At 51.3% G+C, this 142,968-nt stretch overlaps 3 protein-coding genes, 1 long non-coding RNA gene and 1 pseudogene across 7 annotated transcripts; 3 read left to right on the top strand and 2 right to left on the bottom strand.

The window, feature by feature from the left end:
* Positions 1–3,545: 3,545 nt before the first annotated feature.
* LOC132377684 (uncharacterized) lies at positions 3,546–20,451 on the bottom strand. Of its 3 annotated transcripts, XR_009506714.1 has the most exons (7): positions 20,320–20,451; positions 17,173–17,282; positions 9,765–10,014; positions 9,405–9,518; positions 8,518–8,687; positions 5,820–5,973; positions 3,546–3,998 (listed from the first exon to the last, which is right to left on the bottom strand). It is a non-coding gene; the product is annotated as an uncharacterized LOC132377684 (long non-coding RNA). The 3 variants fall into 3 exon arrangements; XR_009506715.1 differs by lacking the exons at positions 17,173–17,282; positions 20,320–20,451 and having other exon boundaries at positions 5,820–5,979; positions 9,765–11,525; XR_009506713.1 differs by lacking the exons at positions 17,173–17,282; positions 20,320–20,451 and having other exon boundaries at positions 9,765–11,525.
* Positions 4,007–17,276, top strand: LOC132377683 (WD repeat-containing protein 97-like). Its single transcript, XM_059943910.1, has 7 exons — positions 4,007–4,791; positions 8,777–8,850; positions 9,790–10,007; positions 11,476–11,641; positions 12,131–12,337; positions 13,606–13,755; positions 16,991–17,276. The coding sequence occupies exons 1-7, from the start codon at positions 4,738–4,740 to the stop codon at positions 17,085–17,087; spliced, it is 966 nt and encodes a 321-aa protein (XP_059799893.1). The 5' UTR covers positions 4,007–4,737; the 3' UTR covers positions 17,088–17,276.
* A 2,238-nt stretch (positions 20,452–22,689) lies between the features above and the next one.
* LOC132378136 (uncharacterized) lies at positions 22,690–78,985 on the top strand. The gene is made up of 22 exons (XM_059944873.1): positions 22,690–22,830; positions 23,545–23,619; positions 25,506–25,655; positions 27,527–27,629; positions 32,105–32,231; positions 37,330–37,529; positions 40,868–40,968; positions 44,488–44,595; positions 46,611–46,718; positions 47,980–48,094; positions 51,110–51,273; positions 57,016–57,166; positions 57,754–57,827; positions 58,639–58,761; positions 63,650–63,677; positions 65,159–65,193; positions 67,590–67,609; positions 68,898–68,942; positions 71,808–71,947; positions 77,264–77,420; positions 78,065–78,241; positions 78,833–78,985. Exons 1-22 carry the CDS (start codon positions 22,690–22,692, stop codon positions 78,867–78,869), a joined length of 2,379 nt encoding a protein of 792 aa, XP_059800856.1. The 3' UTR covers positions 78,870–78,985.
* A 2,119-nt stretch (positions 78,986–81,104) lies between these two features.
* Positions 81,105–87,801, top strand: LOC132377681 (carbohydrate sulfotransferase 13-like). Of its 2 annotated transcripts, none has more exons than XM_059943909.1 (3): positions 81,105–83,358; positions 83,956–84,038; positions 86,568–87,801. In XM_059943909.1, the coding sequence occupies exons 1-3, from the start codon at positions 83,262–83,264 to the stop codon at positions 87,420–87,422; spliced, it is 1,035 nt and encodes a 344-aa protein (XP_059799892.1). In that variant the 5' UTR covers positions 81,105–83,261; the 3' UTR covers positions 87,423–87,801. The 2 variants fall into 2 exon arrangements, with proteins under 2 accessions (XP_059799892.1, XP_059799891.1); XM_059943908.1 differs by having other exon boundaries at positions 83,249–83,557.
* Positions 87,802–93,422: 5,621 nt separating this feature from the next.
* LOC132377680 (solute carrier family 41 member 1-like) lies at positions 93,423–136,250 on the bottom strand (annotated as a pseudogene).
* Between the last annotated feature and the right edge of the window lie 6,718 nt (positions 136,251–142,968).

Raw genomic sequence — 142,968 nt, 5'->3', positions numbered from 1 at the left:
ACCCTCTCTAATCCAGACAACATCCTGGTAAATCTCCTCTGCACACTCTCTAATCCAGACAGTAACCTGGTGAATCTCCTCTGCACCCTCTCTAATCCAGGCAGCATCCTGGTGAATCTCCTCTGCACCCTCTCTAATCCAGGCAGCATCCTGGTGAATCTCCTCTGCACCCTCTCTAATCCAGGCAGCATCCTGGTAAATCTCCTCTGCACCCTCTCTAATCCAGGCAGCATCCTGGTAAATCTCCTCTGCACCCTCTCTAATCCAGACAGCATCCTGGTTAATCTCCTCTGCACCCTCTCTAATCCAGGCAGCATCCTGGTGAATCTCCTCTGCACCCTCTCTAATCCAGGCAGCATCCTGGTAAATCTCCTCTGCACCCTCTCTGATCCAGACAGCATCCTGGTGAATCTCCTCTGCACCCTCTCTGATCCAGACAGCATCCTGGTCAATCTCCTCTGCACCCTGTGTTACGGATGCGTGGAGTAAGAGTGACAGTGGAGGAGGAAGATTAAACATTTTTACTCAGTCACACTGGACAGGATTAGAATCAGAATCAGGTTTAGTAACACCGTCATATGTTGTGAAATTGTTATTTTGCAGCAGCGGTGCACTGTAATACATAATAATAAACTATAAATTACAATAAGAAATATATACACAGTGCCTATAAAAATATTCCCCCCACCCCAAAAGTTTTCATGTTTTATTGTTTTACAACATTGAATCACATTAATTTGGCTTTTTTTTTACACTGAAAAACAGAAAAAGACTCTTTTGTGTCAAAGTGAAAGCAGATCTCTACAATGTGATCAAAATGAATTAAAAATATAAATCACAAAATAATTGTTTGCATAAGTATTCACCCCGTTTAACATGACACACCAAATCACCACTGGTGCAGCCGATTGGTTTTAGAAGTCACATAATTAGTGAAACGGAGATCACCTGTGTGCAGTCAGGGTTGATTGCAGTAGAAATACACCTGTGTCTGGAAGGTCCCACTGCTGGCGAGTCAGTATCCCGGCAAAATCTACACCACAAGGACAAAGAACACTCCAAGCAACTCCACAAAAAGGTTATTGAAAAGAACGAGATGGATACAAGAAAATTTCCAAGTCACTGAATATCCCTTGGAGTGCAGTTAAATCAATCATCAAGAAATGGAAAGAATATGGCACAGTTGTAAATTTGCGTAGAGCAGGCCGTCCTCAAACACTGAGTGACTGTGCAAGAAGGGGACCAGTGAGGGAGGCCACCAAGATACCCGTGACAACTCTGGAGGAGTTACAAGCTTCAGTGGCTGAGATGGGAGAGACTGTGCATACAACAACTGTTGCCCGGGTGCTTCACCAGGCACTGCTTTATGGGAGAGAGGCAAAGAGAATTCCACTGTTGAAAAAAAATCACATGAAATCTCGGCTAGAGTTTGCCAGAAGGAATGTGGGAGACTCTGAAGTCAGCTGGAAGAAGGTTCTATGGTCTGATGAAACTGAAATTGATCTTTTTGGCCATCAGACTAAATGCTATGTTTGGTGTAAGCCAAACACCACACATCATCAAACACACAGCATTCCTACTCATGGTGGCTGCATCACGCTGTGGGGATGCTTCACTGCAGCAGGCCCTGGAAGGCTTGTGAAGGCAGAGGGTAAAATGAATGCAGCAAAATACAGGGAAATCCTGGAGGAAAACCTGATGCAGTCTGAAAGAGAGTTGCAACTGATCCTAAGCATAAAGCCAAAGCTACACAGGAATGGCTTAAAAACAACAAAGTTAATGTCCTGGAGTGGCCAAGTCAGAGTGCAGCCCTCAATCCAATTGGGAATTTGTGGCTGGACTTGAAAAGGACTGTTCACTCACAATCCCCATGCAATCTGACAGAGCTTGAGCAGTTTTGTAAAGAAAAATGGGGGCAAATTGCAGTGTGCAGATGTGCAAAGCTGATGGAGACCTATCCACACAGACTCAAGGCTGTAATTGCTGCCAAAGGTGCATCTACTAAATACTGACTTGAAGGGGGTGAATACTTTTGCAATCAATTATGTTGTGTTTTATATTTGTAATTACTTTTAGATCACTTTATAGAGATCTGTTTTCACTTTGATATGAAAAAGATTCATTGTGATTCAATGATATGAAACAATAAAACATGAAAACTTCCAAGGAGGTGAATACTTTTTATAGGCACTGTATGTAAAATATTAAATTAAATACTGTAGTGCAAAAAGAGCAAAAAAAGGAACAAAAATATGGAGGTCGTGTTCATGAGTTCATTGTCTAATCAGAAATCTGGTGGCAGAGGGGAGGAAGCTGTTCCTGAATCATTGAGTGTGTGTCTTCAGGCTCCTGTACCTCCCCCCTGATGGTAGCAATGAGAAGAGGGCATGTCCTGGGTGATGGATGTTACCTTTTTGAGGCATCGCCTTTTGAAGATGTCCTCGGTGCTGTGGAGGCTGGTGCCCATGATGGGGCTGACTGAGTTTACAGCTTTCTGTGTGGCCATCATCCATTTGTTTATGTGCTGTGTTGTATGACGTGGGCGATCACGGTCTTTCAATGATCATGATTGCTCTTGGCATTGTTTTCTGAAGAAGTGGTTTGCCTTTGTCTTCTTCTGGGCAGTGTCTTTACAAGATGGGTGACCCCAGCCATTATCAATACCCTTCAGTTTGTCTGCCTGGGATCAGTGGTCGCCTAAACAGGACTTCTGATCTGCACCGGCTGCTCAAACGACCATCCACCACCTGCTCCCATGGCTTCATGTAACCCTGATTGGGGAATGCCTATATATTGTCTAAAGGTTACTACAGAGGGAAGGAGCACCTTATACCTCCTTTGGTAGAGACGCCACCCAATTATACTATAATGCGTACTATAGTACCGTGATGCCTGGTTTCAACCACTTTGGCAGATCGTTCCATATACTCACCAAAAAATTGTCCCCAGGTCCCTTTTAAATATTTTCCCTCTCAACCTTATCAACTGCTCCCTAGTTTTGGACTCCTCTCCCCTGGGGGTAAAGACTGTTACCACCCATTGTATCTTTGCCCCTCATAATTCTATGAGGTAATTTCCTCATTCTCCTACATCTCAAGGAATGAAGACCTACCCTGTCTCCTCACATCCCGGCAACATGTTCATAAGAAGGTGATATATAATTGCAACTGTTTCATTCAGGATGTATACGATGGGGTGGGGACGGAGTACGAGAGTGTGAATTGAATGACTTTCGAAGTTCAACCTTTTGTTCTCTTGTATCTCTAGGCAAACGGAAACTGGAGTTTCCAAAGCAAACATACGGCATTTTAAAACAGATAATTCACTCCAGCAAATTCAATGTCTACTTTGCCCTGGGCAAGGATTGCTCACTGAAGGTAGGACGGACTGGGGGCATGGCCAGTCCATCGATGGTGAGGTGGTTACTTCAGAATCGGGTTTCGTAACTGAAAAATATCATGAAGTTTGTTGTTTTGCGGCAGCAGTACTGTGCGGTACATAAAATGCTATAAATTACAGTAAGAAATATATATATATATATATATATATATATATATATTAAATAAGTAGTGTCAAAAGAGAGCAAAAGTAGTGAGGTAGTGTTCATGGGTTCTCTGTCCATTCAGAAATCTGGTGGCAGAGGGGAGGAAGCTGTTCCTGAATTGTTGAGTGTGTGTCTTCAGGCTCCTGTACCTCCTCCCTGGTGGTAGCGGGGAAGAAGCTGTTCCTGAATCATTGAGTGTGTGCGTGTCTTCAGGCTCCTGTACCTCCCCCCTGATGGCAGAGGGGAAGAAGCTGTTCCTGAATCGTTGAGTGTGTGTCTTCAGGCTCCTGTACCCCCTCCCTGGTGGTAGCGATGTGAAGAGGGAGATGGGGGTTCTTGAGGACGGACGGATCCAAAAAGCCCTGGCGCCTTCCCAGATGGGGTGTCATCCATAAGGATGTTTCCAGAGGTGGGAGAGTCCAGGCACACGGACTCCGAGTAGAAGGACATCCACCTGGAACAGAGCAGAGGAGGAATTTCTTCAGCCAGATGCTGCTGAATTGATTGCCCCAGGTGTCTGTGGAGACCAACATACTGGGTAAATGGGGTACCTCGGTCACGCAGCGGTTAGAGATTAGCACAACACTGTTACAGCTTGGGGCCTCGGAGTTTGGAGTTCAATTCTGGCGCCTTCTGTAAAGAGTTGGTATGTTCCCTCCAAGACCGTGTGGTTTCCCCGCACAGTCCAAAGATGGTCGAGTTAGTGGGCTAATTGGTCATATTGTAAATTGTCCTGTGGTTGGGCTTGTGTTGAATAGGTGAGCTGCTGGGCCGGTAGGGCCTGTTCTGGGCTGAGTCTCTAAATAAAAGCAAACATTTAAAGTGGTGGTTGAAAGGTTCTTGATTACTCATTGTGTCAAAGGTTAAGGGGTGGAGGCAGGAGAATGGAATGGGCTGAATGGGCTGACGGACAGCAGTGACTGGCAAACGGGATGGTGCAAGTTGAAGATTTGGGTGAAGCTGTGGAGACGGCGCTTCACCAGGCCTGTGGTGTTTGGGTTCTGTCACTGGAACTCCGAGGGACTCTCTGCTCCTCGGTGGTCCGCGACTGGGGTGGGGGGATGCAGTGGGATCTCTCTGGGCAGAAGGACAATCGGTGACTTCCGACTGAACCCTCCCCGCAGGTTTACAACAAGGATTTCCGTGAGACGTTTGCAGTTCCTGGCTCTGACCTCAAAGCTGCCAAATCCATCATGTTTAACCCGAAGGCCGATGAGCTGATCACTGGAGGGGTCGGAGGAGTCAAGGTAAATACCTCTGCTGCCGGGGTAGCTGGCAGCCCAGGCCTGTGACTGGAGGGTGGGGTGGGGGCAGATTCTGACTCTGAGAGTGTGGGGACAAGGACTGGAAGCCTGGAGGTGGTCTGTACTGGGGTTGTGTGTGGGTGGGAAAGGGGGTTGCTTTGTTCTGTTGTTTCTGCTGTGTGTGTTGTGCTGTGATGAATATTGTGTACGTTATCAACCTGCCAGGGTGAGGCTGGACAAAATCTGGAGGAACAACGCCCTCGTATTCACCCTGGGGAGTCTATAGCCCAATGGCATTAACACTGAATCCTCTGATTCAGATTGATTTATTTATCATGCGTACATTGAAACGTAGTGAGATCTGTTGTTTGTGTTAACAGCCAGCAGATCCTGACACCATGCTGGGGGGAAGCCCACAAGTGTTGGCTCGTGTTCTGGCGCCAACGTGGCAAGCCCGCGGTGTTCAGCGGAACAATGAGGCTCCAGCTGTGGGGTGGCACGGTCGAGTAGAGATTAACACAACACTTTACTGGCGACCCGGGTCCGATTGCCATCACACGGTAGTGTAGTGGTTAGCACAACGTTTTACAGTACCAGTGACCCGGGTTCGATTCCCATCACACGGTAGTGTAGTGGTTAGCACAATGTTTACAGTACCAGTGACCTGGGTTCGATTCCCATCGCACGGTAGTGTAGTGGTTAGCACAACGTTTACAGTCCCAGTGACCCGGGTCCAATTCCCATCACACAGTAGTGTAGTGGTTAGCACAACGTTTTACAGTACCAGTGACCCGGGTTCGATTCCCATCACACAGTAGTGTAGTGGTTAGCACAATGTTTACAGTACCAGTGACCCGGGTTCGATTCCCATCCCACGGTAGTGTAGTGGTTAGCACAACGTTTTACAGTACCAGTGACCTGGGTTCAATTCCCATCCCACGGTAGTGTAGTGGTTAGCACAATGTTTACAGTACCAGTGACCCGGGTCCAATTCCCATCACACGGTAGTGTAGTGGTTAGCACAATGCTACCTGTGAAGATTTTGTATGCTTCCCCGTGATCTTCAGGTGCTCTGGGTTCTTCCCGCAGTCCAAAGGCGTAACCAGTTGGTAGGTCTTTGTAAATTGATGGGATTAAATTGGGGTGGGTGGCTCAGCTCAAAGGACCAGAAGAGTCATGTCTGCTCTGTATCTCCATAAATAAAGAAAAAATAACAACGGTAACAGAACCCCTTTAACCTCTGTCTCTCTCTCTCTCTCACACGTACACTCACGCACATACACACACACAGACACGTCCTCTATCTGCCTACCATCCCCCCTCACCTGGATCCAACTATCACCTCCCAGCCTCTGTTACTATCTCCACTCTACCCTCCTCCATCTGTCTATCACACTTCCCCCCCCGCCCCCCACCAGGTCTGGATCCACCCATCTCCTGCCCATTTTCTCTCCGCTTTATGCTGCCTCTCTCCTCTCTATCTTTCAGTCCAGATGTGAAGTCTTGACCCAAAGTGTTGATTGCTCAATGGTAATGAGTTTACCAAAGTTCAAATTAAATTTATTACTAAAGTACATAACACTGGGATTTATTTTCTTGTGGGCATACTCAATAAATCCATAATAGAATAACTATAATATACTCAGTGAAAAACTGCACCAACGTGGGCATCAATGTCACGTGTAGTGAGGCGCAGTGAGACAGTGAGGCGCAGTGAGACAGTGAGGCGCAGTGAGACAGAGAGGCGCAGTGAGACAGAGAGGCGCAGTGAGACAGAGAGGCGCAGTGAGACAGTGAGGCACAGTGAGACAGAGAGGCGCAGTGAGACAGTGAGGCGCAGTGAGACAGAGCATTTCAAGGGGAAGTGCTGTCGACGTTTCGGGCCGAGACCCTTCGTCAGGACTGGGTCTCGACCCGAAACGTCGACAGTGCTTCTCCCTATAGATGCTGCCTGGCCTGCTGCGTTCCACCAGCATTTTGTGTGTGTTGCTTGAATTTCCAGCATCTGCAGATTTCCTCGTGTTTGCCTTTTAAGAGCATTTCAAGCATCAGAGCACTGAGGTAGTACAGGGGCAGGCAGCAACAGAATGCAGAATGAATGTTTACCGTTACAGATAATGTGCAAAATTTGAATTATCACTGAGCATATGTTCATGGTCTTCTGCTGCTGGAGCCCATCTACTTCAAGTTTCAATGCACTATGCATCCGGAGATGCTCTTCTGCACACCACTGTTGTAACGAGTGGTTATCTGAGTTACTGCCACCTTCCTGTCAGCTTGAACCAGTCCGGCCATTCTCCCCTGACATCTCTCAGTAGCAAGGTATTTCCACTCACAAAACCTCTGCTCACTGAATGCTTTTTGTTTTTCACTCTGGAGGCTGTTGTGAGTGAAAATCTCAGCAGATCAGCAGCCTGTCTGACACCGACAGCCATTCAATGATCAAAGTCACTTAGATCTCATTCAGTCCCAATTCTGATGTTTGGTCTGAACAACAACTGAACCTCTTGACCATGTCTGCATGCTTTTATGCATTGAGTTGCTGCCACGTGATTGGCTGATTAGATATTTGCATTAATGAGCAGGTGTACGTTGTGAAATTTGTTGTTTTGTGGCAGCAGTACAGCACAAGATGTAAAACTGTGCTGTAGGCCACAAAACGAAATGTACACCAAATAAATAATAGTGGAAAAGGAAAAGTAAACAGTGGGATAGTGCTCAGGGGTTCATGGATTGTTTAGAAATCTGATGGTGAGGAGAAGAAGCTGTTGCTGCTAAAATGTTTGAGTGTGTCTTCAGGCTCCTGTACCTTCTCCCCAGGGTAATGAGAAGAGGGTGGTGGGGGTCCTTAATGACCACGTGGGTGCCCTGGTTCCCTCCCACATTCCAAACGTGTGGGTTAGGATCCTTACTGATGGATTGTGGCTTCTTGAGGCACCGCCTTTTGAAAATATCCTCAACGATGGAGAAGTTGTGTCTGTGAGGGAGCGATGTGGGCAAGCTATGGCCCAGCACATACAGGAAGTGCAATGATGAAGAAAGGACAGCACCCCACTTCCCTGGGGGTTTGTGGAGATTTGGCATGACACCTAAAACTCCATCAAGCTTCTGTGGATGTGTGTGGAGGGTATACTGACTGGCTGTGAAGCCCACCCAGCCATTGAACAAGTCCGCAGAAAGGCAGCATCCATCAGGGACCCCACTAACCAGGACGTGCTCTCTTCTCACAGCTGCCAGGAGTCTCAGGTCCCACATCACCAGGGTCAGGAACAGTTATTACCCCTCAACCATCAGGCTCCTGAGCTAAAGGGGACAACTTCACTTGCCCCATCATGGAAATGTTCCCACAACCAATGGACTCACTTTCAAGGACTCTTCATCTCGTGTTCTTGATCTTATTTATTGATCATTATTGCTTCGTCTTTTGTATTTGCACACGCTGCCGTCTTCCACACAGTGGTTGAATGCAGTAGCTGAGTGCTCTTCCATTGATGCTGTTACGGTTATTATTCTAATGACATCCACAAGAAAACAAATCTCAGGCTTGTATGTGGTGACACAAATATGTACTTTGATAATAAATTTACTTTGAATTTCTGGTGACACTTGGTGTCCCCAGCACATCCTCGGACTGTGTTGGTTATTGATGCAACCAGTGCATTTCACTGCATGTTTTAATGTTTCGATGCACGTGTGACTATTAAAGCTAATCAAATCGATATCCAGTACCTGATTAGGAAAGCTTTAGAGGGATGTGGGCCAGCTGTAGCCAGACATCATGGCTGACACGGAGAAGTGGGCTGCTCTAAGATTCGATGTGGACCTCTAGGCCTCCCGGATCCGTGAGGGAACGTGCTCATACAGTGATCCTCCTTGCAACAAGGGAAAGGCTGAGGGAACTGTGGGCAGAAGGGGTGTGGAGGGGGGGAATCAGTCACTTATGCACTGGGGATGCCCCCATTAAACAAGCATTTTTATCTCTTTTCAGTTCTGGAAGTACAGAGTCAACCCCAAGAGCACAAATAAGATCTTACCCATGTCCAACTATGAGCTTTTCTTGAGGTATTGTGATGATATATTTGATGTTTCAATATGAAATAGCGTTTACTAGAAAATGAAATGACTTTGCCCTGAAATGCATTGGGTTTGTGATGCATTTGGATAAAAAAATAATTCAAGTTCAGATTTAAATTTCATGAATATAGCCAAATGAAACAGCGTTCCTCCAGGACCAAAATGCAAACACATTATCAGCAGCACACAGCAGAAATAGCGCCTGTAGTTACAATATAAAAAACATACAGTCACAAAGAAAAATAATTTTAGCCCAAGTCGAGATATCCTGGTGCAGCTTGTTCTTCCACTGAGCGGGCACCAGAGAGTAGCACCGAGAGGAAGGACCAGCCCCCAACCCAGAATGGATTCCAGCAGACCCACAGAGGCGACTGCAACAAGTGACCCCGTGGCCTGGGTCTAGTCTTCGCCAAAGCCAAGGCAATATCGCTTACCATTGGTCTTGCCAATGAACCCGTGAACTGAGCATTAAGTTTTCTACATTACCAATGTCTAGCAGGGTCTCGGACCACAATAAACATGTCCAAGACAGTCAGTTGTACCTTTTTATTGGACTGCACACTGTCCTCTGGTACAGTGGACCTGGAGTGGCCGCTGTGTCCGAGAAGAACGAGGGACTCTCTAAGGTGGCGCTGATGAATCTCAGAGACTTCTGCCTAGTGACAAATGAAACAAGGAAAGCAACTAAGTAGTTTGATAATGATTATTTTTCTAGCAAATGATCATCGCAAGCAATAGTCTGTAACTTCCCTTTGGAATTGGGAGGCAATTCGATGTGGCGGAATTGGGGCAAAGCGAGATGGGTCAATGGGACCTGAGCTGCGGAGAAAGATTGAACCGGTTAGACTTTATGCTATGGGGGGGGGGGGGACCTGAGTGTGTGATGTATATGACATATGTACCTGTGTGTCCTTTCCGTCTCTGCAGGGCTGACTACCCCCACATGGGCGGCATCTGGGTGAAGAAGGTGGAGCTGGACATTGGGAGCCAGACGGTCCTCTGCTGTTCCGTCCAGGCTCTGTTCTGCTACAACACCGAGGGGCAGCTCCTCGTGGTGATCCCTCATCCACACAAGTCCTCTCTCACCGCCTGCATTTCCTCGCCCCACGATGAGTCGCTGCTGACTGCATCTGGAGATCGTGATGGTAAGGTCTGGTAGGAAAGACATTCCCATGGGGTAGAACACAGAACAGTTCAGCATATCACAAGCCGTCTGGCCCACGATATCGTGCCGACCTTCTCATCTACTCTGAGATCAATCTAACCCTTCCCCTCCTACATAACCCTCCATTTTTCTATCATCCACATGCCTATTTATGAGTTTCTTAAATATCCCTGATGTATCCGCCTCTGCCACCACCCCTGGCAGAACGTTCCACACACCCCCCACTCTGCATGAAACACCTACCTCTGATATCCCCCCTGTACTTCCTCCAAACACCTTAAAATTATGACCCCTCTTATTAACCATTTCCTCCCTGGGTAAAAGTCTCTAGTTGTCCATTCAATTGGTGCCTCTTATCATTGTGTACACCTCTATCAAGTCACCTCTCATATTCCTTCACTCCTAGCTCACTCAACCTATCCTCGTATGACATGGTCTCTAATCCAGGCACCGTCCTGGTAAATCACCTCTGCACCCTCTCTAAAGTTTCCTCATCCGTCCTTTAATGAGGTGACCAGAACTGAAGACATATTCCAACTGTGAATATTGTATGTACTCAATTCTGGTTGCCTCATTATAGGGAAACTTGTGTGGTGAAACCCCAAGAGGGGAGGGCTGATGCAAGGAGGGGATCTGGGGACATGGAGGTGCATGTTGTGACACAGTGGTGCTGTTAGATCCCATGTAGGGGGATTATTTTGGCAATGCTCCTTGGCAATGTCTCTTTTCCCCCAGAATGGGGTTTGACAGACCCCCCACGCCTCCCAGAAGTGCTACCAGGGCTGAAGGGGTTAAGTGTGCCTCATTATGGAAGGGATGTGGGAGGGTGCAGAGGATGCTGCCTGGATTAGAGAGCATGTATCCTGACTTGGATGAGGAACTGGAAAGGTGAGTTAATGAGCTTGCAGGTGACGTGAATGTTGGTGGAGTTGTGGATATCTAGACTGAATAGTGTTGAAGGTTACAACCAGACATTGTCAGGGCTGAGGAGTGACAGATAGAGTTCAACCTGGAAAAGTGGGAAGTGATAGGTCAAACTTGAAGGCAGGGTATAGGATTAACGGCAGGATCCTTAACTGTATGGAGGAACGGGAGGATCCATGTCTATAGATGCCTCACAAGTTGATAGTGTGGTTAAGGTGTACGGTGGGTTGGCCTTCATTATTTGGGGGTTCAAGTTCAAGATTATGTTTCAACCCTGTAAAACCCTGGTTAGACCGCACTTCGAATATCATGTTCAGTTCTGGTCACCTCATCATGGGGAGGATGTGGATGTACAGAGGGTGCCGAGGAGATTCATCAGGATGCACTTGGTCACTTGGAAGGGAGGCTGGATTCTGTGCTGAGTTGTGTCCACAACCCCCCTGCAGTTCCTCCGCGATTGCTGTGCGGAAGGTAGTGAATTAATGCAAGGCGTCATTAATCTTCACCGTGCTTCCCTTCTTCAGTTAACCTGTGGACGAGGAAAGGCGTCTTTGTTCACAGGTTTACCGGCCATACTCGTGCTGTCACAACCCTTGTGCTTCACCCTGAAACCAGCTCCATCTTCATTTCCGGCTCGAAGGATGGCACCATCAGGTTCTGGTCGCTGGACACACTGACTCAGCTCCTCAGGTAACGAAGGAGGGTGCGGGACCGGAGAGGTACCCAACCCCATTCACAGCCTTTCTCTGAAGAGTAGCAGCAGACGGTTTCTTTGCAAATACAGCAAGATGCCGGAATCTGAATTAGGTTTATTATCAGTCATGAAATTTGTTGTTCTGTGGCAGCATTACTATTAATTATAATACAAATATATAACAAATAAATAGTGGCAAAATGTGAGCAAAAACAAGGTAGCATTGATGGGTTCATGGACTGTTCAGAAATCTGATGTCAGAGGGGAAGAAGCTGTTCCTAAAACATTGAGTGAGTATCTTCACTCTCCTGTTCCTCCTCCCTGATGGTAGTAATGAGAAAGGGGCATGTCCTGGGTGGTGTTGGGCTGGTGAGTGTGTCGGTGCTGTTGAGCGTGTTGTTGAGTGTGCTGTGGAGTTGGGTGTCGTTGTTGGGTGTTGGGCTGTCGTAACAGGCTGGTACTGACTGTCCCTGTCTCTGTTGCAGCCTGCCTGTGCTGGAGGAGGGTGTCGAGTGGATGGGACTGACGGAGGGCGGCCTCCTGTACTGCTGCTCCGGCCGACATGCCCACATCTACTCCCTCAGCTACTTCACTCATTTCTGGAGCCGCCTTGGCAGCAAAGTCACTCACCTGGATACTGCATCGGCCCACCAGAAGACAACTCGGCTCAGCGTCCTGCTCGAGGAGGACAGGTGGGAAGGAAGCACATTCCTGCGGTTCGTGTCCAGAGCACTGTTTACTCTTTACCTGTGCCACACACTACGCTCTCATTTTCAATTATATTTTAGTAACCTAATTGTGGTAATACTTTGCTTTAAGTGCCATGTGTGATATATGTTTTGTGGGTGCGGGGAAATGTTGTTTCGTTTGGTGTATAATATGTATTGTGGGGATATGGACCATGGACGGACAAGAAACAGGGGATATGGACCAGGGACAGTCGTTTTAAAAGTGTTCCTTTATTTGAATTCACAGTGCTTGTCTTTGTAACCACAGAATCATTCCCCATCTTACCAGCAGGTTCTTTGATACTATTTCCCCCTCTCCTGAGGCAGCTTGCTTAAGCAGGGTTGCTGATTAAGACTTGCTCTACCACAGTATACCATCCCTTGTTTGTTCCTCAACATAAAGATTAGCTTTATTTCTCACATGGACAGCAAAATATACAGTGAGACACATAATTTTCATCAACAACAAATCCTATGAGGTCACAGGATGAACTTACAAATTCCTTACAGATGTTTGCAGAATACCTTGCTTCTATTTGGCATCGATCACCGAACCAGTCACTGCTGTCATCTGTCCTGGGTTGGGCCGGTCTTTCAAATTGTCACCCATCTTTGAAAATTCGTCCTCTGACAGGGTGAAACCCTCTCTTCAGCTTCTACTTCCCCTTTCCTTCATCCTGACCTTTGGGTTGATGGGCTGAATGGCCTATTTCTTTGACCAGCTGCGGGGTTAATCCCAGTCTCCTCTTCGAGCTCACCAGTGGACGGTAAAGTGAGGCCACTTTCTCACTGCTCAGGGTCTCCAAACTGACAGGGAGCTGGCTGGTCACACGTGCTTTATACAAATGCAATGTGACATTATAAAGCCCTTGAGGTCACATTGGAGATAGAGCCATAGAGCGCAACAGCAGACAAACAGGCCCTTCAGCCCATCTAGTCTGTGTCAGCCTATTTCCATCTCCACAGCCCTCCATATACTCATCCAAACTTTTTCTTGACTGCTCTAACAGAACCCACCCCTAGCACTCCGCCAGCAGCTCATTCCACACTCATCTCCCTCTAGTGGAGAAGCTCCCCGCAGCCGGCTACAAAAAAGCATACCCCTCATAATTCTGTATACTGTACCTCTATCCAATCACTCGTCATTCTCCTACGCTCCAGGGAATGAAGTCCTAGCCTACTTAACCCTTCTGCATAACCCTGCTCCTGTAATTTTTCCCTGTGGTCTCCAGCCTGCACATCATGTCCCCGGGTCGAGGGCTGAAACTGTCGCAAGTCCTTCCTCTTCCAACCAACACTCTGTCGCAGTATGTCTACAACAGGGCCAAGAACCTGATCTTCTTCCTCGTGGGCTCTGCAGAGATCTGGATCTACAGCAGCAAGTGAGTGAGAGTGGGGACATACTGAGATAAAGAGTCCATCGATGTGTTAACGACCGAACATGCTGGGGGCAGCCCACAAGTTTCACCACACACTCTGGCACCAACGCAGCACGTCCACTGTGTTCAGAACAACAACAATGGCAAGACAATCTCCTTGTCCACCCGCCCACCCACTCACACATAGCGTAATTGTTACACAATCGGTTTACACCAGCGATCACCCACCTGATTTCAGAGAGGGTTGGGGTTAGTGCGTTATGGGCGTGCTATTTTCAGTGCACCATGTTAGCGTAGCGGTTAGCAAGGTGTTATTAAAGCTTGGGGCGTACCAGAGCCCAGCGTTCAATTCTGCTGCAGACGGTAAAGAGTCTGTATGTTTCTCCCACGACTGCCTGGGTTTCCTCCCACGGTCCGAAGATGTACGGGTTAGTAGGTTAATTGGTCATTGTAAATTGTCCTGGGATTAGGTTGGGGTTGAATCTGTGGATTGCTGGGCAGTGCCGCTGAGTGGGCTGGAAGGGCTGTTCTGTGCCGTATCGCTAACTAAATAAACACAACAAAACAACAACAGAAAACAAGCCCTTTCCCGCTCACACACACACTCCAAACTGTGTCTCTGGCACGGTCTCTCCTGATCGCAGATATTGGGCCTCTGTCTTCCAGACATGCTGACCCACAAACTTCAACCATTGGCCCTCGACACTGCCCCGTCCCCTCCCTGGATTTGTTGACTTTGGGCTTCGACCTCGGGTATCGACCCTAGGACACACTGATTACAGGGCTTTGAACTCCAGGACCCAACTTCCAAACTCGCATGGACCTCCGACTCCAAGGGTTGCCAACTCGGAGGGGTCACCTGGCCTCAACCCTTGACCACCGGAATCACTGATCTTTGTCCTCAGCACCTGCTGATCTGACCACCCCCCCAGGATCTGCTGGGCTTTGATTGTGGAGCTCTCCTCCATGGGCTCAAGCCCAACTCTTTATTTACTTCCTCCGACCTCTAACTCCCCCTCATTCCTGTCCCTAAACCCTAACCTGACCTCTATTGCCTCCTCATCCCTGTCCTTAAACCCTAATCTGACCTCTAACTCCCCCACATCCCTGTCCCTAAACCCTAACTTTGCCTGTAGTTCCCCATGCTGTGTCCGGTATAAACATAGATAATTTAGCATTACTTGTCACACGTACAGCAAAACATGCAGTGACCTGTCTCAAACTGGCGGGTATTCTGATTGGCAGCCAGCAAGTGTCACCACGCTTCCGAGACACACAACTCACTGACCCTAACTTGGAACGTGGGAGGAAACCGGAGCATCTAGTGGAGAGCCCGCAGTCATGGGGAGAACGTACAAACTCTTTCCTGCCAGTGATGGGTTTCGGATCCTGATTGGTGATTCACTAACCGTGTGCTACCATACTGCCTTTGTTGTGACGCGCTCATCAAAACCACAGGGAGTCTGTAACGGGGATAGGTACAAGTCCTTATTAAACACACAAAAGCACTGAGAGAGAGGATCTAGATCTTGTCCCCTGGCGCTTACATACTGTTTAACGTACAAAGACAAAAACAAGCAATTTACTAAGGGAGATAATTACCCATTTCACTTCAACACTTTGAATGTAAAACAGATAACTTTGCAGGATTACATATTTACAATGGGAGCACATCTCAATTAGCAGAACCCCTTGTGTTAGTGTTGTGTGTCTGTGTACAAGTATATTTGTGAGTGTGTGTGTGCATCAGTGTATATGTGTGTGCACTAATGTACATGTGAGTGTGATGTTAATTAGTATATGTGTGTATGTGAGTGTATATGTGAGTATGTATACACAAATGTTTGACTGTGCACGAGTGTATATGTGTGTGTGAGTGCATGAGTGTGTGTGTACAAGTGTACATATGAGTGAGTATAAGTGTATATGTAAGTGTGTATGACTGTGTACATGTGAGTATGTTCACGAGTGTAGACACAAGTGTGTATATGTGTACTAGTGTGTCTGTGTACTAGCGTATATGTGAGTGTGTGCATGAGTGTATATGTGAGTCTGCATATACAAGTGTATGTGTCTGTGTACAAGTGTACATGTGAGTGTATGTACAAGTGTATATGTGAGTGTATGAGAGTATATGTCAATATGTGCATGAGTGTATGTGAGTATGTGTGCACAAGTGTATGTAATTGTGTGTACAAGTGTACATGTGAGTTTGTGTATGAGTGTGAATGTGTGTACGTATGTATATGCGACTCTGCAAGTGTAAATGTGAGTGTGTGCATGAGTGTATATGAGTATCTGTGTCTATGTGTGTGCAAGTGTATATGTGAATGTGTGTACGAGTGTAAATGTGAGTGTGCACATGCACGTGTGTGTGTGTATGAGTTGGTGTTCCAATGAGCATGTCTTATGAGGAAAGGTTAAGTGAGCCAGGGCTTTTCTGAGGAGCGAGAGAGGATGAGAGGTGACTCGTTAGCGATGTGCAAGATGATAAAAAGGCATAGACTGAGTGGAAAGGGATGGAAGTGGCTAATACCAGGGATATAATTTTAAGGTAATTGGGAGAAAAAGTACTGGGGGATGTCAGAGATAGATTTTTACACAGGGAGTGGTGGGTATGTGGAATGTGCTGTCAGGGGTGGTTGTAGAAGCAGATACATTAGGGACATTTAAAAGATTCTAGACAGATACATCGATGATAAAAACATGGAGGGCTGTGTTGGAGGGAAGGGTTAGATTGATCTTGGAGTGGGTTAAAAGGTCGACACAACGTAGTGGACTGAAGTTTCTGTAGTGCGCTATAGTGTTCTATGTTCTGTCCAACAGCCGGGAGTGTCAAACAACAGAATGGTACAGGGCAGAGTGAGTGCAAACCAGGGTCGTGGAAATAATGCGGAGGTAGCGGGAGTGAGTGTGTGTCTGACTGTGAGTGAGTGTGTGTCTGACTGTGAGTGAGTGTGTGTCTGACTGTGAGTGAGTGTGTTAATATTTGTCTCTTGGGTGTGAGTGTGTCGGTATTTGTGTCTGAGTGTGTGTGTGTGTGTGATGTGAATAAATACCTGATCCTGATGAAGGGTCACGGCCCAAAACGTCAACTGTTTGTTCATTTCCTGAGACACTGCCTGACTTGCTGAGTTCCTCTAGAATTTTGTGTGTGTGTTTCTGTGGAGCCTCTTTCATTAGTAATAAATGGCTGATTTGTTGTGTTTGTACCCATCACAACCCCAATCTCCTGCAGAACCAACCCAGCCTGCAGAGTGGCTGTGTGGAATGTTTTGGAGATACTCAAGACCGCGCAGTTCCTGGATGTTGGTGGACAGTTGGGTCGAATGTGAGTAACACCCTGAGACCTTTGGGTGGGGAAGGGTGGAGGCGGTGTCGGCAGAGTGGGTGCACCGTCATGCATTGGGGGTGTCTCACCTTCCTGGTACTCAATGCTCCTCCTCCCATCCCTGACGAGCTCCTCAGACCCTCCCGATTCGGTAGTTTCTCATCGATTCTACTGTATTTCTTCGTTCTACTGTGAATACCTGCAAGAAAGTGAATCTTAGGGGTAGTAGATGCTGAAATATATGTTCTTTGGTAATAAATTTCCTTTGAACTATGAACCTTGATAAGCAGCTACAGGATCCTGATGCTTTTGTGATCCAAAGGTTCTTCAGAAGTCTAGGATGAGGCATAAAACTTGTTGCTTCCGATCATTTTCATTCAGAGTTTATTTATTGGAACAGGCCCTTCTGGCCCTCTAAGCTGTGCTGCCCTGCATCCCTAGCCTAACTAGGATAATTTATAATGACCAATTAACCTACTGACCATGGGAGGAAACCAGAGCACCCGGAGGAAACCCATGTATTCATGGGGAAATGTACAAACTCCTTACAGAGAGTAGTGGGAATTGAACCCGGGTCACTGGGACTGTAAACGTTGTGCTAACCACTACACTACTGTGTGATGGGAATCGAACCCGGGTCACTGGTACTGTAAACATTGTGCTAACCACTACACTACTGTGTGATGGGAATCGAACCCGGGTCACTGGTACTGTAAACATTGTGCTAACCACTACACTACCGTGTGATGGGAATCAAACCCGGGTCACTGGGACTGTAAGCATTGTGCTAACCACTACACTACTGTGTGATGGGAATTGAACCCGGGTCACTGGTACTGTAAAACGTTGTGCTAACCAGTACACTACCGTGTGATGGGAATTGAACCCGGGTCACTGGTACTGTAAAATGTTGTGCTAATCACTACACTACCGTGTGATGGGAATCAAACCCGGGTCACTGGTACTGTAAACATTGTGCTAACCACTACACTACCGTGTGATGGGAATTGAACCCTGTTCACTGGGACTGTAAGCATTGTGCTAACCACTACACTACCGTGTGATGGGAATTGAACCCGGGTCACTGGTACTGTAAACGTTGTGCTAACCACTACACTACTGTGTGATGGGAATCGAACCCGGGTCACTGGTACTGTAAACATTGTGCTAACCACTACACTACTGTGTGATGGGAATCGAACCCGGGTCACTGGTACTGTAAGCATTGTGCTAACCACTACACTACCGTGTGATGGGAATTTAACCCGGGTCACTAGCACTGTAAAGAGTTGTGCTAACCACTACACTACCGTGTGATGGGAATTGAACCCGGGTCACTGGTACTGTAAACATTGTGCTAACCACTACACTACCGTGTGATGGGAATTGAACCCGGGTCACTGGGACTGTAAACGTTGTGCTAACCACTACACTACCGTGTGATGGGAATCGAACCCGGGTCACTGGCACTGTAAACATTGTGCTAACCACTACACTACCGTGTGATGGGAATTGAACCCGGGTCACTGGCACTGTAAACATTGTGCTAACCACTACACTACCGTGTGATGGGAATTGAACCTGGGTCACTGGTCATGTAAAGCGTTGTGCTAACCACTACACTACTGTGTAACAAGAGCAGTAAAAGAACAAGAAAAAGGTGAGGGGAACCAAAAGAATGAAGAAAAGCCGAAAGATGAAGTAGTCATGATCGTCTCGTACCCAGACCTGAGGTGGCAAAACTTCCAGTGGTAACAATTGATCTATCAGATAGACCAGGCATGGGCAAACTACGGCCCGCGGGCCATATGCGGCCCGTTAAGCTTTTTAATCCGGCCCGCAGAACTTGATGAAATTATATTAATAAACCTTGTTAACGTTTTCTCCCCGCAATTCTGGCTTTTTCCCAATAGATGACGCACTCTATATACATTGACCTTTGTTGAGGTGCAGCATATTACTCCACATTTGCGCTTTACTCTTTGTTCGGCTCGACCTATTTGTGTGAACAGGCGTTCAGCGTCATGAACATCAACAAAGCCAGCCACAGATCCAAGTTAACTGACCAACACCTCAGATCCATCCTGAGAATCACCACAACAAAACTAATTCCAGACTTTGATGCGCTGGCTAAAAAGGGAGACCAACAACACTGTTCCCACTGAAATTAAAAATAAGTTTCTTCGTTGTGTTATGTAAAAAATGCATTTGAAAATATTTTTTTCAATAAGCCTTACATGTTACATGTCATTTCTGTTAAGTGATGGACATGAGTAGTGCGCAGGTGCACGTACGTTCTCAAAATAAAAAATGCGCTCCAGATCAAATAACGCGCTCCGCATACTGGCGCGCTGTCATTGTTCTGTCTTTGTGCTGGTCGTTGTTGAGTTTTGGCACAGGGGACAATTGAATAAGAAGGAGCAGGACAAGTAGACCTGCATCTCCTACCGTTTTTGAAATAAAGACAGTCAGGAGGAGAGTGATGATGATAATATCTTGAAGGATAACAGAATTTCCAGTGCTTTAAAATAATAACTGTTACTATTAAAAAAAGCTGTATTTTATTCATTTAATTTTCAGTGTTTTAAAAGTCATTTCAATAAATAGCTAAATACCATGGGACTTCAAAGACAGATATTTTGTTGTAATGCATTTGTTCATTTTCAATTGAAATTAAAGCACATGTTTTCTACAAATCCCATGATATTTTATTTTCTCTTATGAGGTGTATTACCAAAACACTCCGTCCATCTGCTCCTGGTCCGGCCCCCCTGTCAAATTTTAGAACCCTTTGTGGCCCTCAAGTCAAAAAGTTTGCCCACCCCTGAGATAGCCAAACTGACTTCTGTTACTGGACAAACTGAAACATTTCTAGAAAAATATAGAAGCAACTATGCTGTAATTACTGGAAAATTTGCAGAGTGATTATATGTATATAGGTGATAATATGGAAGTATTAGCAGGGAAAGGAAAATTAAAGAACAAGAAAAATACAAGCGATTGGTGAAACCGGGAGGGTGGGTTGAAGTAAAGAGCTGGGAAATTGATCGGTGAAAGAGATAAAGGGCTGGGAGTCTGACCGGGAGGACAGAAGACCAGAGAGCTTTACACCACCTTTGGTAGAGACGTATCTCCACCCCGCCATCCTAATAAGAAATGTATAAACAAAATTGGACTAGGTAGTGCAAAAACCATTCCTAAACGATGAGTGTGTGACTTCAGGCTCCTGTACCTACTCCTTGATGGTAGCAATGAGATGAGGGCACGTTCTGGGTGGTGGGGGTCACTTGCTTGAAGCATCATCTTTTGAAGATGTCCTGGATGCTGGGGAGGTTAGTGTCCCTGGTGGAGCTGACTGAGTTTAGAACTCTCTGCAGCTTTTTCTGACCCTGTGCAGTGGCCCCTCCGTACCAGACGGTGCTGCACGTCCACGATACATCTGCAAAAGTTGCAAGAGTCTTTGGTGACATAGCAAATCTCCAGAAACTCCTAATGAGGCACCCCGCCCCCCAGGAAGGAGATGTGAGAGAGGTGGCTGGTTCAGGAGTTACAGCACGGGGAAGAAACTGTTCTGAGTCTGGTCGTCCAGGTGTTCAAGCTCCCTGTATCTACTCCCAAAAGGCAGAGAAGAGAATACTGCCAGAATGGTAGGGATTCCTGATGTGTGTGTGATGTCACCATGCCTGACAGCTCTCTCTCTGGCTCCTCGGACTTGAACATGTTGTGGTAGTAATGATCGATTAAAAGAATATTGAAACTGTAAAAAATTTATGATGCCCTGATTTTTGTCCAGTGCTTTGCATGAGAATCAATGTGTGCTTAAACATTAGTCAGAGGATTGAGTTCAAGGGCCATGAGGTAGTGTTGCAACTATATGAAACGTTGGTTAGATCACACTCTTATCTCCTCATCACAGGAAGGATGTGGAAGGTTTAGAGAGGGTGTGGAGGAGATTGACCAGGATGCTGCCTGGATTAGAGAGGGTGTGGAGGAGATTGACCAGCATGCTGTCTGGATTAGAGAGGGTGCGGAGAAGATTGACCAGGGCACTGTCTGGATTAGAGAGGGTGTGGAGGAGATTCACCAGGATGCTGTCTGGATTAGAGAGGGTGCGGAGGAGATTGACCAGGATGCTGTCTGGATTAGAGAGGATGCAGAGGAGGTTGACCAGGGTGCTGCCTGGATTAGAGAAGGTGTGGAGGAGATTGACCAGGATGCTGTCTGGATTAGAGAGGGTGCGGAGGAGATTGACCAGGATGCTGTCTGGATTAGAGAGGATGCAGAGGAGGTTGACCAGGGCGCTGTCTGGATTAGAGAAGGTGCAGAGGAGATTCACCAGGATGCTGTCTGGATTAGAGAGGGTGCAGAGGAGATTGACCAGGATGCTGTCTGGATTAGAGAGGGTGCAGAGGAGATTGACCAGGATGCTGTCTGGATTAGAGAGGGTGCAGAGGAGATTGACCAGGATGCTGTCTGGATTAGAGAGTGTGCAGAGGAGGTTGACCAGGGCGCTGTCTGGATTAGAGAAGGTGCAGAGGAGATTCACCAGGATGCTGTCTGGATTAGAGAGGGTGCAGAGGAGATTGACCAGGATGCTGTCTGGATTAGAGAGGGTGCAGAGGAGATTGACCAGGATGCTGTCTGGATTAGAGAGGGTGCAGAGGAGATTCACCAGGATGTTGTCTGGATTAGAGAGGGTGCAGAGGAGATTCACCAGGATGCTGTCTGGATTAGAGAGGGTGCAGAGGAGATTCACCAGGATGCTGCCTGGATTAGAGAGGGTGCAGAGGAGATTCACCAGGATGCTGCCTGGATTAGAGAGGGTGCAGAGGAGATTGACCAGGATGCTGTCTGGATTAGAGAGGGTGCAGAGGAGATTCACCAGGATGTTGTCTGGATTAGAGAGGGTGCAGAGGAGATTCACCAGGATGCTGTCTGGATTAGAGAGGGTGCAGAGGAGATTCACCAGGATGCTGTCTGGATTAGAGGGCATATCTCATGAGGAAAGGTTGAGTGAGCTGGGGATTTCCTCCCTGGAGCAAAGGAGGATGAGAGGTGACTTGATAGACGTGTATAATGTGATAAAAGGCTTAGATAGAATGGACAGACGGTCACTTGTTCCCAGGGCAGAAATGATTAATAGGAGAGGGATATAATTTTAAGGTGTTTGGAGGAATGTATAGCGAGGATGTCAGGTGTAGGTTTTGTCACAGAGAGTGGTGGGCGCAGTGAAGCGCTCTGTCGGGTTGGTGGGAGGGGGCAGATACAAGACAATCTTAGACACATGGACGAAAGAAAAATGGAGGGGCATGCAGGAGGGAAGGGTAGCTTGACCTTAGAGTAGGTTGAAAGGTTAGCACAACATTTGAGCTGAAGGGCTGCACTGTAGTGGCCTGTATTCTGTGTTCTGTGCCACCGTGTCCGACCCGTCTCTGCGGCCCCTCAGAGGACTGAAAGTATTTTAGAGAGTTTAGCTAGAAATAAGCTTTTTAAATTTTCAAATTGTAAATAGTTTATGAACCCTGATTATTGTCTTCTCATGAATAAACTATTAAACAGGAATGTGTTTTCTTTGCCTTGAACTGACCAGATCGGTTGTGGAGGACATGCGATTGTCCCCGTTTGACGGGAAGGTACCGGCCAGTGGCTGCCGCTGCATCGGGACCCTCTCCTCCCCCGTCCACTACGCGACCAGCGAGGGGACGGCGTGTGCTGATTCCGACGAGTTCTTGCTGCTGGGGCTGGAGGTGAGGGCAAAGTGGGGCGAAAGGGAATTTGTCAGCCTCGCCGTCCTCTTACACAGGTAGGGGAGACCGGCAGGGGCGGCAGCCCTGCTCCCCAAGGCAGCGCACACAAAAGTTTTGATGGCACGAGGCATCCAGTGCCCCTCAACCCTTGAAACGGCAGTGAAGAATCCTGTATCTGTGTGCGGCAGTGTGGATGGACAGAGATCGAGGGCCGGGCCTTCATTGTTGCCCCAAAAACCAGCGGCATAACGGGCAGTAAGTAAGCGTAATGAAAGCCTTCACCGCCAACTGAAGCAATGAATCCGGGACGCCCAGTAACGAAACACTGGGGTTCAACTCTCACCGCGGTCTGTAAGGAGTTCATACCTTCTCTCCATGACAATGTGCGTTTCCTCCGGGTGCTCCGGGTTCTAGTACCCACAATACAAGGATGCACCGGTTATGGGCGCCGGAAGGGGAGATTTACTCCTTACAGACAGCGGCAGGACGAGAACCCCGTTCGCTGGTGCTGTAAAGAGTTATGTAGACCACTGCAAACGAAAGCCTTTCTTCAGCTGGGGAGACCTTCGGCAGAATGCCTGTCGCGGTTAATAACTGCTGCCTCTGTTCGTTTCCAGTTACTGGGGAGTCTGCACTGCAGCGGATGAAGGGTGCCTCGGGAGGGAGGGAGGGTCAGCTGCGGCTCGCCTCACAGAGACTCTGTTCCTTCGGCAGGATGGCCGGATGCTCTTCGTGGACGCTGATTCAGACAAGGTGCTGTACCACGTAGTGCAGGCGCACAAAGGGCCGGTGAGTTAGCGGGACAGAGAACCGGCTGATATTAACTCTTGCGGCGTTGCCCGAAACGTTGGCTGCCCGACTGCTCAGTCCATTGCCTGACCGCTCACCTCCGTTTACTGCCATTGGCTGCTTGATATGTCCATCTGCCAAAGCCCCACCTCTCTGCTTCCCCATTGGTCCTCTGATTGTTGGCTACTTGCTTGGTCCGTCGTTGGGTTTTGTATTCACAGGAAGTGAATATCACACACAAGGTGCTGGAGGAGCTCAGCAGGTCAGGCAGCACTGATAGAGGGGAATAAACAGTTGACGGCTTGGGCTTAGCACAACATTTTACAGTACAGGCGACGCGGGTTCAGTTCTCGGTACTTTAATTGGTCCTGTGATTAGGTTGGGATTACACCGGGGGATTAATGGAAGGGCCTGTTCCACGCCGTATCGCAACAAATCAATCAATCAATAAATAAATCCGACCTGGATAGCAGCCAGAATATGAGGTTGGGGAAAGGGGGAGGACAAGCTGGTAGGTGAAATTTGAGACCAGCTGAGGAAGAAGGTGGGGAGGGGGAGAGGAATGAAGTGACAAGCTGGAGCGGGGTAGGGGAGACCAGTGAGAAGGGAGGGTGTGTGGGTGGGGAAGGAGGGGATGAAGTAAAAAGCTGGGAGTGGGTGGGTGCACAAGGTCAAGGAGCGGGAGGACAGCAGGTCTGTAGAGTTCCTCCGGCATTTTGTGTGCGTTGCTCTGGATTTCCAGCATCTGCAGAATCTCGGCTGTCTGTGAGCTGCCGCTCCGCAGGAGAGTCTCTGTCAGGGATGTCTACCCTGAAGAAGTTCCAGTTCTCTCTCTGATGGGAGTCTGTGCTATTCGCCAACTCTCCCACCATGTGCTGCCGAAGATTGTTTCCAGGCTCTGTCGGCGCTGGAATGCGTGGTGACACTTACCCCCAGCATATTGTTGTTAAAACAAATGACGCATTTCACTAGTTCAAATTCGGATTCAGATTTGTTTACATCAAAACATGCAGTGAAGTGTTGTTTGTGTTGGGGTGTTTCACTGTGGTTCGGAATGCTGTTGTTGTTTGCACGGTTTGTTTTCCCTTCTCTTCCTCTGTGCGTTTTGAGGGTTGGTCTTTATTTTTTTAATTGGGTTCTTTCGGGTAATTTGCTTTGTGTCCGTCTGTAAGCAAACAAATCTCAAGGTTGTATAATTTGTACATCTTTGATAATGTATTTTGAGTGTCCGGTACAGAGCAAGAGTCTCGGGCACCCTTGCGAAATGTGCTCAAGACTCTTGCTCAGGACTGTATTTGTCAACGTGGAGCGGAGAGCAAGTCTGTAAATCTGGCGGGAGCAGGGGATGTTGGCAATGGGAGGGTGGAGCACTGCGAGTGGGGTGTGGGGCAGGAGGCAAAGAAGGAGTGCCAGGTTGGGAGTTGGCACAGGTGCAGACACACCCAGTCCTGAGACTCCAGGCGAGGTCATTTGATTCCAAACAATTGGGTTTATTGATCAATATCTCTGAAGTTTCCCGCTCCCTCCCCTCTCCCTGCCCCCTTTCCCAACCGCGATTTCCCTCTCCCTGCCCCTGTTCCCACTTTCAGTCCACAATAGAGACCCAGATCAGAATCGGGTTTATCATCACTCACATATGCCATGAAATTTCTTTTTGTGGCAACATTACAGCGCAATACATAAAATTACTACAGGACTGTGCAAAAGTCTTCGGCAGCCTGCCATTCCCAACATCTTTAGGCTCATATTTATGTGCTCCAGATTTTTGCACGGGACTGTACATGTGATTGATAAATCCGAATCTAAACCTGACATGATGGGCTGAATGGCCTGTTTCTGTGCTGTGTGAGCCTATCACTGATGTACTTGTAAATGATGTGTTTCAGCTCAGCCTCATAAAGCAGAGTGAGGAGCGTCGGTTAATATGCGTGGGCCAGGAGGCGGCCGGCAAGTGTCTGAAGATCTGGAGTCTGCCCAAACTCGATCTGCTCCAGGAAGTGCTGATCCCTCAAAGCACCGCCAGCCTCTCCATAATAGTTACGTGAACGTGTGTACGGGGAGATTCCAGGGGGCTGTGACCCTGCTCTTCGCCTGGCGGTCTGCGGAGGACTGGGCACAGTGGTTGGTTGGGCTTGGTGTGCAGATTCAATGGGCTGGACGAGGGGGCACGTTGTTCTGTGTCCTGGCAGAGAGTGTGTTACTGTGGTCATTGTCAGGGAACACGGTACTGGATCAGCCGACTCGCACCTTTCTCTGAGCTTGTACCGTGTGTGTGTGTGTGTGTGTGTGTGTGTGCAGCTCGGATTGTTCCCAGGTGAAACGGCTTCGGAATCAGAATACGGTTAATTATCCCAGACATTTGCTTTTCTGGAGCAGTTCAGTGCAAAGACAATACTTTGCCAGAAATGACAAAGCAAATAATTAGCAATGAAGTCCATGGATGGTTCAGGTTCACTTTCTTTTCCCCGATGGTGTGAACGGGAAGAGGGCAGGTCCCAGAAATCTGATTCTGATTTCATGCATGCTAGAGTAACATGCAGAGCCGTCACAGACACAGAGTGTCACTGATGCCCAGTGTCACAGGCTCCCGGGGTCTGCCGGGCACCTGGCATCACAGACACCCAGCGTGAGTGATACCCAGCGTCCCGGGCACCCGGCGTCACTGACACCCAGCGTCCCGGGCACCTGGCATCACAGACACCCAGCGTGAGTGATACCCAGCGTCCCGGGCACCTGGCATCACAGACACCCAGCGTGAGTGATACCCAGCGTCCCGGGCACCTGGCATCACAGACACCCAGCATGAGTGATACCCAGCGTCCCGGGCACCCGACATCACAAGAAAAGCCTCAATGAAGCTAAAGTTAAATCCTGCACAATTTTACCAGCCTGGGTACTGACGTATGATTTGAACTAGACCCTGGATGTTTAACCCAGTTGACTACCATAAGACCATAAGATACAGGAACGCAGTGAGGCCGCTCAGCCCATCCAGTCTGCCCTGCCATTCCATTATAACTGATATATTATCCCTCTCACCCCCACTCTACTCCCGTCTTCCTGTCACCTTTGCACCTTTACTAATCGAGAATCTATCGGCCTCCACCTTAAACGTACCCGATGACCTGGCCTTCACAGCCATCTGTGACAATGAATTCCAGAGATTCCCCTCCCTCTGGCTAAAGAAATTCCTCCTCATCTCTGTTTGAAATGGACGTCCCTCTATTCTGAGGCTGTGCCCCCACTATAGGAAACATCCTCTCCACATCCACTCTATCTGTGTCCTCTGGTCCTAGACTCCCCCACTATAGGAAACATCCTCTCCACATCCACTCTATCTGTGTCCTCTGGTCCATGACTCCCCCACTATAGGAAACATCCTCTCCACATCCACTCTATCTGTGTCCTCTGGTCCTGGACTCCCCCACTATAGGAAACATCCTCTCCACATCCACTCTATCTGTGTCCTCTGGTCCTAGACTCCCCCACTATAGGAAACATCCTCTCCACATCCACTCTATCTGTGTCCTCTGGTCCTAGACACCCCCACTATAGGAAACATCCTCTCCACATCCACTCTATCTGTGTCCTCTGGTCCGAGACTCCCCCACTGTAGGAAACATCCTCTCCACATCCACTCTATCTGTGTCCTCTGGTCCTAGACTCCCCCACTATAGGAAACATCCTCTCCACATTCACTCTATCAAGGCCTTTCAGTATTTGATAGGTGTATCTCCCTCATTCTCCTGAACAGTGAGTCCAGTCCCAGAGCCCCTTGTATATTAACCCCTCCTTTGCTGGAATAATTCTTGTGAACCTCCTCTGGATCCTCTGAGCAAGTGAATAGATGGGTCACAGAGGCAGAGCAGACACCCAGAAGCTCCTGAACAACTCGCTTCACTTTCAGGGCAGCCACTTGTGTCTGGGGATGGACTCGGGGTCGATCATCTTCCACAACGTTGAGGCTGCGGAATCCAGGTTGCTGCCACCTTTTGTCACCAGATTACCAGGTGGGACTTTTGACTCGCTAAGTAGTGCAGCCCTGTGCAGAGGAACATCCAGGTCTATGGGGACCCGTCCTACTGATTAGAGAGTTCCCTGGTGTATGAGGACCCGTCCTATTGATTAGAGAGTTCCCTGGTGTATGGGGACCCGTCCTACTGATTAGAGAGTTCCCTGCTGTATGGGGACCTGTCCTACTGATCGGAGAGATCCCTGGTGTATGGGGACCCGTCCTATTGATTAGAGAGTTCCCTGGTGTATGGGGACCAGTCCTATTGATTAGAGAGTTCCCTGGTGTATGGGGACCCGTCCTACTGATTAGAGAGTTCCCTGCTGTATGGGGACCCATCCTACTGATTAGAGAGTTCGCTGGTGTATGGGGACCAGTCCTACTGATTAGAGAGTTCCCTGGTGTACGGGGACCCGTCCTACTGATTAGACTGTTGCCTGGTGTATGGGGACCCGTCCTACTGATTAGACTGTTGCCTGGTGTATGGGGACCCGTCCTACTGATTAGACTGTTGCCTGGTGTATGGGGACCCACCCTACTGATCGCAGAGTTCCCTGGTGTATGGGGACCCATCCTACTGATTAGAGAGTTCCCTGGTGTATGGGGACACGTCCTACTGATCGGAGAGTTCCCTGGTGTATGGGGACCCATCCTACTGATTAGTTCCCTGGTGTATGGGGACCCGTCCTACTGATAGGAGAGTTCCCTGGTGTATGGGGACCCGTCCTACTGATCGGAGAGTTCCCTGGTGTATGGGGACCCGTCCTACTGATCGGAGTGTTCCCTGGTGTCTGGGGACCCGTCCTACTGATTAGAGAGTTCCCTGGTGTATGGGGACCAGTCCTACTGATTAGAGAGTTCCCTGGTGTATGGGGACCCGTCCTACTGATTAGAGTGTTCCCTGGTGTATGGGGACCTGTCCTACTGATTAGAGAGTTCGCTGGTGTATGGGGACACGTCCTACTGATTAGAGAGTTCCCTGGTGTATGGGGACCCATCCTACTGATTAGAGAGTTCCCTGGTGTATGGGGACCCGTCCTACTGATCGGAGAGTTCCCTGGTGTATGGGGACCCATCCTACTGATTGGAGAGTTCCCTGGTGTATGGGGACACGTCCTATTGATTAAAGAGTTCCCTGGTGTATGGGGACCCATCCTACTGATCGGAGAGTTCCCTGGTGTATGGGGACCCACCCTACTGATCGCAGAGTTCCCTGGTGTATGGGGACCCATCCTACTGATTAGAGAGTTCCCTGGTGTATGGGGACACGTCCTACTGATTAAAGAGTTCCCTGGTGTATGGGGACCCATCCTACTGATCGGAGAGTTCCCTGGTGTATGGGGACCCATCCTACTGATTATTTCCCTGGTGTATGGGGACCCGTCCTACTGATAGGAGAGTTCCCTGGTGTCTGGGGACCCATCCTACTGATCGGAGAGTTCCCTGGTGTATGGGGACCTGTCCTACTGATTAGAGAGGTCGCTGGTGTATGGGGACATGCCCTACTGATTAGAGAGTTCCCTGGTGTATGGGGACCCATCCTACTGATTGGAGAGTTCCCTGGTGTATGGGGACACGTCCTACTGATTAGAGAGTTCCCTGGTGTATGGGGACACGTCCTACTGATAGGAGAGTTCCCTGGTGTATGGGGACACGTCCTACTGATTAGAGAGTTCGCTGGTGTATGGGGACCAGTCCTACTGATTAGAGAGTTCCCTGGTGTACGGGGACCCGTCCTACTGATTAGACTGTTGCCTGGTGTATGGGGACCAGTCCTACTGATTAGAGAGTTCCCTGGTGTACGGGGACCCGTCCTACTGATTAGACTGTTGCCTGGTGTATGGGGACCCGTCCTACTGATTAGACTGTTGCCTGGTGTAAGGGGACCCGTCCTACTGATTAGACTGTTGCCTGGTGTAAGGGGACCCGTCCTACTGATTAGACTGTTGCCTGGTGTATGGGGACCCACCCTACTGATCGCAGAGTTCCCTGGTGTATGGGGACCCGTCCTATTGATTAGAGAGTTCCCTGGTGTATGGGGACCCATCCTACTGATCGGAGAGTTCCCTGGTGTATGGGGACCCATCCTACTGATTAGTTCCCTGGTGTATGGGGACCCGTCCTACTGATAGGAGAGTTCCCTGGTGTCTGGGGACCCATCCTACTGATCGGAGAGTTCCCTGGTGTATGGGGACCTGTCCTACTGATTAGAGAGTTCGCTGGTGTATGGGGACATGCCCTACTGATTAGAGAGTTCCCTGGTGTATGGGGACCCATCCTACTGATTGGAGAGTTCCCTGGTGTATGGGGACACGTCCTACTGATTAGAGAGTTCCCTGGTGTATGGGGACACGTCCTACTGATTAGAGAGTTCCCTGGTGTATGGGGACACGTCCTACTGATAGGAGAGTTCCCTGGTGTATGGGGACACGTCCTACTGATTAGAGAGTTCGCTGGTGTATGGGGACCAGTCCTACTGATTAGAGAGTTCCCTGGTGTACGGGGACCCGTCCTACTGATTAGACTGTTGCCTGGTGTATGGGGACCCGTCCTACTGATTAGACTGTTGCCTGGTGTAAGGGGACCCGTCCTACTGATTAGACTGTTGCCTGGTGTATGGGGACCCACCCTACTGATCGCAGAGTTCCCTGGTGTATGGGGACCCATCCTACTGATTAGAGAGTTCCCTGGTGTATGGGGACACGTCCTACTGATTAAAGAGTTCCCTGGTGTATGGGGACCCATCCTACTGATCGGAGAGTTCCCTGGTGTATGGGGACCCGTCCTACTGATCGGAGTGTTCCCTGGTGTCTGGGGACCCGTCCTACTGATTAGAGGGTTCCCTGGTGTATGGGGACCAGTCCTACTGATTAGAGAGTTCCCTGGTGTATGGGGACCCGTCCTACTGATTAGAGTGTTCCCTGGTGTATGGGGACCTGTCCTACTGATTAGAGAGTTCGCTGGTGTATGGGGACACGTCCTACTGATTAGAGAGTTCCCTGGTGTATGGGGACCCATCCTACTGATTAGAGAGTTCCCTGGTGTATGGGGACCCGTCCTACTGATCGGAGAGTTCCCTGGTGTATGGGGACCCATCCTACTGATTGGAGAGTTCCCTGGTGTATGGGGACACGTCCTATTGATTAAAGTTCCCTGGTGTATGGGGACCCATCCTACTGATCGGAGAGTTCCCTGGTGTATGGGGACCCACCCTACTGATCGCAGAGTTCCCTGGTGTATGGGGACCCATCCTACTGATTAGAGAGTTCCCTGGTGTATGGGGACACGTCCTACTGATTAAAGAGTTCCCTGGTGTATGGGGACCCATCCTACTGATCGGAGAGTTCCCTGGTGTATGGGGACCCATCCTACTGATTATTTCCCTGGTGTATGGGGACCCGTCCTACTGATAGGAGAGTTCCCTGGTGTCTGGGGACCCATCCTACTGATCGGAGAGTTCCCTGGTGTATGGGGACCTGTCCTACTGATTAGAGAGTTCGCTGGTGTATGGGGACATGCCCTACTGATTAGAGAGTTCCCTGGTGTATGGGGACCCATCCTACTGATTGGAGAGTTCCCTGGTGTATGGGGACACGTCCTACTGATTAGAGAGTTCCCTGGTGTATGGGGACACGTCCTACTGATTAGAGAGTTCCCTGGTGTATGGGGACACGTCCTACTGATAGGAGAGTTCCCTGGTGTATGGGGACACGTCCTACTGATTAGAGAGTTCCCTGGTGTATGGAAATCTGTCCCATCGACTGATGAACTCCCAGGTGTATGGAGACCTGTCCTTCTGATCAGAGAGCTTCCTCGTGTATGGATTCCCGTTCCATCGATCGGAGAATTCCCAGATGAATGGAGACCCATCCGGTGGATTGGTGAGCTCCCATTTATCCTTGACTTTGGATGACAGAGAAGATTTTGATGTAGCCTGACAGTTCCAGTGCTGGTTGAATTGAGCTTCCTGGTCTTAACCTCTTCTGGCTGTCAGTTCCACACCTCTGTCAGGCACAGTCAATTATTTTCTCCATAATTAATCGTTCCAGCAGCTCCACCAGTCTCCACCCCAGTCTGCACCCCAGCTACATCCAGACAGAGACAATAGCAGAGTGAGAGACAGAGAGAGGCAGGGACAGAGAGAGAAGTTAAGATAGAGTGAATGAGCAACAGACAGACTGGCAGAGACAGAGACGGAGATACAGAGAAAATGACGGAAAGAGTGAGACTGAGAAAGACAAACAAGGAGGGAGAAAGCGAGTGAGTGACAGAGACAGTCAGGTAGTAAAACAAAAAGAGTAGAGGGAGGGAGGGGGGAAGGGGGGGACAGAGAAAAAGGCAGAGATAGAGATAGAGAGAGGGAAAGGGGTAGAGTGAGAGGGTCTGAGATGCCAGATCACAGCACACTCTTCCGGTCAGACCAGTCTCCACCTATATCCAGCTGAACTTCACCTGCTTTCTTCTCTTTCCAAGGTGAAAACCCCTTGCTCTCCTTTGATTCAGAGAAGGTCTGTGAGTTGGACGAGAGTCAGGGGATCCATCTGATGGGCAAGGTGTTTACTGACAGTTGCCCCAAGCAGAATATCTTCCTGAGTTGTAGGTGAGTCTAACCACATGTGGTGATGCTGGTGGCTACTCTAAGCCATCCCTTCAGACCCGGCTTTCGGCAGATACTTCCCAAAATACTGCAGGTTTTGAACAAACTATAGTGGTTAGGGGAGGAGACCAGAAGCTTGGTCAGAGGGGGAGGTTTTTAAGGAGTAGATAAAACATATGGGGTAAGTCCAGAGGATGGTGCAAAGGTTCTTATCTTGGAGTTTGGGATCAGGATCAAGATGTGGATGCTCTAAAAGAAACATATCCATACATTACACTCCCCTTTTTAAATTAATGCAACGTAACATTGTAAACGTACAAAACATTCAATTTCCCTGCCATAAACCCGTATTCCAAATAAACATGCTTTCACAATAACACTCCACAACTAACTTCACGATCTAATGGTTCAGTCTTTCGGGTGGCGCTCTGTTTCTTTCAGGAGGGCACCTCTGGACCTGTGGGGTGGCATCAGATTTGGTGGGTGTCTTGTCTAAGACAACATTCTCGGTTTCTGGTGTCACTTTGCTGTCAGTGACATGACCATCACTGAGAGGCAAGTCCAGTGACTGTAGTGTGTCCGTCTTGTTGGATGCAATCGACTTGGGTGTTCTTTGGTTGAGTATCCAGTATCTGGTCCACATGACATCTCCGTGTCTGATCTCCACCATCCACTGTCTACATCAGTGGTCCCACGGGTGTCCACTTGTCTTCTCGGTAATCATGTGATTGCACTTTCTGTCCAATCTTGAAGCCCCTTCCTACTTCACAACAACTGGTTGAACTGTTAATTCTGCACTTCCCCTGTAGATCTGGTTTCAGCAGGTCTGTGTGAGATCTCAGATTCCTGTTCATGAACAGCTTTGCAGGTGTTTGATTTGTCATTGCTTGAACAGAGTTCTGATACACAAAAAGGAAGTTGTCCGCCTTGTGCTGTAGAGAAATGCCCTCCTGGTCCATCGCTTTGATGGACGACTTGAAGGTTTGGATAAACCTTTCAGCTAGCCCATTCATTGCTGGGTGGTGAGGAGCTGACTGGAAATGTCTGATGCCATTTATCATCATGAACAGTCGAAGTTCTTCTGACTGTACTGTGGTTCGTTGTCACTCACAGTTTGCTCTGGCGAGCCGTTTCTGGCAAAGCTTGTCCTCAGAGTGGAGGCAGTCTTTGCTGAGGTGGTTGACTTCATTGGTATAAACTCTGGCCATTTCGAATGAGAACCCACAGCAATCAGGAACATGGAGTTCATGAATATGTCAGCAAAGTCAATATTTACACTTCGCCAAGGTGACGACGGCCACTCCCATGGGTGTAATGATGCCTGTGGGGTGCACTTTGAACTTTGTGGCATTCCAAACGGCTTTTGGTCAAGTGTTACTCTGATTTTGTACTTCCGGCCACCTCACGTAGCTCCTCATTTTGACTGTACCCAGGTGTCCTTCATGCAGATTTACTAACACTCTGGTGCCCAGTTTACAGGGAACCACAACACAAGATCCACACATCAGCATTCTTTGACATACTGACAGTTGGTCTCGTCTCACTGAGAAATCTGGAAGTGTAGGTCATCCTGGCGTGGTAGTTTCATAGACTTTTGACTATGTCGGGTCTTCCCTTGTTTCCCTTTGTATTTCGGAATTTGTTACTGCCAACTGGTCCCAGTATGAAGAATTTTCTTCAGTTGCCAGTAGTGGAAGGTGTGCCAAGCCATCAGTATTGCTGTGTTGCTTGGTACCCTTGAACTCTATGTCATAAGAGTGGGCTACTGGGAACAGTGCCAAATGTTGTAACCAGGTAGCAGTCATCAGTGGAATTCCCCTCCTGGGATTGAAAGTGGACACAAAGAGCAGGTAATCTGTCACTGGCATAAACTTTTGTCCATAGAGATAGTGGTGGAACTTCGTTATTCCCCATACTAGACTAAGGGCCTCTCGGTTGATCTGTGCGTTGTTGTGTTCTGCACTCATCAGTGATCTTGAAGCAAATGCAATCGGACATTTAGATCCACCTTTCATAATATGTGGCAAAACGGCTCCAATGCCATAAGGGAATGCATTGCATTCCAGTCTGATCTGCAGGGATGGGTTATAATGGATGAACAGTCATTGGATGTTATTAGTCTCTTTGTTTCCTTGAGTGCTTTTTCACATCTTTCTGACCATTTCCACTTTGCTCCTGTGTGTTACGGTGTTTTCAATGGATGCAGCATTGCAGCAATGTTTGGGAGAAACCAGTGGTAGTAGTTTAAAAGACCCAAGTATGACCAGAGTTGTGGCACATTTTCCAGTTTGGGTGCCTGTAGCACTGCTTCAGTCTTCTCTTGTGACTTGTGTAAGCCATGCTTGTCGATAACAAATCCACAATATGAGATTTCATTCTCAAAAATCTCACACACCTCTCTTTGTGCACAGACCACACTCACTCAGCCTGGTAAGCACTTTACCAGATTTTGGAGGTGCTCTTCATCACTTTGCCAGTCCCAATGATATCTTCAAGGTAACATTGAGTTCCTGGGATACCCTGAAGCACTTGGTCCATTGCTCTTTGACAAACTGCTGGAGCTGATTCGACGCCAAAGACGAGATGATTATACTAGAACGATCCCTTGTGAGTGTTGATTTTGAGGAACTTCCTGCTTGACTTCTCAACCTTTATTTGCAGGTAAGCTTGTGACAAGTCAATCTTTGAAAACCTCTCCCCGCCTGCCATAGATGCAAAAATGTCTTCTATCTGTGGCTGGGGATACTGCACATGACGCAGCCCCGGGTTGATGCTCACCTTGAAATCCCCACGTACACAAATGCCTCCAGCCTTCCCTTTCTTGATCATCAGGACGATGGGCATGGCCCAGTCACTCCACTCAACCTTGGAGAGAATTGCAGACGCCTCCAAGCTCTGCAGTTCAGCATCCACTTTAAGACATAGTACGTAAGGCACTTGACGAGCTTTATGGAATCTTGGTGTTGCTGTTTCATCCAGTTCAATGCTGGCCTTTATGCCTTTGAGTTTACCAATCCCCTTCTCAATCACCTCCTCACTAGCATTAGCAGCTGTGCCAGTCTCTGGTCAGTGCTACCATTTGGGCTGCAGTTTCCTGTTGATGTCACACTAAGAGCTTTGATGAGTGCCAGTCTAGTTGGATTTTTCTTAATAATTCACGTCCAAAAAGTGCTGGCCATCCACTTTTCAATTCATTGTGCTTGGCCTCCATTTACTTTCAGATTGCCTTTGGGAGACACTTTTTTACCTGTGTAAGTCTTTAGCATCCCTGAGGTCTTCTCCAATGGTATCTTGGGGTCTGTTGTCAACCTCGGAATTATGGACAAAGCTGCTCTATTTTCAGTTTTACACTGGACACATCTATTGTAATCCAAATCATCTATTGTTATCTAGTTATGCAGTTCTAGGCATGACAGTTCACCTTTGTCAGACTCTATGTTGTCTGATTCTGTTTTACATTTGGTAACTTTATGCATTTGCTTAATTTTGTGTTTGACTTTCCACTTGATTGTGCTTTTGTCTACCTTGCACACTCTCTCTGTGTGACCTTGTCTGTGACACTTTCTGCAAACTTTATCTTTGAACCAACAGTCACTTGCATCACGGGAGGATTTGTCACATCAATAACATCTTTGTCTTTTTGCAATATTCAGGGATATTTTGTGCATTTCACATTCTAGACACCTGTCCTGTAGTTCTTTGCTGTTTAGTCTCTAACAAGATTGCAATGGTCAATGCCCATTCTAAGGTTAGGTCTCCTTTGGATAATTGCCTCGTTTGAGTGCTCTGGCTTTGCAGGCCACATACAAGCCTGACTCTTAATGCATCAGATAGTCCATCTCTAAAGTCACAGTACTGGGAAAGTTTGTGCATTTCTGCGATGTATTCAGAAATGCTTTCACCTCTTAACTGGTTCCTTTTGTAAAATCTAAATCTCTCAGTTATTGCCATCGGTTTAGGGCTCAAGTGATTTTGTAAAATTGTAACAATTTTGTCGAAAGTCTTGCTTGCTGGCTTTGCAGGGTTACTAAGTAGCGTAAGAGACTGTTATGTAGTCGGGCCCATTAAGGCACTTTCTTATGCTCCTCCACATTGTTCAAGTTGCAATACATTTGAACCCTCTCAATATACAACTCCCAGCCTTCATTCGCAGTATCAAATTCATCAACTTTTCCAAACGAAGCCATCACCACATTATTTTCACTTTAAATTTAGCCCGTCTCACTATTATTCACAGGTCCTTTGGATTTCTCGTGCTATTTAACTCTTGTTGCTTTGTCCCATAACTGTCAGTGCAGTTGGTGCTATTCTCTGACATTTAGGTTCATACTTGTCGCCAATTTGTTGTCTGTGCACAACTACATTTTGTTTCAATAAAAGCACACAAGCGGAAGATGGCTGTAACTGGTGTATCGGGAGGGAGAGAGGGAGAGATTGCTCTGAAATAGATCCATACATTACAGTGTTCATGGGTTCAATGTTCATTTAGAAATCTGATGGCAGAAGGGAAGAAGCTGTTCCTGAATCGCTGAGTGTGTGTCTTCAGGCTCCTGTACCTCCTCCCTGATGGTGGCAATGAGTTTTGACCAACTTAGGGATCACAAATATGCTTGATAGGTATGACAGCTGATCCACATGTTGCCTGATAAGAGTCTCTTAAATATTTTCGCTAATGTGTTTGCCTCTACCACCATCCCTGGCAGAGTGCTCCATGTACCCACCGCTCTGTGTATTAAAAAAAAACTACCTCTGACGTCAACCTGTACTTCTCTCTAATTACCTTAAAATTATGCCCTCTTGTATTAGCCATTTCAGTCCTCAGGAAAAGTTTCTGGCCATCCACTCGATATTTGCATCTTATCATATTATTCCCCTCTATCACTCTAAAGAGAAAGTCCCTAGTTTACTCAACCTTTTACAGCTGGTCAAACATTTCTACATTAATTTTCAGATATAAAGTTACGAATATTGAGTAGCGATCCAAGTCTGATGTTAGCAATGCTCGCTGCTTGTTGAACTGATGAGTGTTGGTGGGGGGAACAGACTCCAGTGCTTTTGCTGTTGCTGTGTTAACCCGGGCTGTCCCCGGTTGATGTTGCAGTGGAGAGGAGGTGCTGAAGATCTGGGATGTTCAAGGGTATCTGCTGACTGAGGTTGTCCTGGATCACACGCTTACCTACGCCATCTTCCTGAACAACCAGGCCGATATACTGATGGGCTTCAAGAACCACCTCTTCCTCATCCCTCACCAGAAGATGCTTCCTGACCTCACAGAGACCACATCCGTCATTTCATCTAAAGGTGTGTAGCATCTCGTCAACAGACCGGAGGGTGTAGCCATACTGTAGGAAGGCTTGATTGATGAACTGTGGTGTAGAGAAAGGGGTGGGGGAGATGAGACCTGGAACTGGCTACAGAAAAAGATTCAGATTCAGAGTTATTTATCATGTGTACGTTGAAATATACGTTGAAGTGTGATGCACCATCAATAACTCACTTTGAGACGTAAGGTGAGATATCGGCTTTTATTGACTGGAAGAAGGAACAAACAGTGAGTGACCACCATACTACATCCTGGAGACTGAGAGGCCGGGCTCAGGCCTCGATCGCCTTTATACAGGGGCCTGTGGGAGGAGCCACAGGAGCAGTCAGTGGGGAGAGTGTCCAGACAGGCACATAGTTCACCACAAATTGTGTCATGTGTGTTAACAACTAACATATCCTAAGGATGTGCTGGGGGCAGCCCGCAAGTGTCGCCACACATTCCAGCACCCGTATAGCATGTCCACAATGTTCAGCAGAACAAAAAACACGAATGGTAAAACTACAACGTAACTGGCCTTCGTGACTCCTCCTCTCAGGGACATCCAACCACAGCATCCCAGGATGTCCTTCATCACTCGCACATTCAGAGCAATGCAGATAGTGGTGGCTGGGGTGAAGGGTTGATATGGGTTCATTCGTGCCATGTTGTAGGATGTGGGTGATCATGGTCTTTCCATGACAATGATTGCTCTTGGGAAATCCTTCTACAGAAGTGGTTTGCCAATGTCTTCTTCTGGGCAGTGTCTTTACAAGATGGGTGACCCCAGCCATTATCAATACCCTTCAGAGATTGTCTGCAGGACTTGTGATCTGCACCGGCTGCTCATATGACCATCCACCACCTGCTTCCATGGTTTCACGTGACCCTGATCGGGGACTGAGCACCCAAGGGTGACCTGCAGGTGAGCGGAGGGAAGAAGCACCTCACACCTCCATTGGTAGAGAGATGTATCTCCATCCCTCCAAACTTCTAGTGTGGGTGCACGAGTCCAAAAGACGTGGTTCATAGAGCTCTGCAGTGTGGAAACAGATCCTTTGGCTCAGCTCATCTGTGCCTAACTAAGCTGGTCCCATTTGCCTGTGTTTGGCTCATATCACTTTAAAGCTCTCCGTGTAGCACACACTCTCAAATCCAGGCAGCTTTCCTGGTGAACCTCTGCTGCCAAGTCTCCACATTTCCAGGTAGAGCCCTTCCCTGCTGTCACAGGAAAGCAGCATCTGTCACCCAGACCCACCATCCAGGTCAGGATCTCTCCTCGCTGCTGCCATTGGGCAGGAGGTACAGGAGCTTCAGTCCCACACCACCAGGTTCAGGAACAGTTATTGCCCCTCGCCCATCAGGCTCCTGAAGCACAGTGGGTAACTGCACTCACCACAATTCCACAACCTACAGATGCACTTTCAAAGTTCAAAGTTTATTATCAAGCTACATATACAACAGCATATTCAGTCTGAGATTTATTTTCTTGTGGGCATTCACAGTAAGTCAAAGAAACATAATGGAATCAATGAAAGACTACTCCCAACAAGATGGACAAACAACCAGTGTGCAAAAGACAACAAACTGTGCAAATACAAATGGAAAAGAATGAAATAATAATGAATAAATAAGCAATAAATATCGAGAATCTGAGACAAAGAGTCCTTGAAAGTGAGTCCATAGCTTGTGGTAACAGTTCAGCGAAGGGGTGAGTGAAGTTATTATCTCTGGTTCAGGAGTCTGATGGTTGAGGGGTAGTGATTGTTCCTGAACCTGGTTGTGGGAGTCCTGAGACTCCTGTCCCTCCTTCCCGATGGCAGCAGCAAGAAGAGAGCATGGCCAGGATGGTGGGGTTCTCGATGATGGACGCTGCTTTCCAATGACAATGCTCCATGCAGGTGATCTCATTGGTGGGGAGGGATTTACCCGTGATGGACTGGACTGTGTCCACTACTCTTAGTAGGATTTTTTGTTCATGGGCATTGGTGTTTCTCAAGGACTCTTTATAGCTCACATTCTTGTTATCTATCTATTTATTTTATTTGTATTTGTACGGCTTGTCTTTTTCTCATTGGTTGGTTGTCAGTCTCTGTGTGTAGTTTTTCATGATTCTATTGTATTTCTTTGTTCTACAGTGAATGCCTGCAAAAAATGAATCTCTGGGTGAATATGGTGACATATACTGCACATACTTTGACATTATAATTTCCTTGAAATTTGAGGGACTTTGACAAAGGCCTCACTACTGTCCACATCAATAATGTTGATCACCCAATCATCATGGTTACCACTGGAGATGCCATGGGCTTCGGCACGTCTGAGGATTACTGTCACTGGAAGGCTGCATTCACCTGTCCATGTTCCATCTGGGCTAACTTTCTTGGTCTTATTCAACTGTCTGTGAAGGTTGTTCCACAAGGTTCCCTCTTCTCCTCACCCCAGGGATGACATTCTGTCTGATTTTCCAGCTGGATTTATTAGTGGTGAGCTTCTGCTGTAGGTTTCTCGATTTGAACCTCACCCTACCTCCCACCTCAGCAAGTGTCCTTCTATCCATTAGGGAGAGTCTCTGCTGTAAGAGACGAGATGGGGTGCACAGGAATCTCAACGGAGAATTTTGAAGTGTTGAGTGAAGCAGGAAGGACCAGGAGGAAGTAAATATTCCTCTCAGACGCAGATTCCTGGTGTTGGATCTGGTCTGGAGGACAGTACGTCAGCACAACGCTTTATAGTGCCAGCAATCATTGAAGGGGTTCACTTCCAGCTGCTGCCTGTAAGGTGTTTGTATTTTCTCCCTGTGTCCATGTGGGTTTCCTCTGGGTGCTCCAGTTTCCTCCCACAGTCCAGAGACATACCAGTTGGTAGGATAAATCGCCATCGTAAACTGTCCCGTGATTAGATGAGGGTTAAGTAGGGGTTGCTGGGCAGTGTGGCTCGAAGGACAACAAATAAGTAAATGAATTCCCACTGCTGTCCGTAGGGGTTTGCACGTTCTCCCCGTGACCATGCTGGTTTCCTCTGGGCGCTCTGGCTTCCTCCCACAGTCCAAAGGCGTAAGGGTTAGGAATGCTGTGTTGGTGCTGGAAGTGTGGTGACACTTGTGGGCTGTCCCCCGCGGCACTTCTTCAGACTGTGTTGGTCTTTAGTGCAGATGACACATTTCCTGATACGATTCCATGCGCATATGACAAATGAAGCTAATTTTTACACAAGCAGATGCTGGAAAATACAGAATATCACATCAAAATGCTGGAGCTCGTCTTTATCTTTGGAGTATGGATAAAGTCAGAGAGGCTCCAGTGACCACTGACCTGTTCCCTACCTGTTCCTTCAGCTCCAGAATCAGATATTTACGAGGACCCAAACATTAAATATGACGACGTGCAGGTTGATCAACAGGAGACAGAGGTTCAGTTGGACATGGATTCCTATCTGGTACGTTGCAATGCCCCGAGACTTTATAGTTTATCCATCAGCCTCTAAAACCACGGATACTAAGACTGTTCATTCTCAGTTCTGTGGCAAGCTGGGAATATGTTTCACAAATTAATGCCAGCCCACAGAAAAGAGTCCATCATTGTGGCAGGAGTCGCACAAAGGACGGAGAGTTTACTTACATAAATGACACTGAGGGAGGGACGAGGCGGGTCTCGCCTCAGATCATCTGCTTGAAGTGTGCGATGAAGCGATATGCAGTCGTTAACACACGATACCCCTCCACTGGGGAGTGTGTGATGGGACGGTGTGGAGGGAGCTTCACTCTGTGTCTGACCCCGGGAGTGTGTGATGGGACGGTGTAGATGAAGATTCACTCTGTCTGACCCCGGGAGGGTGTGATGGGACAGTGTGGAGGGAGATTCGCTTTGTGTCTGACCTCGGGAGAGTGTGATGGGATGGTGTGGAGGGAGATTCTCTTTGTGTCTGACCTCGGGAGAGTGTGATGGGATGGTGTGGAGGGAGATTCTCTCTGTGTCTGACCCCGGGAGTGTGTGATGGACGGTGTGGAGGGAGATTCACTCTGTGTCTGACCCCGGGAGTGTGTGATGGGACGGTGTGGAGGGAGATTCACTCTGTGTCTGACCCCGGGAGTGTGTGATGGGAAAGTGTGGAGGGAGTTTCGCTCTGTGTCTGACCCCGGGAGTGTGTGATGGGATGGTGTGGAGGGAGATTCACTCTGTGTCTGACCCCGGGAGTGTGTGATGGGAAGGTGTGGAGGGAGTTTCGCTCTGTGTCTGACCCCGGGAGTGTGTGATGGGACAGTGTGGAGGGAGCTTCACTCTGTGACTGACCCCGGGAGTGTGTGATGGGATGGTGTGGAGGGAGATTCACTCTGTGTCTGGCCCCGGGAGTGTGTGATGGGACCGTGTGGAGGGAGTTTCGCTCTGTGTCTGACCCCGGGAGTGTGTGATGGGACGGTGTGGAGGGAGTATGTGATGGGAAGGTGTGGAGGGAGTTTCGCTCTGTGTCTGACCCCGGGAGTGTGTGATGGGACGGTGTGGAGGGAGTATGTGATGGGAAGGTGTGGAGGGAGTTTCGCTCTGTGTCTGATCCCGGGATTGTGAGATGGGACAGTGTGGAGGGAGATTCACTCTGTGTCTGACCCCGGGAGTGTGTGATGGGACCGTGTGGAGGGAGATTCACTCTGTGTCTGACCCCGGGAATGTGTGATGGGACGGTGTGGAGGGAGTTTCACTCTGTGTCTGACCCCGGGAGTGTGTGATGGGACGGTGTGGAGGGAGATTCACTCTGTGTCTGACCCCGGGAGTGTGTGATTTGATGGTGTGGAGGGAGTTTCGCTCTGTGTCTGATCCCGGGATTGTGTGATGGGACGGTGTGGAGGGAGTTTCGCTCTGTGTCTGATCCCGGGATTGTGTGATGGGACGGTGTGGAGGGAGTTTCACTCTGTGTCTGACCCCGGGAGTGTGTGATGGGACGGTGTGGAGGGAGTTTCACTCTGTGTCTGACCCCGGGAGTGTGTGACGGGACAGTGTGGAGGGAGCTTCACTCTGTGACTGACCCCGGGAGTGTGTGATGGGACAGTGTGGAGGGAATTTCACTCTGTGCCTGACCCCAGGAGTGTGTGATGGGATGGTGTGGAGGGAGATTCACTCTGTGTCTGACCCCAGGAGTGTGTGATGGGATGGTGTGGAGGGAGATTCACTCTGTGTCTGACCTGTGGAGGTTCCCCTTATAAATTTCACCTTTCTCCCCTGACAGAGGACGGAGAGTTTACTTACATAAATGACACTGAGGGAGGGACGAGGCGGGTCTCGCCTCAGAACATCTGCTTGAAGTGTGCGATGAAGCGATATGCAGTTGCTAACACACGATACCCCTCCACTGGGGAGTGTGATGGTACAGTGTGGAGGGAGCTTCGCTCTGTGTCTGACTCCGGGAGTGTGTGATGGGACAGTGTGGAGGGAGATTCTCTCTCTGTCTGACCCCGGGAGTGTGTGATGGGACGGTGTGGAGGGAGTTTCACTCTGTGTCTGACCCTGGGAGTGTATGATGGGACGGTGTGGAGGGAGTTTCACTCTGTGTCTGACCCCGGGAGTGTATGATGGGACGGTGTGGAGGGAGATTCACTCAATGTCTGACCCCGGGAGTGTGTGATGGGACAGTGTGGAAGGAGATTCACTCTGTGTCTGACCCCGGGAGTTTGTGATGGGACGGTGTGGAGGGAGCTTCGCTCTGTGTCTGACCCCGGGAGTGTGTGATGGGACAGTGTGGAAGGAGATTCACTCTGTGTCTGACCCCAGGAGTGTGTGATGGGACGGTGTAGAGGAAGATTCACTCTGTCTGACCCCGGGAGTGTGTGATGGGATGGTGTGGAGGGAGATTGACTCTGTGTCTGACCCCGGAGTATGTGATGGGACAGTGTGGAGGGAGTTGCACTCTCTGTTTGACCCCGGGCGTGTGTGATGGGACAGTGTGGAGGGAGTTTCACTCTGTGTCTGACCTGTGGAGGTTCCCCTTATAAATTTCACCTTTCACCCCTGACATGGAGTTCTAATCTCATCCAACTCCAGTGGAAAAAGTGTGTTTGAGTTTATCGTACCTGTACCCTTCATAATGTTGTATACCTCTGATAAATCTCCCATTGATCCCTGACGCTCCAGGGAATAAAGTCTAAACCGATTCAACCTTTCTCTACAAGGCTGAATAGGTCATGCTTTCAAGTTCAAGTCTGTTGTCATCTGACTGTACACATATACAACAAACAAAACAATGTTGCTCTGGACCATGATTCACCCACAAAACATGTATTATGCACAGTACATAAACTGAAATATTAGCATAAATCGAATGTAATTCCAAATGCATGTTGTGTGCAGCACAGGCAAACAGCTCCCTGTCCTAGTGACAAGACCTCGGTGATGGCAGAGTGTTCGTTAGTCTCACCCCTGGGGATGAAGCTGTTACCCTGTCTGGCAGTCCTGGCCCTGATGCCCCTGTACCTCCTTCCTGATGGTAGTACTAACAGCCCATTATGCCGCTCCGCTGGTGTTTTGGGCAGCAATGAAGGTCCTGACAGTAGCGGGTCAAAGATATTATGGGATGGGTAGCAGGGATCCTCAGCAAGGGTTCATCTACACTGCTCCTGGCAAATGTCAAAAATAGAGGGGGGTGGGGACCCCTGGTGACCTCCTTGGCGGATTTTACTGCCTCGCAGCCTCCGTACCGCACAACGATGCGGCCAGAGGACAGTCGATGGCGCCGCTGTAGAAACTGATTAGATTGGGGGTGGGGAACGTTGCATGTCTCCATCTCCTGAGAAGCTGCAGACACTGCTGTGCCTTCCTGCACAACGAGGAGCTGTCATGGGTTCGGGCCAGACCATCCGTTTTGCCCTCACTGCAGAATGTTATTGGACGGTTAAGGTGTACGCTACTCAACCTCGGAGAGAGAAGCGGTTGGTGACTTGCTGACCCGTGGCCTGGCTTGATCTTTCAGGCACCCTTCCAGGATAGAGCGCCGCTGCTGGCTGTGAGGAAGGCCAGCACCGTCTCAGAGATCTACTCAAGTACAGAAGAGGAAAGATCTACAAGTAAAGAGCATTCTGTAAGTCTGACCTGTGACACAGATCTCAGCTGCAGAGGATTTGCCTCAGGCACAGAACAAACTTCACAAAACAAACAAACTGTGTGACCAGAATCCATATTACCGTCCGTGCCTCAGTAATGAACCGAGGGAGGGTCACACTGTGGGAGGGGTGGTGCTGAAGGAGGGTCACACTGTGGGAGGGGTGGTACCGAGGGAAGGTCACACTGTGGGGGGTGGTGGTACTGCGGGAGGGTCACACTGCGGGAGGGTGGTACCGAGGGAGGGTCATTATGGGAGGGGTGGTACTGAGGGAGAGTTATACTGTGGGAGGGTGGTACTGAGGGAGATTCACTCTGTGTCTGACCACGGGCGTGTGTGATGGGACAGTGTGGAGGGAGATTCACTCTGTGTCTGACCCTGGGAGTGTGTGATGGGACGGTGTGGAGGGAGCTTCACTCTGTGTCTGAACCCGGGAGTGTGTGATGGGATGGTGTGGAGGGAGATTCACTCTGTGTCTGACCCCGGGAGTGTGTGATGGGACGGTGTGGAGGGAGCTTCACTCTGTGTCTGACCCCGGGAGTGTGTGATGGGACAGTGTGGAGGGAGCTTCGCTCTGTGTCTGACCCCGGGAGTGTGTGATGGGACAGTGTGGAGGGAGTTTCACTCTGTGTCTGACCCCGGGAGTGTGTGATGGGATGGTGTGGAGGGAGTTTCACTCTGTGTCTGACCCTGGGAGTGTGTGATGGGATAGTGTGGAGGGAGTTTCACTCTGTGTCTGACCCTGGGAGTGTGTGATGGGATAGTGTGGAGGGAGTTTCACTCTGTGTCTGACCCCGGGAGTGTGTGATGGGATGGTGTGGAGGGAGTTTCACTCTGTGTCTGACCCTGGGAGTGTGTGATGGGATAGTGTGGAGGGAGTTTCACTCTGTGTCTGACCCTGGGAGTGTGTGATGGGATAGTGTGGAGGGAGTTTCACTCTGTTTGACCCCGGGCGTGTGTGATGGGACAGTGTGGAGGGAGTTCCACTCTGTGTCTGACCTGTGGAGGTTCCCCTTATAAATTTCACCTTTCACCCCTGACATGGAGTTCTAATCTCATCCAACTCCAGTGGAAAAAGTGTGTTTGAGTTTATCGTACCTGTACCCTTCATAATGTTGTATACCTCTGATAAATCTCCCATTGATCCCTGACGCTCCAGGGAATAAATTCTAAACCGATTCAACCTTTCTCTACAAGGCTGAATAGGTCATGCTTTCAAGTTCAAGTCTGTTGTCATCTGACTGTACACATATACAACAAACAAAACAATGTTGCTCTGGACCATGATTCACCCACAAAACATGTATTATGCACAGTACATAAACTGAAATATTAGCATAAATCGAATGTAATTCCAAATGCATGTTGTGTGCAGCACAGGCAAACAGCTCCCTGTCCTAGTGACAAGACCTCGGTGATGGCAGAGTGTTCGTTAGTCTCACCCCTGGGGATGAAGCTGTTACCCTGTCTGGCAGTCCTGGCCCTGATGCCCCTGTACCTCCTTCCTGATGGTAGTACTAACAGCCCATTATGCCGCTCCGCTGGTGTTTTGGGCAGCAATGAAGGTCCTGACAGTAGCGGGTCAAAGATATTATGGGATGGGTAGCAGGGATCCTCAGCAAGGGTTCATCTACACTGCTCCTGGCAAATCTCAAAAATAGAGGGGGGTGGGGACCCCTGGTGACCTCCTTGGCGGATTTTACTGCCTCGCAGCCTCCGTACCGCACAACGATGCGGCCAGAGGACAGTCGATGGCGCCGCTGTAGAAACTGATTAGATTGGGGGTGGGGAACGTTGCATGTCTCCATCTCCTGAGAAGCTGCAGACACTGCTGTGCCTTCCTGCACAACGAGGAGCTGTCATGGGTTCGGGCCAGACCATCCGTTTTGCCCTCACTGCAGAATGTTATTGGACGGTTAAGGTGTACGCTACTCAACCTCGGAGAGAGAAGCGGTTGGTGACTTGCTGACCCGTGGCCTGGCTTGATCTTTCAGGCACCCTTCCAGGATAGAGCGCTGCTGCTGGCTGTGAGGAAGGCCAGCACCGTCTCAGAGATCTACTCAAGTACAGAAGAGGAAAGATCTACAAGTAAAGAGCATTCTGTAAGTCTGACCTGTGACACAGATCTCAGCTGCAGAGGATTTGCCTCAGGCACAGAACAAACTTCACAAAACAAACAAACTGTGTGACCAGAATCCATATTACCGTCCGTGCCTCAGTAATGAACCGAGGGAGGGTCACACTGTGGGAGGGGTGGTGCTGAAGGAGGGTCACACTGACGGATATACCTTCCTAATCTCCCTGTCTACCTGTGTAACCACTTTCCTGGAGCAGTGGATTTGGACTCATCTGCGTATCCACACTATTAAGGGTTAATTATAGTGTACACTTACACCTGAATTCTCAAAATATTTTAAAGATGTGCTTTATTATTGTATTCAGTGCTGGTCACCTCACTACAGGAAGGATATGGATACTATAGAAAGGATGCAGAGGAGATTTACAAGGATGTTGCTTGGATTGGGGAGTATGCCTTATGAGAATAGGTTGAGTGAACTTGGCCTTTTCTCCTTGGAGTGACGGAGGATGAGAGGTGACCTGATAGAGGTGTATAAGGTGATGAGGGGCATTGATCATGTGGATAGTCAGAGGCTTTTTCCCAGGGCTGAAATGGCTAACAGGAAAAGGCATAGTTTTGGAAGTAGGTACAAGGGAGATGTTGGACGTGAGTTTTTCACACAGAGAGTGTGGGTGTGTGGAATACATTGCAGATGAAAGTGATAGAGGCTAATACAATAGGGTCTTTTTAAGAGACTCCCAAATAGGTACACAGAGCTTAAAAAATAGACTATGCACTAGGGAAATTCTAAGCAGTTTCTAGAGTAGGTTAAAGCATCCAGTGAAATGTGTCATTTGTGTTAACAATCAACAGTCTGAGGATGTGCTGGGGCATCCTGTAAGTGTCACCACGCTTCTGGTGCACACATAGCACGTCCAGGTCTTACGGACCCTAACCCATGTATCTTTGGAAACCCGGATACCCGTCAACCATCAGCTCTTGAACTGGTGTGAATAACTTCACACTCACCACAATTTGCAGGTGTGTCTTCTTTTGTTGGTTGTTTATCAGTCTTTATTAGTTATCATTTTTTATAAATTCCATTGTAGTTATTTTTGTCGGAATGTCTGCAAGACAATTCTCAGGGTAGTATATGGTGACAGACATAGCATGTATGTTGGCAATAAATTTACTTTGAACTTGGATACCCATGTGGTTATTGGGTGAAACTGCAAACTCCTTACTGACAAGAGGCAAAATTAACAGCATGAACTCTACTAAAGGTTAACCTCGTTGCATTTCAGATCACAAGCGATAATCAGACAGTCAGCTTGACCCCAGAAGATTCCCCTGTCAGTTCACTGCAGACTGTGGATCAAGAGAGCCCGGACGTCCTGCAGACAAAGGTGGATGAGAAAGGTAAACATGATGGTCAGGAGAGCTGGGTTCACAGTCTCACAGAGTTACCCCATCATGGACTGGTGTAGAGGCACATCTGCCTGCTCCGGACATCACACTTGTAATGTTCCAGCATGTGGAGTGTGTGATGGGACGGTGTGGAGGGAGATTCACTCTGTGTCTGACCCCGGGAGTGTGTGATGGGACGGTGTGGAGGGAGATTCACTCTGTGTCTGACCCCGGGAGTGTGTGATGGGACGGTGTGGAGGGAGATTCACTCTGTGTCTGACCCCGGGAGTGTGTGATGGGACGGTGTGGAGGGAGATTCACTCTGTGTCTGACCCCGGGAGTGTGTGATGGGACGGTGTGGAGGGAGATTCACTCTGTGTCTGACCCCGGGAGTGTGTGATGGGACGGTGTGGAGGGAGATTCACTCTGTGTCTGACCCCGGGAGAGAGTGATGGGACGGTGTGGAGGGAGATTCACTCTGTGTCTGACCCCGGGAGAGAGTGATGGGACGGTGTGGAGGGAGCTTCACCCTGTGTCTGACCCCGGGAGTGTGTGATGGGACGGTGTGATGGGAGATTCACTCTGTGTCTGACCCCGGGAGTGTGTGATGGGACGGTGTGGAGGGACATTCACTCTGTGTCTGACCCCGGGAGTGTGTGATGGGACGGTGTGGAGGGACATTCACTCTGTGTCTGACCCCGGGAGTGTGTGATGGGACGGTGTGGAGGGAGATTCACTCTGTGTCTGACCCCGGGAGTGTGTGATGGGACAGTGTGGAGGGAGATTCACTCTGTGTTCTGACCCCGGGAGTGTGTGATGGGACAGTGTGGAGGGAGCTTCACTCTATGTCTGACCCCGGGAGTGTGTGATGGGACAGTGTGGAGGGAGATTCACTCTGTGTCTGACCCCGGGAGTGTGTGATGGGACGGTGTGGAGGGAGATTCTCTCTGTGTCTGACCCCGGGAGTGCGTGATGGGACGGTGTGGAGGGAATTTCACTCTCTGTCTGACCCTGGGAGTGTGTGATGGGACGGTGTGGAGGGAGATTCACTCTGTGTCTGACCCCGGGAGTGTGTGATGGGACGGTGTGGAGGGAGCTTCACTCTGTGTTTGACCCCGGGAGAGTGTGATGAGACGGTGTGGAGGGAGATTCACTCTGTGTCTGACCCCAGGAGTGTGTGATGGGACGGTGTGGAAGGAGATTCACTCTGTGTCTGACCCCGGGAGTGTGTGATGGGACGGTGTGGAGGGAGCTTCACCCTGTGTCTGACCCCGGGAGTGTGTGATGGGACGGTGTGGAGGGAGATTCACTCTGTGTCTGACCCCGGGAGTGTGTGATGGGACGGTGTGGAGGGAGCTTCACTCTGTGTTTGACCCCGGGAGAGTGTGATGAGACGGTGTGGAGGGAGATTCACTCTGTGTCTGACCCCAGGAGTGTGTGATGGGACGGTGTGGAAGGAGATTCACTCTGTGTCTGACCCCGGGAATGTGTGATGGGACGGTGTGGAGGGAGCTTCACCCTGTGTCTGACCCCGGGAGTGTGTGATGGGATGGTGTGTAGGGAGTGTGTGATGGGACAGTGTGGAGGGAGTGTGTGATGGGACAGTGTGGAGGGAGATTCACTCTGTGTCTGACCCCGGGAGTGTGTGATGGGACGGTGTGGAGGGAGATTCTCTCTGTGTCTGACCCCGGGAGTGCGTGATGGGACGGTGTGGAGGGAATTTCACTCTCTGTCTGACCCTGGGAGTGTGTGATGGGACGGTGTGGAGGGAGATTCACTCTGTGTCTGACCCCGGGAGTGTGTGATGGGACGGTGTGGAGGGAGCTTCACTCTGTGTCTGACCCCGGGAGTGTGTGATGGGATGGTGTGTAGGGAGTGTGTGATGGGACAGTGTGGAGGGAGATTCACTCTGTGTCTGACCCCGGGAGTGTGTGATGGGACGGTGTGGAGGGAGCTTCACTCTGTGTTTGACCCCGGGAGAGTGTGATGAGACGGTGTGGAGGGAGATTCACTCTGTGTCTGACCCCGGGAGTGTGTGATGGGACGGTGTGGAAGGAGATTCACTCTGTGTCTGACCCCGGGAGTGTGTGATGGGACGGTGTGGAGGGAGCTTCACCCTGTGTCTGACCCCGGGAGTGTGTGATGGGATGGTGTGTAGGGAGTGTGTGATGGGACAGTGTGGAGGGAGATTCACTCTGTGTCTGACCCCGGGAGTGTGTGATGGGATGGTGTGGACGGAGTTTCTCTCTGTGTCTGACCCCGGGAGTGTGTGATGGGACGGTGTGGAGGGAGATTCACTCTGTGTTTGACCCCGGGAGAGTGTGATGGGACGGTGTGGAGGGAGATTCACTCTGTGTCTGACCCCGGGAGTGTGTGGTGGGACGGTGTGGAGGGAGTGTGTGATGGGACAGTTGTGAGAGGGTGTGTGTGATGGGACGGTGTGGAGGGAGTGTGTGATGGGACGGTGTGGAGGGAGTGTGTGATGGGACAGTGTGGAGGGAGTGTGTGATGGGACAGTTGTGAGAGGGTGTGTGTGATGGGATGATGTGGAGGGAGTATGTGATGGGACGGTGTGGAGGGAGATTCATTCCGTGTCTGACCTTGGGAGTGTGTGATGGGAAGGTGTGGAGGGAGATACACTCTGTGTCTGACCCCGGGAGTGTGTGATGGGACAGTGTGGAGGGAGTGTGTGATGGGACAGTGTGGAGGGAGTGTGTGATGGGACAGTTGTGAGAGGGTGTGTGTGATGGGACAGTGCGGAGGGAGTTTCACTCTGTGTCTGACCTCGGGAGTATGTGATGGGACGGTGTGGAGGGAGTGTGTGATGGGACGGTGTGGAGGGAGATTCACTCTGTACTGTCTCTTTTCTGGGAGTGTTGGATAATACAAATTTGCCTGTGTACTATCTCTCGCTGCCTTGTGGACCTGCTGCTCACTCTGTGGTTCTGTACAACAGATTGGCATTTATAAACAATCAGATGGACGGTGTTATATTCTGCTGATCACGTTGTTTCCCTCTCTCTCTAGAGCCTGAATCGAGCGTGGAATATGACGATTCTGTGCAGAAGAGTGCTTCAGAGGGTTTGCTGCCAATGATCTTGCCCCTAAGTTCTTCGATGAGTTTGTTGTCTACCGTCAGTGAGATTGAACTGAGTGCAGGGGAAGCGTCCCCCATGCACACACTGCTCAAGGTACCCCCGGCAAGAGTGTCATTGCACAGGCTCATTACAACAGGAAGCAGGAAGTGGCCCTTCAGTCCATCTTGTTTATGCTCAGCACAATATCCCTTCGCCTACAGATGGTCACTATTCCCCCATTCCTTACCGTTCGTGTGTCTGCCTAATGACCTCGTAAAAACCGTTGTTGTATCTGACTCTGCCCCCATCCCTGCTAACCTGTTCCAGGCAGCCACCAGCCTCTCTGTAAGCAAATTGTCTACTAATCTCCATTAAACATCCCCCCCGCCTCACCTTGAAATTATTCGGTCATCATGGGTCCTGTCGTATGACGTGGGCGATCATGGTCTTGCCATGACCGTGATCATTGTTGGCAGACCTTTCTGCAGAAGTGGTTTGCCATTGCCGCCTTCTGGGCAGTGTCTTGACCAGACGGGTGATCCTAGCCATTATCAAAACTCTTCAGAGATTGTCTGCCTGGTGTCAGTGGTCACATCACCGGAACTTGTGATCTGCCCCGGCTGCACATACGACCGTCCACCACCGGCTCCCATGGCTTCTCGTGACCCTGATTGGGGGCTGAACAGGTGCTACACCTTGCCCTAGGGTGAGCTGCAGATTCACTCTTCACTATTTCTACTCTGACTAGAAGACTATGTCTAGTCTTCTCTTAATCGGATATATTTTGCACATTTCTCCTTAGCTTCCAACACTGTAAAAGAGCTTGCAGATTCCTAAAAAACTCTTCCCCTCTCAGTGTAACCCCCTGGGTCGCCTCAGGCTCGCTCAGCTCGTTCTCGTCTAGGGGGAGTAGCCTTCGGCCCCGCCAGACTGGGTAATCAGCTGGTGTGGATGCTGTGTGATGTCCCCGCCTCGCCCAAAAACAGACAGTACACCATATGCGATTAAATGAGTACAATTTATAAAGGTTACTATAACTAAGTGATTAATAACGATACAGTATAAATGAAGAAAAAAATAAAGAAAAGGCGCCAAACTTATCAAAGTCCAAACCACTTTGTGCACAGCCGTTGGAGCTCAATTACTGAAGTCTTCTGGCCACCATTCGATCCCCTCCGAGCTCCTTGCCTCACAGCTCAGGACCTCCCAAAGTGGTCAACCAAGCACATCTATCTTCGTCTCCTCTCCTCGGAGTACCTCCTGGCCTCGGACCCCCGCTTGGGGTCCGTTCCTCGCCCAGCTTACAGCATCGCGTCCTCTCTCTCACCCCCTCGCGCCGATCTGCCCAAAAGCCCGCCAACAATAGCTTACAGACTCAGAAGAAAGAACAACATTAATCCCAATTGGTTTACAAAGGAATACAATTCTCATTATCAGTAAATTTTAACCCAAACAAGCTTCCAGCACTCTCTCACAACAAAGAAGCATTCCTGCTTTTAACAAAACAAAGAAGCCATTTTGATTAACATACACAGTAACAAAGAAAAAGAAGAAACCCCCTTTACACGTGTGAGGTGGTTCAGTTTGGTAGGTCAAATATGATGGCACAATATAGTATTAATTGTAAGACACTTGTCAGTGTAGAGGATCAGAGGGATCTTGGGGTCCGAGTCCTAAGCTGCTGCACAGGTTGACTCTGTGGTTAAGAAGGTGTATGGTGTATTGGTCAAGGACACCGAGGCAGTGTGTTGTGTTCTTGAGCAAGGCACTTAACCACACACTGCTCCAGTCCACCCAGCTGAAAATGGGTACCAGCAACTGTAACAGGATCCATGAATGACAAACTGTGCAAATAACGAGAGCGTGAAACTACAGGAGAAAGAGTCCATGAAGTGAGACCATCGGCCGTGGAAATAGAATGAGAGTACTCATCCCCTTTTGTCCAAGAGCCTGATGGTTGAGGGGTAGTAACTGTTCCTGAACCGTGTGGTGTGAGTCCTGAGGCTCCTGTACCATCTACCTGATGGCAGCAGTGAGGAGAGAGCGTGGTCTGGGTGGTGAGGGTCTCTGATGCTGGTTGCTGATGACAGCAGTGAGGAGAGAGCGTGGTCTGGGTGGTGGGGGTCTCTGATGCTGGATGCTGATGACAGCAGTGAGGAGAGAGCGTGGTCTGGGTGGTGAGGGTCTCTGATGGTGGATGCTGATGACAATGGTGAGGAGAGAGCGTGAGGTGAGGGTCTCTGATGGTGGATGCTGATGACAATGGTGAGGAGAGAGCGTGGTCTGGGTGGTGAGGAGGGTCCTAAGCTGTGAGTCGAGGAGTTCGGAGAGGATCGAATGGTGGCCAGAAGACTTCAGAAATTGAGCTCCAATGGTTGTGCACGAAGTGGTTTGGACTTTGATAAGTTTGGCACCTTTTCTTTAATTTTCTCTTCATATATACTGTATCGTTATTAATCACTTAGTTATAGTAACCTTTATAAATTGTACTCATTTAATCGCATATGGTGTACTGTTTGTTTTTGGGTGAGGCGGGGACCTCACACAGCATCCACACAGCTGATTACCCAGTTTGGCGGGGCCGAAGGCTGCTCCCCCTAGACGAGAACGAGCTGAGCGAGCCTGAGGCGACCCAGGGGGTTACATATGTGTTGCTCAGGATTTCTAGGATCTGTCAAATTTTTTGTGTTTATTTATTAGTATTATTGTCTCTCTATCTATCTATTCTATCTGTTAATCTACCCATCCATTCATCTGTCTATCCATCTATCTATCTGTCCATCTGTCTATTTACTCTGTCTGTATATCTATCTATCTCTCTGATCTACCTATCTGTCTTCAGTCCATCTATCGTCTTTTTGTTTATCTATCTATCTTCCTATCCTTTCTGTCAATCTATCTATTGATCTCTGTCTGTCTATCTATCCTTTCTGTCTATCTGTCTGTCTATTTCTCTGTCTCTTTATCTATCTATCGTTTCTATATTTGCTTTTCATTGCTTCTAATGCATTCCCTTATAAGACCATAAGACATAGGAGAATTAGGTCATTTGGCCCATTGAGTCTGTTGTGCCATTCAATCATGGCTGATCCTTTTTTTCTCTCCTTCTCAACCCCATTTCCCGGCCTTCTCCCCGTAACCTTTGATGCCGTGTCCAAACAAGAGCTAACAAGCTCTGCCTTAAATACACCCAATGACCTGGCCTCCACAGCTGAACGTGACAACAGGTTCCACAAATTACCGAGTACTCCATCACCTTGTCCTTAACATTTGTCTCTAACATCTTCCCAACCACCGAGTTCAGGCTAACTGGTCTATAACTTCCTTTCTGCTGCCTCCCTTCTTTCTTAAAGAGTGGAGTGACATTTGCAATTTTCCAGTCCTCTGGCACCATGTCAGAGTCCAATGATTTTTGAAGGATCATTGCTAATGCCACCACAATCTCTAATGCTACCTCTTTCAGAAGCCTAGGGTGCAGTTCCTCTGGTCCGGGTGACATGTACTTTTAGGTCTTTCAGCTTTTTGAGCTCCTTCTCTCTCATAACAGTAACTGCACTCACTTCTCTTCCTTCATACACTACAATATCAGGCACACTGTTAGTGTTATCCACAGTGAAGACTGATGTGAGATACTCATTTAGTTCATCAGCCATCTCCTTGCCACCGTTATTATTTCTCCTGCCTCAATTTCTAGCAGTCCTATATCCAATCTCATTTCTCTTTATTTTTTATATACTTGATAAAGCTTTTACTATCCACTTTCATATTATTTGCTAGCTTGTTTTCAAATTTCATCTTTTCCCTTCTGATGATTATTTTAGTTGCTCTCTGCAGGTTTTTAAAAACATCCCATCCTCTATCTTCTCACTAACTTTTGCTTTGTTGTATGCCCTTTCTTTTGCTTTTACAATAGCTTTGACTACCCTTGTCGGCTACGGTTGTAGTATTTTACCGTTAGAGTATTTCTTCATTTTTGGAATACACATGTCCTGCACCTTCCTCATTTTTCAAAAACACACCCCATTGCTGCTCTGCTGACATCCCTGCCAGCAGCTCCTTCCCATTTACTTTGGCCAGCTCCTCCCTCGCTCATACTACTGTAATTTCCTTTACTTCACTGAAATACTGCTATCTCAGACTTCACTTTCTCCCTAACAAATTTTTAGTCGAATGCAATCATATCGTGATCACTGGCTCCTAAGGGGTTCTTTTACCTTAAACTGCCTAATCCCCTCCAGTTCATTACATAACAGCCAATCCAGTATAGCTGATCCCCCAGTAGGCTCAACAACAAACTGCTCTAAAAAGCCACCTCGTAGGTATCCAACAAACTCACTCTCTTGAGATCCGTTACCAACCAGATTTTCTGAATTGATCTACATTTTAAAATCTCCCATGACTACCATAATATTGCCCTTTTGACTCGCCTTCTCTATTTCCTGTTGTAATCTGTGGTCCACCTCCCAGCCTGTAGATAACTGCCTTTTACCCTTGCAGTTTCTTAACTCAACTCACAAGGATCTTCCGATCCTATCTCACATCTTTCTACTGATTTGATGCCATTCTTTACCAGTAGAGCCAAACCTCCCCCTTTGCCTATCTTCCTATCCCTCCGATACAATGTGTAACCTTGGCATTCAGCTCCCAACTACAATCATCCTTCAGCCATGATTCAGTGATGGCCACAACATCATACCTGACAAGCTGTAATAGTGCAACAAGATCATCCACCTTATTCTACTGTGAATGCCCACAGGGAAATGAATCTCGGGGTTTTATACGGCAACATATATGTACAGTAGATAGATAGATAGATACTTTATTCATCCCCAAGGGGAAATTCAACATTTTTCTAGTGTCCCATACTCTTATTGTAGCAAAACTAATTACATACAGTATTTAACTCGGTATAAATATGATATGCATCTAAAATCGCCCTCCCAAAAAGCATTAATAAATAGCTTTTAAAAAGTTCTTAAATAGTTTACTAAAGTGCATTGAGTGGTAACTTAAAGCTCAGTCCTAACCCCGGCACTTTAACATGTCTTGCCCTTGGTGGTTGAATTGTAGAGCCGAATGGCGTTGGGGAGTAATGATCTCTTCATCCAGTCTGAGGAGCATTGCATTGACAGCAACCTGCCGCTGAAGCTGCTTCTCCGTCTCTGGATGGTGCTGTGCAGAGGATGTTCAGGGTTTTCCATGATTGACCGTAGCCTACTCAGCGCCCTCCGCTCTGCCACCGATGTCATACTCTCCAGTTCTCCACAACAGAGCCCACCTTCCTTACCAGCTTATTAAGACGTGAGGCGTCCCTCTTCTTAATGCTGCCTCCCCAGCACGCCACCACAAAGAAGAGGGCGCTCTCCACAACTGACCAATAGAACATCTTCAGCATCTCACTACAAACATTGAATGACGCCAGCCTTCTGAGGAAGTACAGTCGACTCTGTGCTTTCCTGCACAGGGCATCAGTGTTGGCAGTCCAGTCTAGCTTCTCGTCTAACTGCACTCCCAGATACTTGTAGGTCTTAACCTGCTCCACACATTCTCCATTAATGATCACTAGCTCCATATGAGGCCGAGGTCTCCTAAAGTCCACCACCATCTCCTTGGTCTTGGTGATATTGAGACGCAGGTAGTTTGAGTTGCACCATATTACAAAGTCCTGTATCAGTTTCCTATACTCTTCCTCCTGACTTTGATAATAAATTTGCTTTGAACTTTGAAGGGCAGTGTACCATAAACCACCTTCTCCACCCTGTCAACTTGTGATTATTTAATTGTATGTAAACCATTGAATGATCTGGATTTGTGTCTGCTCTACCCCCACCCCACCCCGTCCTGGGAATGCGGCAGTTGCCCAGGACTCAAGTCTCCTTGACAGAGAGCAGGCTATCAGAAAACCTGAGAAAGCAGCTTCACATCAGCCGAGCGGTCGTGGCGATCAACAGGCTGCAGCCGTGCACCAAGGCTAACTTGGCTGACAGCACTGAGGTGGTCAGAAGAGGTAGGACTGCCCTGCACACAGGAGCAGAATTAGGCCATTCAGCCCATCATTTCTTCCCTGCCATTCCATCGTGATTGATTTGTTAACCCTCTCAACCTCTTCTCCTGCCGTATCCCTGTAACCTTTGATATTCTTACTAATCAAGAACCCGTCCAACTCCAGTTTAAATTGACCCAATGACTTGGGCTCCACAGCTGTCTGTGGCAATGAATTCCACAGATTCGCCACCCCATAAAGAAATCCCTCCTCATCTCTGTGTTTAGGGATGTCCTACTCTGAGTCTGATTCAGAGGCAGGGGTTCGATCCCCACCACTTTCTGTAGAGTTTTGTAGGCTCTAAACGTGACCAGGTGAGTTTCCTCTGGGAACTCCAGTGTCCTCGCACGTTCTGAAGATGTACGGGTTACGGTTAGTGAGTTGTGGGTGCCGCGTTGGTGCTGGAAATGTGGCGATACTCGAGGCCTGCCCCCAGCACGTTCCTCGCCGGTTTAATCTGACACAAGCGATGCTTCAATGTACATGTGACAATAAAGCTGATCGTTAATGCTGAAGCTGATCGAGTTTGTTTTCGTCTTGCCCTTTGATAGGTCTGAAAATTGACAGATTCTTGACTGCGAACAAGCTACTGACCCAACAACAGATGGCCTTCCCATTAAACTCGGTAATGTCTCTGGAGGGGCCAGGACAACCCCTGGGCACAGTGATACTTTCAGTGAGGGATGACCCCACCAGCTCCCTCATCGTGGGCACTGGCTTAACGGGACACAGCGGTCTATTCCGAGACCTTTAGAGGGAGAGAGGCTTGATACTGAGGGAGAGTCACACTGTGGGAGGGGTGGTACTGAGGGAGGGTCACACTGTGGGAGGGGTGGTACTGAGGGAGAGTCACACTGTGGGGGGGTGGTACTGAGGGAGGGTCACACTGTGGGAGGGGTGGTACTGAGGGAGAGTCACACTGCGGGAGGGGTAGTACTGAGGGAGGGTCACACCGTGGGAGGGGCGGTACTGAGGGAGGCTCACACCGTGGGAGGGGCGGTACTGAGGGAGGCTCACACCATGGGAGGGGCAGTACCGAGGGAGGCTCACACCATGGGAGGGGCGGTATCGAGGGAGGCTCACACCATGGGAGGGGTGGGACTGAGGGAGGGCCCCTCTGTGGGAGGGGCGGTACTGATTCAGTGTTCATGGTGACAGCATAGAATTGTTGCATGCGGTAACTTACGGTCCTGAAGCCCCTCCCAAATGGTAGTAATGAGAAGAGGGCATGTTCCTGATGTGAGGGTCCTTCGTGATGGATGCCACCTTCTTGAAACATTCAGATTGTTTGGCGGGATGGGTGTGAGGATGAACATTCCCCTGGGGTGGGGTATCAGCGTCTCAAAATAAAGGTCAGCCCAGTCAGTTCTCCCCCCATTGCATGTGTGATTAGAGTGTGGCAGCTTTCTAAGATGTGTTTTTGCATTTTTGTTTAGAATGAATTAAACCAGCTGCTGTTCCTGAATATTTATAAGAATAAGTTGCTTCTCCAAGGAAAGAAGAGAAAGAGAAATAAAAAAGGCCCAAGATCGAAGATGACTATCCCGGAGTATTTTCAGGTGAGCTGGGGTCCATGTGTCTCCTACTGAAGCCCCAACAACACAGCAACTGACAACAGCCAGTTCACCTTTCCTCTGCCCAGGCCCTGTGCTCCGAAGCACTGGGACCTGCACTGGCACTGGATTCCCTGCTGATCCCCACTGGCACTGGGATCTCCACTGGCCTTCACTGATGCAGGAATCCATGTTGATCCTCACTGGCACTGGGTTGAACATCAACCCTCACTGGCATCATTGGTCCTCACTGGCGCACAGTGTCAAGCTGATCCACACTGGCATCTGGTGCCATACTGATTTACACTGTGACCCAGTGGCAACAGATCCACACCGGGAACCAGTGCAGGAACCCATGGAAACCTCACTGAATCCCAGTACAGAGACACACTGTGCCACAGTGGTTCCCAGTGCAGGGACACGGTGAGTCACACTTTGCCACAAAGAGTCCCAATGGTTTGTTTGATATTTGGGCAGTAACAGGCCCTCCATCCCAGTGAGCTGTGACCATGCCACCAATTTACCTACTATCCCGTATGCCTTTGAAATGTGGGAGGAAACCAGAGCCCCAGGAGGAAACCACCTGAACGTACAAACTCCTGACAGGCGGTGGCAGAATTGAACCCAGGTCACTGGCGCTGTAATTGTGTTCCGCCAACCGTGATAGGCAAGCCCACTTCGGTGAGGGTTGTTGATGAAGTCGTGCACACGCTGGGGAAAGGGGAACTGGTGGGTGCAGCATCAATGGAACATGAGTGCTCAGAGTGAGCAATGTGCTGGTCTGCATAACAGGTGGACAGGCTAACAGGGAACAGAGTACAGGTGTAAGTCAAATCAAGACAAGTCGCTTTTTATTGGCATTTCGACCATAAACTGCTGGTACAGTGCACAGTAAAAATGAAACAACGTTCCTCCAGGACCCTGGTGCTACATGAAACAACACAAAACTACACTAGACTATGTGAGACAGCACAAGGCTACACTAGACTACGTAAAACAACACAAAAACTACACTAGACTACAGACCTGCACAGGACTACATAAAGTGCACAAAACAGTGCAGGGCAGTACAATAATTAATAAATAAATAAATAATAAACAAGACAATAGGCACAGTAGAGGACAAATTTCAATATAATAATAAATGATGTAGATGTCAGTCTAGACTCTGAGTATTGAGGAGTCTGATAGCTTGGGGAAAGAAACTGTTACATAGTCTGGTTGTGAGAACCCGAATGCTTCGGTACCTTTTCCCAGACGGCAGGAGGGAGAAGAGTTTGTATGAGGGGTGCATGGGGTCCTTCATAATGCTGTTTGCTTTGCGGATGCAGCGTGTAGTGTAAATGTCTGTAATGGTGGGAAGAGAGACCACGATGATCTTCTCAGCTGACCTCACTATCCGCGGCAGAGTTTTGCGATTCGAGATGGTGCGATTCAGCTGCTCAGGATGCTCTCGATACATCCTCTGTAGAATGTGGTGAGGATGGGATGTGGAAGATGGACTCTCCTCAGCCTTCGCAGAAAGTAGAGACGCTGCTGGGCTTTCTTTGCTATGGAGCTGGTTTTGAGGGACCAGGTGAACACCAAGAAATTTGGTGCTCCTAACGATCTCTACCCAGGAGCTGTCGGTGTTCAGAGTCCATAGTGCTCAGAGTGTAGAGGGAATGTGCTGGTCTGGATAACAGCTGGACAGGCCAACAGGGAACAGAGTGCGGGCGTATGTCCATAAGACATCGGAGCAGAATTAGGCCAATTGCCACATCAAGTCTGCTCTATCATTCCATCATGGCTGATTTATTATCCCTCTCAACCCCATTCTCCTGCCATCTCCCCATAACCTTTGAAACCCTTACCAGTCAAGAATCTTATCAACCTCTGTTTTAAATATATCCAATGACTTGGCCTCCACAGTTGCCTGTGGCAATGAATTCCACAGATTTACCATCTTTTGTCTGATGAAAATTCTCTTCATCTCTGTTTTAAAGAGACATCTTTGTATTCTGAGGCTCTGGCCTCTGGTCGTAGACTCTCTCACTGTTGGAATCATATAGGAATCATATAGGAATCATATAGCTTTCATCTGCCATTGGCCCACCGAACTTCAGGAAACCCCCTTGCAGCGTCCCTTCCTCATTGTTATCTGCCCCCCCCCCCAGTCTCACTCACCTTGGTCACCTTTCTTACCCCACTGCCCTCCCTCCCCCCGCCTGCTCCTGCTCATTGCCTCTCCCCACACCCAGCCTGTGTCTCACCTGTCTCCCTTCCTCTCTGTTCCACCCACTTACCCCCCACCATCCCAGTCTTGAAACGTTAACCACCCCTCTCCTCCCACACCCCGTCCCCACGGGACCTGCTTGATCTGCTGAGCTCCTTCAGCAGTCTGTGTGTTGCCCCAGGCCTCAGTGTCTGCAGCCTCCAAGCCCAGTTATTACATAGGACAGTACAGAACAGGAACAGGCCCTTCAGCCCACAACGTTGTGCTGGACCCAATAAATTAGTCATCAAATGGCCAGCTAAACCAATCCCTTCTGCCTGCACAATGTCCACATCCGTCCATTTTCCTCACTTTCATGTGCCTCTCTAAAGAGACGGTTATGTATCTGCCTCTCCAATCTCTGTGTGAAAACCCCGTCTCTCACACCTCCTTTGAAATGACCTCTGGTATTGGACATTTCAACCCTGGAAGAAAGATACTGTCTGCCTACTCTATCTATGTCTCTCATAATCTCTTAAACCTCTCTCAGGTCTCCCCTCAGCCTCCGCCACTCCAGAGAAAACAGCCCAAGTTTGCCCAGCCTCTCATGATAGCAAATGCCCCCCAATCCAGGCAGCGTCCTGGTAAAACTCTTCAGCCCCCGAAATCGTGACTAATTGTCCGTTTCCATAAATGCAGCATGACCTGCTGAGTTTGTCCAGCATTTTGTGTGTGTTGCTTAGAACGGGGAAGACGTGATCTGAGTGACTCTAACCATGGAATGATTGTTGGTGCCAGATGGGGTGGTTTGAGTATCTCAGAAACTGCTGAACTCCTGAAATTTTTATGCACAACAGTCTCTAGAGTTTACAGAGAATGGTGTGAAAAACAAAAAAAAATCCAGTGAGCGGCAGTCCTGTGGATGACAATGCCTCATTAAGGCAGAGGAGAACGGCCAGACTGGTTCAAGCTGACAGGAAGGTGACAGTAACCCAAATAACCAGACGTTACAACGGTGGTGTGCAGAAGAGCATCTCTGAATGTACAACACATTGAACTTTGATATGGATGGACTACAGAAGACCACACCAGGCTCCTGAAATAATTGACCATTGAGTGCATGTTGTAAAATATGTTGCTTTGTGACAGCAGTCATGGAAAAATTACTAAAAATTACAAAAACAATATATTAAAAATAGTGCAACAAGAGAGCAATATACTGAGGTAGTGTTTACTCGTGTTAACTCCAAACTGATTCCATTTGTGCTCTCAGCTTTATCGATTGATCGATCTGTCTATTTGTCCATCAATCTATCTGGATATCTATCAAAGGTTCCAAGGTCCATTTCTTATCGAAGTGCACAACTCTGAAAGTCTTCTTCTCCAGATAGCCACGAAACCAAGAAAAAACGGAACGGTGGCACGATTGTCAGCCCCCAAATACCCCCCTCCCCGCACAAAAAAACAAAGAAAAACAGAAAAGGCACCTCAACCCCAGAACACCTCCCCCGCAGACAAAAAATTAGAAAGATTGGGCGAAAAACACAGAAATCAGAAAACCCATAAGACTGAAAAAGAGTCCACATCCAAAATGCAGAAAATCTCGGTGACATTCTCCCCTTTCCGTCGCAGAGGGATCTCTCCCTCTCCAAAGCAGAGTGATCCCACCAGTGATAAAAAGGCAGTCTTCTCTGTCTGTAGCAGAACGATCTCACCAGTGACAAAAAGATAGTCTCCCCGCTCTGTAGCAGAATGATCTCACCAGTGATAAAAAGATAGTCTCCCCTCTCCGTAGCAGAGCGATCCCGCAGGCAATCAGCCCACGTTTCAAACTCCCCCGTCACTTTAATCAATGCAAGGTTACCGCACGCTGCCTCTGTCTCCCGGAATCCCTTCGGAGACTGAAACTATCTCCCAACTGCAAATCACAGGCTCCAACAACTCCAGAATCACATTAAAAATTAAAAACAAATGTGAAAGACATAAAATAAATGAAATATATTGTTTCATAATCCATCCAGAGATGTCAACCGAAGGAGCATTGTACCCAGGTGTCATCTTGACCGGCAATCAATCTACCTATTGATTGATCTATCAGTATATCTATCTATTTGTCTCTCCAGATATTTATCTATCTGTCTGTCTATCTATCTATCTGACTATCTATGTCTGTCTGTCTATCTGTATCTGTCTCTGTCTATATCTTATTTATTAATTCTTCCATCCATCCTTATATGTATTGATTTATTTATTTTTGCACATTGGGTTGTTGTCAGTCCTTGTTTCTGTAGAGTTTTTCATAAAAACCTGTTGAATTTCCTGATTTTCCTGTGGAATGCTGCAGGAAAATGAATCGCAGGGTGGTGAATCTCAACATGCTGGATACGTATTTTGAGACTGAATTTACTTTGACTTTGATGAGGAAGCCGTTCCTGAATCACCGAGTGTGTTTCCCTGCTTGCACCCCACCCACCAATTTGCTTCGCCTTCTTTCTGATAGGTGCTCATACGCAGAGCTCCCGTTCCTCTGTCCGATCTCTGATCTGCCTCTGGGGTGTTTGGTGGGACAAGAGGGATGAGGTGACAGTGTGGTGGGGTTCACTGGGTGTAACCGGAGGTTGAGGGTTCTGCCCCCCACCCCAGTGACTGCCTCTGGGCCCACCCAGGATGACTAATCTCCTCTGTTCCTGTGTTCCTCAGGTGACCAAGAAAAGAGCCAAGGATTCAGGTGAGGAGGGTTCAGGAGATCCCGCAGACCCACCCCACCCCAATCTCTCACCAGCGGGTAGAGGGGGGCCATCGGTCACTGGAATTAGCGAGTTGGAAGCCCAGAGGCAACTTGCCCTGAGATTGGAGGGCTATGTGTGACCGTGGGTAGGTGGGAGAGGGAAAGGGGGTTCTGTTGTTGTTACGTTCTGATGGACATGGGCATGCTATGCTGCCACGATATTATGTGGCATCACTTGTGGGCTGCCCCCAGCACATCCTCAGGTTGTGTTGGTTGTTAACAGAATCGACACGTTTCACTGTGTGCTTTGCTGACATTGTAAATAAGCAAATCTGAAACTCCTGCCCAAGCCATGGGCTGAGTGATGCCAGAATTTCGAATATTGCAAAGCCTAGATACAGTAGGCGTGGAGAGGATGTTTCCTAGAGCGGGGGAGTCTATGAATAGAGGGCACAGTCTCCGAATAGAGGGATGTCCTTTTAGGAAAGAGATTCGGTGAATTTCTTTAGCCAGTGGAGATGGTGTGGAGGGAGCATCACTCTGTGTCTGACCCCGGGAGTGTGTGATGGGACAGTGTGGAGGGAGCATCACTCTGTGTCTGACCCCGGGAGTGTGTGATGGGACAGTGTGGAGGGAGCATCACTCTGTGTCTGACCCCAGGAGTGTGTGATGGGACGGTGTGGAGGGAGATTCACTCTGTGTCTGACCCCAGGAGTGTGTGATGGGACGGTGTGGAGGGAGATTCACTCTGTGTCTGACCCCGGGAGTGTGTGATGGGACGGTGTGGAGGGAGATTCACTCTGTGTCTGACCCCAGGAGTGTGTGATGGGACGGTGTGGAGGGAGATTCACTCTGTGTCTGACCCCAGGAGTGTGTGATGGGACAGTGTGGAGGGAGATTCACTCTGTGTCTGACCCCGGGAGTGTGTGATGGGACAGTGTGGAGGGAGATTCACTCTGTGTCTGACCCCAGGAGTGTGTGATGGGACAGTGTGGAGGGAGATTCACTCTGTGTCTGACCCCGGGAGTGTGTGATGGGACGGTGTGGAGGGAGTGTGTGATGGGACAGTGTGGAGGGAGATTCACTCTGTGTCTGACCCCAGGAGTGTGTGATGGGACAGTGTGGAGGGAGATTCACTCTGTGTCTGACCCCGGGAGTGTGTGATGGGACGGTGTGGAGGGAGTGTGTGATGGGACAGTGTGGAGGGAGCGTGATGGGACAGTGAGGAGGGAGCATGATGGGACAGTGGGGAGGGATCGTGATGGGACAGTGGGCAGGGAGCGTGATGGGATGGTGTGGAGGGAGATTCTCTGCTGTCCATGTGCTATTGTGAACCTTTTCCACAAAGATCAGAGCCACTGATTCCTGTCCTTGAGGAATAACGCTTGGATCTGACCATCAGGGTCCCAGAGGGTGGCTGGGAAGTGAATTAGGACGTCCTTTATCATTGCAAACTCACGCATATGTTTTACCTTACACAGATCAAACCGTTTCACCAGTGAAGTTGAAAGATAAGGTAAGATTTAACGATTTAACGCTGGGAATCAGGAAGAGAGCAAAATAAACAATGCAAGCAGTCGACATTTTAGGCTGAGACCCTTCATCAGGACTAAAGCAGCAGAATTAGGCCATTTGGCCCATCAAGTCTGCACTGCCATTTCATCATGGCTGATCCATTTTTCCTCTCAGTTCCGATCTCCTGCTTTCTCCCACATATCGCTTCATGCCCTGACTAATGAAGAATCTATCAACCTCAGCCTTAAATTTGCATAAAGATTTGGCCTCCACAGCTGCCTGTGGCAAAGAATTCCACAGATTCACCACTCTCTGGCTAAAGAAATTCCTCGTCATCTCCATTGTGAAAGGACATGCTTATATTCTGAGGCTGTCCCCTCTGGTCTTAGACTCCCCCACCCAGGAAATATCCTCTCCACATCAACTCTATCACGGCCTTTCAACATTTGATAGGTTTCCATGAGGTCACCCCTCATTCTTCTGAATTCCAGTGAATCCAGGCCCAGAGCCATCCAATGCTCTTCATGTCAGAAGCTGTTCAAACCTGGAATTATTTTCATGAACCTCATTTGAACCCTCTTCAGTTTCAGCACATCCTTTCTCAGATAAGGGGCCCAAAACTGCTCACAATTCTCCCAGTGAGGCCTCACCAGTGCTTTATAAAATCTCTACATTACATCCTTGCTTTTGTATTCGAGTCCTCTCGAAATGTTCAACAACTCTGTGTTCCTGTAGCGTAGATCCTTAATCCAATACTTAACCCATGCCCCGGGAGTGTGTGATGGGACAGTGTGGAGGGAGCTTCACTCTGTGTCTGACCCCAATAGTGTGTGATGGGACGGTGTGGAGGGAGATTCACTCTGTGTCTGACCCTGGGAGAGTGCGATGTGACAGTGTGGAGGGAGTGTGTGATGGGACGGTGTGGAGGGAGATTCACTCTGTCTGACCCCGGGAGTGTGTGATGGGACAGTGTGGAGGGAGTTTCACTCTGTCTGACCCCAGGAGTGTGTGATGGGACGGTGTGGAGGGAGATTCACTCTGTGTCTGACCCTGGGAGTGTGTGATGGGACTGTGTGGAGGGAGATTTACTCTGTGTCTGACCCCGGGAGTGTGTGATGGGACAGTGTGGAGGGAGTTTCACTCTGTGTCTGACCCTGGGAGTGTGTGATGGGACGGTGTGGAGGGAGTTTCACTCTGTCTGACCCCAGGAGTGTGTGATGGGACGGTGTGGAGGGAGATTCACTCTGTGTCTGACCCCGGGAGTGTGTGATGGGACGGTGTGGAGGGAGATTCACTCTGTCTGACCCCGGGAGTGTGTGATGGGACGGTGTGGAGGGAGATTCACTCTGTCTGACCCCGGGAGTTTGTGATGGGACGGTGTGGAGGGAGATTCACTCTGTCTGACCCTGGGAGTGTGTGATGGGACTGTATGGAGGGAGTTTCACTCTGTGTCTGACCCCGGGAGTGTGTGATGGGACGGTGTGGAGGGAGATTCACTCTGTCTGACCCTGGGAGTGTGTGATGGGACTGTATGGAGGGAGTTTCACTCTGTGTCTGACCCGGGAGTGTGTGATGGGATGGTGGGGAGGGAGATTCACTCTGTGTCTGACCCGGGAGTGTGTGATGGGATGGTGGGGAGGGAGATTCACTCTGTGTCTGACCCTGGGAGTGTGTGATGGGTTGCTGGGGAGGGAGATTCACTCTGTGTCTGACCCTGGGAGTGTGTGATGGGACTGTATGGAGGGAGTTTCACTCTGTGTCTGACCCCGGGAGTGTGTGATGGGACGGTGTGGAGGGAGATTCACTCTGTCTGACCCTGGGAGTGTGTGATGGGACTGTATGGAGGGAGTTTCACTCTGTGTCTGACCCCGGGAGTGTGTGATGGGACGGTGTGGAGGGAGATTCACTCTGTCTGACCCTGGGAGTGTGTGATGGGACTGTATGGAGGGAGTTTCACTCTGTGTCTGACCCGGGAGTGTGTGATGGGATGGTGGGGAGGGAGATTCACTCTGTGTCTGACCCTGGGAGTGTGTGATGGGTTGCTGGGGAGGGAGATTCACTCTGTGTCTGACCCTGGGAGTGTGTGATGGGTTGCTGGGGAGGGGGCTTCACTCTGGTGGTGTGTGCTTTCAGGGTTTTGTATCTGCTACCCTGTGGGAGAAGAGAGAATGTGTGGGGGTACTTGTTGGCTGCTTTACAGTGAGGAGTGTAGATGGAGTCAGTGTTGGGGGAGGTTGATGTCTGTGATGTGCTGAGCTGTGTCTGGCAGTGCAGTTGCCGTACCAAGCTGTGTTGCACCCGGGTACCATGCTGTCCGTGGGTCTTGTTGAATGGGAGGGTTTGAAGTGCTGATTTTTCCTGCAGTCTAACCTCCTCCTTTCTCCTTCCTCCGTACAGGATGTGCACAGAGTCCCACCGTGAGTGTAGCTGATGAACGGGGGTGGGGGGGATTGGGTCCGTCTGGGACACACACAGGACTTTCGTTGCTGTGGTGCCCTCTCCCTAGTGCCCCCACCAGCGGCCAGTAGGGAGTGACGTGAACGGTCGTTAAGGCAGAAGATCGCAGGAGTGGCCTGTGAGAATGGTGTGTCCAGCCTGGGGAGTGCTTGGCCCGTCCCGCATTGCTGTGGGGATGGGTCTGGCGGTCCGGGTTCCTCGTTCCTGCTGTATCGAGGGTCCCGGCCCACTCCCCCTTCTGGGACCAAAGGTTGCCCCCCAGTTCACCTCCGTGTGCTTCCCCAGTACCCCCTCGACCTGCGATCCACCCGCTCTGACCTTGGTGTGATTGTGCTTTATTATTGTGGTAGGTGATGCATACTTAGGCACTCGTAGGGTAACCCCCACCCTCCCAATCTGTCCTAAACACCCCCCTCAACCGCAGCACATAGCCAGTGTAACACTCACCTGCCCGGGTAACCAGCATCCACACTACCAGACTGAATAACTCCTACCCTCCCATAGTAACCTCCATCCTCAGTGTGACTCCCACAGTCTCTGTGTAACCCCAAAGCTCCCCACCCCCACTGTAACCCTGACAGGCCCCCTCACTCCCAGTATAACCCCTACCCCTGTCACTCACTCCCAGTGTAATCCCCATCCTCCCTCTCACTCCCAGTATAACCCCCTCCCCCTCCCCATCACTCCCAGTATAACCCCCTCCCCATCACTCCCAGTATAACCCCCTCCCCCTCCCATCACTCCCAGTATAACCCCCCTCCCCTTCCCCATCACTCCCAGTATAACCCCCTCCCCCTCCCATCACTCCCAGTATAACCCCCTTCCCATCACTCCCAGTATAAACCCCATCCTCCCTCTCACTCCCAGTATAACCCCCACCCTCTCCCTTACTCTCTTTGGCATTGAATATCGTACTGTAGTCTCTTAGCTCTTCCAACACCCAGACACAGACAGACACATAGACGCACATAAAAATACAGACACACATTCACACAGACACACATGCACACACTGAGACACACTCACAGACACACACACACACACACACACACACACTTCTCGTCTTCACTCCGATCCCAGCTGTGCTGCAGATGCTGCTGAGCCGCATCGGAGGTCAGACCCATGGAGCCGATGCAATGTGCATCACACAGGGAGATACACTGAGGTGAGGGGCCTCTCCTCCAGGGGACAGAACCACCCTGGGGCGAGGGAGCTGGGTGCCCATGGCTGCTTTCTCTCTGCTTGCAGGGTGAAGACCTCAGTAATGGACAAGCTTCAGTCGGATCTACAGAGGTGAGGTAACACCCTCCTCGAGCACTGGACTGAGGTTGAGGGGAGAGAGGGTTAAATCCAGGACAGAGAGAGGGAGCTGAAGACTGGGAGTTGATAAATATTAGAGCAAAAATCTCTCAGTACCACCCCTCCCACAGTGTGACCCTCCCTCAATACCACCCCCCCCACAGTGTGACCCTCCCTCAGTACCACCCCTCCCACAGTGTGACCCTCTCTCAGTACCACCACTCCCACAGTGTGACCCTCCCTCAATACCACCCCCCCACAGTGTGACCCTCCCTCAGTACCACCCCTCCCACAGTGTGACCCTCCCTCAATACCACCCCCCCCCACAGTGTGACCCTCCCTCAGTACCACCCCTCCCACAGTGTGACCCTCTCTCAGTACCACCCCTCCCACAGTGTGACCCTCCCTCAATACCACCCCTCCCACAGTGTGACCCTCCCTCAGTATCACCCCTCCCACAGTGTGACCCTCCCTCAGTACCACCCCTCCCACAGTGCGACCCTCCCTCAGTACCACCCCTCCCACAGTGTGACCCTTCCTCGGTACCACCCCTCCCACAGTGACCCTCCCTCAGTATCACCCCTCCCACAGTGTGACCCTCCCCCAGGACCACCCCTCCCACAGTGTGACCTCCCTCAGTACCACCCCTCCCACAGTGTGACCCTCCCTCGGTACCACCCCTCCCACAGAGTGACCCTCCCTCGGTACCACCCCTCCCACGGTGTGACCCTCCCTCGGTACCACCCCTCCCACAGTGTGACCCTCTCTCAGTACCACCCCTCCCACAGTGTGACCCTCCCTCAGTACCACCCCTCCCACAGTGTGACCCTCCCTCGGTACCACCCCTCCCACAGAGTGACCTCCCTCAGTACCACCCCTCCCACAGTGTGACCCTCCCTCAGTACCACCCCTCCCACAGTGTGACTCTCCCTCGGTACCACCCCTCCCACAGTGTGACCCTCCATCAGTACCACCCCTCCCACAGTGTGACGCTCCCTCGGTACCACCCCTCCCACAGTGTGACCCTCCATCAGTACCGCCCCTCCCACAGTGTGACCCTCCCTCAGTACCACCCCTCCCACAGTGTGACCCTCCCTCAATACCACCCCCCCCACAGTGTGACCCTCCCTCAGTACCACCCCTCCCACAGTGTGACCCTCTCTCAGTACCACCACTCCCACAGTGTGACCCTCCCTCAATACCACCCCCCCACAGTGTGACCCTCCCTCAGTACCACCCCTCCCACAGTGTGACCCTCCCTCAATACCACCCCCCCCACAGTGTGACCCTCCCTCAGTACCACCCCTCCCACAGTGTGACCCTCTCTCAGTACCACCCCTCCCACAGTGTGACCCTCCCTCAATACCACCCCTCCCACAGTGTGACCCTCCCTCAGTATCACCCCTCCCACAGTGTGACCCTCCCTCAGTACCACCCCTCCCACAGTGCGACCCTCCCTCAGTACCACCCCTCCCACAGTGTGACCCTTCCTCGGTACCACCCCTCCCACAGTGACCCTCCCTCAGTATCACCCCTCCCACAGTGTGACCCTCCCCCAGGACCACCCCTCCCACAGTGTGACCTCCCTCAGTACCACCCCTCCCACAGTGTGACCCTCCCTCGGTACCACCCCTCCCACAGAGTGACCCTCCCTCGGTACCACCCCTCCCACGGTGTGACCCTCCCTCGGTACCACCCCTCCCACAGTGTGACCCTCTCTCAGTACCACCCCTCCCACAGTGTGACCCTCCCTCAGTACCACCCCTCCCACAGTGTGACCCTCCCTCGGTACCACCCCTCCCACAGAGTGACCTCCCTCAGTACCACCCCTCCCACAGTGTGACCCTCCCTCAGTACCACCCCTCCCACAGTGTGACTCTCCCTCGGTACCACCCCTCCCACAGTGTGACCCTCCATCAGTACCACCCCTCCCACAGTGTGACGCTCCCTCGGTACCACCCCTCCCACAGTGTGACCCTCCATCAGTACCGCCCCTCCCACAGTGTGACCCTCCCTCAGTACCACCCCTCCCACAGTGTGACCCTCCCTCAGTACCACCCCTCCCACAGTGTGACTCTCCCTCGGTACCACCCCTCCCACAGTGTGACCCTCCATCAGTACCACCCCTCCCACAGTGTGACGCTCCCTCGGTACCACCCCTCCCACAGTGTGACCCTCCATCAGTACCACCCCTCCCACAGTGTGACCCTCCCTCAGTACCACCCCTCCCACAGTGTGACCCTCCCTCAGTACCACCCCTCCCACAGTGTGACCCTCCCTCAGTACCACCCCTCCCACAGTGTGACTCTCCCTCGGTACCACCCCTCCCACAGTGTGACCCTCCATCAGTACCACCCCTCCCACAGTGTGACTCTCCCTCGGTACCACCCCTCCCACAGTGTGACTCTCCCTCGGTACCACCCCTCCCACAGTGTGACTCTCCCTCAGTCCCACCCCTCCCACAGTGTGACCCTCCCTCAGTACCACCCCTCCCACAGTGTGACCCTCCCTCAGTACCACCCCTCCCACAGTGCGGGTTCTGGAATGCTGTGTGGGGCGAGGGTGGGGATGCCGGTGTGTGCGACGAAATGGTGAATGGGAGGGAGGTGCAGGAGGAGATGGGGAATGCTGTGTGAGAGGGAGTAGCGGGGTGGTGGAGGGGAGGGGAGGGGGTTGGAAGATAGGGAAGGGAGAGGAATGGGAGGAGGAGGAGGGGATGGGAAGTGGAGCATGGGAGATGAAGGAGGGGACGGGAGGCGGGAGTGTCGAGGGAGGGATGGTGGGGATGGGAAGAGAGGTGGTGGGGGTGTGGGGGAGGAGACTACAGCAGCTCCGCTCTCTGCGTGCTTGGCCCCGCAGGAGGGAGGCAGGGGCTTTACTGCGCCAGGAACGCGCCGCCCGGAGTGAGGAGCGGCGGCTGGTGCATCAGCTGCAGCGGATACAGCGTCAGCGCAAGCTGCCCCGGCACCAAAACTGCATCCAACCGCAGAGCGTACAAGGTGACTCCCCTCCCGAACCCTCCACCTCTCTCTGCCCTCTCCCTCTCCCCACCCCCCTTCCCCCACATTCTCCTATTGCCACCCTCACCCTACTTCACTGTCCCCTTTCAGACTCAGCTTTATGATCAGTGACATGCGCCTGTCGTTGACAGCAGTGCTGTAAAAAACCTGAAAGTTACAATAAGACAGTATATATACCAGTGGTAGGAGAGTCGATAGTTGGGAAGACAGACAGGAGATTGTGTCTCCGCAATGGAGAAGCCGGGTTGGTGCGTTTCCTCCCAGGTGCTATGGTCCAGGATGTCTCAGAGCGGCTGCAGAACATTCTCAAGAGGGAAGGTGAGTAGCCAGAGGTCGTGGGGCAAATTGCCACCAGTGACATAGGCAGAAAGGGGAAGAGTGTAGGGAGTATAGGGAGTTCGAAATTCAGAATAAATTTTTATCAAAGTTGTCACTGTATACAACCCTGAGATTAATTTTCTTGTACTCAATAATCCATAATGAAATAATAACCATAACAGGGTCATTGTAAGTCTGCACCAAATTGGGTGTACAATCAGTGTGCAAAAGACAACAAATTGCAAATACAAAAAAAGAAAAGATAATAATAAATAAATAAGCAATAAATACCGAGAACACGAGATGAAGAGTCCCTGATAGTGAATCTATAGGTTGTGGAAACAGCTCAGTGATGGGGTAAGGGAAGTTGAGTGAAGCTAGGGAAAGGCTGAAGGACAGGACTGCCAAGGTATCTGGATTACTCCCAATGCCATGTGCTGGTCAGGGCAGGAAGGTGGTGATTGGGCAGGTGGATGAGTGGCTGAGGGATTGGTGCAGGGGCAGGGTTTCAGATTCCTGGATTATTGGGATGGCTTCTGGGAAAGGTATAACCTGTACAAAAAGGGCAGATTACTCTTGAACCCGAGGGTGACCAATATCCTTGCAGAAAGGTTTGCTGTTGGGGGGGGGGAGTTAAACTAATTTGGCAGGGGGATGGGAACTGGAGCGATAGGGCAGAGGATGGGGCAGTTGGTGTACAGCAGACTGAAAAGCTTGAGCATGTAGATATTAAGGAAGAGGATGTGCTGGAGCTTTTGGAAAGCATCAAGTTGGATAAGTCACTGGGACTGGATGAGATGTACCCCAGGCTCCTGTGGGAGGTGAGGGAGGAGATTGCTGAGCCTCTGGCAATGATCTTTGCATCATCAATGAGGACGGGAGAGGTTCCGGAGGGTTGTGGATGTTGTACCCTTATTCAAGAAAGGGAGTAGAGATAGCCCAGGAAATTATAGGCCAGTGAGTCTTACTTCAGTGGTTGGTAAGTTGATGGAGAAGATCCTGAGAGGCAGGATTTATAAACATTTGGAGATGCATAATATGATTAGGAATAGTTAGCATGGTTTTGTCAAAGGCAGGTCGTGCCTTACGAATCCGATTGAATTTTTTGAGGATGTGACTAAACACATTAACGAAGGAAGAGTAGTAGATGTAGTGTATATGGATTTCAGCAAGGCATTTGACAAGGTACCCCATTCAAGGCTTACCGAGAAAGTAAGGAGACATGGGATCCAAGGGGACATTGCTTTGTGGATCCAGAACTGGCTTTCCCACAGAAGGCAAAGAATGGTTGTAGATGGGTCATATTCTCAATGGAGGTCAGTCACCAAAGGAGTGCCTCAGGGATCTGTTCTGGGACCGTTACTATTCGTGATTTTTATAAATGACCTAGATGAAGAAGTGGAGGGATGGGTTAGTAAGTTTGCTGATGACACAAAGGTTGGATGTGTTGTGGATAGTGTGGAGAGCTGACAGAGGTTACAGTGGGATGTTGATAGGATGCAAAACTGGGCTGAGAAGTGGCAGATGGGGTTCAACCCAGATAAGTGTGAGGTGGTTCATTTTGGTAGGTCAAATATGATGGCAGAATATAGAATTAATTGTAAGACTCAGTGATGTGGAGGATCAGAGGGATCTTGGGGTCTGAGTCCATAAGACGCTCAAAGCTGCTACACAGGTTGACTCTGTGGTTAAGAAGATGTATGGTGTATTGGCCTTCATCAATTGTGGAATTGAGTTTAGGAGCCAAGAGGTAATGTTGCAGCTGTATAGGACCCTGGTCAGACCCCACTTGGAGTACTGTGCTCAGTTCTGGTCACCTCACTACAGGAAGGATGTGGAAACCATAGAAAGGGTGCAGAGGAGATTTACAAGGATGTTGCCTGGATTGGGGAGCATGCCTTATGAGAATAGGTTGAGTGAACTCGGTCTTTTTTCTTTGGAGCGATGGAGGATGAGGGGTGACCTGATAGAGGTGTACGAGATGGTGAGAGGCATTGATCGTGTGGATGGTCAGAGACTGTTTCCCAGGGCTGAAATGGCTAACATGAGAGGCCACGGGTTTATAGTGCTTGGAAGTAGGTAGAGGGGAGATGTCAGTACTAAGGTTTTTATACAGAGGGTGGTGAGTGTGCGGAATGGGCTGCTGGCGATGGTGGTGGAGGTGGATATGATTGGGTCTTTTAAGAGACTCCTGGATAGGTATATGGAGCTTAGAAAAACTGAGGGCTATGGGTAACACTGAGTAATTTCTAGGGGCAGGAGATGTTCGGTACAGCATTGTGGGCCGAAGGGCCTGTATTCTGTTGTGGTTTTCTATGTTTTTCTGTAACCAACAAAAGCCCAAGCATATCTGTGACCCATGCAGGGTGCCCATGGCTACATCTTTAGTTTGGAGAAAGTGGGAGGAATTGAAAGAGAAATTATTGAGCGTAAAGACCAGTTCTACCGGGCAGAGGAGGGTGATGGTAGAGGGGAACTGGTTGGGTCTGTTGTTGAGAAAGAAGCAGAGAGGTTGATGGGGCAATAGAAGTCTGTAATGAAAGAAACAGGTTTCCCTTCCACCACTATCGACGCTGCCCTCACCCCACATTCTCGCCAACTGGGATAGCATTCCCCTTTCGTTGCCTACCACCCACAAGCCTCTATCCAGCACATCATTGTCCATAACTTCAAGCATCTCCAATGGGATCATACCACTAAGCACATCTTTTACTCCCCATCGTCCTCCTCTCTTTTTCCATTCCCCATTCTGGTTCCCACATCACTGCACTACGCCTCACTCCAGTGTCCCTCCTCCTCCTCTTCTTTTCTGTGATCCACGCTCCTCGCTTACCAGATTCCTTCTTCTTCAGCCCTCTATCTTTTCACCTATCTCCTGCCAGTTTCACCTCCTCCCACCTTCATATTCTGGCTTCTGTCCCACTTCTTTTCCAGTCCTGATGAAGAGATTTGGCCTAGAATGTTGGCTGTTTATTCCTCTTCATGGATGCCGCCTGACCTGTTGGGTTCTTCCAGAACTTTGTGTATGTATAACTTTGTGTATATATATCTGGCTAGAAAGCCCCACACCAGTCCATCAGCCCACATAAGAACACAAGAAATAGGAGCAGGAGTAGGCCATTCAGCCCATCGAGCCTGCTCTGCCATGCAATATGATCATGGTTGATCTGACCACGGACTCATCTCCACCTGCCTGCCTTTCCCCCAGAACCCTTAATTCCCCTACTATACAAAAATCTATCCAACCTTGTCTTAAATATATTTTCTAAGGTAGCCTTCACTGCTTCAGTGGGCAGAGAACCACCCTCTGGGAAAAGCAGTTCATCATTTCTGTCCTAAATCTACTCCCCCAAATCTTGAGGCTACGTCCCCTAGTTCTAGACTCACCTACCATTGGATACAGTTTTCCTGCCTCTATCTTATCAATCCCTTTCATACTTCCATATGTTTCTGTACAATCTCCTCTCATCCTTCTGAATTCCAGTGAGTACAGTCCCAGGCGACTCAATCTCTCCTCATAGACTAACCCCCTCATCTCTGGATTCAACCTGGTGAACCTCCTCTGCACCGCCTCCAAAGCCGGTATATCCTTCCTCAAGTATGGAGACCGGAACTGCACACGGTTCTCCCGGTGCATCCTCACCAGTACCCTGTACTGTTGCAGCGTGACCTCCCTGCTCTTGAATTCAATCCCTCGAGCAATGAAGGCCGACATTCCATTTGCCTTCCTGACAGCCTGTTGCCCTTGCAAACCACCCTTCTGTGATTCATGCACAAGCACTCCCAAGTTCCTCCGCAGAGCAGCACGCTGCAATCTGTCACCATTTAAATAATAATTTGATCTTCCTTTTTTTTTTCCTTCCAAAGTGGATGATCTCACATTCACCAACACTGTACTCCATCTTCAGACCCTTGTCCACTCACTTAACCTATCTGTATCTCTCTGCAGACTCTCCGTGTCTTCTGCACAATTTGCTTTTCCACTCAATTTAGTATCATCGGCAAACTTAGATACACTACACACTGTCCCCTCTTCCAGATCGCTAATGTACACCTTTGTATATCGTGAAGAACTACAGGCTTAGTACCGACCCCTGCGGTACACCACTCACCACTGATTGCCAACCAGAGAAACACCCATGTCTCCCAACTCTCTGCTCTCACAGTTGATCGAGATGTTTTTCATAACCTACACTATCGACCACATTGTCTGTGGATCTATAGATGCTGCCTGGCCTGGTGAGTGTGTGTTGCTCCGATTTCCAGCGTCTGCAGACTTTCTCTTGTTTGTGATCGTCTATAGTGTTACAGTTATAGAGAAAACGTAGTGCAAGTTGGCAGAAAAAAATGCAAGGGCAAGATAACTAGATCAAGAATTCATCTTTATCATCCAAGAGGTCCATTCAAGAGTCTGATCACAGCGGGATAGAAGCTGTCTTGAGCTTGGTGATGCAGCACCTGCTTTCAGTCACCCCGACGGTGCGGGGGTGGGGGTATCGGTGGGAAAAAGAGGATGCCCTGGGTGGGTGGCGTCAGAATACGCTGTCTGCTTTACCGAGGCAGTGAGGTGTAGAGAGAGTCCAGAACGGAGGCTGGTTTCTGTGCCGCGCTGACCTGTGTCCACAACTCTGCAGTTTCTTAGTTCACGGGCAGAACATTTGCCCTACAAGCCGTGACGTTGGCAAGAGTCTGTGGGACATGTAAAATTTCCTTAGCCTCCTGAGGAAGTAGAGGTGCTGGTGAGTTTTCATGGCCGTGGCGTCAAAATGGTCGGACCAGGACCGGCTGTTGGAATGGGAAGCTGTCGGCCGTCCCGGTCTGAGGACGGATGGCTGAAACAGGAGCAGATGCCACCGCCTCCTTACACCCAGTTTGTTTGTTTTATTGACATTGATCGATGGGTTGTTATCAAGCCACCATGTCGCTAAGATCTTTTTCTTTTTCTTGTACCCCGTCTCACTGGCCCCGCGTTCGCAGTGACGGAGCCTCACGCCCATATTGTTCAGAGTGAAATCCCACGCCTGACTGGGAGGGTCTCCGTCCCTTCCTCCTTGAGCATCCCGCCGCTCTTTCCGACTCCACCGGCGGGGAGACGTCCCGACCACTACTCTGTTCCGATGGACCCCCGTTACCGGTCAGTCTCCTCACCCGCAGGGAGCACTGGCAGGGGAGAGGGAGGGAGGCAGGGAAGGTGAGTGGAGGTGGGTGGAGTGGAAGGAATGGAGGGTTGAGATGGCATCGCAGAGAGGGTGTTGGGGAGATGGGGGTGGGACAGGTTATGCGGGAGGGGAGAGAGTGCAAAGTGGTGGGGTGAGAGTGAGGCATGGAGTATTGGAGGGCGAGGAGGGAGGATAGGGAGTGGGTGGGAGAGGAGTAGTAATAGCGGAGGACGAGGAGGGGTGGGAGGGAAGAAGTAAGAGAGGAGGCGGTGGAGGGGAAAGGAAGTGGTAAGATGAGTGGGAGTGAGGGGCAGGGGAGTGGATGAGCGAGGGGAGGATGGGAGAGGAGGAGGTGGTGAATGGGAACAGTGAGGGTGGAGAAGCTGATAAAGGAGGAGGTTGAGTTATGGAGCTGATTTAGGAAGGGGTGGTAGGGTGAGTGATGGAGGTAGAGGAGGAAGACTGGGTGTGGGAGGAGGAGGGGGAGTTGAGGGAATGTGGAGGAGGGGTGAATGGGAGCAGACCTGGGGAGGGGAGGTGATGGTCGGCGGTGGGAAGAGGATTTCCCCTCTTGCGCTCTGTCACTGAACGGTGAGCGCCTCCTCCCTCTCCGTGACAGCACGTTCGTGGTGGTACGGGAGACGTACGCTCCGCCGGAGATGCCCCTTCCGACGCCCTTGGAGCAGAGGTTGTTGAAGGAACGGTTCCCGAATTACAAGGTCCCCTTGGCTCGGCAGAGACCCAAGCTGGTCGACAGGAAGATCTACACCCCGGATTACTTCGGCAAATGCCAACGGTAAGGTCTTTCTCTCTAACCACCCCGCCCCTCCATTCCTCTGAGACAGGGACAGTTTTTAAAGATGAAAAGGAAGTGGGGATATTCCAGTCGGTGCAAGCAGGCAGCAGTGAATCAGAATCAGGTTTATTGTCACTGGCATGTGAAATTTGTTTTGCGTCGGCAGTACAGTGCAAGACTGTAGTTTGTCCTTGAGCCTGGTGGAGGGGCTGCTTTCCTCGCTGGTGGGGTAGGTGGGGGCGGGGGGGGGGTTGTGCCCGTGATCTATTGGGCTTAATCTACAACCCTCTGCAACTGAACAGTACTTGCAGTTCCCCAGCCTACGGTAACGTTTCCCAGTTTGGAACAGAAAGGAGGATTTAAAATGCTCTCAACTTCCTGTAACGATGGGATCCATCTGTCCATCACCATTTGACGCCATACGCCATTTATTTTGTGATTAACAAACGCTCCCTGAGCGCATCTCTCCCGTAGCACCGGCAATGTTCTACAACTCTCCCCACCTCAATTCATCAGCCAACCTAATCCGAGACGTGAGGTGTGTGGGTGAAACTGAAAGGGCCTCACTCAAACCTGTCGTTTGTTTTTCAGCTTCCTGAACGCTTCAGGAAAGTCTACGGGACTTTAGACCAGCTGCAGATCCCATGGACTGAAATATCTGCCCCGCCAACGGGCGAAATAAACGTGTTCAATTTCACTCCATTCCTTATGCAGTCGTTTGTAGTGATATTGCGCCTCTCCCAATCAGACTTCTCAAGCCGTTATTACCCACCGGACCCATGTCTAGATAGATAGATAGATACTTTATTCATCCCCAAGGGTAAATTCAACATTTTTCCAGTGTCCCATACACTTATTGTAGCAAAACTAATTACATACAGTATTTAACTCAATATAAATATGATATGCATCTAAAACCACCCTCCCAAAAAGCATTAATAAATAGCCAACTCCCTCTACACCGTCCTATCACACACTCTCAGTCAGACAGAATGAAGCTCCCTCCACACTGCCGCATCACACACTCCCAGTGTGAAGCTCCCTCCACACTGTCCCATCACACACCCCCAGTGTGAAGCTCCCTCCACACTATCCCATCACACACTCCCAGTGCAAAGCTCCATCCACACTGTCCCATCACACACTCCCAGTGCGAAGCTCCCTCCACACTATCCCATCACACACCCCCAGTGCGAAGCTCCCTCCACACTGTCCCATCACACACCCCCAGTGCGAAGCTCCCTCCACACTGTCCCATCACACACTCCCAGTGCGAAGCTCCCTCTACACTGTCCCATCACACACTCCCAGTGCGAAGCTCCCTCCACACTGTCCCATCACACACTCCCAGTGCGAAGCTCCCTCCACACTGTCCCATCACACACTCCCAGTGTGAAGCTCCCTCCACATTGTCCCATCACACACTCCCAGTGTGAAGCTCCCTCCACACTGTCCCATTACACACTCCCAGTGTGAAGCTCCCGCCACACTGTCCCATCACACACTCCCAGTGTGAAGCTCCCGCCACACTGTCCCATCACACACTCCCAGTGTGAAGCTCCCTCCACACTGTCCCATCACACACTCCCAGAGCTCTTCATGAATTCCAGAGGCAACCTGCGTGCACAGCCAGCACCAGTGGAGTTTGAAGGGTCAAAGGCCAGAAATGGAGGAGGCGGAGGTACTGGAGAAAGCGAACATAGCACTGACAGGCCATTCTGCCCGTCATGCTGTGTCAATCTTGATGCCCATTTGTATCAAATCCAAAGACATACCGGGTAGGTTAGTTGCTCATTGTAATTTGTCCCGTGATTTGGTTAGGGTTAAATCGGGGGTTGATGGGGCGGTGTATCTCGAAGGGCCGGAGAGACCTATTCTGCGCTGTATCACTAAATAAATAACTGGGCTCTATGAGACTAACCACTGGCTGGAAGTGCTTACTCCAAGCAAGTAGGTAAATAAGTAAACCAGCTGCAGTAACCGAGAACCTCGTTCTAAAGACTGGTGCACCTCAGCCTCCTATTCTGCTCTCTGTACAATCCTGCTGCTTCGCTAGACGCCACCCTAACTACTGTAGTGGGCCGCATCTCAAATAACGATGAGTCGGGATACAGGAAGGCGAAAGCGAGCCGAGAGGCATGGTGTCATAACAACATTTCCCTCACTGTCATTGACATCCAAACAAAGGATGGTGACCGACAGAGGAAGAGGGGCTCTTGCTGCTGGCTCTTTCCAAGGTTCTCAGGTCGTTAATACCTGAGGCGTGAGCAACATCAGTGAACCACCAAAGCTCACCAATGCCTCAGTACCCCAGGAAGCTCGAGAAATTGGCCATTTCCCTGTCCACACTTGCAATGATTAATCAAAGTCCTGTAGAAAACATGCGCAACCATTTGATCCGGCGACTGCTCTGCACGGAAACTTAACAGAGAGCCCAGCTTCCCGTTCGTGCGGCCTGTCTCAGTGCAGCGGTCCGCATAGTCGGAGACCCCATCCGTACCCCCTCTCCCAGACACAAAAGCCTGAAAGCTCATACCACCAGGCTGAAGGACAGCTTCTACCCTCCAAGTAACGTCCACAGCCGGACAGACCAACCATTGCACTAAGCAGGACATTTTCACACCGCTTGAAACCCGAGTGGCACTCAGTATGCATCTAATCAATACTTAGAATGAAAATAGAAAAATCGCACACTTTCGATTTTAATTATTAAACGAGTATAATGAAACACAACAAATTATAATTAAGTACAACAAAGGCAGTATTTCAGGTCTCGCCTGTCTTTACCTCAGCTGTGTGGCGACAAAGTCTATGTGCACCGGGAGCATTTGGTTACTGTGCGGCCGTGCACCTGTGCGGGTTAGAGTCACAGAGAAGTACAGCATAGACGACCTAAGTTAAAAGACGTTTGAATACTTCTCTAGTACATGGACTCCTGACCGCAGAATCTACCTTGTCATGGTCTTGTACCTTGTTGTCTACCTGCACGTTCTCGGAACTAACATTTCATTCTGCGTGCCGGCATTCTTTTCCCTCAATGCACTGAGTAATGAACCGATCTGTTCGCAAGACAGCCTTTTTTCACTGAAACCTCGGTACATTAAATAAACCGGTTTAACCACCCACAGACCCGTGCTGCCTTGGACTGGGAGCTGTGCAAACATCGAGGACCAGGATATCGGAATCCAAAGGGCATTGTTTATTTTCAATGCGATCAGCAGAACGGGCCAGGTTAATTATTCACCGGCATCTCTATCATATTCACCGCCTTTGCCTGGGTCAGTTTACTCAAACAGGACAGTGAACCCTACCCCGAGCCCGAACCACCTTCAACGAATGAGGCTTTGACGCTCATTGACGGCCTTTTGCCTGCAATGAGGACATTTGGTCGTCATAGAACACTACGGCACAAAAACAGGCCTTTCGGCTCATCTAGTCCGTGCCAAACTATTAACCTGCCTAGTCCCACCGAGGTGTACCCGGACTGTATCCATTCTATAATACACAGGAGCAGAATTAGACCATTCGGCCCATCGAGTCTGCTCCGCCGTTCCATCATGGCTGATTTACTATCCCTCTCAATCCCATTCTCCTGGCTTCTCTCTGTAACCTTTGACACCCCGACTAATCAAGAACCTCGCAATCCCCGCTTTAAATATACTCAACGATCTGGCACGCACGACTGTCACTGGCAATGAAGTTCCACAGATTCACCATCTTCTGGCTGGAGAGAGTCCTCCTCATCTCTGCTGTTCTGAGAGTGTGTCCTTTGGTGCTCGACTTCGCACTTCTCCGCATTCACTCTCTCTCTCTCTCTCGGCCTTTCGACACTCTGAAGATTTCAAGGAGACCCGCCGCCGCAGTTCTTCCACACGCCGGCTAGTACCCGACTCGAGCCTCCTTTGATAACGTGTTGTGGTTCCCTGCCTTTATTAGTCGAGACACTGAGTTCGAGAGTGGGAAAGTTAAACTGCAGCTTTATAGAACTCTGCTTAGGCCAATGTGCACCCACTGCAGGATGCCGAAGAGGCTTACCAGGGAGCTGCCCGGGTTCGAGGGAGGCTCTGGGAAAAAATGGGCTGTTTTCTCTGGAGCAGCGAGGGCTGAGGGGACATGCAATAACGTTTCTTTCTAAGTTCCCCAGGGTCGAAATATCCAACACCAGAGTTACGGCGAGAGTTCACAGGAGATGTTCTGGGCGAGTTTTGTTTTACACCGAGAGTGGTGGCTGCCTGGGGTGGCAAAGGTCAGAACCCGTCTTCTCAACAGGACATGGACCTTCTATCACACAGTTATTAAGGTACAGGAGATCATTCGGCCTTTCGAATTCATGCTGGTCAAAATATAACTTATTGCTGTAACTGAGTAAGGACATGCAGGGGCTGGGGTGTTCTCTGTCTCGCTCTTGACACCGTCTGCCCAAAGTATCTGAATATCCGCAGATTTCCACGAGTCCCGATGAAGGGTCTCGGCCCGAAATGTCGACTGTTTATTAATTTCCATGGATGCTGCCTGACCTGCTGAGTTCCTCCAGCATTTTGTGTGTGTTGTTCGGATTTGCAGCGATTGCGGAATCTGTGTTTACCGTACGTTTCTCGTCCGTTCTTCAATACATTCTTTCCCTCCGATTAGAGGCTTTCGGTATCGGGATGAGAAAGTGGGGGAGAGTGTTTCCAAATTTCCACAACACCCCAAAGTTTCCCTTGTGTTTAGATAGTTAATGCACAAAACACCTTTTTCATTTAAATTTAAAAGTTCTGAGGAGACGTGAACGAGCCTCGCAGTTCGGAGATCACCCCCAGGAAGGGAATGCAGGGGCCAGTAACTTCCTGTATTCAGCGGTTGCACTGTAGTGGGGGCGGCCAGTACACGGAGAGTTTGCGTGTGTGGCGCTGGGGGAGGGGGTGAGGACGGGGACGGCCAGTAAACGGAGCGTGTGCAGCGCTGCGAGAGGGGCGGAACGAGAGCAGTGTATCTCTGCGAGCTGGCCCCAGAGAGCGGGCGGCCCACGGGCGGAAGGATGACGCGGAGCCGGGGACAGGCAGCTCGCTTGGTTGTCCTGTATCTCGGACCCTTACTGCTACTGACCGTCTACTGGCACGGCGGCTTCAGCCCAGGTGGACGGTGAAATCGGATTGATGCGTTTCGCAAACTGACCTAAAACAAGGGCAAAAATATATACAAACGAGTTTATCAGAAGTCGGATGGCAGAGTGCAAAGAAGTTGTTCCTGAATCGTTGACTGTGTGTGGTCGCCTCGATGGTAGCAAAGAGAAACGGGTGGCGAGGGGACTTCCTGAGGCACCGCTTCATGAAGGTTGGGGTAGAGGTGGAGTGGGCCGGGGTGGGACACACGGTGTGGAATCAGCAGAGAGCAATACAGGCCATTCGGCCCACGATGTTGTCCCGTACCTTTAACCGACTCCAAGATCAATCTAACCCTTCCCTCCGGCGATTTCTAGTATCCGTGTGCCTGCCCGAGAGCCTTAAATGTCTCCAAAGTACCCGGCTCTCCCACCGCTCCTGGCAGTGCGTACCTGTGTCTATGTGTGCAAAGAAAACCCCTGCCGTCCGCCCGAGATCCCCCCCCCCATCACTTTCAGATTATTGGCCGTGGGGAAAATGTCTCTGGCCTCACAACATCTTGCAGACTTCTATCAGATCAACTCGCTGCGACCCAAACAGGTTTTAATTTTGGATGTTTTGCGGTTACAGCCTTTGACCGACTGATCGTGGCACAGATGGGGTCTGGGAAGAAGCGGGCAGCCCTGACTGACTGGTCTTTCAACCTCAGCAAGGTCGGTGTGCCCCTGTCGATGCGGGGTGTTCTGTTCCCTGAGCACCTTACCTCAATGGTTACACCGGAAAGGCATTGACGGGGGGGGGGGGGGGAGGATGCTGGAGCTAGCGACGGAATGGAGACGGGTCGCTGGGTCGGAGCTCTCCCGTCTCCGGCTGGTAAAATCCCAGACTGGTCACAGGCCACAGACGCGCCCCCCTCCCGAAACTCGGGGGAATCCCAGTCAGAGAGAACGGGAAAATTCACCGAGACATTTGGTAGAATACGACTGGGGCAGATTCGGTGCGGGAGGAGCCCCGCGCGAGGGGCATTTTTAGAGATGCTGTCATTTTAAACCGAGCTCATTTTGCTCAGTGAAGATAAACGTTTCCCTGGTATTATTTAGACATTACAGCACGGCAATAGGCCCTCCCACCACCATGAACCCACGTCGCCCAATTACACCACGTGATCCGTACGTGGACATCCGGAAGAAACGCACTCGGTGACGGGGAGAACGTACAAACTCCTCACAGACAGCGGCTGAAATTCAACCCGGGGCGCTGGCGCTGTAATGGTTTTACGCTAACCGCTACCTGGGAAGATATTAATCCCTAATGCACATACCCAGTCATTATAAAACTGTAATCAATGCGAGCTTGTTGTACACAATTTGGTTGCTGCGTTTTATGCATTTCTGTAGCGCCCAGCCTTTCAGATGTGTAAACTCAGCCCGGCGGAAGGGTTTCAGCCCGAAACCTCGACCGTACTCTTGTCCTAGTCGCTGTTTGGCCTGGTGAGTTCCTCCAGCATTGTGTGTGTGTGGTTTCTGCCACGCTTCTCTACCTGCCCTGTGACACTGTTTGTGGAAGCTACCACTTCAGCTGCTGTCCTAGTATTTAAGAATTCCTTCTAAAATGGTGCCGGGGATCTGGAATCAGTCCAGATATCACTTGAGTTTAAGAGCATTGCACTCAGCGAGACCCTTCGATGCATCTGGCCTGTCCAGAACCTAGTCCCATCAACCTGCCCCGGGGTCACTGTCCTCCACCGATACAAAGTCCATAAATATTGAAATCGAACCCGCATCCAGCACTTCCGCTGGCAGCTCGTCCCACAACTCTCTGAATGACGTTCCCCTTAATACTTCACCTTTCACCCTTAACCTCTAGCATTTACCCGGTCTGTACACCTCAATTTTGTATACCCCTGGTAAATTCCCCCTCATTCTCCTACCCTCTAGGGAAAAAAGTCCATAATACAATGAGCAGAATTAGGGCTTTCGGCCCATCCAGTCTGTTCCGTCATCCCACCATGACTGATTTGTTATCCCTCTGAAACACATCCTCTTGCTTCTTCCTTTCAACCTTTGGCACCCAGACTAACCAACCTCCATTTTGATTGTACCCAGTGACTTGACCTTCAGAGTAGTCTGTTCCAATGAGTTCCGCACATTCACCTCCTGAAATTCCTCGTTGTTTCTGTTCTAGATAGACGTCCCTCCATTATGAGGCAGGACCCTCCAGTCCTAGACTCCCCACTCTCGGTTGATCAATCTTCGATGCGTTGGGTGAGGGGGGGGGGGTAACTGGCAGAGCAGGGCAGATCACCACACAGGTAAACACAATGCGATGTCTGAACCAAAGAGACTGGACAGCTGACACCTTCCCACCCACTGACCCCAGGTCATGCACCTTGCCTCCCTCCCGCAGCCTACCCCGCCCAGACATGCGACCAAGCTACGGATGGTTGACCATGGTGGGACGGATGATCAGACAGTTGATGGGATGAGGGGCGCTATACCAGTGACCATAGGGGGCTGAATAGATGACCAGTTAGCTGAACCTGTCCACTCCACTGACCTCTACGTCAACAGCTTGCGGGCTTGGACCAGGGACTGGAGGGACTGGGTGGGCTGGGTGGGCAGTGCACCTGCCCCTGCCTGCCCCATTTATCCTCCACAATGTCCTGTTCCTGCTCCACAGCTGGCCCTGTCCAAACCAATGCATAAGAACATTATAGCCAGAGAGACGTGACAGGGTACTGGTCAGCTGACCAATGAGACAGGGGTCAGAAGGGGGACCATGGTGCAGCTTGTAGCTGGAGGGACTGAATGGGCGACTGGTAGCTCTCTGGTTCCTCGGCCCGCACTGCCCATCATCTCACTCACTGTGGCCAGTTGTCCAGTTCTCCCGTCAGCTCTCTCCGGTCACTCACACAGTCCGAACAGGTGTCCAGAGGGATCAGACAGGTGATGGGACAGGGTGCCAGACAGATGACCACGGTGGGCAAGGGGCTGGGCAACTGACCCTAGTTCTCCACTGACCAACCGATTGTGCCCTGTGTCCTGTGGCTGTCCAGAGCTTACCAGCTCGGACCAGCCAGCCGGAGGGATTGAACAACTGACCAGTGTGGATCCGGACAGGTGATGGGACGGGGGAGCAGACCCCATACCCGCTGGGCCCGGACCAACCGCTGGGTGACCAGATGGACCGGACGGCTGATCCGCCCACCCCACTGACCCCAGTATCCTGTTTCTGTCCCACAGCTCCCCGGGTTGGACCCCCAGCAACAGCGAATCCAGCAGCGACGCCGGGCCGAGCTGGAGCGGGCGTGCTCGGCTCACGGCCGCCCTTCCAGCCCGCTCTCGGCCGCCGCCCTCCGCCACCTGATCGTGGACAACCGCCATCGCCTGCTCTACTGCTACGTGCCCAAGGTGGCAAGTACCAACTGGAAGCGGGTGATGCAGGTGCTGGCCGGCCAGGCGGCCGAGCCGCTGGACATCCCGGCCTCCCAGGCGCACTCCCCGGGCCGCTTGCCCACGCTGGACACCTACCCGCCGGCCGGCATCAACCACCGCCTCCGCCACTACCTCAAGTTCCTCTTCGTGCGCGAGCCCTTCGAGCGGCTCGTGTCCGCCTACCGCAGCAAGTTTGCGCAAGCCCGCGCCCACGCCTTCCACCGCCGGTACGGCACGCGCATCGTGCGGCGGCACCGGCAACAGCCCAGCGCGCGTGCACGCAGGAGCGGCGCCGACGTCACCTTCGCCGAGTTCGCCTGGTACCTGGCGGACCCGCGCACGCGCGTGCGCGACGGGCCCTTCAACGAGCACTGGGAGACGGTGCACGCGCTCTGCCACCCGTGCCGGCTCCGCTACGACGTGCTGGGCCGCCACGAGACGCTCGCAGCCGATGCGCGCTACCTGCTGGCGTTGGCCGGGCACGAGCACCCGGTCGCCTTCCCGGCGCCCGCTCCCGGGTCCAAGGGGCCGACCACCCTCGGCATGACCGCTGCCTACTTCCGCAACCTCTCCGCCTTCTACCGTCGGAAGCTCTACCGCATCTACAGACTGGACTACGAGCTGTTTAACTACCCCGTGCCCACCTACCTAGACAGCGACTGAAGGCGCGCTCCTGTGGTGGGGTGGGTGGCGCGCGTTTCCAAGGGGCGTGTGGGGTTTGGAGGGAAGGGCAGCGCGGACACTGTGACTTGCTGGAGTGCCCCGTTATGTTGCGGGTGGGGCTGGTGCAGGGTGTTCCCTGCCTCCCCCTCCCCCGAGTGTGGGTACCGCTGGGTCTGCGCGGGCACCGGACCCCACCCCCACAGCACCCTGGGGCGAGGGGTCTACCGCGCGTCAGGGTCCTCTGTTAGCGCAAGGGTGCGTGTGGGGGCTGTACTCTTCCACGGAGCGTGGAAAAACCGGGAGTGGTGATGAAAAGTGGGTGCAGACGAAGCGGAGGAGTGATTGGAGGCCGAGAGGGAGGGATGGGGAAAGGATAAAGGTGGGAGAAGATTAAGGAGGAGTTGAGGGGGGAGTGAGTAAAGGAGGATTAGGGTGGGAGAGAATGTGGAAGGGTGGAAGGAATGGGGAGAGGAGGGGGTAAACGAGGATTGGGCTGGGAGAGAATGTGTGAAGGGAGAGTTAAGAGACAGTAAGTGGGGACACTGATAGGGGAGTGAGTGGAGAGTGAAGGGGGAGGATTGTGAAGAGGGTTGAATCTTTTGCTGGATGCTTTGTCGTTTATTAGCTGGTGTAATGTAGATAATTTGGTCAATTCCAGCAAATGGTTGAAAAATTGGGTAAATTCTTGGTGAGGACATATCCTCCAGATTCGGGGGAGGGGAGTAGATTTCGGACGGAATGAGAAGGAACTGCTTTTCTCAGAGTGGTGAATCTGTGGAGTTCTCTCGCTACCTCAGTAAATATATTTCAGACAAGGTTGGATAGATTTTTGCAAAGTAGGGGAATTGGGGGTTATGGGGGAAAGGCAGGTAGATGGAGATGAGTCCGTGGCCAGATATTGATGGCCTACTCCTGCTCCTTTTTCTTCTGTTCTGATCTGAAATTCTCTGACGCAGTGGGTTCAATTGAGCATTGATTTTTGTTTAATCCACCAGTTAATATGTTTAACCTCGCTAACGGGCGTCTCTGTAATTCTAAATGCAAACGCGTGAGAAACGTGGATTTAAAGTTAGCGTGTTTTGATAAAAGTTGGTAAAATATTTTTGTGATAAAAGTATTCCGTGAGTTTCTGTTCTTTGTTCTTCTATGAATGCCCGGAAGAAAACGAATCTCAGGCTAGTCCATTGTGACATAGAATAAATTTACTTTGAAGATTCAGCTGTTCCGGTGTTCTCTTCTCTTTCTCTTTCATTCTGCTCCGGACAGTGTGATACCCGGCCTCTGTTCGCTTCTGTAACCCAAGGTCACTACAGCACAGGAAAGGGCTATTCGGCCCATCTGGTCTGCCTTGTCCCATCGTCCTGCACCTGGACTGTCGCCCTCCTTTCCCCTCCCATCCATGTACTTACCGAAACTTCTCCTTACTGTTGAATCAGACCCGCATCCACCTCTGCTGTTGGCAACTCGTTCCACGCTCTCACCAGCCCCGGAGTATACACATTCGCCCTCATGTTCCCCTTAAACATTTCACCTTTCACCCTTAACCCATGACCTCTAGTTCTAGTCTCATCCAACCTCAGTGGAAAAAGTCTACTTGCATTGATCCTACCGATACCCCTCCTAATTGCATTTACCTCTATCAGATCTCCCCTCGTTCTTCTACACCCCGGGGAATAAAACATCGCATGGAGAATACTCCAACACAGTCGGCTCGTGGCGTTATGCCGACCCCTTAGCCACTTTCCAGATGAATCTAGCACTTCCCTCCCACACAGCTCTCAACGTTTTCTATCATTCATGTGCTTATCTGAGAGACCCTTTAGTGTCCCGAATATATCTGCCTCTACACAACACCGAGCAGAGCGTTCCACACACCGCCACGCTGTTTTAAACAAAAACTACATCTGATACCCCCCCCCCCCATACGTTCCTCCAATAACCTTATGTCCTCTTGTATTCCAATCACAAACCGATGGAAGTGCCGGAAATCCAAGCAACGCATAAAATGCCGGAGGAACTCAGCAGGCCAGGCAGCCTGCTGGTGAAGGGTCTCGGCCCTAAATGTTGACTGTCTTCTTTTCCATAGCTGCTGCCTGGCCCGCTGAGTTCCTCCGGCATTTTGTGGGTGCTGCTCTCTTGCATTAGTTATTTCTGCCCTGGGAAAAGGTCACGGGCCCCGTATCGTCTTGTACACCTCTATCAAGTCACCTCTTACCCTCCTTCGCTCCAGGAGGTTGGGACTCCCACCTCTTAGCCCAGCCCCGATTTAAACAGATAACAGCGGAGCGGGAGTCTGAAAAAGCCGGAAGGGCCGGTTCCTAAAGAGGGCACATCTACCCCAGCCAGAGCTCGGAGGATTAAGAGGTATTTTCGGGACAGTCATACAACTTCCTCTACTGGACGCTCCTGGGAATTTCCCTACCTCTCCGGACAAGCAGGACCAGCTTCTCTCTCATCCTCCTATCCGGCTCTGCCGTGGTAAGAAGGGTCACGAGTGGGGTACTTGGACGAGTAGGAAATGTGAGTGGAGAACGGGGATAGAAGGAGCCTAACCGGGGGACTCACCGCGACGCACCGACCGGCGCTCCGGCTGTCGATTCGGATAGTTAAACGAGGTCCTGGAGCGGTTCACACAGACCCTGTAGAGCATGGCAAAGACGGTTCTCCATTTCAACATTTCCGACGAGGCCTCGGCACCGGAAAGGCTCTCGGCAGACAGATTGCAGTTGCCTCGACATCGGGCAGCCCTCACGCAGCAACCCCTCCCAGAACGCGCGGAATCCCGCGAAGGCAGCCATGATCGACCCTATCAAACCTTCTCCAGGTACAGAGAGGGAAAGCGACTCACGGGCCAGATGGATCAGGTCCCGGACGAGGTGGATATTATCCTGAATGGCCTGAAACGTCTACAGAGCTTCTCCCTATAGATGCTGCCTGGCCTGCTGCATTCCACCAGCATTTCGTGTGTGTTGCTATCCTTTAATAGATTATTTTTGGATTTAAATCGTTTAAAGGTACAAGCAGTGTATTGCTTCGTTTTCAGATGATTAAATGGGTGCGGGGTAAGATTCAGCGGTTGGTTATTCCTGGATATGTATATATTTAATAATGATATGGCTGGACTCTGAGTTTTTGTTCAGAATCGTGCACACAATTTGCTGGGGACCAGAAGCTGGGTAATACAAGAAGACAATGATCTGAAACACACGAGTATATCAACAACAAAATGGTTTAAAAAGAAGAAAATTGGTGTTTTGGAATGGACGTGTCAAAGTCCTGACCTTAATCCTATAGAAATGTTGTGGAAGGGCCTGAAGCAAATAGTTCATGCAAGGAAGCCCAATACCCCAGATGTGGAGCATATTTGTAAGGAGGAATGGCCTAAAATTCCTCCAAGACGATGTGCTGATTAACAATCACCAGAAACATTTAGTTTTTGCTGTACGAAGTGGTCACACCAGTCACTGAAAACAAGGTTCACATAGTATATCCAATATGTACGTATATTATATGTAATATTGGATCCTTTTTCTTAATAAATAAATGAAAAAGTATCGTTTAGTGTTATGTTTAATTGGGTTCCCTTCATCTAGTTTTAGGACATAAGAAGATCTGATCACATTTTTAGTTATATTAATGCAGAAATAGAGAAAATCCTACAGGGTTCACAAACTTTCCAGCACTACTGAGTATTGAACCGTTCTTGGCAAGTGTACTCCCTACACATGCATATTAATGCTGAATAGGGTAAGCTAGTATGTCCAAAGCATAAACGCGGTTTTCGAAAGTGTTGCTTTCTCATTTATTTTGTTTCTGGTAGACCGCTTGAAGCTGAACACATATATAATTTCAGATTACTCGTAGCATGTAGGAATTTGTAGAAACAAGAAATTCGTTTTCATAGAACATAATGTGTTTAATTGCATAACCGTGCTGACGCTTTGCAATAGTTCAACCGAGTTAAGATATTTTGTTGATGATTTTCGTTCGTGCTCGGTGTTTGAGGGTTCTCGTTAAGTGTCCAACAATAATCAGTCTACGCGGATGGATTCCAGTTTCGCTGATGCCGTTTCTACAAAACTTTTCACCACGTTCGTCTCTGGCAGCGCCCAGATTTTCAGGGAGTAAACGTGAGGAGCCCGGGCTTTGCCCTGAGTACAGCTCGCAGGTTTTATTAATAAGAGGAGTCATGCTGCGACTTGGGAGATTTAAGCGTCTACTCGCCACAAATATAACAAGTATGGCAGCTGTTGCAACATTGGCGAGACATTTTGCTCCTGAAAATACGTTTACTTTATTATGACGAGTACACACAATATGCTGTGCCCGCAGAACATGTGCACCAATGTGATCGCAAACCGGTGTACACGCAAACACAATACACCGAACGGTGTGCGTGTGTGACGAGCCTTTCCGAAACCTGCCCTGCCGTGCGGTGTCCGGCCATTCCTGGACAAGGGAGAAAACTTTTCAGCAGACATCGTGGGTCACATTTTGATTGAATTATGAATTGAAACAACAAATACAGCCGAATACAAAAACTGATTAATGACCGGGAAATCTCGTGATCAGCAGCCTAAAATCCATAAGATACACCAAAGTGTCCGGGAAGCAAAATCTTTGTAGTCCTGCCGAACAGTCTCGGTCCAAAACGTCGACAGTACTATCCCATAGATGCTGCCTGGCCTGCTGAGTTCCTCCAGCATTTTGTGTCTGTTGCTCGGATTTCCAGCGTCTGCACATTTTCTCTCTTTTTTTGTCCAGTGTAATTTTTTTTTGCTAATAGTCACCCAAAACCCACTGGGCCGAAGGGCCTCTGCTGCTAGCTCTGGACCACGACAGCCCTTAATTTCTGCCTCCTTTCACCTGGCCATGGGGGTTTTGACCAGCCCCCCTCCTTATTAGACTTTCGCCAATTACCCACTTATCTCCTCACTAGCACCCACCTGTTTCTGTTTTCACTCATTGCCCGGTCCATTTAAACCCTGCCTTGATTCAGATTCCCTGCCAGTTCGTCCCAGCTCTGGCCTGAGTTGTTCTCGTCTGTTGTTGTGATCGCTGCCAATTGATTTTTGCCTGTGCGCTCTGGATCGTCTGCCCTCGCCGGACTGCCTTTCCCGGGTAAGACCACCACCTGCTATTCCGGATTTGTGCCTGTTTTTGAAGGACTGTTGCCCTTGTGCTCCCTAATAAATCCTGGTAAAAGAGTATTCCTTGGTCTGCACCCGAGTCCGACCGTAACCCGACAGTACGTCGATATACAAAAAAGCACAGAATCTGCCTTGTATACAGTATATTGAACTCCCTGTACTACTGATAAACAATCCTCATCTTGAACGTTTCCCGAGGGCCCGGCCCAACCCAACCGCAGGTGGAGGCAGCGACAGAAAAGGTCCGCACCGCGGTCCAGTCTCCTCTCTTCAGGTCCCTCCGTCTCTGGCCCATCGCCTCCCACCCCCACCTGCCGGCGTGTACTCCTCCCCTCCCACCAACTTATTTTGCCGCCTTCCCCCTTCAGTCCCGATTCCCCTCCATCGATGCTGCCTGACCCGGGGAGTCTTGCTTACTATTTCCGGTATCTGCAGAATCCCGGCCTTGCTTGATCGCCCCTCCCCGAACGGCCTCATGCAACCCAGAACTAGCGACAGGTCTGTAGATCTGCACTTGGGGGGAGGGGGGGGGGGAAGAGAGGGACGCACAGGACAACCCCCATTCCCTCCTATCCTCACCTCCCAGTTCCCCCTCCCTCTGCTCCTCCATGCACAGGACAACCCCCATTCCCTCCTATCCTCGCTTCCCAGTCCCCCTCCCTCTGCAGGACAACCCCCATTCCCTCCTATCCTCACCTCCCAGTCCCCCTCACTCTGCAGGACAACCCCCATTCCCTCCTATCCTCACCTCCCAGTCCCCCTCCCTCTGCAGTGCAACCCCTATTCCCCCATCCCTGTCCCATATCCAGTTCCCCAGTCCCCCTCCCTCCACCCCCTCTTGTTATCTCGTTTCCTACCACTCCAAGCCGGGAGATGTGGAATCCTCTCCACCCCCACTCTGAGGGAGTAAACACCCTCCTCACTGGATAAACCCCCCCACCCTGGTGATGTAAAACTCATTTCCACCCACCGGCTATCCAGACACCCTGCCCTGTAGCTGTGGCCCCCTCCTCCGGGCTTTCCTCCCCACCCACCCTCCTGCCCTTACCAATCGTCCACTAGCTTGTACTCCTCCCTCTCCCAACTCCTCATTCCAGCTTCTGCCCCCTTCCTGATGACGAGCGTCAGCCTGAGACGTCGACTGTTTATTCCCCTCCATTGCTGCTGCCTGACCTGCTGAGGTAGTCAGTAGAAACGGTTCTGCCAGGCCTCACATCTGCCTCCAGTTACTCCTGACGGCCTGCAAGCAGGATACTGAAGAGCTCGTTAAGCAACATTATCTGGTAACATAGTCCTCAATTCTGTTTGTTAGTCTGCATTAACCCCCCCCCCCCACCCCACCCCTACAAACCCAAGTAATCAGAATGAAAAGGTTAACGTTTGGGAGTGTTTGACGGCTCTGGGCCTGTGATCACTGGAGTTTACAAGAATGAGGGGGTGTCAAGGCTCTGGAGGGGGTGCAGGATGCCGCCTGGTTTAGAGGGCGAGTGTTATCATGAGAGGCTGTTTTCTTTGGAGCAGCGAGGGCTGAGGGGGATCTGATAGAGGGTTGTAAGATTGAGAGGCAGAGATGGAGCAGACAGGGAGTATCTGTTTCCCGGGATACCAGAGGGCATGCATTGAAGGTGGGGGGGGGGGGGTGGGTTCAGAGCAGATGTGAAGGGCAAGTTGTTTTACTCGGGGCTGGAATGTGCTGCCTTCTCTGGTGGTAGAGGCACACACACTCGAGGGTTTAAAGAGATGTTCCGAGAGGAGCAAGGTTCTGTAAGGTTGTTATAGCCGGGGGTGGTAATGGGGACACGCTTCCACTACCTATTAAATGCTTCCAATGGCATGTGCCTCTGGCAACCCAGCCCAGATCCTGGCCTTCGCGTGCAGCTTAGCCACAAAGCCCGGCAGAACTATTTCTACTGACAGAAGAAGGGCCAGAATTTGGTTACTGGCACCTCAAAACTAGTCGCATCAGGCCGATGGGGCTCATCTGGGAGAGGGAAACTCTGATCTCAAACCTCGGCTGCCTTGTGGTTATACCCACTCGGGGGGGGGGGGGCGGCTTCGGGAGTAAAAATTGGGGTTCTCTGGCTTGCATATCCAGACAGCTGGCACACATCGATGATCACCCCTGAACAACGGAGGCCTCGTCAGCTAAGCACATGAATACGAGGAAGTTGGGATATGGACATCGTGTAGGTAGATCAGCTTTTGTGTGTTTTTGATTTGCTTTTCAGCTGGTTCAGCACAACAGTGTGGGCTGAATGGCCTGTTCCTGTGCTGTCCTCCTCTGTTATTGAAACCCATAGACTATTGAAAGGCCTAGATAGATTGGATGTTTCCTTTTGAAAAGGTGGTGGGGAGGGGGGAGGAGGAGTTTAGGACCGGAGGGCACAGCCTCAGAATAAAGGGACATCCCTTTAGAACAGATGAGCAGGAATTTCTTCAGCCAGGAGATGGTGAATCTGTGGAATTCGTTGTCATCGGTGGCTGTGGAGGCCAAGTTTTTGGGTATATTTAAGGCAAAGGTCAACAGGTTCTTGATTGGTCAGGGTTACTGGGAGAAAACAGGAGAATGGGGTTGAGAGGTTAAATAAATCTGCTATGATGCAATGGGCTGAATGGCCTCATTCTGCTCCCAAGTATGAGCAGAATTACACCATCTGGCCCCACGAGTCTGCTCCGCCATTTCATCATGGCTGATCCATTTCTCTCTCAAACAAATCTCCTGCCTTCTCCCCGGATCCCTTCATGCCCTGCCCAGTCAAGAATCTATCGATCTCTGCCTTGGATATTCCCAATGACTTGGCCTCCATGACAACAGATTCACCATCTCCTGGCTAAAGAAATTTCTCATCTCCATGTTCGTATGGCGTAGCAGTCAGCACAATGCTTCATGGACCAGCAGTCCTGCAGAAAGGAGTTTGTGTTCTTCCGACAATCTGGGTTTTCTCAGGATTTCCAGTTTTAAGTGATTAGTTGGTTACCTGGTGACGGGAGTAATTGGGCAGTGCGGGTTTGTGGGGCCGGTAGCTGCATCTCCGAACTGAAATGAGAAACAAAATAAATACTGAACAGTGGTGATTATGGCTGAGCTGGTCTGCTGAAGGGAAGGAGCTGTTCCTGAACCTGGTGGTGTGGGCCTTCAGGCTCCTGTTCCTCCTGCCTGATAGTAGTTGAGAGAAGATGCAGAGATTCCCAGCCTGGGGCTCACAGCCCCCTTGGTAAATGGTAGGGGTCCATGGAATAAATAAGTTTGAGAACCCCTGGAAGATGGCATGGTCCAGATGGTGGGGATCTTTGATGCTGCTTTCGTGAGGAAGTGACTCCTGCACGTAGGTGTCCCTCCCGAGGTGTTGAGGGATGTGCTCGTGTTGTTTTGGGGGAAGACTCGATTACACTATGCAGCTTCGACTGTTGTACCAGGCTGCGTTGCAATCAGTTGGGGCACTTCCACCAGGACATCGGTAGAATTGTTTGGTAATGAGCTGAACTCTGACAGAAAATCGAGACTTTGCTTGTGATTGCCTGCCTGTCCTGGGCTGAGGGCACAACGTCCAGGAATTGGAAGGTGCTGACCGTCTCCACTGACAAGCCCACATGGGCACTAACAAGAAGGTCTCACAGTGCTGAGAGATGCCCCCCCACACAGTCACGCCGACCCCCCCCACCCCCGTCTCCCACACAGACGTGCTCACCCTCACCGGGGGTTGGGACACACACACACACAGACCCTCAATGGGAGGTGGACACACACCTCCCGGCATTCACTCTCGTACAGGTTAACATCACCAGACACGTGACACTTGCTCTTGTGAAGGAACTGACATTAAACCGATGCTCGTCTGAAGAGTCCGGCACAGTAACCAGTGTCCGACAAGGCACTGGGAAGGTGCAGGAAGTATTTACTTTGACGGTGCCAGAACTGGAAGTCTGGGGTTGTCTGAATGAGAGTTCAGTGCCTTTCAGAAAACCCTTCCCCGTCTCCAGGGATCAGATGCAGTGACTTTGCTTTCTCTGGTGGGAAACTCAGCAATGGGGGGGCCAACGGATCAGGCCGGCACGAATTAACCCTTTCCTGAATTCTGCTAGCCTTCCTGGGGGAGGGGCAGGAAGGGAGACTGGTTTTCCCCAGCAAGGGCTGAAGGCACAGAGCTGAGACGGGCTCATGGGAGAGGAGCGTGAGTGGTGGTGGTGGTGGGGGGGGGGGGGGGGTGCAATGGCCTGTTTCGGCGGGGCTGGGCTTTGGAGTGATGTTGGGGATCATCGTGCCTAGGGAAGAATGCTCGATAACTGATAAGGGGCAGTGAGTGCCACGGGTGTGCGAGGGGCGTGACCTTGCCCTTCCACAAACTCAGTCACCAATCAACAGTTCGGCGTGAAAGCAGAGGGCCAAGAGGCCAGTGCCCAGCAGGTCACCAAAGGCAGTGAGATATGGGATGGAGAAATTGTCAGGATCCAGCCTCAGGCTCCAGGTCAGTCGTACCAGCAGGTCAGCAGCATAGAGCAGCAGGAACACCTGTGGGGAGGGGGGGAGAGTGATGGGGGAGGTAAGAGGGGTTTAGAGAGTGGGGTGGGGAGGGGCAGAGCAGGGATGAGAGAGAGAGTGGGGAGAGGATGAGAGGGGTGGAGGGTATGAAAAGGGTGGGGGGAGAGAAATAGTGTGGCTTTTTTTATAAACAAAACTACACGTTTGTTTACACAAAATACATGAAATACAAACATTACTTAAGACAGTGAATGAATTGAAATTAAAATTAATAATCATTGTCTATAAAACAGACAATTCCCTGGGGGCCACTGTTCCTAGAAGTCTCCCACAGTACCCATTGTGATCACACGCTCCCTCTCTAAGGACAGAGGGCACAACTGTACCCTCAGCAGAGAGCGGGCATTTAGCCCTGGCACAGCCTGTGAACGGACACCTTGGCCAGGCCCAGGACAAAGCCCACCACAGCATCCTCCTCATAACTCGCCCCCTTCCGTTCTGGCTGCCAAAATCTCAACAGCGCAGGGCTGAAGTCCAGCCAGAACCCGAGAAGCAGCCCCTTCAGATGCTCAAACCGGGGGGGGGGGGGGGGGCAACCTCTCACACTCCATATCAGCGTGGTACACTGACTCCTCCTGGACACAGAATGGACAGGGGACGGGGTGTCAGTGAACCTGCTCAGGAACCCGTTATACGGGACAGTCCGATGCAACAACTTCCAGCCCAGATCCCCGGTGTATAGGGGAAGGACCCCCGCGAAGAGACTTCACTGCTGAAGGGGGCCTGACCAGCATCCCAGCCCAGCAGAGATTTGTCTCCAAATCCCGCCAGTTCCGCGGCCCGGCCTCCTCCATCGCACTCAGGTAGACCCCCAAGTCGAGGAGGTGTGTGGTGCTCCTTTCTCTCTTCGGTTGTCCATCGGAATCCAATGACGACGTCCACTCCTTTAACGGTGAGATCTATGGTGACTGTACAGTCCTATCCTGCACCCACAAGTTCTACTGCAGGTGGGACATGTATATGTGGTGTTGGTGGTAGTGATGGCAACCATGGCTGCATTTCTCCTGGCTCTCTTCTGTTGTCTTCCGGTTGTTCTTTCCATCTCCAGAATATGAACCCCGTCCCTACACAGCTGTCACCAAGTGTTACGGTCAGCAGCAACATCCTCCAGGTCAGGTCTGATCTTGCACTTCCTCAAAGCATTCTTCATCTGATCCTTGTAGCGCTTCTTCGGCCCTCCAGCTGAACGTTGTCCATGATGTAGCTGGCCGTATAACACCCTGCGGGGTAGCCCACATGGGGGCATCCTTATCACATGCCCCAGCCACGGCAACTGACGCCGGGTGATCATGGCCTCGATACTTCTGCAGTTGATCTTTACAAGTATTTCAGTGTGGGGCACCTGCTCACGCCAGGTAATTCCCTGGATGTGCTGAAGGCAGCTCATGTGGAAGTGCTCCAAGGACTTGATGTGATGTCTGTAGGTTACCCAAGCTTCACAGCAATAAAAGAGGGTGGTGACACAGACCGCTTGGTATACAGCGACCTTTGTGGAGGGACGAAGGCTCCTGTTCTGAAAGACTCTACGCTGAAGTCTCCCAAAGGCAGCTGATGCCTGTTTAATGCGGCTCTGGATGTCGTTGTCAATGCCGTTATCATCAGAGAGAATGCTCCCCAGATATTTGAAAGATGGCACTACTGACAGCTTTTCATCACCAACAGTGAAGGCAGGTAGGGTGGGTGGGACACTGGCACTCCATTGGCAAACCACTTCTGTCTTGGTGGGATTGACGGTCAGCCCCGTCCTGCTGTACACTCTCACCGCCACAGCAAGGACTGCTCCATACAAAGGGACTTGACCTCTCCGGTAGGGAGTCCACCTGCCACTGACCCACCAAGAGGCCCACACTCTGCTCCCAGTTGACCTTTGCAGAGGATACAGCCGAGAAGACTGCGGGCAGCCTCACATCCTCTGCACATCAACAGGGTCGGTGACCTTGAGGAGGACATCATCGGTGAAAGCCGAAAGGACAACCTCCGTATCTGCTAGAACCAAACCCGTTAACTCCTGCAGGAATGGCTCCATGCAAACCGAGTACAACTGCCCCAACCTGGAGCACCCCTGCTGCAGGGCACCGTCAGAGACCCGTTCACCTTCACGGGGCAGGGTACAGCAGTCGGATGTGGGGTGGCCCAGCCCAAACGCTCGCAGAGTCCCTGAAAGAGGCTCGTGGTCCATCCCATCGAATGCCTTCTCTTGGTCAAGGGAGAGAAAGGCAACTGACAGACCATCCTGGTACAGGTTGATCAGATCCCGGACGAGGTGGATATTGTCCTGGATTGACCACCCCGGACCAGTCAGAGTTGACAACTTGAGCCAGCATGGAGCCCAGCTGATTGCCCATCATCCAGACAAAGATACTCCACACTAAAGAGAGATACTGGGTGCCAATTCTTTAGGCAAGAGACACCCCCTTTGGCAGCAGGGCTACAATTACTCTGCGCCAGGAGAGGGGCATCTCGCCCAATGCCATGCTCTCCCCCAATACCCTGCATAATCAACTCCTAGGATGTCCCAGAGGCCCAGAATAACCTTACTGTTAGCCAGTCTAGCCCTGGAGACTTCTGTCTCAGTCACTGGCCCTGGTTGAGCTGCAGGTACCTCAGTGCCTCCTTCCTCCGCTGCTACTCACTCATCCCAGAGGGGCTGGTCCTCATCGGTCAGCCCCAGCTGGAACTCCTGGTTCACCAGATCCTTAAACCGATCGATCCCGGACATCCGCCACTTGGCCAATCCCCATGAGCGTATTCCTGGCACAACTGTCAGATGTGAGCCTTGCCCACGTCCCATTGGAGCCTCAGGGAGGGGAAACTCTCCTATTGTTTCTGCCACAACTTTCAGAACAGCCAGAACGATCCCGGAAATAGTTTCCTCCAGCAGCCGGTTGTTGAAATGCCAGTACGTGGACCCCACCTGTGCGAGCAGCACGTTTAGCTCTGTCCACACCAGGTGGAGCACATGGCTGGCCACGTGGAGGCGGCCGACACCCGGGAGTGTGGGCCCTGGAGATGTAGAGTTGGTCCATCCACGAGCCTCCACCCCCTCCGCCCCTCCCTGAGAAAGCACAGAGGTCAGGCTGAAGGTTCCAGCAGACGTCGACCGAGTCGGTGGACACGATCAACACCCTGAGCTTTCTTACCGATGCTCGGCCACTCTGGGGGCCAGTGTGATCCCTCCCCTCGAGGGTGCAGTTGAAATCACCTCCCCCCCCCCCCCCGATAACGCACTGGTTACGATCGACGGACCCCAGCAACGCAGACTCCTCTCGGAACAGGCACGAAGGTATCGGGCCGGGCTCAGGAGCGTACACATTGACAACGTGCATCAGTGAGCCAGCCTGACGCACGGCGGCCCGGCACCATCTCCCGAACCTACAATATCTCAGGCTGGAGAAAAGAGGCCAACAAGATGGCCACCCTGCTGCAAGTGGAGCTGAGGTGGCTCATGTGGACCCCACCTCCCTCCCCCGCCATTCCAGGAGCCGGGGGATTCGTCTCCTGGAATGGAGCGGGTTTTCTTCAGGAAGCTCACCGCGTATCCCCCGTCCCAGAGGGCAGAGAGATGATGGAATTAGCGGAGAGCCGCCCGACCGCCACTGACAATAAGGGTTGTGCCACTTAGTTTCATGACACATCTTACTGAGACCCCTCCCTCGGCACACCCCCCCCCCCGCAGTGTGACCCTCCCTCGGCACCGCCACCCCCTCCCGGCAGTGTGACCCTCCCTCGGCACACCCCCCCCCCCCGCAGTGTGACCCTCCCTCGGCACCGCCCCCCGCAGTGTGACCCTCCCTCGGCACACCCCCCCCCCCGCCCGGCAGTGTGACCCTCCCTCGGCACCGCCACCCCCCCCCCCCCCCGCAGTGTGACCCTCCCTCGGCACCCCCCCCCCCCGCAGTGTGACCCTCCCTCGGCACCCCCCCCCCCGCAGTGTGACCCTCCCTCGGCACACCCCCCCCCCCGCAGTGTGACCCTCCCTCGGCACCGCCCCCCCCGCAGTGTGACCCTCCCTCGGCACCGCCCCCCTCCCCCCAAGTGTGACCCTCCCTCGGCACCGCCCCCCTCCCCCCGCAGTGTGACCCTCCCTCGGCACCGCCCCCCTCCCCCCGCAGTGTGACCCTCCCTCGGCACCGCCCCCCTCCCCCCGCAGTGTGACCCTCCCTCGGCACCGCCCCCCTCCCCCCGCAGTGTGACCCTCCCTCGGCACCGCCCCCCTCCCCCCGCAGTGTGACCCTCCCTCGGCACCGCCCCCCTCCCCCCGCAGTGTGACCCTCCCTCGGCACCGCCCCCCTCCCCCCGCAGTGTGACCCTCCCTCGGCACCGCCCCCCCCCCGCAGTGTGACCCTCCCTCGGCACCGCCCCCCCCCCCGCAGTGTGACCCTCCCTCGGCACCCCCCCCGCAGTGTGACCCTCCCTCGGCACCCCCCCCGCAGTGTGACCCTCCCTCGGCACCCCCCCGCAGTGTGACCCTCCCTCGGCACCCCCCCCCGCAGTGTGACCCTCCCTCGGCACCCCCCCCGCAGTGTGACCCTCCCTCGGCACCCCCCCCGCAGTGTGACCCTCCCTCGGCACCCCCCCCGCAGTGTGACCCTCCCTCGGCACCCCCCCCGCAGTGTGACCCTCCCTCGGCACCCCCCCCGCAGTGTGACCCTCCCTCGGCACCCCCCCCGCAGTGTGACCCTCCCTCGGCACCCCCCCCCCCCGCAGTGTGACCCTCCCTCGGCACCCCCCCCCGCAGTGTGACCCTCCCTCGGCACACCCCCCCCCCCCCGCAGTGTGACCCTCCCTCGGCACACCCCCCCCCCCCGCAGTGTGACCCTCCCTCGGCACACGCCCCCCCCCCGCAGTGTGACCCTCCCTCGGCACCGCCCCCCCCCCGCAGTGTGACCCTCCCTCGGCACCGCCCCCCCCCGCAGTGTGACCCTCCCTCGGCACCGCCCCCCCCCGCAGTGTGACCCTCCCTCGGCACCGCCCCCCCCTCCCGGCAGTGTGACCCTCCCTCGGCACCGCCCCCCCCCTCCCGGCAGTGTGACCCTCCCTCGGCACCGCCCCCCCCCTCCCGGCAGTGTGACCCTCCCTCGGCACCGCCCCCCCCCTCCCGGCAGTGTGACCCTCCCTCGGCACCGCCCCCCCCCTCCCGGCAGTGTGACCCTCCCTCGGCACCGCCCCCCCCCCCCGCAGTGTGACCCTCCCTCGGCACCGCCCCCCCCCCCGCAGTGTGACCCTCCCTCGGCACCGCCCCCCCCCGCAGTGTGACCCTCCCTCGGCACCGCACCCCCTCCCGGCAGTGTGACCCTCCCTCGGCACCGCCACCCCCTCCCGGCAGTGTGACCCTCCCTCGGCACCGCCACCCCCTCCCGGCAGTGTGACCCTCCCTCGGCACCGCCACCCCCTCCCGGCAGTGTGACCCTCCCTCGGCACCGCCACCCCCCCGCAGTGTGACCCTCCCTCGGCACCGCCCCCCCCGCAGTGTGACCCTCCCTCGGCACCGCCCCCCCCGCAGTGTGACCCTCCCTCGGCACCGCCCCCCCCCGCAGTGTGACCCTCCCTCGGCACCGCCCCCCCGCAGTGTGACCCTCCCTCGGCACCGCCCCCCCGCAGTGTGACCCTCCCTCGGCACCGCCCCCCCGCAGTGTGACCCTCCCTCGGCACCGCCCCCCCCGCAGTGTGACCCTCCCTCGGCACCGCCCCCCCGCAGTGTGACCCTCCCTCGGCACCGCCCCCCCCGCAGTGTGACCCTCCCTCGGCACCGCCCCCCCGCAGTGTGACCCTCCCTCGGCACCGCCCCCCCGCAGTGTGACCCTCCCTCGGCACCGCCCCCCCGCAGTGTGACCCTCCCTCGGCACCGCCCCCCCGCAGTGTGACCCTCCCTCGGCACCGCCCCCCCGCAGTGTGACCCTCCCTCGGCACCGCCCCCCCGCAGTGTGACCCTCCCTCGGCACCGCCCCCCCGCAGTGTGACCCTCCCTCGGCACCGCCCCCCCGCAGTGTGACCCTCCCTCGGCACCGCCCCCCCGCAGTGTGACCCTCCTCGGCACCGCCCCCCGCAGTGTGACCCTCCCTCGGCACCGCCCCCCCGCAGTGTGACCCTCCCTCGGCACCGCCCCCCCGCAGTGTGACCCTCCCTCGGCACCGCCCCCCCGCAGTGTGACCCTCCCTCGGCACCGCCCCCCCGCAGTGTGACCCTCCCTCGGCACCGCCCCCCCGCAGTGTGACCCTCCCTCGGCACCGCCCCCCCGCAGTGTGACCCTCCCTCGGCACCGCCCCCCCGCAGTGTGACCCTCCCTCGGCACCGCCCCCCCGCAGTGTGACCCTCCCTCGGCACCGCCCCCCGCAGTGTGACCCTCCCTCGGCACCGCCCCCCCCCCGCAGTGTGACCCTCCCTCGGCACCGCCCCCCCCCGCAGTGTGACCCTCCCTCCATTAGCACCAAGCCCACCCCCCCCCCCACACCGTGCATGTGAGGGTTGAGGTTTCTGTGGGAGAACGCGTCTGGTGGGGGGAGGAGTTACGCTCTGAGCCGGTTACCTGGAGGAGGGCAGCAGTCAGGTAGAGGCCGGTGAAGGAGAGGCTGACGGAGATGTGTCCGGCTCGGAGGAACTTGATGACCAGGATGAAGAGCAGATGTCCGGGTACAACCAGGAGGAGGAGGACGCGGGCCGATGTCGAGTTTATACCTGGGGAAGGAGAGAGCTCAAAGTTCAACTTGCCACATGTACAGTAAATCGAAACATAGTGAAATGTGTCGTTTGCATCAATGCCCAACGCAGTCCGAGGATGTGCTGGGGCAGCCCCCAAGTGTTGCCATGCTTCCAGCACCAATATAGCATGTCCTCAACTTACTAACCCAGAACACAGGGGTTCTTTCTCAGTAACTGTGGCACTTTATTCTGCATCCCGTGATTGTTTGACCTTCTTCCGCCTCAATGCTCTATGTAACGATCTGATCTGTATGCCCGGTCATGATGAGGCCACCCTCGGGTTGACAAGCAACACCTCAAATTCTGTCTGGTAGCCTCCAATCCAACAGTATCAATTTCTTCCCCTAGCCCTTCTCTCTCTTTTTCCCATTCCCCTCACCCCTTCTCCCTAACCACCACCTCCCTCTGGCTCCCCTCCTCCTTCCCTTTCTCCCACGGTCCACTCTCCTCTCCTGTCAGATTCCCTCTCCAGCCCTTTACGTCTTCCACCTTCTCCCTCACCATGAGAAGGTGGGGGGAGGGGTCATCAGCATGCATCAGGAACCCCCATCACCCAGGCCACGCTCTCTTCTCACTGCTGTCATCAGGAGTGAGGGAGAGAGACCCCAGGACCTCCCCACCAGGTTCAGGAACCTACCCGTCAACCATCAGGCTCCTGAACCAAAGTCGATAACTTCGCTCATCTCTGTTCTGAACTGATCTCTAATTTCACTTTCAACGACTCCACAACTCATTCTCAGCAGGGCTTGTTGTTTGAGTCTGAGTCACAGAAACAGAACCTTTGGCCCATCTAGTCCTTGCTGACCCTTTACTCTGCCTAGTCCCATTGACTTGCCTTGGACCACAGCCCTCCATACCACTCCCATCCACGTACTGGTCAAACGTTTTCTCAAACGTTGTAAGCTGACTTGCATCACCACTTTCATTGGCAGCTCATTCCACACTCTCACCACCCTCTAAGTGACAAAGATCCCCCTCAGGTTAAACATTTCACCTTTTACCCTTAACCTATGACCTCTAGCTCTAATCTATCCCAACTTTCTTGCATTTATCCATTCCATACCCCTCATAATTTTGCATACCTTTATCAAATCTCCCCTCATTTTCCTACGCACGAGGAAATCCTGATCTATTTAACCTTTCCCTATAACTCAGGCGGTCAAGTCCCAGTAACATCCTTGTAAATTTTCTCTGTAATTTTTCAATCTTATTGATATTTCTCTTGTAATGCTTCAGAGTCAGGTCACTGGTCAGGAAGGCTTTGTTCAAATCACGTGATGACATTGGCCTGATAATGTACAGTAGGTTAGTTACAGGGTTATTCACTTCACGGGAGTGCAACTTGCCGGCTTTTGAAGAAGCACAGACCAACAGGATCCTGTTACGAATCAGAATCAGGTTTATTATCACCAGTGTTTGCCAAGACCGTTGTTTTGAAAGAGCAGTACATTGCAATACATGACAATCAAACTGCAAATTACAGTAAGTATATATTACAAACCAAATTAAATGAGTAGTGCAAAAAGAGAGGGAAAATAGCAATAGCGAGGTAGTGTTCATGGGTTCACTGACCATTCAGAAATCAGATGGCAGAAGTGAAGAAGCTGTTCCTGAATCATTGAGTGAGTGCCTTCAGGCTTCTGTGCTTTGTCCTTGATGGTAACAACGAGAAGAGGGCATGTCCTGGGTGATCAGGGTCCTTAGTGATGGATGCCACCTTTGTGAGGCGACACCTTTTGAAGGAGTCCTCGGTGCTGGAAGGGGTGCCCATGGTGGAGCTGGCTGAGTTTACACCTTTCTTCAGCTTTCTCTGATCCTCTGCAGTCCCCCTCCCCTCCATGCCAGGGGGTGATGCAACCAGTTCTTCACAGTACATCTGTAGAAATTTGTGCGTCTTTGGTTGACATACCAAATCTCCTCAAGCTCTTAATGAAATATAGCTGTTGTTATCCCTCCTTTGTGTAATGTCCCAGTTAAGACTTTTACCGCTATGCTGCAGGTATTTCATTTAGCAGTCTGTAAGGAGCAGTCAGTTCTGCTTTCAGCATGTCTGGGTTTGAGCTGAGATAAGGGGATTTATTGATCAACTTAGGACTGTGGTGTCAGCCAATCAGGATGGTGGAATTGGGACAGGGTCTAGGGAATGCTGGGTGGAAAGGTTCTGAGAGGTGTATAAGATGATGAGAGGCATTGATTGTGTGGATAGTCAGAGGCTTTTCCCAGGGCTGAAATAGCTAAAATGAGGGGGCATAGTTTTAAGGTGTTTGGAAATAGGTACTGAGGGAATGTCAGGTAATTTTTTCCACACACAGTGGTGCGTATATGGAAGGCACTGCTGGCGACTGTGGTGGAGGCAGATACGATAGGGCCTTTTAAGAGACTCTTAGATAGGTACATGGAGCTTAGAAAAATAGAGGGCTATGTGGTAGGGAAATTCTAGGCAGTTTCTAGAGTAGGTTATGGCGTCAGCACAACATTGTAGGCCGAAGGGCCTGTAATGTGCTGTTCTATGACACTAGTGTTGTTCAAGGTATTTCTGGTGGGAGCTGGGACAAGATAGGAGGGGAGATGGCTGAGGAGGCCAACCCTGTTGCACAAGGTGCTTCATGCTTCTGGAAGGATCTGTGGGAGATCTGTTTGTTCGAGATGGATTTTGAGTGACATTCGGAAGGTGGCGTGTGATTTCATGCTGTCCGAGGGTCCAGTGAGAGTTAGACAGCTTTAAGATAAGCTCCGACTTGTGTGTGCATTTGACCACTAATTTAGAGTGAGCCTTTTCTGTTTTTTTTCCCTTTAATAACTCTTTGGTTCAGTTAATGTCCATAAATACACTTTCTTTATAATTGTATTCAGTTTACAATCTGTTATTTCTCGCCAACAGAGGGTGGGGGGGGGGGCAGTAAATCAGACAGCATTCACACAAACCAGGGTTTGGGTGGACGAGACATCCCAACCTCACGGGTTTGGCAGGACCAAAGTCGTAGACACCCTGGACATGTGGAGCTTGAGGAAGGTGGGTTTCTCGCCATAGACTCCAGTGGCTGTTACCAAGGGGCTAATGAGCTGCATTTCTAGAGATGCCACTCAAAGGGGTTTCATTTGTTACTGCATCAGTATGTTGGGCCCCAGATATTTCTTCAGAGATGTTGACACCCAGGAACTTGAAACTGCTCAGCCTTTCCACTTCTAACCCCACAAAATGTCACCAAAGTCGCTCAAATTTCTACAGATGCTCCATAGAGAGTATTCTGGCGGGCTTTTATCACTGTCTAGTAAGGAGGTACCAGTACAAAGGATCGAAAAAGAAAAAAAAACAAACAAACCTGCAACCTCAGCCATGGACACTAACCTGCAACCTCAGCCATGGACACTGGCTATCGAGGACGCCTTCAAATGGCGATTCCTCAAGAAGGCAGCATCCATCACCCAGGACCTGCCCTCTTCTCACTGGTACACCAGGGACGAGGTACAGGAGTCTGAAGACACACACTCAATCTCTGCCATCAGATTTCTGAACAGTCTGACTCACCATTTGCTCTCTTTCAGCAACAATTACATTTTTTATATTTCCAGTAATTATATTTTTTGTATTTCCTATTGTAAATTGTATTGTATTGCAATGACCTGTTGCCACTGAGCAACAATTTTCACAACATCTACCTGTGGTGATAAACCCGATTTTGATTCTGGGCGATTATTCCATCTCCATACAAACAGCACGCTTCACATTTGTAAAATTGATTACTGGATGGACCTAAACCCCTATTTGTCAGAGACAATACAGCACAAAAAAAAGCCTTTGACGCACTGGGTTCACATGGAATATCACAAACTTCCTTTCCAGTCCTGATGAAGGGTCTCGTTCCAAAACATTGCCTGTTTATTCCCCTCCACCTGCTGAGTTCCCAGCATTTTGTGTGTTGTTTAAAACTTACAGCATCTACAGAATCTTGTGTGTTTACCATCTCTATTTTTCTGTTCCCCATTCCAGTTCCTCTCCTCTTTCTCTTCTCCTCACCTGCCCATCACCTCCCTCTGGTGCCCCGCACCTCCCTTTTTCATGCTTCACTCTCCTCTATCGCATTCCTCCTTCAACCCTTTCACTCTCCCCTCATCCCCCCCCCCCCCCCACGCACCTACCTTCCCCTTCGCCTGGTTTCACCAATCACCTGCCAGCTTACACTCTTTCTCCCAGCACCTTCCAATCTGGCTTTCTGCCCCTTCCTTTCCAGTCCTGATGAAGGGTCTCAGCCTGAAGTGTTGACTGTTTAACCCTCTCCATAGATGTTGCCTGACCTGCTGAGTTTCTCCAGCATTTTGAGCGTGTTACCCACACAGCCACACATCTTTGGGATATAGACCATAAGAGATAGGCGCAGGATATGACCATTTGGCCCATCAAGCCTGCTCCACCATTTCATCACGGCTGATCCATTCTTCCCCTCAGCTCCAATCACCTACCTTCCGCCCTCCCCTCCCGTATCCGCTCATGCCTGACCAATCAAGAATCTATCAACCTCTACCTTAAATATACATAAAGACTTGGCCTCCACAGCTGCCTGTGGCAACAAATTCCACAGATTCACCACTCTCTGGCTAAAGAAATTCCTCATCTCTGTTCTAAAAGAATGCCCTCCTTTCTGAGGCTGGGTCCTCTGGCCTGAGACTCTCCCACCATGGGAAACATCCTCTCCACATCCACTCTATCACGGCCTTTCATCATTCGATAGGTTTCAATGAGGTCACCCCTCATTCTTCTGAATTCCAGTGAATACAGGCCATCAAAAGTTCTTCGTATGACAAGCTATTCAATCCTGTGAACCTCCTTTGAACCCTCTCCAGTTTCAGCACATCCTTTCTAAGATAAGAGGCCCTAACCTGCTCACAGTACTCCAAGTGAAGTCTCACCAGTGCTTTATAAAGTCTCAACGTTACATCTTTGCTTTTATATTCTAGTCCCCTTCAAAAGAATGCTAACATTGCATTTGCCTTCCGCACCACCAACTCGGGCTGCAAATTAACTTTCAGGGAATCCTGCACAAGGATTCCAAAGTCCCTTTGAGACTTTTTTATATTTTCTCTCCATCAGAAAAGAGTCAATCCTTTCATTTCTTCTCCCAAAGCGCATGACCATACACTTCCCAACACTGTAGTCCATCTGCCACTTCTTTGCCCATTTTCCTAATCTGTCTAAGTCCTTCAGTTGCCTCTCTATTGCCTCAAAACCACCTGCTGCTCCACCCATCTTCATATAATCTGCAAACTTTGCAACAAAGCCATCAATTCCATCATTGACATATAACGTAAAAAGTATCGGTCCCAGCACAAACCCCTGTGGACATCACTAGTCACAGGCAGCCAACCAGAAGAAGCTCCCTTTATTCCCACTCTTTGCCTCCTGCCAATCAGCCACTGCTTTATCCATGCTAGGGTCTTCCATGTAATACCATGGACTCGTAGCTTGTTAAGTAAAGGGCATTTGAAAATCCAAGTATACAACATTAACTGGCTGTCTATCCTGTTTGTTATTCCTTCAAAGAATTCCCACAGATTTGTCAGACAATACTTTCCTTTAGGAAACCATGCTGACTGTGGCCTATTTTATCCCGTGCCTCCAAGTACCCCGAAGCCACATCCTAAATAATCAACTCCAACATCTTCCCAACCACTGAGGTCAGACTAACTGGCCTATAGTTTCCTTTATAGACAATAGACAGTAGGTGCAGGAGTAGGCCATTCGGCCTTTCTAGCCAGCACCACCATTCACTGTGATCATGGCTGATCATACACAATCAGTACCCCGTTCTTGCCCTCTCCCCGTATCCCTTGACCCCACTATCTATAAGAGCTCTATCTAACTCTCTCTTGAATGCATCCAGAGACTTGGCCTCCACTGCCTTCTGGGGCAGAGCATTCCACATATCCACCACTCTCTGGGTGAAAAAGTTTTTCTGCATCTCTGTTCTAAATGGTCTACCCCTTATTCTTAAACTGTGGCCTCTAGTTCTGGACTCACCCATCAGCGGGAACATGCTTCCTGGCTCCAGCGTGTCCAATCCCTTAATAATCTTATGTTTCAATCAGATCCCCTCTCATTCTTCTAAATTCCAGTGTATACAAGCCCAGTCACTCCAATCTTTCAACATATGACAGTCCCACCATTCCAGGAATTAACCTTCTGAACCTACACTGCACTCCCTCAATAGCAAGAATGTTCTTCCTCAAATTTTGGAGACCAAAACTGCACACAATACTCCAGGTGGGGTCTCACCAGGGCCCTGTACAGCTGCAGAAGGACCTCTTTACTCCTATACTCAATTCCTCTTGTTATAAAGTCCAGCATGCCATTAGCTTTCTTATATATTAATTTCTTCTGCCTCTCTCCCTTCCTGAAGAGTAGAATTACAAATTACATTTGTAATTTTCCAGTCTTCTGGAACCATTCCAGAAACTAGTGATTTTTGAAAGATCATTACTAATGCCTCCACAATCTCTTCAGCCATCTCCTTCAGAACCCTGGGATGTTCACCATCTGGTCCAGGTGACTTAGCTACCTTCAGACATTTCAGTTTCCCAAGAACCTTCTCTCTAGTCAAGGCAACTTCACACTCTTCATGCCCCCAACGCCTAAAGCTTCCACCATTCTGCTAATGTCTCAGTTTGTCTGCCATTTCGTTATCCTCCAGCAGTCCGATACCCACTCTCCTCTTTTACACCATGGATCTGAAGAAATTCCTGTGTCCTCTTTAATATTATTGGCTAGCTTACTTTTGTATTCCATCGTTACCTTCTTAGTGATATCTTAGTTGCCTTCTATTGGTTTTTAAAAGCTTCCCAATCCTCTAACTTCTAATTAATTTTTATTCTATGTCCTCTCTTTGGCTTTGACTTCTCTTGTCAGCCACGGTTGTGTCATCTTGCCTTTAGAATACTTCTTCCTCTTTGGGAGGTATATATCCTGTGCCTTCCGAATTGCTTCCAGAGATTCCAGCCAATGTTGCTCGGCCGTCCTCCCTGCCAGTGTCCTTTTCCAATCAATTCTGGCCAACTCCCCTCTCATGCCTCTGTAATTCCCTTTACTCCACTGTAATACTGAAACATCTGACTTTAGCTTCTCCATCTCAAATTTCAGGGTGAGTTTAATCATAGTATGATCTCTCGCCCTTAAGGGTTCTTTTACCTTAAGCTCTCTAATCAATTCCATTTCATTGCACAACACCCAATCCAGAATAGCTGATTCCCTAGTGGGCTCAACCAAGAGCTGCTCTAAAAATACATCTCATAGGCACGCTAGAAATTCCCCCCCTTGGAATCCCACACCAACCCGATTTTCCCAATCTACCTGCATATTGAAATCCCCATGACTATCGGAACATTGCCCTATTGGCTGCATTTCCTGTTTCCTGTTGTAATTTGTAGGCCACATCCTTATCACTGTTTGGGGTCTGTATACAACTCCCATCAGGGTCTATTTACCCTTGCAGTTCCTTGGCTGTATCCACAATGATTCAACACCTTCTGACCCCATGTCACCTCTTTCTAATGATTTGATTTATTTTTTTTTACAAACTGAGGAACGCTGCCCCCTCGGTTTTCCTGCCTGTCCTTTTGATACAATGTGTATCCTTGGGCATTAAGCCCCCAGCTACGATCTTCTTTCAGCCGTGATTCAGTGATTCAGATAACAGCACGTGAGGACCTACCGGAGCGGACGAAGGTGGTGCAGAGACTGGGGCACAGGTCCTGCATGCCACGGGGCAGCACGCCTGGCACGCTGCGTTGGTGCAGGTAGGTAGAGATACGGCTGGCCTGGATTGCCACGAGATTTCCGCCGACACCTGGGGAGGGGGCAAAAGCAAAGGAAGACGATCAGGCTGAAGGAGGAGTGGAGTTCGATGTGTCTTCTGATTACGGGGAGGCTGCTCAGCCCTCTGAGACCATTCTGGCCCTCAAAGCACCAGGGAATTGAAGGTGGAAAGGATGGGGAACTATCGTATCAGATGATTTGTCCAGGGCCACCATTACAAAGGAGGTATGACAACACCTTGACTGTCTTTGAATATTCGCAGATCAGCATGTCATCTGGAACCTTGACAAACTTCTATAGATGCACAGTGGGGAGTGTCCTGACTGACTCCATCATGGCCTGGTACGGAAACTCAAGGCCCGTGAATGGAAAATCCTACAAAACAGCCCAGTCCAGCATGGATAAAGCCCTCCCCACCATTGAGTGCATCTACTGTTGCAGGAAAGCAGCAGGTGGGACCCCACCATCCAGGCTATGCTCTCTTCTTGCTCTCGCCATTGGGAAGGAGATACAGGAGCTTCAGGATTCACACCACTAGGTTCAAAAATAGTTATTACCCTCTTGAACCCACGTGGAGAACTTCACTCAGCTCTGAACTGATTCCACAACCCACAGACTCACTTGCAACAACCATTTACAACGTACCTTCTATTAGTTTTTATTTGCACAGTTCGTCTTTCACAAATTGGATGTTTGTCTTTGTATACGTAGAGCTTTTTACAAATTGTTTTGTAAAATGAACCACAAGATGTTATGTCATAACATATACATAATTTGATATACCTGTCTCCCAATTAGTTACCTGTTCCCCATCCACCCACAAATTCCAGTAATGGGGCTGTACAGCTCAGAAATAGGCCATTTGGCCCTTCACCACTCTGCTGCCCATCTACACTGATCCCATTTACCTGGGTAGGAAACATTCAAAGTCACAGTGAATTCAGAGTAAATCCCTGTGCAGTTGGACATCAGCTGTTTGGCAGCAATGGACAACTGCTTCCATTCACAAGTGTAACTTCATCTGGTAGGAAAACTCACCGTTAATAACCGGGGTGAACACAGCCATTCCCTCAAACTTTGGATTCACGATCATCTTGTCCAGGATCAGACCCCCGAAACTGGAAAATAATTTCAAATGGAGTGTTCAAACCAAGATAGAGCAATGCTGAAAAAACTCACAACAACTCAACCAGGAGTGTGATGGGACGGTGTGGAGGGAGATTCACTCTGTGTCTGACCTCGGGAGTGTGTGATGGGACGGTGTGGAGGGAGTTACACTCTGTGTCTGACACTGGGAGAGTGTGATGGGACGGTGTGGAGGGAGTTTCACTCTGTGTCTGACCCCGGGAGTGTGTGATGGACAGTGTGGAGGGAGATTCACTCTGTGTCTGACCCCGGGAGTGTGTGATGGGACGGTGTGGAGGGAGTTTCACTCTGTGTCTGACCCCGGGAGTCTGTGATGGACGGTGTGGAGGGAGTTTCACTCTGTGTCTGACCCCGGGAGTCTGTGATGGGACGGTGTGGAGGGAGTTTCACTCTGTCTGACCCCGGGAGTGTGTGATGGGACGGTATGGAGGGAGCTTCACTCTGTGTCTGACCCCGGGAGTGTCTGATGGGACGGTGTGGAGGGAGTTTCACTCTGTGTCTGACCCGGGAGTCTGTGATGGGACGGTGTGGAGGGAGATTCACTCTGTCTGACCCCGGGAGTGTGTGATGGGACGGTGTGGAGGGAGATTCACTCTGTGTTTGACCCCAGGAGTGTGTGATGGGACAGTGTGGAGGGAGTTTCACTCTGTGTCTGACCCTGGGAGTGTGTGATGGGACGGTGTGGAGGGAGTTTCACTCTGTCTGACCCCCGGGAGTGTGTGATGGGACGGTGTGGAGGGAGATTCACTCTGTGTTTGACCCCAGGAGTGTGTGATGGGACAGTGTGGAGGGAGCTTCACTCTGTGTCTGACCCTGGGAGTGTGTGATGGGACGGTGTGGAGGGAGTTTCACTCTGTCTGACCCCGGGAGTGTGTGATGGGACGGTATGGAGGGAGCTTCACTCTGTGTCTGACCCTGGGAGTGTGTGATGGGACGGTGTGGAGGGAGATTCACTCTGTGTCTGACCCCAGGAGTGTGTGATGGGACGGTGTGGAGGGAGATTCACTCTGTGTCTGACCCCGGGAGTGTGTGATGGGACGGTGTGGAGGGAGATTCACTCTGTGTCGTGATGGGACGGTGTGGAGGGAGATTCACTCTGTGTCTGACCCCGGGAGTGTGAGATGGGTCGGTGTGGAGGGAGATTCACTCTGTGTCTGACCCCGGGAGTGTGTGATGGGACTGTATGGAGGGAGATTCACTCTGTGTCTGACCCCGGGAGTCTGTGATGGGACGGTGTGGAGGGAGATTCACTCTGTGTCTGACCCCGGGAGTGTGTGATGGGACGGTGTGGAGGGAGATTCACTCTGTGTCTGACCCCGGAGTGTGTGATGGGACGGTGTGGAGGGAGCTTCACTCTGTGTCTGACCCCGGGAGTGTGTGATGGGATGTTATTGTTTGGGATTGATCAAGGTCCGATTTCAGTCGATGGTGATGTGTATTCGGAGCCATTTCCCCGACCCACCTGCTGATCACCATGGCGATGAGGACGGGTTGCCAACCGGACCTCAGGACCTCTCGGATCTGTGGACTCCGCCTGGCAATCGTCACCCAGACCGGGATCACGGCCACGAGGAGAGCACACACAGACGGTGCGACGTACACCTTGCCTGGGGTGAGGAAGTCAGCGTGTCAGCAGGCTCACCCCCATCCGTCACCCCACCAACTGATTACATCCATGTCACCCCTTTACACCTACAGCTCTGGCGGCAGGTGTGAAAGAGGAGAGGCAAAGTTCAGAGGGGAGGGAAGAGGTGGCTTTTTAGCACTAACCCCACAGTGTGACCCTCCCTCAGTACTGCCCCTCCCACAGTGTGACCCTCCCTCAGTACCGCCCCTCCCACAGTGTGACCCACCCTCAGTACCACCCCTCCCACAGTGTGACCCTCCCTCAGTACCACCCCTCCCACTGTGTGACCATTTACACAGTGACCCTCCCTCAGTACTGCCCCTCCCACAGTGTGACTCTCCCGCGGTACCACCCCTCCCACTGTGTGACTCTCCCTCAGTATCGCCCCTCCCACAGTGTGACCCTCCTCAGTATCGCCCCTCCCACAATGTGACTCTCCCTCGGTACCACCCCTCCCACTGTGTGACCCTCCCTCAGTATCGCCCCTCCCACAATGTGACTCTCCCTCGGTACCACCCCTCCCACAGTGTGACTCTCCCCCAGTACCACCCTTCCCACAGTGTGACCATTTACACAGTGTGACTCTCCCTCAGTACCACCCCTCCCACAGTGTGACCATTTACACAGTGACCCTCCCTCAGTATTGCCCCTCCCACAATGTGACACTCCCTCGGTACCACCCCCTCCCACAGTGTGACCCTCCCACAGTGTGACCCCCCCTCACCACCACCTCCCACAGTGTGACCCCCCCTCACCACCCCTCCCACAGTGTGACCCTCCCTCAGTACTGCCCCTCCCACAGTGTGACCCTCCCTCAGTACTGCCCCTCCCACAGTGTGACCCTCCCTCAGTACTGCCCCTCCCGCAGTGCTGCCCCCACCCTTGCGACGTACCCAGGTTGCTGGTACAGGGAGCTGCCGATGAGGGCCAACAGGGAGAGAGTGATGAGGTCACCGAGGCTGGCGGCGATTGGGGGTGGCCACGTTATCGGGGTTTATCCCAACCTTCCTGGAGCCAAGGATCACAGCGATCATCACCAAACCTGAGAAGAGAGGAGGACCGTGAGAGAGAATGACTGCGGGTAGAGAGGAAGGGTGTGGGGCGAGGAGACGACAGGGGAGGGAGAGAGGAAGGGTGTGCGTAGGAGTAGGGTTAGGATGAAGTGGGGAGTAAGGGGAGGGTAGTGGGAAAGTGAGGGTTCAAGGTGGGAGTGTAGTGTCTGCATTATAACAAAAACTCTCTGGGAAACTGGCCCATCACAGTGAAACACTCCCTGGGACATGTTGGACTAATCCCTGGAAAATCTAGCTTTGTCCTTTCTGCAGGAACCCACCCCCAAATCATGGACAGAATGGACTCCTAGCTGGGAATCCTCTGACGGGCTGGGGAACTGAGAGAGTCACCCCGTCCTCCTCCAGTGGGGTGACCCTCTGTCTCACAGCCCAAGTTCAATTCCAACGTCCACCACCGTCTGTAAGGAGTTTGTGTGTTTTCCCCGTGACCGCGCGGGTCGGATGCCCCTGTTCCCTCCCACGTTCCAACGTGTTGGGTCAGCAGGTTAATCGATTAATCAGTAACTGTGTAACGACCCTCAGTGTGTCAGTGTTGGGTAGATGCACAGAGAGGTCGGAGAGGGCCTGAATCCCCTGCTCTGCTGGGGGCAAGCAGGAAACTAATAGGCTGAATGGCCTCGTCCTGCACTGTGATGTCATTGGGGTGAAGACTGGTGGAAGGTCAGGGTAGTTTGGGGCTAGAGTTCCCAGACCAACACCCCACCCAGTAGCTGAAGACAGAATTGCAGAGACTTGTGGGATCTGACAGTGCTGGGCCGAGTGGCCTCCCCAGCCCCGAATTCACTCTGTTCTTGGACTGCAGGCGAGGGGGAGAGCAGGCAGGGGTGGGGAGTATCAGGCTGCCTGTGCGGGGGGCGGGGGAGAGCAGGCAGGGGTGGGGGGTATCAGGCTGCCCGTGCGGGGGGCGGGGGAGAGCAGGCAGGGTTGGGGGGTATCAGGCTGCCCGTGCGGGGGGCGGGGGAGAGCAGGCAGGGGGTGGGGGTATCAGGCTGCCCGTGCGGGGGGGCGGGGGAGAGCAGGCAGGGGTGGGGGGTATCAGGCTGCCCGTGCGGGGGAGAGCAGGCAGGGTGGGGGGGTATCAGGCTGCCCGTGCGGGGGGCGGGGAGAGCAGGCAGGGGTGGGGGGTATCAGGCTGCCCGTGCGGGGGGGCGGGGGAGAGCAGGCAGGGGTGGGGGGTATCAGGCTGCCCGTGCGGGGGGCGGGGGAGAGCAGGCAGGGGTGGGGGGTATCAGGCTGCCCGTGCGGGGGCGGGGGAGAGCAGGCAGGGGTGGGGGTATCAGGCTGCCGTGCGGGGGGGCGGGGGAGAGCAGGCAGGGTTGGGGGGGTATCAGGCTGCGCCCGTGCGGGGGGGCGGGGGAGAGAGCAGGCAGGGGTGTGGGGGTATCAGGCTGCCCGTGCGGGGGGGGCGGGGGAGAGCAGGCAGGGGTGGGGGGTATCAGGCTGCCCGTGCGGGGGGGCGGGGGGAGAGCAGGCAGGGGTGGGGGGTATCAGGCTGCCCGTGCGGGGGGCGGGGGAGAGCAGGCAGGGGTGGGGGGTATCAGGCTGCCCGTGCGGGGGGAGAGCAGGCAGGGGTGGGGGGTATCAGGCTGCCTGTGCGGGGGGCGGTGGGAGAGCAGGCAGGGTTGGGGGGGTATCAGGCTGCCCATGCGGGGGGAGAGCAGGGCCAGGGGTGGGGGGTATCAGGCTGCCTGTGCCAGGGGGGGCGGGGGGAGAGCAGGCAGGGTGGGGGGTATCAGGCTGCCCGTGCGGGGGGCGGGGAGAGCAGGCAGGGGTGGGGGGTATCAGGCACGCCCGTGCGGGGGGCGGGGGAGAGCAGGCAGGGGTGGGGGGTATCAGGCTGCCCCGTGCGGGGGGCGGGGGGAGAGCAGGCAGGGGTGGGGGGTATCAGGCTGCCCTTGCGGGGGGCGGGGGAGAGCAGGCAGGGGTGGGGGGTATCAGGCTGCCCGTGCGGGGGGCGGGGGAGAGCAGGCAGGGGTGGGGGGTATCAGGCTGCCCGTGCGGGGGGGCGGGGGGAGAGCAGGCAGGGTTGGGGGGTATCAGGCTGCCCGTGCGGGGGGCGGGGGGAGAGCAGGCAGGGGTGGGGGGTATCAGGCTGCCGTGCGGGGGGCGGGGGGGAGAGCAGGGCAGGGGTGGGGGGGTATCAGGCTGCCCGTGCGGGGGGCGGGGGAGAGGCAGGCAGGGGTGGGGGGTATCAGGCTGCCCGTGCGGGGGGGCGGGGGAGAGCAGGCAGGGGTGGGGGGTATCAGGGCCTGCCCGTGCGGGGGAGAGCAGGCAGGGGTGGGGGGTATCAGGCTGCCTGTGCGGGGGGGCGGGGGAGAGCAGGCAGGGTTGGGGGGTATCAGGGCTGCCCCGTGCGGGGGAGAGGCAGGCAGGGGTGGGGGGTATCAGGCTGCCTGTGCGGGGGGCGGCGGGGAGAGCAGGCAGGGTTGGGGGGTATCAGGCTGCCCGTGCGGGGGAGAGCCAGGCAGGGGTGGGGGTATCAGGCTGCCCGTGCGGGGAGGGGTGAAGGAGGGAACAGAGGTACCGAGCGAGCGAGCAGCGATAAATGCTGTCGAAGTGCTGCCCGCACACAGCAATGCGACTCGGTCAAAGTCGATGTGGTCCCTGGAGAACGATCCCAGGATCACGGCGGCCACAGCGGCCAAGAATCCCACCACCGTGGCCTGGACCTGAGGCAGAGAGACAAGCGGGATCGTCAGCATACGGCCCCGACACACGCACACGCAGCAAATCTCCACACACACGTACCTGCACACCCCTGGAACATATACAAGCACCAGCTGCAAGACGGTGCCGATCAGCACGAAGATATCCAGTGGGTGGCTCACTAAACTTTAAATACCTCTCTACTGAGCTGCCTTCACTGCAACCCGCAGCAGGCATTTTCCCTGTTATCATTTCAGAGCTGACTTCCGGGGCCCAGACACAAGAGCAATCACAAAGAAAGCACGACGGCACCTCAGGAGTTTGCGAAGGTTCGGTGTGACATCGAAAACTTCTATAGATGTGTGGTGACCGGCTGCATCACAGCCTGGTATGGAAACACCAATACCCTTGGATGGAAAGTCCTACAAGCAGTGGATATGGACCAGTCCATCACAGATGAAGCCTCTCCACCACTGAGTTCATGAACATGAAACACTGTCACAGGAAACCAGCATCCATCATCAGGGACCCCCACCACCCAGAACATCCCCTCTTCTCACTGATCCATCAGGAGCCTCAGGACTCACACATCCAGGATCAGGGACCCCCACCACCCAGAACATCCCCTCTTCTCACTGATCCATCAGGAGCCTCAGGACTCACACATCCAGGATCAGGGACCCCCACCACCCAGAACATCCCCTCTTCTCACTGTTCCATCAGGAGCCTCAGGACTCACACATCCAGGATCAGGAACAATCATCAGGCTCCTGAACTACAGGGGGTAACTTCACTCCCTCCATCACTGAACTGTTCCCACAAACCTATGGACTCACTTTCAAGGACATTTCATCTCATGTTTTCGATATTGATTGTTTATTGATAATTATGTTTTGTATTTGCACAGTTTTGGCATTAGTTGTTTTCCAGTCTGTTGAGTGTGGTTTTTCGATTCCATTGTGTATCTTGGACTTACTGAATGTTCCCACAAGAATATGAATCTCGGGGGTGTATGTACATGTTCACCAATAATAGTTACTTTGTGCTTTGCATGCAGTACTCACGGGGGGCACACAAGTAGGCACAACACACACAGGGCACAGTCACACATGCACAGTACACACACTTACACGTATAGTACACTCACACACTGTTCTCAGCCCCCCAGCCAGTTGCACACTCACAGTTGCGTGTGCACTCTGTTGTTCTCACACACCGACAAATGCTCCCTCCCACCCTTGCTCATTCACTCCCTCCCTCAGTTCCTCAGTCGCTCTCCCTCCCTCACGGCATGGAGGGTGGGAGCGGGGTGTCACGTGGCCCCATGCCCTACCTGAATCAGAGCCAGGTTACACGTCACCATGGTCCACCTGTCACTGGAGCTGTCCAGCTTGCCGGTGTTGGCCTGTCGGAGAAGCAGAACGTGGGGTTGGCGAGAGAGGCCGGACAGGAGCAGGGAACCCGTCCATTATCACCACAAGGTCAGGGAGTGAAGGAGTGGACCCGACACAAGATTAGATGTTCCTTGTATTAACTTTTTTGTTAAAGATTAGCTTTATTTGTCAATTGTATTTCGAAACATACTGTGAAATCTGTCTTTTGCGTCAATGACCAACACAGTTTGAGGATGTGTTGGAGGGTGCAGCCCCGGCAGTGTTGCTATGTTTCCTGTGCCAATATAGAAGCCCCCACAACTTACTAAATCTAACCCATTATGGTTTGAAATTCTGGGAGGAAGGCCACAGAGTCACGTGAAGAACTCCTTACAGACAGCAGCGGGAATTAAACCCTGACTGATCACTACTGAGAAACATTGTGCCTACCGCTACTCCGACAAGCCGGGGTGGGGGGCAGCCGACTCCCAGCGGGTGCATGGGGGAGGTGACATCAGGAACAGAGGGGGAGGCAAGGGAAACATTGCGAATCATTACGGCTTAGCCGAGGAGTGGGGAGAGAGGGTCGGCAAGGGAAACGAGGGGATACTCACTGCCGTTGACAGGCGGGAGGCCAGGGTCATCTCCAGGTTACCCTTCAGGCCCACCAGGGCAGGGGTTAGGATGAAGATCTCCGAGACAGCCTTAAACACCGGCCAGTGCTGCAGAGAACAAGAAAGAGGGGTTACAGTCTGTGACCATGTTTACCCCCAATCTGGTGACAAGCAAATCATCCCGGCACCACATCAAGACAGGCTGGACCTGTGGAATCACATCTCCATCTTGTTGCTCTCATCCACCCTTGAGAGAAAAGGGGACGGGGTCCTCTGCTGGGGCTGAATTGAATTGACTTTATTTCCTACATCCTTTACATACATAAGGAGTAAAAATCTTTACATTACGTCTCCATCTAAATGTGCAATGGTAGTAATTTATAATAAATAGAACAGTCAATGTAACATAGAATACACTCAAATCAATGTGAATTAATCAGTCTGACGGCCTGGTGGAAGAAGCTGTCCCGGAGCCTGGTCCTGGCTTTTATGCTGCAGAACCGTTTCCCAGATGGTAGAGGCTGGGATAGATTGTGGTTGGGGTGACTCGAGTCCCCAATGATCCTTCGGGCCCTTTTTCACACCTGTCTTTGTAAATGTCCTGACCAGTGGGAAGTTCACCTCTACAGATGCGCTGGGTTGTCCGCACCACTCCCTGCAGAGTCCTGCGATTGAGGGAAGTACTGTTTCCATACCAGGCAGTGATGCAGCCAGTCAGGATGCTCTCAATTGTGCCCCTGTAGAAAGATCTTAGGATTTGGGAGGCCCATACCAAACTTCCTCAACTGTCTGAGGTGAAAGAGGCGCTGTTGAGCCTTTTTCACCACACAGCTGGTATGTACAGACCACGTGAGATGTACAGCCTCACCAGCGTCTGGTACCACTGCACCATGAGCTCCCACCGTTACACTCAGCCCCGACTGATGAAAACCTTCTTTACCACCCTGTCTACCTGTCACTCCACTTGCACTCCAGGCTCTCTCTGTTGTACAGCTCTCCCCAGGGGTCGGTTGCTCACTGTGAAAGTCATAGCCTGATCTGTTTGCCCACCCTGCTCCGTGCGGACCTTTACTATGAATGACTCTCAGGGTTGTATACAGTGACGTTATTGATAATAAAGTTACTTTACACTTCGACTTTCCAAAATGCAACACTTTGCACCCCATTCGTTCGATAAGCACAAGATGTTGCACGCTGGACTTTCAGATTCCTTTGTTAATTCTGATAATCTTCATCATCACAATACAATGTTTGCAGGTATCTATAACCATCGTGGACATAATCTGCCCTACAAAGTGCCTTTCCCAAAAGTTCCCTTCTGCAAAATCCTATTATCGTCGTACGACATGGGTGATCACAGTCTCTCCCTGACCATGACTGTTCTTGGCAAATTTTTCTACAGAACTGGTTTCCCATTGCTTTCTGGGCAGTGTCTTTACAAGGTGGGTGACCCCAGCCATCGTCAATACTCTTCAGAGACTGTCGGCCTGACATAACCAGGATGTGTGATATGCACCAGCACCTCCTCCCATGGCTTCACGTGACCCTGATCGGGGGCTAAGCAGGGGCTGCACCTCGCCCAAGGGTGACCTGCAGGTGAGTGGAGGGAAGGAGCACCTTACACCTCCTTTGGCAAAGACACATCATCCACGGGCTATTAATACAAACACTTCACGTCATCTTAAGTTCTCTACCCCCATGCGGTTAATCTGATCAACCATTCTAGTGAGCCGTCTATCTAAGATCCTCATCACTCAATACTGCAAACACTTTAAATACTGTTTGCATTGTGAATTCATGCTGGTGACATTTTTATTTCATATCTCTACTTTCTAACTTTATTTTTATATAATTATTTATTCTTCATTATTGTTGAATGATTTTTGTAGCATGTCACACCCTGACCAACACACCACAGCAAATTACTAACTCAAGTTAACGTAAATGGCAAATGAAGTTGTTTCCTGATTCTTCACACCACAGAAACAGGCCCTTTGGCCCATCTAGTCTGTGCCGAAATATTAATCTTTCTAGTCTAACTGACCCGCACCAGGACCATCCCATACAATTACTTATCCAAACTTATCTGAAATGTTGCAATCAAACCTGCAACTACCACTTCCACACTTCCAGCTCGTTCAACCCTCACGCTCCCCTTAAACATTTCACTTTTCACCATAAACCCCTGACGTGTGGTTCTAGCCTCACGCAGCCTCAGTGGAAAAAGCCTGCTTCCTTTAACCTGTGCTGAGATGAACCTCAAGGTCCTTCTTTCAGTGTCCCACCCTTCCACTGCACGGCCCTCCTCCTCGTCCTCTGTGTGGGACTCCATCAGGCGTGCACCCACCTTGGTCCCCTACACAGTGGGAGAGTCTAGGACCACACAGAGAGTACTGGGCTCACTCCTGGGTCCTTTATCGAAGAAATGATGAGCTGGCATCGGATAGGAGGTTCACCACAACGATCTTGCCAATGAAAGGGTTAACATACTTGGAGCGTTTGATGGCTCTGGGCTTGTACTCACAGGAGTTTAAGGGGGGAGGTGGAATCCCATTAAAACCTATCAAATATTGAAAGGCCTAGTTAGAGTGGACATGAGAGAATGTTTCCCAGAGTGGGGGAGTCTAGGACCAAAAGACATAGAGGGATGTCCAGTTTAAACAGAGATCAGGAAGAATTTCTTTAACCAGAGGGTGGTGAATCTGTGGAATTCACTGCCACTGACAGCTGTGGAGGCCAAGTCATTGGGTATATTTAAAAGAGAGGTCGATAGGTTCTTGATTAGAAAGGGAGTCAAAGGTTTTGGGGAGAAGGCAGGAGAATGGAGTTGGGTGGGGGGGAATCAGCCCTGATGGAATGGTGGAGCAGAACTGATAAGACTTGATGGGCTGAATGGCCTAACTCTGCTCCGGTCTTTTGGCCTTAGCTTCTCCTATCCATGTGGAAGGCGTTTAAACGTTGCTATTGTGCCTGCCTCAAACAGAGTCAAGGTAAATAAATTCCACCTGCTGCTGCTCTGCCTAATACCACATCCCAAAGATGTGTGGGTCACTGGGATAACATTGCCCCTTTGCGTGGGTGGGGGTGCGGAATCTGGGGGAGCTGATGGGACAGCGGGGAGAACATATCTGGATCGGTGTGGACGGGTATTGATAGTTGGCACAGACTCTGTACCATGTGTTATACAGCACAGGAACAGCCCTTCAGCCCATCTGGTTCAGACTGACCAACATGGCTATTAAGCTCGTTCCATTTGCATGTGTTCGACCCATATCCCTCTTATCCCTTCCCATCCACTTGCCTGTCCAAGGCCAGTTAATGTGTTAATGTACCTGCCTCAGACTTACCCCGCAAAGGGGTTTACTCCACAAGGGATCAGCATTGGCACAGTGGCCCCAATAGCCAGTTACATCCAAATACCTTTTAAATGAAATGGCAGAGATAGAGAGCGAGACAGGGAGGAGGATGTGGAGGCCTCGAGGGGCAGACGGAGGGGGTCTCGGCGGGGAGGAGGATGTGGAGGTCTCGAGGGGTAGACGGAGGGAGTCTCGGTGGGAAGGAGGATGTGGAGGCCTTGAGGGGCAGACGGAGGGAGTCTTGGTGGGGAGGAGGACGTGGAGGCCTCGAGGGGCAAACGGAGGGAGTCTTGGTGGGGAGGAGGACGTGGAGGCCTCGAGGGGCAGACGGGGGTCAGTGGAGAGGAGGATGTGGAGGCCTCGAGGGGCAGACGGAGGGGGTCGGTGGAGAGGAGGATGTGGAGGTCTCGGGGGGGAGGAGGATGTGGAGGACTCGAGGGGTAGATAGAGCGGGTCTCGGCGGGGAGGAGGATGTGGAAGTCTCGAGGGGCAGACAGAGGGAGTCTCGGCGGGGAGGAGGATTTGGAGGTCTCGAGGGGCAGATGGAGCGGGTCTCGGCGGGGAGGAGGATGTGGAGGTCTCGAGGGGCAGACGGAGGGGGTCTCGGCGGGGAGGATGTGGTCTCGAGGGGCAGACGGAGGGGGGTCTCGGCGGGGAGGAGGATGTGGAGGTCTCAAGGGGCAGGCGGAGGGGGGTCTCGGTGGGGAGGAGGATGTGGAGGTCTCGAGGGGCAGATGGAGCGGGTCTCAGCGGGGAGGAGGATGTGGAGGTCTCGAGGGGCAGACGGAGGGAGTCTCGGCGGGGAGGAGGATTTGGAGGTCTCGAGGGGCAGACGGAGGGGGTCTCGGTGGAGAGGAGGATGTGGAGGTCTCAAGGGGCAGACGGAGGGGGTTTCGGTGGAGAGGAGGATGTGGAGGTCTCAAGGGGCAGACGGAGGGGGTCAGTGGAGAGGAGGATGTGGAGGTCTCAAGGGGCAGACGGAGGGGGTCGGTGGAGAGGAGGATGTGGAGGTCTCGAGGGACAGACGGAGGGGGTCTCGGCGGGGAGGAGGATGTGGTCTCAAGGGGCAGACGGAGGGGGTCTCGGCGGGGAGGAGGATGTGGAGGTCTCAAGGGGCAGGCGGAGGGGGTCTCGGTGGGGAGGAGGATGTGGAGGTCTCGAGGGGCAGATGGAGCGGGTCTCGGCGGGGAGGAGGATGTGGAGGTCTCGAGGGGCAGACGGAGGGAGTCTCGGCGGGGAGGAGGATTTGGAGGTCTCGAGGGGCAGACGGAGGGGGTCTCGGTGGAGAGGAGGATGTGGAGGTCTCAAGGGGCAGACGGAGGGGGTCTCGGTGGAGAGGAGGATGTGGAGGTCTCAAGGGGCAGACGGAGGGGGTCGGTGGAGAGGAGGATGTGGTCTCGAGGGGCAGAAGGAGGGAGTCTCGGCGGGGAGGCAGACGGGGTCGCAGAGCTGATCATCAAGAAGAGTGATTAAGGGAGGTCTGAGAGATGGAGAGAGTGTTGGAAATTCTGGAAAGATGGGCTGCGAATGACGTTTCTGAGAAGCTCTTTATCAGTAACTGTCAACTAACTTGGACCGAAAACAGAAACATTCCTGCACCTTGTACATCTAGTGACACACTCTAAATAGAACTAAACAATGCGGCAAATGTCACAAGTTAGTTTGGGGAGGGGGGAAGGGGGGAGTGGGTGGATGCAGAGAGTTAGCAACTTAGCAATGGGAAAATGGCCCTGTTAATCCAGGCTTCAAACATCCCAGGAAAACATTCACAGCTGGTGAACCTTCTATAAACCAGCATAACGGGACAGATGGGTTTTACCAACACCTCACACTGAGGGAGGGGTGGTACTGAGGGAGGGGGTCACACTGTGGGGGGGGGGGGGTGGTACCAAGGGAGGGTCACACTGTGAGGGGTGGTACTGAGGGAGGGGTTCACACTGTGGGAAGGGCGGTACTGAGGAAGGGTCACACTGTGGGAGGGGTGGTACTGAGGGAGGGGGTCACACTGTGGGAGGGTCATACTGAGGGAGAGGCGATACTGAGGGAGGGGGTCACACTGTGGGAAGGGCGGTGCTGAGGAAGGGTCACACTGTGGGAGGGGCAGTACTGAGGGAGGGGGTCACACTGTGGGAGGGGTGGTACTGAGGAAGCTCCGTAATCTAACCTTCCAGCAAAATTGCACTGATCAGTCTATCAAGGGATCTTGCTGTGTGCAAGTTGGCTCTCCCAGAATGCCCCAGTGATGGTTGCTATGGGAAGCCCAGATATTGTGATAGGTGCTATATAAATCCAGACTTTCCTTCTGGGACATTGGAAATCAGAGATAGACTCACTGGCCCCCACCCCCAACCTGATGGATGGAGGCCATTGATCCATTTGGCCTATACTATCCAACTCTGCAATATGCCACCCTTGTGAACCCCCAAAAATAAGTCACTGAGGCCCTGTTAAGCCCCACCCAGTAGACCGAGCGTCTCCCCCCCCCCCACCAATACCCAGCTGGAGCACACAGCACAGAAATACCCACTTGTACCACGTCGACCACGATGCCGGCAGCTACCATCCCGAGGCCCGCCAACAGGAAAGGCACCAGCACCTGGCAGGTCACGCCGGCGCCCGTCTCTGCCCGGAATCCCGCCGGCAACTGGCTGTGGCGGCAGGTGAACCCACGCAGCCTCTGCTCCTGGAACCACAATTCCAGCTCGATCTGCGTCACCAGCATGGCTGCGGAAGTCCACCAGCACCCCTACCCTCCCAAGCCTATCCCCATGAGAATCTCCTCTCTGGATCCCTCTCCTCGGGCACTGGACACCGGGCCCTCTTCCACACACACGGTCGGGCAGAAAGCAACTTCGAGCCCCCACACTTTCCCTCCTGATGAACTTCACTGTCCGGGAGCCCGTCCTTGGGTTAAAATCCAGGTGCCGTGTTCGGAATAACCACAACTGCCGACGGATTTAGAGGGTTGCCTCGAAGGTCCGAAGATGTGACAAGATTTCAGCTGAATTCACTCTTGCCGACCCCGGTGGGCTGGAGGATCAGGGGATGGGTTTATTTCTGACCTTCCCTCTCCCTGCTCAGACTTGCATCGCACACCCCTCCCCCGACAGAGACAAATATTCGGAGCCGAGGCCCGGCCCCTGGCAGAGAGCAGGCTGTGCAGTTTCTGCAGAGTCACTGATGCATTGTGAATCTGTCTGCACTTCAGCCGGGGAGAGCTGTCCTGAAGGGGGGGGGGGGGGAGCGAGGGAGTACAGGTGGGAGGGAGTGTGGACTCTTACCCTGATCCCCGTTCCCCTCCCCACCAAACGATGAGGTCTCGCGGCATCACACCATCCTGGGGCAAGGGGGGACTTAGCCCCATCCCGCTCACCACCCACCCCTCCCCGCTGAGCAGCCCAGCTTCTCCGCTCATCCACCGAGGGGGCGGGGGAAATCCGCGGGTCACAGTGGCGGGCAGCGGGGCGCTCCGTCCGGGCAAGACGTTGGCAGTTCTCAGGGACCGAGGGCACAACTGTGTCCGGTATTCCCAGAGAAAGAGCAGTGGTGTCAGCAGGAACTGTGGGATGTCCGGGGAATGCTGGTCACCTGGGAACCACAGGGGATTAACTGGGATTAGTTGGGAATACTCGCCTCCATAGATACTGTATTCGGGTTACGTTAGAACACAGAAGAATACAGCACAGGAAGAGGCCATTCGGCCCACAATGTTGTGCTGAACCAGCTATAAAGCAAATCAGAAACACCCAAACACGAATCCCTCCTCCCTACACTGGGTCCATCTGCCTCCATCTTCTTCACTTCCACGTGCCTGTCCAAACTTCTCTTGAAAGCCTCTATCACCATACCAGACAGCGCATCCCAGGCATCCACCACTCTGAGTAAAAAACTTACCCCTCACATCCCCTCAGACCTACCCCCTCTCACCTTCAATGCATGCCCTCTGGTGTTAGACATTTCAACCCTGGGAAAAAGACAGCGTCTGTCTACTCTGTTTGTGCCTCTCGTAATCTCATAACCCTCCCTCAGCCTCCGATGTGCCAGAGCAAACAACCTAAGTTTGTCCGGCCTCTCGTGATATTACCTGCCCTGTAATCCAGACAGTGCCATGGTGAACCCCTTTTGCTCCCTCTCCAACATCCTTCCTACAGTGGGGCACCAGAATTGTATGCAATATTCCAGATGAGGCCGAACGAGAGTTTTATAAAGGTTATAGTGATTTAAGACACAGGGGCAGAATTTGGCCATTCAGCCCATCGAGTCTGCAACACCACTCCATCACGGCTTATTTATTGTCCCTTTCAAGGTCATTCTCCTCCCCCCAACCCTTACTAATCAAACTCCACTTTAAATCTACCCAAGGACTGGGCCTCCACAGCCATCTGTAGCAATGAATTCAAATTCACCACACTCGGCTAAAGAAATTCCTCCTCATCTCTGTTCTACAGGGACACCCCAATTCTGAGGCTGTGCCCTCTGGTCCAAGACTCCCCCACTATAGGAAACATCCTTTCCACATCCACTCTATCTGTGCCCTCTGGTCCTAGACTCCCTCACTATAGGAAACATCCTTTCCACATCCACTCTATCTGTGTCCTCTGGTCCTAGACTCCCTCACTATAGGAAACATCCTCTCCACATCTACTCTATCTGTGTCCTCTGGTCCTAGACTCTCCCACTACAGGAAACATCCTCTCCACATCCACTCTATCTGTGTCCTCTGGTCCTAGACTCCCCCACTATAGGAAACATCCTCTCCACATCCACTCTATCTGTGTCCTCTGGTTCTGGACTCCCCCACCAAAGGAAAGATCCTCTCCACATCCACTCTATCGAGGCCTTTAAATATTCAATATGTTTCAAATAGATACCCCTGCCCCCCCCCCATTTCTAAACTCCAGCAAGTACAGGCCCACAGCCATCAAACAGTCCTCATAGACATTAAACAACAACACACACAAAATGCTGGTGGAACACAGCAGGCCAGGCAGCATCTATAGGGAGAAGCACTGTCGACGTTTTGGGCCGAGACCCTTCGTCAGGACTAACCCAAAGGAAAGATAGTAAGAGATTTGAAAGTAGTGGGGGGAGGGGGAAATGCAAAATGATAGGTGAAGACCGGAGGCGGTGGGGTGAAGCAGAGAGCCGGAAAGGTGATTGGCGAAAGTGATACAGAGCTGGAGAAGGGAAAGGATCATGGGACAGGAGGCCTCAGGAGAAAGAAAGGGTGGGGGGAAACACCAGAGGGAGATGGAGAACAGGCAAACAACTAAATATGTCAGGGATGGGGTAAGAAGGGGAGGAGGGCAGTTACAGAAGTTAGAGAAGTCAATGTTCATGCCATCAGGTTGGAGGCTACCCAGCCGGTATATAAGGTGTTGTTCCTCCAACCTGAGTTTGGATTCATATTGACAATAGAGGAGGCCATGGATAGACATATCAGAATGGGAATGGGATGTGGAATTAAAATGTGTGGCCACTGGGAGATCCTGCTTTCTCTGGCGGACAGAGCATAGGTGTTCAGCGAAACGGTCTCCCAGTCTGCGTCGGGTCTCACCAATATATTAAAGACTGCATTGGGAGCACCAGACGCAGTATACCACACCGGCCGACTCACAGGTGAAGTGTCGCCTCACCTGGAAGGACTGTCTGGGGCCCTGAATGGTGTTGACGGAGGAAGTGTAAGGGCAGGTGTAGCACTTGTTCCACTTGCAAGGATAAGTGCCAGGAGGGAGATCGGTGGGAAGGGATGGGGGGAACAAGTGGACAAGGGAGACTCGTAGGGAGCGATCCCTGCAGAAAGAGGGGAGGGGGGGAGGGAAAGATGTGCTTGGTAGTGGGATCCCATTGGAGGTAGTGGAAGTTACGGAGAATTATATGTTGGACCTGGAGGCTGGTGGGGTGGTAGGTAAGGACAAGGGGAACCCTATCCTGAGTGGGGTGGTGGGTGGATGGGGTGAGGGCAGATGTGTGGGAAATGGGAGAGATGTGTTTGAGAACAGAGTTCATGGTGGACGAAGGGAAGCCTCTTTGTTTAAAAAAGGAAGACATCTCCTTCGTCCTGGAATGAAAAGCCTCATCCTGAGAGCAGATGCGGCAGAGACGGAGGAATTGTGAGAAGGGGATAGCATTTTTGCAAGAAACAGGGTGGGAAGAGGAATAGTCCAGATAGCTGTGAGAGTCTGTAGGCTTATAGTAGATATCAGTAGATAAGCCGTCTCCAGAGATGGAGACAGAAAGATCAAGAAAGGGGAGAAATGGACCAGGTAAGTTTGAGGGCAGGGTGAAAGTTGGAGGCAAAGTTAATGAAGTCAATGAGCTCAGCATTTGTGCAAGAGGCAGCACCAATGCAGTCGTTGACGCAGCGGAGGAAAAGAGGGGAATGGATACCGGTATAGACTTGGAACATGGACTGTTCCACAAAGCCAACAAAATGGCAGGCATAACTGGGACCCATACAGGTGCCCATGGCTACACCCTTGGTTTGGAGGAAGTGGGAAGAACCAAAGGAGAAATTATTGAGAGTAAGAACTAATTCCGCTAGATGGAGGAGAGTGGTGGTAGAGGGGATTTGGTTAGGTCTGGAATCCAAAAAAAAGCAAAGAGCTTCAAGACCATCTCGGTGGGGGATGGAGGTATATAGGGACTGGACGTTCATGGTGAAAATAAGACGGAGGGGGCCAGGGAACTTAAAATCATTGAAAAAATTCGAAGCATGAGAAGTGTCACAAACATAGGTGGGAAGAGATTGAACAAGGGGGGAATAAGACAGTGTCAAGGTAATTGAACAAGGGGGAATAAGACCGTGTCAAGGTAATTGAACAAGGGGGGATAAGACAGTGTCAAGGTATTGAACAAGGGGGAATAAGACAGTGTCAAGGTATTGAACAAGGGGGAATAAGACAGTGTCAAGGTAATTGAACAAGGGGGAATAAGACAGTGTCAAGGTATTGAACAAGGGGGGATAAGACAGTGTCAAGGTAATTGAACAAGGGGGGATAAGACAGTGTCAGGTATTGAACAAGGGGAAATAAGACAGTGTCAAGGTAATTGAACAAGGGGGGATAAGACAGTGTCAAGGTATTGAACAAGGGGGAATAAGACCGTGTCAAGGTAATTGAACAAGGGGGATAAGACAGTGTCAAGGTAATTGAACAAGGGGGGATAAGACAGTGTCAAGGTAATTGAACAAGGGGGGATAAGACAGTGTCAAGGTATTGAACAAGGGGGAATAAGACAGTGTCAAGGTAATTGAACAAGGGGGGATAAGACAGTGTCAAGGTATTGAACAAGGGGGAATAAGACAGTGTCAAGGTATTGAACAAGGGGGATAAGACAGTGTCAAGGTATTGAACAAGGGGGAATAAGACAGTGTCAAGGTAATTGAACAAGGGGGGATAAGACAGTGTCAGGTATTGAACAAGGGGGAATAAGACAGTGTCAAGGTAATTGAACAAGGGGGGATAAGACAGTGTCAAGGTATTGAACAAGGGGGGATAAGACCGTGTCAAGGTAATTGAACAAGGGGGAATAAGACAGTGTCAAGGTAATTGAACAAGGGGGGATAAGACAGTGTCAGGTATTGAACAAGGGGGGATAAGACAGTGTCAAGGTAATTGAACAAGGGGGAATAAGACAGTGTCAAGGTATTGAACAAGGGGGAATAAGACAGTGTCAAGGTAATTGAACAAGGGGGGATAAGACAGTGTCAGGTATTGAACAAGGGGGAATAAGACAGTGTCAAGGTAATTGAACAAGGGGGGATAAGACAGTGTCAGGTATTGAACAAGGGGGAATAAGACAGTGTCAAGGTAATTGAACAAGGGGGGATAAGACAGTGTCAAGGTATTGAACAAGGGGGGATAAGACCGTGTCAAGGTAATTGAACAAGGGGGAATAAGACAGTGTCAAGGTAATTGAACAAGGGGGGATAAGACAGTGTCAGGTATTGAACAAGGGGGGATAAGACAGTGTCAAGGTAATTGAACAAAGGGGAATAAGACAGTCAAGGTATTGAACAAGGGGGGATAAGACAGTGTCAAGGTATTGAACAAGGGGGAATAAGACAGTGTCAAGGTATTTGAACAAGGGGGAATAAGACCGTGTCAAGGTAATTGAACAAGGGGGAATAAGACAGTCAAGGTATTGAACAAGGGGGGATAAGACAGTGTCAAGGTATTGAACAAGGGGGAATAAGACAGTCAAGGTATTGAACAAGGGCGGATATAATGTCTCATAGACATTAACCTGGGTTTTGTAAGCCTGCTCGGGACCCTCCCCAGTCTCATTTAAAACACAAGGATATACTGCTGGGCTTTATGAGACACTGGTGAGGCCCCACTCAGAGTACTGAGAGTAGTTCCGGGCCGCTTCTGGAAGAAAAGACATGCTGACATTGGGGAGGGTCCAGGGGAGGTTCACAAGGATGACGTGACAGAGGAAAGCCCTCCCTCCCCTAAGGAACAGGCCTCCTTTCAGGCTGCAACCAAGGGGGGTGGGGGGGAGGATCCCAGTCAGGGCAAACCCACGCAAAGCCGGAGGACCAGACAAGGTACCTGGTCAGGCGCTGAGGGACTGTGCGGTCCCATCAACAGTAGTTTTAGCGGAGATCTTTAATACCCCTTTGAAACAATCCATTGCCTCTGCGGGGTCCAAGCCAGGCAGCATCATTCCGGTGACCTCAACTGAGCAGCTGCTAATGAATTGTATAAAATCCCACCTTCCAGCTGGATTGGAGCCGTTCCAATGCACCCACTGCTCAAACCCATCCACTGATGATTCCCCCCCCCCCCAAATCCATCCTAATCCACCTGGAAAATGATGCCAGCATGTCATTCATCGACCTCAGTTCAGCGTTTGACACCACCGCTCCTCACAGACTGGCGGCTGACCGGTCCTCGACAGGACTCAACACTGCTCCGTGGAACCGGATCGTGCACTTCTTGAGGGAAAGACGCCATTCACTGACTGTGGTAATATTTTGTTTTGTACGCTGTGTTTGATAAGTGTTTTGTGGGTGCACTGTGGCCAGAGGAATGTTGTTCCATTTCGTTGTACAGAACTGGGTGCCTCAGACCTTTGCACAGTCCTGTAGGAATTTTATGTATCGCACTGTACAGCTGCTACAATAAAAACAAATTCCATGACAGATGTGAGTGATGATAAACCTGATTCTGATCTGGGTCTCTATTGTGGACTGAGAGTGGGAAGGGGGCAGGGAGAGGGGAATCATGGTTGGGAAAAGGGGAAGGGAGAGGGGAGGGAGCGAGGAGCACCAGAGAGACATTCTGTAATGATCGATAAACCAATTGTTTGGAATCAAATGGCCTTGCCTGGTGCCTCAGGTGTGTCTGCACCCATGCTACCCCCCTCCGTCCCAGCACTCCTTCTATGCCCCCTCGTCCCACACCCCTCCCACGGCCATTCCCAACATCCTTTGCTCCCGCCAGATTTATAAACTCGCTCTCTACTCCACGTTGAGAAATACAATAAAGTGGAAATGTTCCATGTGGGACCAGTTACAGAGAGGAGTGTTGAGTCGCAATGAGGACAGTTTACCCTCCAGCTTCTGAGGGATGATTGTGTTAAATGCTGGAAAGACACGCTGGCAGAGGAGGCCATACTAAAGTCCATGTGGACAACATCCGCTGCCTCTCCTTCATTAACTTTCAGAATCAGAGTCAGGCTTATTATCAACAGCACGTGATGTTAACTTGTTAACTTAGCAGCAGCAGTTCAATGCAATACACAATCTAGCAGAGAGAAATCAAAATGATAAATAAATTAGTCGTGTATTGAATAGATATTTTAAAATGTGCAAAAACAGAAATACTGTATATTAAAAAAAGTGAGGTAGAGTCCAAAGCTTCAATGTTCATTTAGGAATCGGATGTCAGAGGGAAGAAGCTTTTCCTGAATCGCTGAGTGTGTGCCTTCAGGCCTCTGTACCCCCTACCCAATGGTAACAGTGAGACAAGGGCATGCCCTGGGTGCTGGAGGTCCTTAATCATGGACGCTGCCTTTCTGAAACACCGCTCCCTGAAGATAACTCCTGGTAAATTCCTCAAAATAACTACACGACCTCCCTCAGATGAAGCCAAGCTGACAATCCCTAATCAGTCTGTCTCTCCAAATACTCATATATCTGGTTACTTAGAACACCCCCCCGCCCCGATAATTTACCTACATCTGACACCAGCCTATAATTCCCTGGTGTGTTCTTAGAACCTTTCTCAAACAACAGAGGAACGTCTCTCCCCCAATCCTCCAGCACCTCACCCATGGCTAAGGAAGGGAGAGCTGGGGAACAAACACCTCATTGAGGGGTCCGCACTGGAAAGGAAGGGGGCAGCTTGGAGAACCTGAGCACCAAGGTCTGAGGATCTACCCTGGGCCCAGCATATCGCTGCCATTAGAGAAGCTACAGTTCATTCTGAATTTTGGGGAGATGTCGTTTGTCACCAAAGATTCTAGGAAATGTCTACATTCTGACTGGTGAAGAAGCTCCAACCAGATGAGAACAAGGCTGCAGGTGACAGACAGCCAGTCCCATCTCTGGCACAACCCTCCCCACCACTCTGCCCCACAGGACATGCCCCCTCCTCAATGTCACCATCGGGCAGGAGGTACAGGAGACACACACTCAGCCATTCCAGAACAGCTCTTTCCCCTCTGCCACCTGATGTATGAACGGCCCTATTCCTCTTATTATTTATTTTATTTCTCAGTGTAACTTGGTGTTTTTTCTCTTGCCTCGTTTCATCACAACCACTATCTGTTCTGGGACCCACTGACCTCGGGCACACCCAACCCCCCGGAATCACTCGGATCCGGATCCGATCGGGAATCGAGCCGCTCACCTGAATGATGTCAAGGACGCATCCGGCCAGGACCATGCCCAGACCCGCCAGCAGGTACGGCAGCAGGACCTGGGAACACACCTCCCACGCTGTTTCCTCCGCCTCTCGCCGGTCCCCAAGGGCTCGCTCCGTCCGTCCCGCCGGCCGCTGCGTGGCCTGGACTCGGAGACGAGGCTGGGGTCGCTCCCCACGCGGGGTCCCGGTGTCCTCCATCTCGGCCTTGGTGGGCACAGAAAATGCTGCCGTCAGAGAAGCTGCCGCCTCTGGTCCCACCAACCCTCCACCTGCAGGGGCTATTCCCCACACAAGATCCGAGCGGGGTGGGCAGCGGGAGTTATTGGGGGCTCGCGGGGTGGGTAGCGGGTCTAATTGGGGTCTCGCGGGGTGGGCAGCGGGGGTTATTGGGGGCTCGCGGGGTGGGTAGCGGGTCTAATTGGGGTCTCGCGGGGTGGGCAGCGGGGGTTATTGGGGGCTCGCGGGGTGGGCAGCGGGTCTAATTGGGGTCTCGCGGGGTGGGTAGCGGGTCTAATTGGGGTCTCGCGGGGTGGGCAGCGGGGGTTATTGGGGGCTCGCGGGGTGGGTAGCGGGTCTAATTGGGGTCTCGCGGGGTGGGCAGCGGGGGTTATTGGGGGCTCGCGGGGTGGGCAGCGGGTCTAATTGGGGTCTCGCGGGGTGGGTAGCGGGTCTAATTGGGGTCTCGCGGGGTGGGCAGCGGGGGTTATTGGGGGCTCGCGGGGTGGGTAGCGGGTCTAATTGGGGTCTCGCGGGGTGGGCAGCGGGGGTTATTGGGGTCTCGCGGGGTGGGTAGCGGGGATAATTAGGTTCTCGCGGGGTGGGTAGCGGGGTAATTAGGGTCTCGCGGGGTAATTAGGGTCTCGCGGGGTGGGCAGTGGGGGTAACTGAGGCTCTCCGACAGTGTACAAGATACCTTTGACTGGGGAGTGTCTGTCATCGCACACAGTGTAGAAAGGAGAGGTGGGGGGAAAGGGGAGGAAGTGGGCTAGAGGGAGGGGAATTGAATGGGAACATGGGGGCGGGATGACGAAAGGTGTGTGAGGGGGTACGGGGGCCGATATGCAATTTGGGACTCCGTTCAATGGGATTCCAGCCATACGGCTCCAAACAGAGAAAGTTCCGAAACTCTTTAACGAAAGTTTGACGGAACTTCTTTCTGACCTCCGGCTCCGGGATACGTCCCGCCTCTTCCGGCGCCCTCACCCCCTCCTCCCCGCTTGTATCCCAGATTAATGGAAGATCCCTCAGTTTATTAATTCATCTTTTGATTAATTCAACGTGGACGAGACGGAAAAGAATTCTGCGGACTTTAGGAAGGGGCGGGCTAACCACTCCTCATACACGGCTCCTTCGTGGAGAGAGTCAGGGTCACCAAGTTCCGGGCGTGCACATAACCGACGATGTCACCTGCTCCCGCAACACTACCTCTTTGGCCGAGAAAGCACAGCAGCGATATTGGGGCTGACACCCACTCCCTATTTTAACTAAATTTTACAGGAACACCCTCCCCTCGAGAGTGCCCGGACCAGATGCATCACCGTCTGCTACGAGAATTGCATGGCATAGGGACATAGAAAACCCATAACACAGTGCAGGTCCTTCGGCTCACAAAGCTCTGCCGAACATGCCCCTACCTTAGAGGTTACCGGGGGTTACCCGTAACCCTCTATTTTACTAAGCTCCATGTACCCATCCAAAAGTCTCTTACGAGACCCTGTTGTATCCGCCTCCACCACCGCCACCGGCAGCCCATTCCACACACTCACCACTCTCTGCGTAAAAAACTCACCCCTGACCTCTCCTCTGTACCTTCTCCCCAGCACCTTAAACCATGCCCTCTCGTGCTAGCCGTTTCAGCCCTGGGAAACATCCAGGAAACATCCTTGTATAATCCTTGTATATCTCCTCTGCACCCTTTCTGTGGTTTCCACACCCTTCCTGTAGCGACTGGAAGTCAAAGTTCAAAGTACATATATGTCACCATACACAACCCTGAGATTCATTTTCTTGTGGGCATTCTCCGTAAATGCAAGAACCACAATAGAATCAATGAAAGACTGCACCCAACAGGGGGGACTAACAGCCAGCGTGCGAAAGACAACAAACTGTGCAAATACAAAAATAATAATAATGAGTAAATATCAAGACTATGAGAGTCCTACAAAGTGAGGAGTCCTGAGGCTCCTGATGGAACAGTGAGAAGCGGGGACGTCCTGGGTGGTGGGGGTCCTGATGTTGGATGCCGCTTTCCTGCAACAATGCTGTGTAGATGCACACAATGGTGAGGAGGCTTTACTGGTGGTGGACTGTCCCTACAAAGGATTCCTGAGAGGGTCACTGGGGGCTCTATTCCACCTAGAATCGTCATCGGGGTCTCTGTTCCACCCAGAATCATCATCAGAGTCTCTGTTCCACTCAGAATCATAATCAGGGTCTCTGTTCCACCCAGAATCATCATCGGGGTCTCTATTCCACCCAGAATCATCATCAGGGTCTCTGTTCCACTCAGAATCATCATCGGGGTCTCTGTTCCACCCAGAATCATCATCAGGGTCTCTGTTCCACTCAGAATCATCATCGGGGTCTCTGTTCCACCCAGAATCATCAGGGTCTGTGTTCCACCCAGAATCATCAGGGTCTCTGTTTCACCCAGAATCATCATTGGGGTCTCTGTTCCACCCAGAATCATCATCGGGGTCTCTGTTCCACCCAGAATCATCATCAGGGTCTCTGTTCCACTCAGAATCATTATCGGGCTCTCTGTTCCACCCAGAATCATCATCGGGGTCTCTGTTCCACTCAGAATCATCATCGGGGTCTCTGTTCCACCCAGAATCATCAGGGTCTGTGTTCCACCCAGAATCATCAGGGTCTCTGTTTCACCCAGAATCATCATTGGGGTCTCTGTTAAACCCAGAATCATCATCAGGGTCTCTGTTCCACCCAGAATCATCATTGGGGTCTCTGTTCCACCCAGAATCATCATTAGGGTCTCTGTTCCGCCCAGAATCGTCATTGGGGTCTCTGTTCCACCCAGAATCATCTTCAGAGTCTCTGTTCCACTCAGAATCATCATCGGGGTCTCTATTCCATCTAGAATCATTGGGGTGTCTGTTCCACCCAGAATCAATCAGAATCAGGTTTAATAAGACTTGGCATATACTGTACCGTGAAATTTCTTAACTTTGCAGCAGCAGTACAATGCAATACATAATGACAGAGAAAAACCGCAAATCACAGAAATATATATATATATATATATATATATAATAGTTAAATTAAAGAAGTACTGCAAAAATAGAAATAAAAAAGTAGTGTGGTAGTGTTCATGGAATCAATGTCATTTCAGAAATTGGATGGCAGAGGGGAAGAAGCTGTTCCTGAATCGTTGAGTGTGTGTCTTCGGCTCCTGTACCTCCTCCCTGATGAAAACTTTGAGGAGAGGGCATGTCCTGGGTGATGGATGCCACCTTATTGCGGCACGGCTCCTTGAGGATGTCCTGGGTACTGGAGAGGCTGGTGCCCATGCTGGAGCTGGCTGAGTTTACAACTCTCTGCATTTCGATCCTGTGTGGTGACTGCCCCCACCAGACAGTGATGCAGCCAGTCAGAATGTCTCCATGGTGCATCTGTAGAAATTTGTGACTGTTTCTGGTGACGTACCAAATCTCCTCAGACTCCTGATGAAATCTAATTGCTTTGTCGCTGCTTTGTAGCCTCATCGATATGTGGGACCAGGTTAGATCCTCAGAGATACTGACACCCAGGAACCTGAAATTGCTCACTCTCTCCACTTCCATCATTGATATTTATCAGGAGGCTGTGTACGTTGGGCCCTTAGCATTGTCAATGATCCTTCCCATCTGTCCAGCAATCTCTTTGATCCCCTACCATCAGGCAGGAGGTACAGTAGCATTAGGACAAGAACTGTTGGGGAACAGCCTCTTCCCCCAGGCTGTGAGACACTGAACTCCCTGACACCCCCCAGGTCTCATCGAGCACGAAGAGTCAGTAGTGTTTTACTGTTTACTTTCCTCTGCTGGAGGAACTCTGCAGGTCAGGCAGCGTCTTTGGAGGGAATAAACAGTTGACATTTTGGGCCAAGACCCTCGGCTGTTATCCTCTCCTCTCCTATCGCCAAACCAACTTTGGATTCATGCATGAATTGCTGGAGGAACTCACTGCACCAGGCACCATCCGTCCCTGAAGAAGTGTCTTGGCTTGCAACAGCGACTGTCCTCTTCCCTCATGGAAGCTGCCTGACTGGCTGAGTTCTGTGCAGCTCTGTTAGTCTCCAGGAGGGCACAGGTAACGATCTGATCTGGAGACAGGTTTTCCACTGTACCTCAGCATCTGTGACAGTTCCTGCCCACAGGAAAGGTGTCTGTACCTCAGTCACTTCACGGTGTAACGACCTGATCTGAATGAACAGTTTGCAGGACCAGTTCTTCACTATATCTTGGTACATGTGACAATACACACCAATTTTAATCCCAGTTGTATTCACAGGTCAAAGTAAATTTATTATCAAAGTACATATACGTCATCATAAACAACCCTGAGATTCATTTTCTTGCAGGCGTACTCAATAATTCATAATCGAATAATAGCCATAACAGGATCAATGAACGACCTCTCCTACTGGATGTTCAACTGGAGTGCAAATACAAAAAGAAAGAAATGATAATATTAAATAAATAAGCAACAAATATCGAGAACGTGATTTGAAGAGTCCTTGAAAGTGAGTCCATAGGCTGTGGGAACAGTTTGGTGTTGGAGTGAGTGAAGTTATCCCCTCTGGTTTGACAGCCTGATGGTTGAGGGGTAATAACTGTTCCTGAGCCTGCCGGTGTGGATCCTGAGGCTCCTCTACCTTCCTCCTGATGGTGATGGTGAGAAGAGAGCGTGACCTGAGTGGCAGGGGTTCCGATGATGGATGCTTCTCTCTGCTCCATGTAGATGTGTTCTCTGGTGGGGAGGGTCTACCCGTGATGGACTGGGCCGTATCCACTACTCTTTTTCATTCAAGGGCCTGGCGTTTCCATCCGAGACTGTGATGTAACCAGACAATATGCTCCCCATCACACATTGAACATCACAGAGATGTTAATTGTTCAATCGTCCATTGTCAGCTTCTTCGGAGTGTAGAGTTGTTATTTTTTTCTAGTATTTTTCTTGCAGTTTAATTTTCCTATAGTGGCTTATAATTTTTATATAATCACTTATCTACGTGTAATTGTTCAGTAAATTTTCCAATAATTACATATAGCTGCCAGGAAACAGGGAGGAGGTGTGACCCAAACACAGAGCAGTGGAGACAATCTAGCACTAAATGATCTTTTACTAATAAACTGCAAATTAACAAACCCAACAAAGTAACTGAAGGCTGGCTGGCGGGTTGAGTGATGACAGCTGGTTCAATGAGCGGGCACGGATTGTGCATGAGAGCTGGGTTTGAATAGGCTGCAGGTGAGGAGTTGGAAACAAGACTCCGATTAGCAGAATGGAGACTGGGAGGTGCAGGCCGGGCAGAAACCTCCGACCTACAGCTGACACCCTACGGCCCAGGACAAGCCGGCTGGGTCCGGTGGAACTTGATAAGCAATGGATTCAGAATGAAACTGGATGGCACCCAAAATCTCTCCTCCAGGCTGTAGCCTTCCCAGTCAACCAGGTGTTGCACACCTCTTCCATGACATCAGCTGGAAAACCATGCACATGGGACCACCCTCCACCATCTTTGGTTCTGGAGGTGCGAGTTCAGGAGGATTGACGGAACCTGTATAATGGTCTTGAGGCAGGACATGTCAAGGTAGGTGTGATCCTGAAGGATGGTGGCAGCTGGAGATGGCAAGTGACTGGGTTGATGAATCTTAAAGAGATCAAAGAACTGGGATGAGAGCTCGCAGGAGTCAGTGCAGAGGGGCATGGTCATGGTCTCCAGGCCGGAGGAGTCTGGCTGGGCACCAACAGCAGTTGACCAGTTGACAGCTGGGTTGGCCATCACGTCCTCTTCCAAGTATTCCAGCATTGGTGAACTGGGGCCTGGGGGACTTGAACTCCACCATTGGCTCCTCCATAGGGAACAATGGGGGTTGGTAACCGTGAAGCACTGCAAACGGTGATATACCTGCGGCAGAGGAGATGTGTAGATTGTGGGACAGTTTGGCCCAGAGCAGAAAAGTCCATCCATGTGGAAAGGTTAGAAGCGGTGAAGCATCGCTGAAACTTGTCCACCACCCGATTGGCTCTTTCTGACTGACCGTTGGCCCGATTAGCTCTTTCTGACTGACCATTGGCCCAATTGGCTCTTTCTGACTGACCATTGGCTCAATTGCCTGTTTCTGACTGACTGTTGGCCTGATTGGCTCTCTCTGACTGACCGTTGATCCGATTGGCTCTCTCTGACTGACCGTTGGTCTGCGGACAGAGGATAACCAGAGGACAAACTCACTGAGGTGCGGAGGGTGGAGCAGAAGGCTCGCCAGAAGCGGGAGACGAATTGTGGGTCCAGTCTGACACAATATCTATGGGGGAGGCCAAGGAAGTGAACTTCATTGTAGAACCAAGTCTGCTGTCTCAGCACCTGGTGGAAGTTTGGGAACAGCAATGAGGTGGGCCGCTTTGGAGAAATGGTCCACGACTGGCACAATCACCATGGCGATGTGGGACTGGCGAGGCCACATGAGTCTAGAGGGCTGCTGGTTGCAGGAATTGAGGGCAGGTAGTGACAAACTGACATACACCTGCAATCATGGGGGGGGGGAGGTGGGGGCACCTGAACCAGCACTGCAGAAAATCGAGGGTCCATCTTGTGCCTGGATGGCAGGACAGGGGTGAGGAGTGGCCCCACTGCAGTGTTCCTGTGCGCTTGGCCGTCGACATGCTCACGCAGTTTTCTATCATCCATATGCCAATCTCAGAGTCTGTTAAATGTGTCGAGGGTACTGCGTCTATCACCACCCCCGACATGTGTCCCACACACCCACCACTCTCAGTGTAAATAATCTACCTGTGACGTGTCTCCTACACATCCCTCCAAACATCTTGAAATGTTACCCCCTGGTATTTGCCATTATCCTGGGTATCTGTCTGTCCACACTACCTATGTCTCCTGGCATCCTCTACACCTCCATCTCAACACATGCAGAACTCTGGAGGAACTCAGCAGGTCAGGCAGCATCTATGGTAAAGAGTAAACAGTCGGCATTTCGGGCCGAGACCCTTCTTCAGGGCACAGGTCTCCTCTCATCCTCCCTCACTCCAAAGAGAAAAGCCCCAGCTCACTCATGTTTTTCCCAAGACATTCTCTCTAATCCAGACAGCAACCTGGTGAATCTCCTCTGCACCCTCTCTAATCCAGACAGCATTCTGGTGAATCTCCTCTGCACCCTCTCTAGTCCAGACAGCGTCCTGGTGAATCTCCTCTGCACCCTCTCTAATCCAGGCAGCATCCTGGTAAATCTCCTCTGCACCCTCTCTAATCCAGACAGTATCCTGGTCAATCTCCTCTGCACCCTCTCTAATCCAGACAGCATCCTGGTGAATCTCCTCTGCACCCTCTCTAATCCAGACAGCATCCTGGTCAATCTCCTCTGCACCCTCTCTAATCCAGGCAGCATCCTGGTAAATCTCCTCTGCGCCCTCTCTAATCCAGACAGCATCCTGGTCAATCTCCTCTGCACCCTCTCTAATCCAGACAGCATCCTGGTGAATCTCCTCTGCACCCTCTCTGATCCTGACAGCATCCTGGTCAATCTCCTCTGCACCCTCTCTAATCCAGGCAGCATCCTGGTGAATCTCCTCTGCACCCTCTCTAATCCAGGCAGCATCCTGGTGAATCTCCTCTGCACCCTCTCTAATCCAGACAGCATCCCGGTGAATCTCCTCTGCACCCTCTCTAATCTAGACAGCATCCTGGTCAATCTCCTCTGCACCCTCTCTAATCCAGACAGCATCCTGGTAAATCTCCTCTGCACCCTCTCTAATCCAGACACCATCTTGGTAAATCTCCTCTGCACCCTCTCTAATCCAGACAGCATCCTGGTAAATCTCCTCTGCACCCTCTCTAATCCAGACAGCATCCTGGTAAATCTCCTCTGCACCCTCTCTAATCCAGACAGCATCCTGGTAAATCGCCTCTGCACCCTCTCTAATCCAGGCAGCATCCTGGTCAATCTCCTCTGCACCCTCTCTAATCCAGACAGCATCCTGGTGAATCTCCTCTGCACCCTCTCTAATCCAGACAGCATCCTGGTGAATCTCCTCTGCACACACTGTAATCAAGACAGCCTCCTGGTAAATCTCCTCTGCAGCTTCCCTTCCACAACCTTCCTATAATGAGGCAACCAGAACAGAACACAATACTCCAACACTTTCACCTTTTAACTTGATAATTTTGATCTTTATTCTTGTCATGGAAGCACTGCAGGAAATCTACAACTGCAGAAATAAAATGCGCTGCTAACGCCTCAGGATCCCGTGGGTCCTAACGTTTTGAACCAGACACCCAAACCCTTAGCAAGAAATACTGTGCTGAAAAAAAGGACCAAAATTGAAAATTTAAATACCTTTCTGTGGAGCTTTAGATATCTGATCGGGACATTCTGGCCTCAGGTAGTCAGCACTTGACCATTTCCCA

The sequence above is a fragment of the Hypanus sabinus genome, chromosome 19, assembly GCF_030144855.1.
Source record: "Hypanus sabinus isolate sHypSab1 chromosome 19, sHypSab1.hap1, whole genome shotgun sequence".
NCBI classification, from domain to species: domain Eukaryota; kingdom Metazoa; phylum Chordata; class Chondrichthyes; order Myliobatiformes; family Dasyatidae; genus Hypanus; species Hypanus sabinus.
This window is presented reverse-complemented; position numbering and strand designations above follow the sequence as displayed.

Bases quoted from the DNA above. Each gene is read 5' to 3' on its own strand.
- LOC132377683 (XM_059943910.1), top strand. From the start codon at position 4,738: ATGTTTAACCCGAAGGCCGATGAGCTGATCACTGGAGGGGTCGGAGGA. The intron at 8,851-9,789 runs GTATTGTGATGA...CCGTCTCTGCAG, and splicing joins AACTATGAGCTTTTCTTGAG to GGCTGACTACCCCCACATGG. The intron at 12,338-13,605 runs GTGGGAAGGAAG...TGTGGTCTCCAG, and splicing joins GTCCTGCTCGAGGAGGACAG to CCTGCACATCATGTCCCCGG.
- LOC132377681 (XM_059943908.1), top strand. From the start codon at position 83,446: ATGGCAGAGTGCAAAGAAGTTGTTCCTGAATCGTTGACTGTGTGTGGT. The intron at 83,558-83,955 runs GTTGGGGTAGAG...TTGCGGTTACAG, and splicing joins TGAGGCACCGCTTCATGAAG to CCTTTGACCGACTGATCGTG. The intron at 84,039-86,567 runs GTCGGTGTGCCC...TCTGTCCCACAG, and splicing joins GGTCTTTCAACCTCAGCAAG to CTCCCCGGGTTGGACCCCCA.
- LOC132378136 (XM_059944873.1), top strand. From the start codon at position 22,690: ATGCGATTGTCCCCGTTTGACGGGAAGGTACCGGCCAGTGGCTGCCGC. The intron at 25,656-27,526 runs GTTACGTGAACG...CTTCACTTTCAG, and splicing joins CCGCCAGCCTCTCCATAATA to GGCAGCCACTTGTGTCTGGG. The intron at 57,167-57,753 runs GTAGGACTGCCC...GCCCTTTGATAG, and splicing joins CACTGAGGTGGTCAGAAGAG to GTCTGAAAATTGACAGATTC.